Source organism: Sarcophilus harrisii, chromosome 4, assembly GCF_902635505.1.
Source record: "Sarcophilus harrisii chromosome 4, mSarHar1.11, whole genome shotgun sequence".
Taxonomy (NCBI): Eukaryota; Metazoa; Chordata; class Mammalia; order Dasyuromorphia; family Dasyuridae; genus Sarcophilus; species Sarcophilus harrisii.
Genome location: NC_045429.1, coordinates 415,561,963 through 415,706,141, shown reverse-complemented (window position 1 = coordinate 415,706,141; position 144,179 = coordinate 415,561,963). Strand labels below are relative to the sequence as shown.

The 144,179-nt window shown below is 37.8% G+C and overlaps 1 protein-coding gene across 1 annotated transcript; it reads right to left on the bottom strand.

The window, feature by feature from the left end:
- Positions 1-59,233: 59,233 nt before the first annotated feature.
- Positions 59,234-106,680, bottom strand: LRIG2 (leucine rich repeats and immunoglobulin like domains 2). Its single transcript, XM_031967317.1, has 18 exons — positions 106,169-106,680; positions 88,328-88,393; positions 86,560-86,634; positions 85,970-86,104; positions 85,494-85,637; positions 85,238-85,381; positions 84,553-84,696; positions 84,198-84,341; positions 81,970-82,050; positions 80,958-81,029; positions 80,741-80,809; positions 69,070-69,233; positions 68,123-68,443; positions 65,804-66,085; positions 64,922-65,371; positions 63,845-63,994; positions 62,569-62,862; positions 59,234-61,567 (listed from the first exon to the last, which is right to left on the bottom strand). The coding sequence occupies exons 1-18, from the start codon at positions 106,426-106,428 to the stop codon at positions 61,341-61,343; spliced, it is 3,222 nt and encodes a 1,073-aa protein (XP_031823177.1). The 5' UTR covers positions 106,429-106,680; the 3' UTR covers positions 59,234-61,340.
- Positions 106,681-144,179: the final 37,499 nt, after the last annotated feature.

The window sequence follows — 144,179 nt, the reverse complement described above, 5'->3', positions numbered from 1 at the left end:
CAATAATATTCCATAATATTCATATACCATAATTTATTTAGCCATTCTCCAATTGATGGGCATCCACTCAGTCTCCAGTTCCTTGCCACTACAAAGAGGGCTGCCACAAACATTTCTGCACATATGGGTCCCTGAAAAAGGTCACTCTTTCTTGTGTGATTCCCCATATTGTCTCATATCTTAATGCTAGGAACCAATGGATACAAGGGAACACACAAGTCCTTATGAAAAATGAGATTAGATTACTCAGATTTTGTGCTTCGTAGGATAAAAGAACAAAGATAGAACCAGATATCCCTTTCACCCAGATGAAGCAAGTTGGAAGAAGGTATCCTTCTAGGTCTTCTAGGTCCTTCACCTACCCCACAATGGTATCCAAGATTCAAGCATTACATTTGAACAAATGACCATCAGTAAGTCAGTCAATAAGCAACTATTAAGTGTCTACGATGTCCCAAGCAGAGCAGCCAGATGGCATTACCTAGTGCATTGAGTCCTAAAGTTAAAAAGACTCATATTCTTGAGTTCAAATCTGGTCTTAGATAATTTTTAGCTGAGTGACTCTGGGCAAATCACTTAAATCTGCCTCAGTTTCCTCATCTGTAAAATGAGCTAGGGAAGGAAATGGCAAACCCCACTCCAGTGTCTTTGCCAAGAAAACCCCAAATGGGGGCCACAAAGAATTGGACACAACTGTAATAATTAAACAACATGGCAGGTTCAAGCCATGTTTTCATGCTCTAATGGAAGCACTGTATTCAAGCATACCCTGAAGATTGAATGGAAGCTCCTGACATATATGGGGCTAATATGGCATCTGGGACATGGTAGACAATTTAATAAAGATTGATGGATTGACTGGAGAGCTGACAACCTGGATTTCTGTCCTGCCTCCAACACTTATTGACCAAGGTCTATTGGAAAGAGCACTGCATTTGGGGATTCCTGATAATGAATTGTGAGAACTTAGACAAGTCATTTGATAAATGAGAACGATGACATTTGTCCTGCATTGCTCACTCACTTGCCTCCAGAAAAGAGCTTTGTAAATTGCCAATCACCATAGACACAAGAACAATTATGGAGAGTCTCCTTTGGGAAACTACAATGAAGAACAGCTGTAATTGTATCACCGCTGATAAGCTGGCTGCTAGTTGCTAGCTTGGAAAGTTGAGAAATTAGCAGCATCACGAAGAATCTTTCATTATTTCTGTGACTTAGGGTCAACTCCATTTAGAGCAAATTCAAATTGCCAAGCTACTGATAATAGTCTTTTCAAACCAAGTTAAAATAGGGCTTCTCATTTAGGTGTGTTAGTCATAGAATCATCAAATGTCACAGCTGGAAAAACCTTGGAGATCATCTGTTTGAATCCCTTAGTCGATGCATGAGGGAAATGGGAGCTTCAGAGGAAGTCAGCATTGGGAAGAGACTTCAGGGGAGAACTTTGCACTTCTCCCATAATCCAAATCAAAGACAGCAAGTTGCGTGCCTTGGAGACATTTTTTCATTGAATGTTTTATAAGAAATTTAACACTGAGCAGCAACAAAAAAACAGCTAAACTAGCTCAATAAGTATTTACATCTAAACAAATTACAGTCAGTTTTTGCTTTACATAAATTCTTATTTCACAAATTTAGCTTTATTTAAAGAATTCTGAAAGAAATCTGAATTTAAAAAACAAACCTGATTAATTTTACCATACAGTATGGTGCTCACTCTCTAGTGTACTTTCTTCCATCTTTCTCTCTGTGTGTCTGTTTTTCTCTCTGTGTGTTTCTATTTCTTTCTGTGTCTATCTCTGTCTCTTTCCATCTCTCTCAGTCTCTGTCTTGCCCCTGTCTCTCTGCCCATCTCTGTCAGTTTCTGTCTCTAGCTGTTTGTCTCTATCTCCCTCTCTCTGTGTCTTTGTCTCTGTCTCTCTGTTTCTCTCTCTCTCTCTCTCTCTCTCTCTCTCTCTCTCTCTCTCTCTCTCTCTGTCTCTATCTCTGTCTGTCTCTCTGTCTCTGTCTTTGTCTGTCTATCTGTCTCTCTCTCTTTGTCTGTCTGTCTCTCTTTCTCTCTCTCTGTCTCTCTCTTTGTCTATCTGTCTCTCTCTCTTTCTTTCTCTCTGTCTCTGTCTTTCTCTCTCTGTGTGTGTCTCTCTCTCCTCTGTCCCCATCCTTCAGCTCTTTGCTCTTTATGTCTGCTCTCATATATCTGCCCTTTTCACTCCTCCTCCTGCTCTCCTTTCTCTGTAACCACCCCCACATGTCCTTGAACTGTGAGACCAAGCCCCCTCCCTCTACTGAAACACAGTCCTCTTCTTGCCTTCCTCCCTCCCTTCTTTCCCCACCTGACATTATGTAAAAATCATAAATGTGTATGGAATGGTCCACTTAGGTAAAGCGAGAACCATCTGTAATTTCACTTTATTAAGTATTATAACACTTTCTCAGTCATTCCCTCTTAATCCCCATCTGGACTCTCCATCCATTTTCATTTGCTTTTCCTTTTACAATTTAAAGCAGAATGTACTCCACTCTCCTGATTATGTTTTTCCCCATATATTTTTAGATTTCTTATCTTCTAAAAACTAGGAGTCAAAAAGACCTGATGTTAAATCTGGTCTCAGACATTTACTAGCTCTGTAACCTTGGACAAATCACTTAAGTTCTTCTTCCCTCAGTTTCTTCAATTATAAAATGGAGATAATTGCATCTACTTCATATGGATTGGTGTGAAGTTCACAGGAGAATATATGAAAAGCACTTAGCATAGTGCCTAGCATATAGTAGGCATTTAATAAATGCTTGTTCCCTTCCCCCACCTTCATCACATTATAATAAATACTTCATTTCAGGAACATACTTAAGAAGCTAATCTTTATGTCTAATGTCTCTCCATATGACAATGGTCTGCTCAATCCCTCAGCTTCTCTCTGTTGGTTAGAAACATTAGTTAGGGTATGAGATACCACCTGACACATCAAATGGACAAAAATAGATGTAACAATATTGGTGAGTGGAATCAAGTACATTCATGTACTGGGGGCAGCCATGCAAGTTGGTGCACTATGGGAAGCTATTTGACATTATACAACAAGGGCTAGAAAACCTTAACCTGGTTGGGATTCCCACTATGGGGATATATACCAAGGAAATAATTAGAAGGAAAATTTGACCTATTTGCCTGAAATTCATGACTGAGTTCTGTGAATAACTTAGGGTTGCCTAAATGTCCAGTAGTTGGGGAATCCCTAGCTTCCTGTGGCTTAGAAATATAAAGGAGATTATATCACCAGCAAGAATTAGGATTACAAGAAGAAAATGCATATGTAAAAGTCTATACAAAATACCACAGTGGATAAGGAATACTGCATATATACTGACTGCAACTATTATGTAAGAGTGTGTCTGTGTATGTGTGTATATGTGTGTGTATGTGTGTGTGTGTGTATGTGTGTTGAGTGTGCTTGCAAACTGCATTGGTCCAATCTGAACAGAGGCATTTCTGAATATAGGTCACACCATTAAAATGATATCTCTTTGAAAAGAAAAAATTATAAAGGCACACACTGAAAAAGAAAAAGGAAAAAATCCCCCAAGAAGAATAGATTCACTAGGCAATGGATTTTTGTATTTCTTTCCATTCAAATGAAGATGTTTTAGTCATTTTTTCATCACTATTCTGTGCCTTCTCACTTTTGTGGTCGTTTTCTTCTCCTACTTCTTTCCATTATGTCATCTCTTCATTATCATCCCTTGGTACTAAGAATATGATTATAGGCTACAATCAAGTTTTGTACAGGCAAGATTTTGAAAAGGAAGAGTGTCCTATTTTAGTCAATTACAATACATCCCTGTATGGACCAATTCATCAACAAATTTGCGATTTCATCAGTATATTCTTGGACCAAAGAAGATCACAACTCAACAGACATGGCCACATGTGCCCTGTAGTAGAGAGGAAGCATGGGGAGAGTGGGAAAATGTCCAATTTTTGTCAAAAAGACCTGGGTTCGATTCTCACTCCTGACATTTACTAATTGTATTTTTCTGGATAATTTCTCTAAATTTCAATTGCTTTATCCATAAAAGGGGGATGACATGGTAATACCTACAGTATTTACAAGAGAGTCTTTTAAAAGATTAAATGAAATCATCTACATAATGTGCTTTGTAAGCCTTGAAGATCTATAGACATTCTGGTTATTATAATTGGTCAATACAATCTGGTGGCCAAACTTCTGATCATGAGCCTTTCCAGATTTAGCAAGCCTATTCCTCAGACTTGGGCATACCACCAAGCCTTTCTGGTTTGGAATGACTTTCCAGAGATTACAATCTGTTGACATAACCCTTGAAAATCTAGGTTCATCTCCACATCAAAGGGAGGCTTTGGAAGAGGATACTAGTGAAGGACACACACACACACACACACACACACACACACACACACACACACATCCAAGAACAATCAGAAGGATCAGAAGAGGTTAGTGTTAGTAAATAAATTAATTAAAATTTAGATAAATTAAATAAAATTAAATAAAAGTCATCATTGATACCTGCGTGTATAAATTTCATTTGACAATTGATTAAATATATCTTTTTATTACATTTTTTATTAAATATATGTCAAGTTGGCTTATGACATCTATATCCATCCTCTTAGTTCTAACTTACTAGCTTCCTCCAACTTCTTGAGTATAAAGTTTGAATTACTCAATTAGTGTCAGATGATTTAAAGATATTGGTTCTCCAGACAATTTTCAGATGATGAAATTAAAGTTATCTATAGTCATATGAAAAAATGCTCTAAATCACTATTCATCAGAGAAATGCAAATTAAAACAACTCTGAGGTACCAGTACACACTTCTCAGATTATTTAAAATGACAGGAAAAGATAATGATAAATGTTGGAGGGGATGTGAGAAAACTGGGACACTGATGCATTGTTGGTGGAGTTGTGAAATGATCCAATCATTATGGAGAACAATTTGAAACTATAAGGGCTATAAAACTCGCATATCCTCTGACCCAGAAGTGCCATTACTGGGTCTGTATCCCAGTAATTATAAAGGAGGGAAAAGAACTCATATGTGCAACAAAATGTTTGTAGCAGCTCTTTTTGTGATAACAAAGAATTGGAAAATGAGTAGATGCCCATCAAATGGGGATTGGCTGAATAAACTGTGGTATATGAAGGTAATAGAATATTATTGTTCTGTAAAAAATGACGATCAAACTGATTTTAGAAAGGTCTGGAAAGATTTACATGAACTATTACTGAGCGAAAAAAGCAGAACCAGGAACACATTATACATTATAACAGCAAGAATGTGCGAGGATCAACTATGAAAGACATGGTTCTCCTCAGTGGTTCAGTGATCTAAAGTAATTCCAACAGACTTTGGACAGAAAATGCCATCTGCATCCAGAAAAAGAATTATGGAGATTGAATGTAAATCAACACATGCTATGTTCACTTCTTTTTTCTGTTTTTTTTTCTCTCTCTCATGACTTTTCCTTATGCTCTGATTTTTCTCTCCCAACATGATTCATAAAGCAATGAATATTAAAACAAATTTAAAATATTGATTTTCTTTTCCTTTAACCAATGTTTGATCAGTTGGTCAGTAATCAATCAACAAGTGTTTATTAAGCTCTTACCATGGAGTAGCTAGATGGTCCAATGGATAGAGTGCCAGCTCTGGAGTCACCAAGACCCGAATTCGAATCTGGCACTTAGTAGCTATGTAACTCTGGGCAAGTCATTTAATCCGGTTTGCCTTAGTTTCCTCATGTAAAATAAGCTGGAGAAAGAAATCACAAACCACTCCAGGATCTTTGCCAAGAAAATCCCAAATGGGGTATTAGATAATCGGATATTACTGAAAAATGACTGAAGAATAATAACATTTTCAGACATTATGTTAAACACCGAGGTTACAAAGAAAGGCAACATTTTCTCTGCCCTCAAGGAGCTTACATCCTAATAGGGAAGACATGTAGATAACTACATAGATACTGGATATGCAGGTAAAGTAATCTTAAGGTGATCTCTCTGGGAACTGACTACTAACTTAGAGGGCATAGGAAGAGTGGGGAGGAATGGAAAAGAGCTCCTACATGAGATTCAATTTGCATTGACAAGGAAGCTAAGGTGCAGAGGTGAGAAGGAAGAGGATTCCAGACATGAGAGATGGTGAGTGCAAAAGAACAGTCAGGAGAGCCTTGAGGGAGGAAAAGACCTTGAAGAAGAAATGGTACCTGAGTTGTCATGAAAGGAAGCTAAGCATTTTAAGAGATAAAAGTGAGTCAAAAGAGCATTTCAGGCATGGGAAATAACTTATTCTGAAGGCAAGGCAGGGAGGGGATGGGTAGAATGATGTTACTCCTGTTAGTCCTGTTGGACTCATGTCCAACTCTCCATCACCCCATTTGGGGTTTTCTTGGCAAAGACACTAAATGGTCTGCCATTTCTTTCTCCAGCTCATTTTACAGATGAAGAAACTGAGGCAAGCAGGGTTAAATGACTCTGCCAGGATCACACAGCAAGTAAGTGTCTGAGGCCAGATTTTAAGTCAAGTCTCTAGACAGGAATGATAGATCCAGGAAGTAGCATGTGGGCCACTTAGGCTAGAATATAAAGTGCATGAAGGGGAATATGAATCACCTGGAAAAGAAGTTTGGAGAAGAGTTTTAAATATGAAGAGTTTGTATGTTATTCTAAGAGTAATTGGGAGCCACTGGAGAAAGGAGACCTAATGGGAGAAGTCAATCAATCAATCCATAAGCCTTTATTAAGCACCTACTATGTGCCAGTGCACTAAGCACTGAAGAAACTCCAAAAGTGAAGTTTGAAACTAGTTTCAAATATTGTCTCTGATGCTTACTACTGCGTAACTTTGGGCAAAGCACTTAACTCCCTGAGCCTCCATTTCCTCACCTGTTAAATGGTGGGGATTGGGCCAGATGATTTCTAAGGTCCTTTTAGATCTTTGAGATTATTATAAAGCTTTTTAATTGGGTGTGAGGAGGGGGATGTGCTTTCCCAAGATGATTTTGGCAGCTGAATGCAAATGAATTGGAGAGAGGACAGAATAGAAGTCAGCAGCCCAATTAGAATGCTAATGAACAGACCAGGTGAGAGGAGATGTGGACCATACATAGGAAGATGGAGATAAGAAGGCAGCTAGGAGAGACGCTGTGGAGGTGACATTGTCCATACTTAACTATTGATTAGATACGTGGGGTGATGATGGAAATATGAAAGACAAAGATGATTTCCAAGGTTGTGAACCTGGATGACTGGAAAGATGGTGGAGTGCTCAATGAGAATGAAGCTTAAAGAAAGGGCAGGTTTAGAGGGAAATGAATGAGTTTTACATTTCCACTGTGCTCTTGGACTCCTTTCACCTTATAATTCCTATCTCCTAGAGGTTGCTGAAGGTTAAATGAGATGATATTTGTAAAGTACTTAGCACAGTGCCTGGCACACAGTAGGTACTTTATGAATTTTTTTTCTTATTTCTTATTATTTTGTTTTACAAGACAATGAAGTTGTAGGGTTCTAAGCATCTCCTTACAATAAATGAAAGTGGAAGGGACAAAAGAAATACTTGAGGATCTGTTGTACCTATATTTAATAAATGCAGATCCCTGAATGCAGCTCTTAAAGTTAAAATAGATTTTCTTTCTTAATTACTCAGTGCTTGGAAATTGTATTTCCAAAATGACCTTTCCACCTTATCCTCTGCCGATGGAGCTGCTGTCACTGTTAATAATACCCAGACTCAGTTCTGACTGATTTGAGCCAATTAGGACAGCCCAGAGAAGGCTGCTAGGGCAGCCTTGGTGCTAATGAGGTCAGCTGACTTGTTCACATTTGCATATTTACCCAGCTTTGAGGGGGAATGATTTTCCTTTCCTCCCATCCTTATCACTTTGAGAGAGAGAGAGAGAGAGAGAGAGAGAGAGAGAGAGAGAGAGAGAGAGAGAGAAAGAGAAAGAGAGAGAGAGAGAGAGACAGTGAGACAGAGAGAGACAGAGCCCAAAAGAGAGAGAGAGAGAGAGAGAGAGAGAGAGAGAGAGAGAGAACAGTTACAGCTATTCAGCTTGTTTCACAGCTTAAATCATGGAGAGGAGACATTGCAAGGGGATGTCTGCTTAGGCAGGAGGTCAACTGAGCCTTCCCTTTCACAGGGACATGAAGCCAAATGATAGCTCAGCCTCCTAAGCTTTCATATCACTGTCAAGAGCCCTGGAGTCCTCCCAATCACCTAGTATACTTCTGCCAGATTTGGTGCCTCACTTTCACTCCTCCAAGTATTCAGTTGCCAAAGTGGGCCCTTTCTACCTTCATATAGTTCAACTATGTCCCTGTCTCTCCACTCATATAGCCATCACCTTAGCTCGGGCTCTTATCACTATTTACCACCTGGACAATTGCAATAGCTTTATAATTGGGCTAGCTAGCAAAGGGATTCTCCTAAAGCAGAGTTCTGAGCATGTCACTCCCCTCTCCCCAGTAAATTTCACTGGTCCCATCTTGCCTCTAGGATCCAATAAAAATATAAATTTATCTATTCACATCCAGGTCCCTTCCTAGCTACAACGAACCTTAAAGGTAATCAAGACAAACCTTTCATTTTCTACTTGAAAAAAGAGGTAAAATGACTTGCCTAGAGTCACACACCTAGTAAATAAATGCCTGAGGGAGAATCTGATCTCAATTCTTTTAGACTCCCAAGTCCACTGTTCAAGCCACTGAACCACATTGTTTCTCCTTATGTTTTATTCCCCTCTATAAACTCTATGCCCTGACTATACTAACCCCCTGGATGTTCTCTGAACGTGACAGACACTGTGATTCCATACCTTTGTATTGAACGTTCCCTGTGTCTGGAATGCTCTCCCCCTTCTCCTCTGGTTCCTTCCAAACTCCCAAGTGCCCCCTTTTGTATGAAGCCTTTCCTTATTTCTCAGCCTTTTCTTCCCATCCATTTTGTATGTTTTGTAAGTGGAAAAATAGATACAGCAGCGGCAACCCTGGAAATCAGGACTTAAATTCAAATCCAGCCTCAGATATTTACTAGCTGGATGAGCCTGAATGAGTCATTCAACCCCAATTGCCTCCAAGAAAAAGAAATCCTCTCTTTAAATATTTAGCTAAGGTTCTATGTAAAGCCTTCTACACAACTCCAATCCATTCTCTGAATTCAGGACACAATCATCAAAACTACTCATCGGGTGCTTCAGTCATAGATTGCTTTGTAACATCTGTTTTGTAGCTTTTATTACTGATGGAGTCTCCACATGCTTGTGATTTGTCTCCTCAACTAGATTATAAGCTCCCAGGGGACAGGGGCCATGTCATATTCAACCCTACCTAGCACCAAACTGGACACAGAGTGGACACTTAGCACATATTTTGTAAGCAATGTGGGCTGGGACAGAAGAATAACACATGTAGGGTATCACTATATTTTGGTTAGAGGAGAATTCAGTGATCCAGTCGGTGATAGTATCCAGATATACAGCCAACCTTTCATGATGATCACCAATACATAGGAGAATGCAGGGACAAATAGTAACATGAGACTCGGAAAGTTTCTGTTATTGGAGTAAAAAGGCTTGACTCCTATTTGCCTTTATCTCTGTAATCTGAAAAAGGCAGGCCTTTGGATTAGGGGAAGGGAAACAAAATCACCAGAGGCCCTACTGAAACAAAATGCCTTCGTTTCTCTAGGGAAAGAGGTCAGTAATCAGAGAAAACTTATTGCTGTGAAATCTACAGACTGGGTGCAAAGATTAAAGTAGAAGAGATTAAGGGGAATTGTGTAATGTGCAGCCTCCCTTTTAATGGCCACAGCTGAAACAAATAAGAGAGAAACTGAATTTACAAAGACAGGACAAAACTCACCTTTCTTTCTGACCCATCGCCTTTCCAAATGCATAAAGATTTTCACATCAACAAAGAAATTTTAAGTTTCCTAATTAGTGCTTTCATGACTGGAGGCTACAAAAAAATTAACTAAATAATTAGAAAATTATACTAGAAAATAAAAAAAAAAAAACCTGACATTTGAATCCTGCTTTAGCCACTGAATCCTGCCTCCGAGTTGTAGGACCTCAGATAAGTCACTCTCCTCTCTGAGACTGTTTGCCTCTCTGAGATGGAAACATTATTTTCACTGCCTATTACTTACCCCCCAGAGTTGTTCAAAAGGAAATGCTTTATAAACATTAAAGCACATGCTCTAGAAATGTGATTTATTATATGCCAGAGAATACTGTACTTCAACATTAATGTTTCAGGTTCAAATATGGATACACTAAGGTGATGTGAACACAGCATTGAGCTTACATTTAGTGCTTCACCATATGTATGCAAAGTGCTTTATGTATGTGAGTAAATGTGTGTGTGTATATATGTGTATGGATGGATGGATGCACATAAAAGTGTCTATATATGTGTACATGTAAATAATTAGCTATAAATTAGACAAGCAGATAGACAAGATACACATAGAGCTAGCTAGCTAGATACATACATGGATGGGAGGGAGAGAGGAAGGAAGGGAGGAAGGAAGGAAGGAAGGAAGGAAGGAAGGAAGGAAGGAAGAAGGAAGGAAGGAAGGAGGAAGGAAGGAAGGAGGAAGGAAGGAAGGAGGAAGGAAGGAAGGAGGAAGGAAGGAAGAAGGAAGGAAGAAGGAAGGAAGGAAGGAGGAAGGAAGGAGGAAGGAAGGAAGGGAAAAAAGGGAAGGAGGAAAGCAGAGAGAAAAGATAGACAGACAGGTGGATAGGCAGACATGCAACCCCCATCCCTCTTGATGATGGTGAAAGAGAGAAGCACAAAAGCGGGATTGAAGCTTAACATAAAAAACCCCCCACCCTAAGATCATGCTAATTATCCCATCATTTCCTGGCAAACGGAGGGAGAGGAAATGGAAGCACTGTCACACTTAATATTCTTGGATTCAAAGATCACTGTGGACAGGTGACTTCTGTCATGAAATTAAAAGATGCTTGCTCCTTGGAAGGAAAGCTACAGCAAATCCGGACAGCATGCTAACAAGCAGAGGAGTCACTTTGTCACTAAGCTCCAGAGTCAAAGCTTTAGATTTTCCAGGAGAAATGTGTGGCTGTGAGGGAGGGCCTGTAAGGAGACCTGAGCAACACAGAGTCAACACTTTCGAACTGTGGAGCTGAAAAGGACTTCTGAGAAGCCCTTGGACAGCAAATAAATCAAGTCAGTCAACACTTAAAGAAATTAATTCAAATTACTCATTAGAAGGTCAAATATTGAAGGGGAAGTTTGCACACTTTGACCACATAATAAGAAGTCAGGACTCACTGGAAAAGACCCTGATGTTGGCAGAGATTGATGGCAAAAGGAAAAGGATGCAGCAGAGGATGAGATGAACAGATAGTCTCGTGGAAGTCAGAAGCATGAGCTTGGACAAACTTCCAAAGACAGTGAAGGACAGAAGGGATCCATGGGGTCATGGGAAGAGTCAAACATGACTGAATGAAAGAACAACCTGACCCACAATGTTTCAGGGGGGCGACCCTCTCCTTACTGATGGATATGGAAGCGCTGTCCTAAGTGAGGGGTGGGAGTTGGTGAGGGAGTCAGTCTCTCTTGAAGGAGGAGGGGAGGGTTTTAGGAGGAAAGATAAGTTTGGTTTGAGGAATGTTGAGTTTGATTTATCTACAGGTATCTAGTTCAGGTTGTCCAGAAGGAAGTAGATCATGATTGTAGATCTGTAAAGAGACTAAAAATGGGCATCATTTGCATAAGGATGATAGTTAAAGCCTGAAAGGTGACAAAATCACTAAGTTAATGGTGATCTTGTCACCCATGAAAGCCATGAAAGGGTTTAACTGAGACAGACAGAGACAGAGTGTTGGGGACATCCACAATTAATGTTCATGACATAGATGACGAATCAGCAAAGTAGACTCAGAAGGAATGGCCAGCTGGTAATAGAGAAAGAACCAGAAGAGAGCAGTATCAAAAGAAAAGGCAGGGGGGGAAACACATCCCAAAGAAGGTGATCAGCACTGTCAAATGCCAAAAGGAGGTAAAAAATGACAAGGACTGAGAAGAGACCATTAGATTTAGCAATTAAGAGATCATTGGCAATCAGAGAGAGCAGTTTCAGTTGAATGATGAGGTCAGAAACCAGATTGCAGTTATCTGCAAGGATGTAATAAATGATGCTATGACAAGATGAAATCATAAAAGAGAATTAAAGAGAAAAGAGCAAAGGACAGACAGGACTTTGGGGAAGTTTGTATTTAGTGGTAAGGAGGTTAATGAACCAGCAAAGGAAGCTAATAGATATCAGTTAGATAGAGATCAGGAATAGGGAAGAAAGTATCACAGTATGAGCTACTGGAGAGAGTGCTGGACCTGGAATCAAGATGTTCTGAGTTCAAATCTTCTCTCTAGCATTTACTAGCTGTGTGACTATGGGGTGGGAATAGGAGGAATAGGAGGGCTCAGCTTCCTCATCCAAAAAATGGAAGTAACAATGCAAGTTATCTACATAAGAGGTTGTTATAGAGTATATAAATATTTATACTTATATAAACCCTAATGGTGCTATATAAATGTGCTCTCTTATTCAGAGGCAGACAGTGAGCACTTATTAAGCACCTGCTAATTACAGACATGAGTGCTAAGCACTGGAAGTACAAAGACAAAAATGAAAGCATCTTTGTCCTCAAGGAAATTATATTCTATGGGGGACATAAGGGTGAGGATTTCTACCCTCATCCCAAATTTAGTATTCCCAAAAGATCCAGCTGTCTCAGCTCAATCAATCAATCAAAAGTAAACTAAGTATGAAAAAATCCTTTATCGATTAAAAAATATGAAACAGATTTGGGATCATTGGATGAGAACAAATGATGTCATGAAGGAAATATCTTGTGACTGACTGGAAGAATCAGATACTCCTGAGCCTATGTAGAACACAGAAAGCCACTTCAGAATCTGCATTCCTGCAACACAAATCGAGTGCTGTTAGAATTCAGGAGTGAAGGACTCTTGAGGGGGAATTGTCCTTGAAGTGGGGGTGGAGTGCAGGGAAGCAAATCAGTTTCTTTCCTTCACCCCTTCCTGTGTATGTGTGTGCATGTGTGTGCGTGCGTGTGTGAGTGTGTGTATGTACACATATAAATATATCATTTATACTTAAGTGTATCCATAGTACATATATTTATTGTGTATAAATACTTGCTCTCTTCTCACCAAACATTAGTTATAAAAAGGACATGTGCAGATAGCAAGTAGACTCATTTATCAAGGAAAACAGCAAACAGAAATTAGAAACGTTATATAAATTAAAATATCTTAGAAAAATAGACAAGAATGAAGGAGCTCCTTTGATAAGAATGAAATAAGACCTCCATTAGAACCAAGAAAGAGAGACCCCTAATATCACCAAAGTCTCTAGGAAGGAAAAGTAGCAATCAGGGATATGTTAAATAGCCAGCTGCCCTTATGGGTCTGCTGCATCCAGAGGTTTTTCCCTTTCTCTTCTAGAAGCAGTCCTGAAAGCACATAGTAGGCACTTAATAAATATTGATTGATTGAAAGTCTGGAATAACTTATGCATTAATTTAACCTTTCTAATAGGTATACAACATAGGGATCAACATTCTTTTCAGGTACAACTCTCCTTCACAAGCTGCAGGGTGGAAAATAGCAGAGGCTTACTTGAAAATCCATTTACACACATGTACACGTTACATATACATCTGATTCTTTCAGCATCATCTGCTCTCATCCAATGACCCAAAACCCTTTTATGTTTTTAATTGATAAAGGACTTATTCATACCTATTATTATACATACATATGTATATATATATATATATATATATATATATATATATATATATTACACATATTTTGTTGTTCAGTCATGTTTGACTCTTCATGATTCCATTTGGGATTTATCTTGGCCAAGACACTGGACTGTTTTGCCATTTTCTTCTCCAGCTCATTTTATAGGTGGTGAACTGGGGCAAATAGGGTAAAGTGCCCTTAACCAGAGTCACATGGCTAATAACAGTCTGAAGCCAGGTTTGAAATCATGAAAATGAGTTTTCCTGATTCTGAGCCCAGATCTCTATCCACTATGCCATCTACCTGCCCCACCTTCACATGTTTATATAGTAACTATATCCATAAAATAGGTAAAATTTTAAAAAGAAAATTGGGGATGGGAAATTACCAATATAGAGGAAAAGCCCTATGTAGGAGATGATCTCTGAGCTGACTTTTGAAGGAAGGTCCAAGGCGGAAGTGAGGAGGCAGTGCATTCCAGGCAAGGGGGGGACTCTCTGTAAAAAGGAATAGCCAATAGAGACTACAGAGGAATAGCCTGAGGAATCCAAGCTGTTCACAAGTCATCAGCTGGAGTTATTGGCCCATAAAGGATGTCATTTATGAACTAGTTGCATTGTTATTCCAGATGTTAGTTGTCATGTTATCTTGGCCACAGTAACTGGAGCCCAATTGGGAATTGTTCAAATGAGAGCACCAGAAGTGATCTAAAGTAGCTCAGAATGGATTCTCATACCAACAGGTTTGCAAGAGGGTGCCATATTTGCCAGACTCCTTGGTATAATCTACTTGCTTTTTTATGGAAAAAAAAAACAAGAAATTTTGTTCAGAAACCAAGAGAGATTTCACAGGACCACACCAAGGAAAATATCTCTTGGTTGTGATAGCTTCCTTCCCAATCTGGTTCCATCACAGACTTCTGATGTAATGACAAAAGCTGTGGGCCAGTTTTTGGAACAAATAAATTTACTGTTGTTGAGTTTAATGGATTTAAGAAATTTTTGACAGGAATCTTTTCCAGATGTTACCTTTGTTCCTCCTCATCCTTGAGCAAACAGGCAGTTTAAAAGGAGTCTACTTAGGAATATTCTACTTTTTGGTCTGGTCCTAGAATTTCATATCAAAAGTTCTTCCCCATGTCAATCAGCAATTCCTCTATAAATAATAATAAGGGAAATGAGAGGAATCAGCATTTATATAACATCTACTATATAGCAGAAGGACTTTTTTACAAATATCATGTCATTTGATCTTCACAACAAGCTCTTGAGGCAAATGCTATTATAATTTCCATTTTATAATCAAGAAAACTAGGGTAAGCAGGGGTAAAGTGACATTTCCAGAGTAATACAGCTAGTAAGTAATTGAGGTCCACTCTATTCCAGGCCCAGCACTCTGTCCATTGTACCACCAGCTGCCTAATAATATCATATCATATATATACACATCTATTATAATATAATAACACTTATATGGTACTTTAAAATTTGCAATATATGTAGTGATGTTCTTGATTTGCTTTTGTATCACCCAAACACAGTGCTCTGAACATGTAGGCAATTAATAAATGCTTGTTGGGCTGATTTGAGATCATCACACTAATCCAAGAAGGTATTCCTCCCCAGGTGACATGACGACAGCCAAACCACATGAGAAATAATTCTTCTGAACCATCAGATATTGAGTTTGGGGCAACACCTAAGGATTTAACAGACTGGAAAGGGAGGGGAAGCAGAGATCTTTTCTGAGCCCTGCAAATGCTGAGGGGGAGTGCCTGCCATTTCTCTGGCCAGTAGAGAGAAGCCTTGATATAAAGTAATCCCATCTGTATTGGTTAGAAGATTATATAAGCCATGGATATGAGGCAATATTGCAATTAAGGATTAATAATAATGGTGATGGGTGATTGAAAGACAGCATAGTTGGGCTTTGGAATCAGGACTACCTAAGGTCACACCCTGCCTCTAAAAACAGGTTGACTGAGCAATGGAAGGTAAATCAGTGCTTGAGGCAAATATCAGATTATAAATTATAAGAGGGTTACCAATCTGCATTAAAGAAGGGAGTTCCCCCTTGGGGGACTAGAGAGGTAGATGAAAAGACAACAGTGCTTTAATGTTCATAAAACTATACATATTATCTCATTTGTTCTCACAACTACCATAGGTATTATCATCCCCATCTTACCAGTGATTAAACTGAAGCTCAGAGAAGGTAAATGGATTCCCATGGTCACACCGTTAATGAGTGTTGGAGCCAAGATTTGAATGCAGTCATTCAATAAATATTTATTGGGCTCAGCTCAAGACTTGTAAAGCAGTGGGGAGGGAGCAGGGCAAAAGGAAATATAAGACACTGATCTTCTCCTTAAAAAGTTAACAGTATAGTTAACAAAATATAAACATAAAGAGATAACTATGGTATGAAGCAGATTATGATAACCCTTGTCTGGACCAGTTCTCTCACTGAGGGCTGTGGCGCCTGATCTTTGCAAGGCCCAGAGATAAACAGAGGGTGAGACAAAAATGAATACCATTCTGTACACGCCTTAAAGAGATTATAATCTAATAATAAAGATAAAGGGAGTCATAATAGCAAGGAATCACATTGATACAGGTCTCTAAAGTTCAGAGTTCTTTCCTTATAATAGCCCTTTGAGGTACAAATATTATTATAAAGACAAATTAGGTGGTGGGGTGGATAGAGTGCCTTGGGGGTGTACAATGGCTAGTGGGTGTAACTTAGATGAATCACCAGCAAAAAAAGCAGTCAGACAGGTAGGAGGATCTGTCAATCTGTTCTTGATACTCTCTTCTCTCTAGGTTTTGTGATACTGCTGACTTCTCCTGTGGATCTTCACATTCTGTATAATATAATGGAGGACCCCAAGGCTCTGGTCTGGGCCAGAACTTCTCCCTCTATATTATTTCACTTGGTGGTCTCAATGGCTCCAGTTATCTCCACACTGATGACTCTCAGATCTACTTGTCTAATCCTAACCTCTCTCCCCATTCTCACATCTCCAATTGCTTTTTAAACATCTTAAGCTAGATATCCCATAGGCATCTTTTTTTTTTTTAATTTTTAAAAATTTTAATGGTATCATATTTTTCCAATTACAAATAAAGATGGTTTTCAACATTGTCCCATAGACTTCTTAAATTCATCATGTCCAAAATTGAATTCATTATCTTTTCCTCCAAACTCTCTCTGCTTCCGGACTTCCTTATTATTATCACAAGTATCACCAACTTTCCAGGCATCCAGGCTTGCTCACAACTTAGATGTCATACTGAATGCCTCACTTTCACATCACCCCAATATTCAATCAATGTTCAAGTCCTATTGTTTTCACCTTCATAACATTTCTCATCCCTATTCTCTTCTCTCCTCTGAAACCCCAGTACCCCGATATAGGTGCTTATCACCTTATGCTGGGATAATTGCAACAGCCTGCAGGTGAGTCAGTCTACTTCAAAAAATCCATCCTGCACTCAGCTATCAAACTGATCTTCCAAAAAGACAGATCTGATCAAGTCACATATTCCTCTTCCCCTCATCATTGAACAAATCAACTCTGCAATCCGGTGACATTGATCTTACAATTCACACAGCACTCCATCTCCTGATTCTGAGCATTTTCCTGACTGTCCCCCACATCTGGGATGCTTCCTTCTCTGCCCCTTCAATTCCCTGGCTTCCTTCAGATTTTATCTAAAGTTCCACTTTCTTAAAGAAGCCTTTCCTAGTCCTTAATCTTCAAGCCTTTCCTCTGAGAGGACCACCAATTTATCTTGATGTTGGTCAGTTATTTTTCAGTTGTGTCTCCCTCTTTGTAAAAGCCATTTGGGGTTTTCTTGGCAAAGATACTGCAGTGGTCTACCAATTTCCTTCTCAAAGCTCATTTTACAGATGAGGAACTGAAGCAGACAAGGTTAAGTGATACACCCAGAGTCACACATCAGTAAGTGTCTAAAATGGAATTTGAACTGAGGTCTTCCTGACCCCATTCCAGTGCTCAGCTGCCCCTAACGTGTAAATAGCTCATTAGCATAGAACTATTTGCATGTTGTGTTTGCCTCCCCATTTCTACCCCTCATAAGATTGTGAGCTCCCCAAGAGCCAGGAATATTTTTGTCTTTCTTTGTATGCCTATCTTTGTATCTTGGTGCTTAACACATAGTAGGTACTTAATAAATGCTAGTTGATTGATTGACTGAGGAAAACTGGGGGAGGGGGGGAGAATGCCACAAAAGCCTAGAGAGGAAAGAGAAGGTGATCAATAATATCAAAAATGGCAAAGAGGTCAAGGAGAATGAGCGATGAAAAAACCATTAGATCTCGTAAATTAGAAAATTCATGGTAACTTTGGAAACAGTAGTTTCAGTTGGATACTGAAGTGAGAAACCAATTGGGGATAAATTCCAGATTTATCTGGTGCCTACTTTGTGGCAGCACCGGGCTAAGTGGTTAAAAGAGAATGAGAGGAAAGGAAAGGGAAGCATCCAGTGTAGATAGTTTTCTCAAGAACCTGATAGTAAGTGATTAATAAATGCTCTTTCATTAATTCATTCATTATAATACAACCCCTCCAAGGAAATCTACACTTTAGGAAACTAATTAGTCTTTAAAATAACAATAAACGGAAATAGTGAACAAATAAGCAAACAAATAAAAAATCTAAAGAGTTCTTGGTCACATTTTTAGCTGTAGAAAGCTAGAACAGTACAATGATGAAACGTTGGGAAAATTCTTGGACCAAGCAAAAGCCAGAATTGGAATGGCAACAAGGAGGGTTAGGGGACAGATGAAGGTACACCAGAGGAATATAGTTTTGAAGTCTAGAAAGTTAGCAATAAGTAAGGAAGACAGCTCTGGGGTCACCACAAAATAGAAGTTCCAGGAGGAACTCAGCAGTAGAAGAAATGGGGCAGGCCTTATGGAGGGATATTATGGATAGGATGAGCAAACTGTGGCAATGATTGACTCTTCAAGGCAAAGAGGTCCCAGGGAATGAGCTGAGGGAATGAGCCAGTATTTTGAAGTAGTTGAAGAATGGTACTGAAGTTCATAAAATCAGAAATGGGCTAGGAGGGTTCCGGAGAAGGTGGGATGTTTGCTGGTGGTTAAAGTGGTTAAATTCAGCACCATCCTGCAATTTTGGAGGATTGCAGGTTTCTCTGGAGAAGCTGAGGCTCACTGAAAGGGATGAGTCGTCTTAACTACCTAGAAACAGTTAGTGCTTCCCATTTGCTGGGGGAGGATCCACCCACAATAAAACTATATAAATCTGGAAAACTGTTTATATTCCAAGGGGAGGTGAGTTCACCAGAGAGGAAAGGAGAGCTATCTTTCCATCTTTGAAAGTCTTGAAGGTTTTTGTTGGGTTGGATCATCTGTCCCCTATACAATGTTTTGTTAGCCCAAGGACTTGCATAGGAGTTAAAGGCTTTTTATCATCCTTTGGGGAGACCTGACATAACCTAGGTTTTGCCTTATGATTTATTGTAAAGCACCCCAAAATGAACCCAGCCTATGTAAATGTGAAACCAGAGCCCTGCGCCAGGATCCTAGGTAGAAAGACTGGAGACTGTGATCAGAGAGAGGAACATCCAAATTTAAGATCTTGGAAGTGTAACAGTTTCAGTCCTTGTTTCAATTTGGGAGTGTTTTTAAGCTTTACTGAGAAGATCTATTGAACACAGTTGCATATTAACACAGTAGCTTTTTTGCATTTCAGTAGGAACAGCATGACAAACAGGCTCTAACAGCATATTTATTTTGAAAATATGTTTTTTAATTTAAATGCAAACAGACGCTGCCTGGTCTGCGGGTCATCTTGCCTACTGCGATGTGTGATTAGCCGGGCCTTTCTCCCCGGGTGGTGGGGCTAACTAATGGACTTGAGCTTTCTGGGTATGTTTATCTTCCTTAATTACTATTTTGCTGTGTCTTCCTGCCTGTCCCCGCTCCCAGCAAGGTCCCTTCCATCTTGGGCCCTTGATGCTGATCTAGACTCATCGGAGGCAGGGTGTGGATGGGACGGGCTCTGAAATATTAATGGAGAGGGCAGCCAGACCATGCTGGTTTCAAAGCCCCCCATCCCCTGCTGGTAAGTCAGAAAGAGCAGCCAGAGCTCCATGCCCGTGGCAACTCTCCAGTCCCAGACTAAGTCAGTGCCAGACACAATTTTCTGTAAACGTTATTTGACAATAAATCTGAGCAGAATTCTGGGAGAGTCCTCTTAAACACTGGGGTGAGTTACATGGATACCTTCAAAGGAGATGTTAAATGTTGCGTCAAACTACACCTTATAATTGATGAACGGGCCAATTTACTGGAGCTTTTACTTCTAACTTATAGGGCAAGTTAAAACTAGTAAAATTTCTTGCAGTTCAGATATAAAAATCTGCCCCTGCCAAAATCAAAGATTCTGTTGGCAGTGTGAGTCTCCCACTGTTCTACCTCCCAGAGCTGTTGTGATGATCAAATGAGATAATATTTGTAAAGCATTTAACACAGTGCTTGGAACATAGTAGGCACTCAGCAAATGTTCATTTCCTTCCTTCTTTCTTCTTTTCTTCCTCCTTTCCTTCCTTCCTGTTTTTCTTTCTTCCTTCCTTCTTCCCCCTTCTTCCTTTCTTTTTTCTTTCCCTCTTTCTTTCTTCCTCCCTTTTTCCTTCCTCCATCCTTCCTTTCTTCTTTCTTTCCTCCTTTCATTTCAGGACTGTTGTGAGGAAGACATTAGATCATACTAATGATCCTAGCTCTGCTGCTGATTTCACTTCCCATCAGTTAATTTCCTCAATCTCTCCCTCTATTAATGAACAGTCAAGGAAGGATAATCACATACAGTAAAATCCTAATTAATTGGAATTCTCAGGGAACTGGGCATTCTGGGTAATCAAATTTTCTGCTTAACTGAGTTTTAAGAAAAAACTTTTTTTAAAAAATTTCAAGCCTTGCCATTCATTTTCCTCCCCTCTAAAGCCTCAGGGTCCAATTCTCTGTCCCATGAAATCATGGATAGTATAGCAAATGTAACTATCTCTTTTTTTAAAGACAAGAAACCTTTCAATGCTTTGAGGTCATCTTTTTGAATTTGATTTCTCATGGTACAGGCCCACAGATATGGAAGGCATAAAGTGAATCATGGCAGCTAGATTGGACTCTAATGCATCTCCCTCCCCCATTTTAAAAATAAGAAAACTGACTCCCCAAGAGAGGAAATGGCATGTCCATGGGGCACAGAAGCAGTAGGTGGTAGAGCTAAGATTAGAATCCAGATTTCTGATGCCCAGTCCTGTGTTCTTTTTACCACATTGTAGAAGCTATACAGAAACATTGTATATACTTACAACTTGCTTTTCTCTTTTATAACTTAAATATTTACTATCAACTTATTTTCTTTTATTTGCCTTTTTCTCCCTTAAAAGCAGATGGTGGCAAAAATTACAACTAATTGTAGGTTTAGGTTGGGTAGGTTTCCAGTTAAATGAACATTCTGCTCCATTTCACAGAATTACAGAATGACGGAGTTTGGAAAGGTTCCCAGAGATCATCTCGTTCAACCTGTATCCAATCAAAATCTCCACCAGAACGCCCCAGGCAAATGGTCATTCTGCAACGGTCTGAAGACTTTCAGGGATGGGAAAAGCACCACTTCTGATGGCAGCCCAATTCATTTTGGGGCATTTGTTTTTGTTAGTCCTTGGGAACTAACAACTTTTTTTTTCTCAAATTGACTATCAAACTTGAGTTGACATAAGAATTACACAAATCCAACAGCATTTAACCCAGGAATTTGAAGGAGCCAGCATTTAGGGAGCTAATAAAGAGCTAAATCTCATATTACATCAAATAACTCAGAGAAAATGCCAAATACAGAATCCTCACCTCCAGAAATAAGGGGAAAGATAGTCTTACAGTATTCTACCACAGTTAAACCAAACCTGAAGTATCACATTCAGTTCTGGGGACTAGAGTTTAGGAAAGCTATGCCCAATATATAACATATAAACTACACTGTCCCCATCCATTGTTTTTAATATTATACAGAGATATACAACTAAATGAGATGGTATTCGGAGAATAAGGAAATTATATATTGTGCCCTGGACAAATCATATCCAGATTATGATCCTTAGTTCTGAAGATCAAAGCTGAAGAATGACATTGACAAGCTGGAGAATATTTAAAGGAGCATAACCAGTAGTCATTTTTATAAGATTTTAAGCTTCAAAATTTTCTTCCTCCCTCTTCCCAAGATAGCAAGTAATCTGATATAGCTTATACATGTACAATCATATTAAACATATTTCCACATTAGTCATGTTGTTAAAGAAGAATCAAATCAAAAGGGAAAAGCCACAAGAAAGAAAAAAAAAAAAACAAATGAAAATAGTGTGCTTCAATCTGCATTCAGACTTCATAGTTCTTTCTCTGCATGTGTTCAGCATTTTCCATCATGAGTCCCTTGGAATTGTCTTTGATCATTTCATTGTTGAGAAGATCTAAAATTATCAAAGTTGATCATTGTACGATGTTGCTGTTACCAATTATAGTGTTCTGGTTCTTCATTCAGCATCAAATGTTCATGTAAATTAAACAACTAGAATCGACCAATCTACCAACCAGTCGATCCATAAACATTTATTAAATACATGCTATGGGCTAGGTGCTGTGCTACCTACTGGAGATTCAAAAGCAAAAGTGAAAACACTTCTTGCCTTCAAGGAGCTTACAGTCTGGTTGGGACAGATGTGTATATTAGTTTTGTATGTACAAAATAGATATGGAGAGGGGGGGAAGGCACTAGCATCTGAGTAATGTTTGCCCTGAATTTTGAAAGAAAATAGGGATTGAGAAGAAGGAGGAGGAGGAGAAAGAGGAAAAAGAAGAGAATGAAGAGAAGGAGGAGGAGGAGGAAGAGAAGGTGGAGGAGGAAAAGGAAGAGAAGGAGGAGGAAGAAGAAGAGGATGAGGATGAAGAGGAGAAGAAGAGAAGAAGAGGAGAAGGAAGAGGAGGAGGAGGAGGAAGAAGAATAGAAATTCTAAAAATGGGAGACAATCAACACATAGGCGTGGAGGAAGGAGAACTGCCAAGTATAAGGAACCATGTTTAAGAAGACCAGCATAGCTGGACTGGAATGTGCATGGAGAGGACTGATATGTAAGAAAATTAGAAAGGAATGTTGGAGCTAGATTACAAAAGACTTTAAATGCCAAAATATTTTTTTTTCCTGGAGTTTATTGAACAAGGTAATGGCATGGTCAGATTTTTACATCAGAAAAATAAAGTGGCAGCTGTGTGAAGGAATGGTTGGAAAGGGGAGAAACTTGAGGCAGGAAGGCTAATTAGAAGGATATTGCACTTGTTCACATGAGGTGTTAAGGGCTTTTAAGAGGGTGATGGTCATGTGAATTGAAGGAAGGGGATAGATTAGAAAAATATTGTAAAGATGGAAACAAGAAGATTTGGCAACTAATTGGCTATAAGAGGCAGGGAGAATGAGGAACTCAAGATGATATATAAGTGGTAATATTAATGGTTGAATACTCTTGAAAGAAAAAGGAAACTTCAGAAGAGCAGGCTGGATGGGGTGGGGAAACATTATAAATTATATATAAGCTATCTAACTTGAAATGTTCAGTAAGAAAATTGTTGGTGCAGGATTGTAGCTCAAAATAGATTAGGACTGAATATATGTAAATATAAAAGGAATCAGCATAGAGATGATCATTAAATCTATAGGAGTTGATGATGTCTCCAAGCAAGAATATATGGCGAGAATTATTCATTCAGGAAGGAAAGGGAAAGAGAAAGGAAAAAAAGAAGGATGAAGCCAGAGTCTTAGTGTATACCCACAGGTAATGAGTGTAATATAGTTGATTAGCTAAAAAGACTGAAAAAGAGTGCACAGATAGTTAGGAGGAGAACAAAGAGAAAGCAGTGTCACAAAAACCTGGAGAGGAGATGAAAACATGGTCAACAGAGCCACATTCTACAGAGATGTCAAAGATGATAAGGAATGAGTAAAGGCCATTTGATTTGGGATCAAATAATCACTGGTAACTTTGGAAAGTACAATTTCAGTTGAGTGAAATCAGATCAAATAGAAGTTAAAAGAGAACGAGAAGAGAGGAAGTAAAGGTGATGAGGGTAGACCATTTTTTCAAGAATTTTGATTGGGAATGGGAAGAAAGAGAGAATGACAGTTTGTAGGGGTTATAGGATCAAGTGAGGTTTTTTTTTTTTTTTAATGGAGACTTGAAGTGTTTATAGACTTTGGATACAAATCCATAAATAGAAAAAGATAGTGAGAAGTCTTGAGTTCATTCCATATAACAACTAACTAAAGGAACTGAGCTGTTTGAGACAGAGGAAGACAGAGATAGAATATTATTTGGGTAATGCTTGCACTGAGCTTTGAAAGAAAATAGGGATTGAGAGAAGGAGAGAAGGAAGAAGAGGAGGAAAAGGAGGAAGAAGAGGAGGAGGAGGAGGAAAAGGAAGAGGAGGAAAAGGAACTCCTAATATTTGAGCAGATTTCAGCAGAGGAGAGAAAGCATCTTCACTGACATAGTAACTGAGATTTTCCCCAAAGGAACAACAACAATAAGACAGAGACAGAGACAGAGACAGAGACAGATAGACACAGACAGAGAAACAAAGAGACAGAGACAGAGAGAAAAGAGAGAGAGAATTCATCAACATAGTGATTGTAGATTGGGGAACAGAAACTGAGAATATTTAATTTAGAGAAGAAAAATCTTAAGGGTTTATGATAACTATATTCAATATTTTAGGAATTGTCCTATGGAAGGACTAGATTTTTCATCTTGACACCACAGGGCTGATCCAGCATATTTAGGATTTACAAAGAGACAAATTTATGGCTTGCTATGAGGGGAAAACTTAATAACAATTTGAATTATTCAAAAATCAAAAGGGTTATCTCAGAGTTAGTAGGTTCCTCATCACTGAAGATCTTTGAGCAAAAGATGGGAGGACATGTGTCAGGTATGATGTAAAGGGCATTCTTAATTCTTGTTCTGGAGTTGAATTTGCTGGCTTATGAGGTCTTTCCCAACTCTAAGACTCTATGACTGATTCTGGAGGCCCTCGCTATCGTTCTTAGCAAGATATTTCATTTGCAATGGTCCACAATCTATTCCTTGGCCTATTTCTCCCCTGAAAAAATAAGAGACCATTATAATACATGGAAAAAGGAAGACTTCAGCAGGACTCTGATTTGGGGCCTATGCAATAGCAGGTAGACATAACAAGAAATAGATTCATTCCAGAGAAAAAGGATGCTGACTCTGCAGTCCTTGAAACTAGAAGCTAATTTCCAATTACTAACTGCAGGGATAGCCTTAGGCAAAGCAGGAAAGGAGGTGAAGTTTGGGATTTACCAACTCTCCCTTCTTGCACTTTCACTGGTAATCTCTTCTAACAGATTTTCCCTCCCTCCAAACCACATACCCCTACTCCTATTTTAAGAGAAAATTCCTAAAAATAGGGCTACATATGAGCTTTCTTTCCACCTCATCTACACAGAATCTCTAGCTTCCTTCAAGGATCATTTCATGAGCCATATTGAATAGGAACCTTTTTTTTTCTGATTCCTCTAGTATTGCTTCCTTCCTCAAATCATCATGTATAACTTACATATCTAGCATCCCTCTTCCTTTCTCTATTCCCCACCCCCAATCTTGCTGCTTCAAAGAATAGTGGAGCTTTAGTGTTACTGTGTATGTGTGTGTGTGTGAGACAGAGAGAGAAAGAAAAAGGCAAAAAGAGACAGACAGAGATAGAGAGAGACAAAAGCTAGAGAAACACAAAGAGAGACAGACAGAGAGAAACAAAGAGTCAGAAACAAAAGACAAAATAGGAGATGTTATAGCAGCATGATGATTGCAGCCTTCCCTAATAGCTTGGTCACTGACTGTTCAATGCAGAATTGTATAATTAGTATTGATGAGAAGCAGTCACAAGACCCTACTACCAATAGGATAGCTAAAATCATGTATCGACTCAAAGAGCTTCTGTTTTTAGCTCAGATGAGATTCCTATTCTGTGCTTTGAAATCCTGTTTCCTAAGCCTTAATTCAAAAAGCAGCCATCCCTGGAGATGTAAGTCAAACATCAGTAAGAACTGATATTTAGACAGCTTGATAATTTATTAGATAAAGTGCTGAATCCAAAATCAAGAAAACCTGAGTTCAAATTTGGCTCCAACACTTACTAGCTGTGTGACCCCAGAAATCATTTAATCTCTTCAGCCTACTCTGAAACCTCAGTTTCCTCAGTTGAAAAATGAGGATAATAATAGAATCTACTTCCCAGGGTTGTTGTGAAGATAAAACAATAATATTTATAAAGCACTTTGCAAACCTTAAAATGTTATATAAATCTAGCTATAATTTTACTCTCTTCCCCTTGGTTGCTGGGAGAAGAAGCAGCAGAGGAGAAGGACACTAAATAAACTAACTGCATTTCCCACAATTCTTGGCTTTGAAGCAGCTTTTGTATTGCATTGTATATGGAGCAATGATTTTTTTTAATAAATTTTTTTTTACAAACGTTTTACTGTCTCCCTCCCTCTCTTCCCACTTCACTTTAGAGAAGGCCACCAATTAATACAGATTTATAAATACATGTAAAAACACGAATACTTCTTTTTTCAGTTCTTTTTCTGGAAATGGATAGCATCTTCCTTTGTCAGTGCTTTATATTTGCTCTGGAAGGAGGCAATGATAAGTGACTTCAAGCCAAGAGCTGTTATATAGAAGCAGATTAGACTTGTCCTTGGCTCTATTCAATAAAACCAGAAGGAATAAGTAAAAATTGCAAGGAGGCAGATGTTGGCTTCTCGTAAAGGAGCTTCCTAACAATTAGACCTATTCATAATCCTCCACATCCCTCCCCCCCACATTATTAGAGGTCTTTGAGTGAAGAATGGACAACCACATGTTGGGGATATTGTAGAATTAGTCACTCAGCCAATATGTATTTATTAAAGGCTTGCTATGTGCTGGACATTGTGCTAAATCCTAGGGACATAAAGAAAAGCAAATATACAGTGATCCTGCCTTCAGACAGCAGTGTGAGAGACATTTTGCAAGTAATTGTGTACATATAAAATATATAGATATGTATACAATATATGTATGTCATATATATATACATATACATATAAACACACATATACACATATGTATGTGTGTATGTGTGAGGTGGGTTGGATGTGGGGAGTTGGGGATATCTATATCTCTATCTATATTTATATAGATAGAGATATAGATATCTCAAATGGGAGATGATCTCTGAGGGAAGATACAAGGATGAGAGAGGGGGAAAGAACATTCCTTGTCAGGTATGGATAATACCTGACAATAACTCCCAAGATCCCTTTCATTTCTGGCATTTTCTAATAATTCATTGTAACTTAGTCATGTTCTATCCCCTTCTATCATTCCTCTCCTACCATTCTCCAACCCCCTCTCCTTTCCTCACCTCTTGTCTGTCTCGTCTCTCCCAGCGATTTCTCCCATTCTCTCTGAAATCCATTGCTCTTCTCCATTTCTTTCTCCTGAGTTGAGAGCTTGGGATGTTCAGCATCATTTAAGCTTGGATTTATGAGGAAAACCTTAAAAAGGCTGCTTAATTCCTTCTAGATTCTATTTCTGCATTTCAAACAGCCACCTGCTGAGGCGGGCAATGTTAGGCTAGGGGTTGTGGGGGGGGGGTACTCCGAGAAGAGGAGGAGGAGGTATGAAGTCGAGAGAATTAGGAATGATGAACACATATTTGCTCACCAGATCTTGGTTATACACAAGAGTGAAAGCATAGAGACAAAAATAATTTAAGATAAACTTATGGATGACAAATCTCCAATGTATCATTATAAGAAATCAGGCTGATTTAAATTATAGATTTAGAGCTGGAAAGGACCTCATTTTGTTCTGCATCTTCAGTTTACAGGGAAAAAACTAAGTCTCAGACTTGCCCAGTCACACATATAATAGCCTATCAAGTCATATTTGCAACAGGCTATCACAATGGTGTTCTGGTTGATCTCGCAGCCTCAAATGTCTTCCCACTGCAGTACACTCTCCACTAAACTGTCAAATGGATCCTCCTAAAGTGCAGGTCTGACATATCACTCTCTTATTCAATGACTCCGGTGACTTCCTATAACCTCCTGGATCGAATATAAAATCATCCTTTTGGCATTGAGAGCCATTCATAAGGGATCCCCTTCTGCCTTTTCAGCCTTCTTATGCCTTACTCACCTCCACATACTCTGCAATTTAGGAACTGAAATTAGGACCACTCTGTTGTTCTTCCCACAAGAGGCTCCATCTCCTGACTCCTTGAATTGTCATTAGCTGTCCCCTCTGACTGGAATTCCCTCCCTTCTCATTTCCATCTCCAACCTTTCCTGGCTTCCTCAAAATCTCACCATGTACATGAAATCCCTACCAATAGTCCTTAATACGAAGAATGACTTTTCTCTGAGACTATCTCCAATTAGTCCTGTAGATTGCTTGTCTGTTCACAGATTTTTGCATATTGTTTACCCCATTAGACAGAGCTCTTTGAGATCAGGAGTTGTTTTTTGGAATTTCTTTGTACCTCAGTGTTTGGCACAATGCCTGATATAAAGTTATCCCTTAAGAACACAAGGTTTTGCAAGGGTTGATGTTGAAAAATTACCCATGCATATTTTTTGAAAATTCAAAGAGCTTTAATTAAAAAAAGAGAAAGAAAGAAAAGACCAAGAAAATGTGTTTTCTGAGATCATTGAGACTCTTACCTTGCAATGAAGCATTATACATAGGTAAACAATATTATCCACAAATATATTTGATTGGAGTTAGTCAATCAATCAACTAGTATTTATTAACCATTTGCAATTTGCCAGATACTAAGTGCTAGAGATAAGGAAAAAGAAAAAATAAAAATAAAAAAAAAACAAAGTTAACCCGTAGTAAATGCTTGTTGCTGATGTATCCTTTCCTCCCATTATTGAGTTCTATCTGCAACCTCCATTTGAGGGAAAGAGCTCCACACCAGATTTAACCACCATATCTCTTCTTACCCAGCCATCTTTCAGTTCTTTTTGCATGTTGTTTTCTCCATTAGAAGTTCAAGAACTATCTTTTTGCTCAGATTTGTATTACTCCCTTCCCCCATGCCTGGCACATAGCAAATTCTTAATAAAAATTTACTGACTGAAGAACAACAAATAGCAAAGGAGACTTGGTTCCAGAAAGCTGAAAAATTTTCCTGAAGTCATAGTATGGAAGCATATTAAAAAAAACCTCCTTTTTAGTAAAAACAAAAATACTAAGAAATAGTATTTTTTCCCACCCTAAAAATCCTTTCTAAGCTTGTCACTTCTTGGAAAGGTAGGTGATAGGTTGAGAATTAGAAGGCCTTTTCATAAAGAAATGTGTTAAGGGCAAAAATGGAAATTTGAACAAGGAGTACCTTCTATCTTGTTCTCACCTTCCCAATCCCGAAGTGATTGGTTGCTGATGTGCTTCTATTCTACTGAAGGTGAGATCCTCTGAATCCTTGAAGAGAGTGTTCTAGGAAGGAATGAGATGATGATTTATGTTAACCCCAAATTGTATATTTTACATGTGATTTTTCTCCTTCAAAATTTCTATAAATGTTATCTCAAACAATCTTGAGAGTAGACTATACTAGTTTGGATATTTCTCTCTCTAGGCTACAAATCACTTGGATATTAATATTAACGTGAATTAAATTGTTGATTTAAAAAAAAGATGTGCTTAAAGCCAATTCCAGTAAACTTGTGAAGGAGCCATCTGCATCCAGAAAAAGGACTGTCAGGACTGAATGTGGATCACAATATAGTATTTTCACCTTTTTTTGTTGTTTTTTGCTTGTTTTTTGTTTTCTTTCTCATTTTTTTTCCTTTTTGATCTAATTTTTCTTATGCAGAATGATAAATATGGAAAAATATTTAGAAGAATTGCATGTATTTAACCTACATTGGATTACTTGCTGTCTAGCAGAGGAGATGAGGGGAAAGGGAGGGAGAAAAAATTTGGAACACAAGATTTTGCAAGAGTGAATGTTAAAACCTACCTTTGCATGTATTTTGAAAATAAAAATCTAAAAATTAAAAAAAAGAAAAAATGAATGTGTATTATTATTTTTTAAAAAGATGGGCCTAAAATTTAGAATATAAATTGTAAGTTTTTTTCAACAATATATAATAGAAATATCATTCAGAAAAGCTGGGTTCAGATCCTGCCTCTGATGCTAACAAACTGTGTGACCTTAGACAGTTTTTTTAATCCCCCTTATCCTCTATTTCCTTGTTGTGCAAATTGAATGGGCTGGACTATGGCTTTAAATTTATGATCTAAAGTCAGAGAGCCAAGATTCAAACCCAGGAACTCAAACTTCAAATTCAGCATTTTTCTCCAAAGTATCAAACATCCAACAAAGTGATGAGGGATGTCATTCTATCCTTCGCTGTATCCTTCAGTGACCCTCAGAAACCCAAATCTGGAATCTATCTGTTGTCCTTATTCTGGCCCAGATTTTCCTCTATCTCCACCCATTCCTTTCCCAATTCTTTCCTTAGAAATAAAAGGAAAGCAAAAAGGAGATCCTTCAAACTATTAGCTTTCTAATTGCCAGTTTTGACCTCGTTCTTACACCTCAAAGTGTATCCTTTTCACCTAGCAGTCAAGCATGGCAATGGAGAAAAACTTGGGGGAAATAACAAAATTGCCAAGTTAAAGCCTTTGAGAAAATAGCTTGCAGTATGTTTATTTCCATATTTGTTGCTTCTTTCTCCTGCAAATTACAAGACACTGTGGGGTCTCTGGCTGAGTTACTTTTTTTTTTTTTTTAATAAAAGAAAACAAGATTTCTTTCTCCAAATTTGCTTCCTGAGGGCCAAGATGACTGAACATCCTATCCACGTGGAGTTCTGATTTTTTTTCTCTTCTGTACTTTCTGTTCAGACTCTTTGAGAATAGATTTTGCTTTACTTTGCAAATCTTGCCAAAAGAGACAGGCAAACAGGGCCAAGGAGAAATAATGATCATTATAATAACTAACATTGATAAAATATTTTAAGGTTTACAAAGCATTTTCCACATAGGTATCCTCAGGAGTAATTGGTATAAATATGATTAATCCTCATTTTACAAAATGAAAGATTAAGTGATCTATCCGGAGTCATGTAGCTAATAATTCTAAGAGCCACATTCTGTATCCATGTCTTCTTCTGACTCCAAATCCAATGTTCTTATCACTAAAGCACTTCCCATTCAGTAACTCCAAACTATCCTACTTCCATTTAAAGATGTCTTAATCTGTTAGAAATATAAGCTCCTTGAAGACAAGGATTTGTTTGACTTTCTTGGGATTATATTACCAGCCCTTAATGCTGTACTTGACTCATAGTAAGCATGACTAAAAGCTCATTTTAAATCTCTCTCTCCATCTAGCTACATCCTGGCAAAAGTCTAGAGATGAGGATGCCTTACTTCCATGATGGCCCAGTGTGAGATGCTCTGTAGGGAATATTGCATAGCTGGACTTCTCTCACAGTCATAGAGAACTGACTATTAGAGAACTGAATATTAGGTCATAGAGAACTAATATTCTCATGTCTCTCAAAAAAAAAAGAAGGATCCAAACCATAGCCCCCGACTTATCTTATGTTCTCCTATGACAGCTCCCTCCACTTCCACTGGGAGTTGTCCTGTGAAGTCCGGGTTATCACCCTGGATGCCTTAGAATCAGCTGGAGTCAGGATAAGCAAAAGTCCTTGGTCTTTATTCTTGGTCTTTGGGGGTAGAAGTGAAGGGGATGGACACAATCTCTCCACAACCTCCCTTCTCCTCTTCTGCCGCAAAAGTGATTCTGGCTTGTCTTACTTCACCCCCTAATCTCTCCTACAATTCTCTGTATACATCAAAAGATGGAGCCAACACTAAATAGTGAGAAGGGTCATTTTCCAAGCATATGTTTATAATAGAGTATTGTCCAATGGGTAATTAGCCTTACGTGCTCAGTTGTCTGATTTCCAATGCATTTATTCAGAGTTTCAATCCTTTACATTGTCCCAATTCCACCTCTCTGGGTCTCAGTTTCCTCATCTGTAAAAAAAAATTAGAGAGAGAAATTTGGTCTAAATAGCTCCTAATATTCCTACCAGTTTTCAATCTATTATCTGATAATCTGATGATGATAATTTAAATTTATATAGAACTTGAACATTGGCAACATTTAAAAATTACATTATAATCTCTTGCTTGACCATCACAACAACCTGAGAAGTCTGCAGTAAAAGGATTATTATCTCCATTTTACACATAAGGAAACTGAGGTTCAGAGAGGTCATAGGATCATAGGTTTAGAACTAGATGTGCCATTAGAGGTTATCTAGTCCACTCCCCTCTCCCAAATGATAGATGAGGACATTGAGATTAAGAGAAATTACTAACTTGTCCAAAGTTGCCTAGATAGTAAATGGTGGAGTCAGAATTTGAACCCAGGACTCTGGTTCCACTACAGTATACTGATTCCTAATATCACTTTTTATTCCTATTAAAGTTTGTTTTATTGGTTACCTAAAACAGTATTTCCTGAGCATGCTCTGACCAGTTTACAGCAAAATGATTGTATTCAGTTCTGGTTGCATATTTCAGAAAGAACACTGACTAGGTATCTGACCTCCAAAAAAAACAGAATGATGAGTGGACTTCAAATTTAAGTAACATGTGCAGGCCAAACGGCTACTGAGCGCCGGAGTCCAGATTTAAGCCCGAGTCATCTGACCTCACTACAATGTCTTTCAAAATCTTACATTTAGGTCCAAAAAGTCAATTGCACAAATACAGAAATAGGAAGCGCTGACATTTCACCAATTCACAGACAAATAGCTTGGGAAATAACAAGACAAGAGCTGCCCCCAAACCTGCAATGATGAACTTACAGTGGATTCTTCTGCCAGCCATTCCTCCAAGAGTGCCATCCACCAAATGGAGAAGGGATGCCTCTTAGCAAAGGTACCTGCAGGAGGTGAGGTGGGATCAAATCACAAAAGGTAAGCATCTGACTTCTTTGCCTTTGTAATTATTGTTCATTTATGGTTTGCCATTTTCTTCTCCAGTTCAGATGAAAAATGAGAATATTACCAGATGTGGCAAATAGGATTAAAGGACTTGCCTAGGGTCACACAGATAGTGTCTGAGGCTATATCTGAACTCTCAAAAATGAGTCTTCCTGACTGCAGTCCCAGCACTCTATCCACTGCATTACCTACCTGCCTCCTTTTAGGGACTAGTCCTGACTATTATTAGGAGTTACTAAAAATAGAGAATTTAGCTTAAACTTTTTAATCAAATCTAATTTAATTTTAGATAAATCCAGGAGGTAAGGAATGTTCTATTGTGAGGAATTAGAGAAGACAAAGGCAGAGATGAAAAAAGATGAAAAAAGATAGAGAACAAGAAGTCTCTAATACTAACTCTTTCAGCAATCTTGGGATTGCTGAATAGCAATAACAAAAGTAGTAAGGGTGGGAGGAGTTATGTAGTAATGAAGTTAATATTTGTAGGAACCCCCTCATTTATTCTCTGGGAAATGTGGTCCCTTCTAAAACAGAATTAAAGCGATTAGTTCGGAAACAGGAAGGATAAGAAAGCAACATGGCAGAGCACTATGGAACTCAAGTCCAGCCCATGAGTATTTATCAAGTGCTCTTTGGATGCCAAGTACTGAATTAGTACAAACACAAAAAGAAAACAGCTCTTGTCCTCATGATGCTTCTTTTCTGCTTGAATGGGCCCAAGCCTTGAAGCTAACTATTTATTTCATATATGAACCTGGACAAATCACTTACATTTTCAGAGATTAAATTTTCTGATTGCTAAGATGGTACCCATTCTCAATTACATCACAGGGTTGTTGTGAGGGATGTGCTTGTAAAATTAAAAGCATTAGATAAAAATGCTCTTATTATTAATATTTTCACAGCCTAGAGGACTATGTACAGAAGCTGGAAGGGACCTTAGAGATTAAGTCCAGTCCCTGCATTTTACAAATGAAAAAAATAAGTCCCAGAGAATTGCCTGCAGTCACACAATACATGTATGTAAAGGAACAGATTCCAAATCTTTTGCTCCTAGGTTCCAAACTCCTTCCACTATATCACCTACCTCTAATAGGAGGCTCAAATGAAATAATGTGGCCATAAAACCCTACAAAGATGGTAGTTAGGTGGCTCAGTGGATAAAGGGGCCGGCCTTTATATACTTTAACATAATACTTTAACATATTTAACATGTATTGGTCAACCTGCCATCTGGGGGAGGGGGTGGGGGGAAGGAGGGGAAAAATTTGAACAAAAGGTTTTGCAATTGTCAATGCTGAAAAATTACCCATGCATAGATCTTGTAAATAAAAAGCTATATATAAAAAAAAAAGATTTAAGTCCTTTTTACCAAGTTCTTCTCTTATCCACTTCACCATATAATGAGTCTTTCTGGTTAGATCCATTAACTCTGAAAGAATTTTATTAGGATTAAGCTAATGGAAACAAAAATTGGAACTTTGAGTAGTGGAAAGAACTCAGGCCTTTGAGTCAGAAGTTTTAGATTTGTTATTTATCACCCAGGTGTCTATGGGTTATTTTATCTTCTGGATCTCAGTTTCCCCAACTGAAAATGTAGATAAACTAGATGATTTCTGAGGTTCTCTCTAGCTCTGCATCCCATGAATTATTATGAAACCTCCAACTGGATGACATGTAAGATATCTTTTAACTCTAACATCCTGTGATACTCTGGAAATGTAGAGTGACAATATTCACTTCACACTGTGATTCCTTCCTCAGCCACTGTGGACCCCAAAGAGATTGGCAGCACTTTTCGTTGCTATTGCTCATTTTGTGGTCAAAGCTGCCACCTGATAATTACCTTTCTTCTACCTGCACAGACAGCTCAGTCCTGGTCAGTCACTTTGGGAATGAAACTCAGTGGAGAGGGAAGAAAAAGAAAGGCAGCTTTAGGCAGGACTGATTGCTCTGGGAGAAAGCCTGTTCTTTTCCAGCTAATTTAAAGCATCAGGCAGATCTATTTGGGCCTTGTTCACTAAAATAACAAGAGTTATGGCTATTGTATTGGAGGGTAGCAATATAGCTTGTTGGAAAGAGTCATGAATTTGAGTCAGGAGACCTGAGATTGGATCTTACTTCTGTACTAACTAACCCTGTATCTTGGGCAACTCACTTCTCCCTGAATCTCAGTTTCCCCATCAGTAAAACGAAAAAGCTAGTATATATTGTCTCAGAGGTAAAGCTGACAGGACTGACATAGCAATTAATTGAATGTGAATACTGATGAGCCAAAAATATTTCTATATCTGCCATATTCTTTGTGATCATCTGAAAAACCTCTGGCTTTCTGTGCTTAATCTTTCTTGAAAAAAAAAAAAAATCTCTGCTTTAGATATGCCTTCTCCTTGACTGAGAAGGACCTCACACTCCCTTTTTAGAACCCTCCATTTCTGTAAATCCCCATGCCCCATGCACTAATTAGTGCAAAAGTGGAGAACCAAGCAGAAGCAGACATCTGACCTTCCTTAGATCACATCTGGCCTTCTTTTGCATCTGTGTCTCTATAGTATAGGACTCAGAGTTCTCTGGTCCTGAACTTGGAAAAGCAGTGGCAGTCTGGAATAAATTTGGCACTGGTCATGAGAACTACCTCTCATGAGGCTATCGATCCCCCTTCTTCCTCTGTTGCATTCAAAAGCAAAACCCTGTGCTAGGCTGAGTTGTGCATGTATCCTGACCCGGAGGGACCCACTTATTTCTCTATCTCTCCAGTGAACTGTGATCCAGGAGCTGAATGCCCCAAGTGAGCTACAAGTCTTCCTTTGTGAGTTAGACTGCTGAGTTCGGATCTATTGCTTTTAAAATTATTGGCTCATTTAGAAAATGTCTAAGTCCCCTCCCACTCCCCCAAGAGTAGCTGCAATGGCTTGAGACATTCTCCTATTAGGTTATAAGGATCCTGCCTTATTCATTTCTGTGTCTTGTCGAGAGTCTAACCAAAGCTCTGTGCATAATATCTACTCAATAAAAATTTGTTGAGTTGAATTGAGATTTTAATCCAAGTGACTGGATGTCATTTTTAATGGAAACCAAGAAGACCTCAGTTCAAATCTCATTTCTATCACTTACCACCTATATATTTTGAGCCAATCTCTTGACCTGTCTGGTCTGGTCAAAATGAAAGGCTTGCATGTCTGAGGGCCCTCCCAACCCTAAATCTGCTTGGTTTGGGATTGAGCAACTTCATGTCTTACAGAAAATGGTTGTCGTCAGACCAGCATTGGGTAGAATAATAGTCATTCCTGAGTATTTCACTGAGTGCAACATTTTTTAAAAATTTCTTTAACATTTCCCATTTGCTTTCCTATAAAAAAAATTAATGCCTTTTGTTTTTATATCACCTTCATTTCCAGATATATCATTTGTTACTCCCTACCCATCATTCCTTATAAGAATTTTTTAAAGAGAAAAATGAAGCAGTTTTACAGAAATAACTGACATGTAAATTGAATTTAATAGTGTATGTAGTATTTCTTTAATGGGGGCAATAATCTTGAGACCCTGCTCCATGGAAGCAAGGCTTTAGTTCAGCTGAGTCATTTTTAGTTGTGTCCAACTCTAGGTGATCCCATTTTTCTCCCCACAAAGATTCTGGAATGCTTTGCTATTTCCTCCTCCAGCTCATTTTACAGATGAGGAAACTGAAGCAAACAGAGTTAAATGACTTGCCCAAAGTCACAAAATTAGGAAGTGTTTGAGATCAGATTTGAATTCAGGGATTCCTGATGCCAGGGCCACTTTATGTACTACAGCATCACCTAGAGCCCTTACTGCCCTGAACTGACACATCAGCTGAATCTCAAGGTGTATGGAGGAACAATAATCCTAAAACCCTGCCCCATAAAGACAAGAAAGGTTTTTCCTCAAAACATCTGTACATAGTTTGTATGTTTGATGACTTACTAACAAAATTGGCTCAAAGAAATAAAGGTTTGAGTATGACCTAACACCTTAGTGCCCTAAATATGAGACCCAAGGAGAAAGTATTGATTTAACTCCCCCCCTTCTGACATAGAGGCAGGGACACTATGCCTAATGGAATTGATGGTCTATGTTTGCTGAAGAATTGCCTTTGCTCAGTATCCCCTACTCCAGCAATGATCAATCACATCTCCTCCTATTAACAGCAGTCTTTGCAAAGACAGGAAGGAAGGACATTTTCCAATTAGGATCCAACATAGACAATAGGCAAATCATTTAATCTCAGAATCCCAGTTTACTCATCTGTAAAAGGGAATAATAATACTTTTCAATGAGGATAGTTGTGAGAATCAGAGAAGAGAATGTAGCAAGTTTCTCAAACTTTGAAGAGACAGTCAGTTATTATTAACCTTTCTCCTCATGTTAGTTCCTTAGTCTCTCCTCGGAGCTCCAAACCTTTTTCCAACTGCTGGACATATTCATTTCCTGCCATCTTCTCAATAACAGCCTTTCTGTTTGGACTAGAAATTACATCTTAGAGGCCAGCTTCTTAAACTGTGGGTCATGCTCCCATATGGGGTCTCATAACTGAATGTGGGGGTCATGAAATTATGATTTATCATCAGAAAATATTTATTTGTATACTTATTTTATATACCTACATATCTGGGGTCATACAAAAATTTCTCAGGTAAAAAGGGTTCATGAGTGGGAAAAGTTTAAGATACCCTGTCCTAAAAGATTTAAAACTTAACCAATCTGGATCTCCCCCACTAGGGCCCCACTCCACACATTAGTGACTCATAACATCTAAACCCAGCTCCTCTTATGTTTCACATCACAGCTTAGCCACCTTCTAGACAGCAGCTTGTCACATTTTGCCCTCCCCATTTCCTTTCTAGTTCTAGAACCATAATCAATAAAACCTTGTTTCTGGTATGGATGTATTCATCTCTTCCCCTCCAGCTCTACTCACAATTCCTGTAGCTTTCCAAAACAAAATATCTTTCTTGTCTTCCCCTATTACAATGTAAGTTCTTTGAAAGCAGAAGCCATCTTCCTCTTTAACTTAGTATCCCAGAATTAAGCACTCCATCTCCAGACTCCAGGACTCCTGGTATCTTCACTGGATGTCTTCTGAGCCTGAAATTTTTTTCCTTCCTTATGTTTACCTTTGATTGCCCTGTCTTTGTTTAAGCCCTGCCTTCTATAAGAAGTCTTCCTTGATCCCCCTGAAACCTAGGGCGTTCTCTCCATTGATTTCCTCCAGTTCACTCCATATAATTCTTGTTTGTGCATAGTTGATGGTATGTTTCTCTTTTTTTGTTATACATGTTAAAATATATGTTAAATCCAATACAGATAAACAAATTTATAGAATTATCTTGCTGTATAAGAAAAATCAGATCAAAAAGGAAAGAAAATGAGTAAGAAAACAAAATGCAAGTGAACAACAACAAAAAGAATGAGAAAGTTATGTTGTGATCCACCCTCAGTTCCCACAATCCTCTCTCTGGGTGCAGATGGCTCTCTCCATCACAAGATCATTGGAACTGGCCTGAATCATCTCATTGTTGAAGACAGAACTGATCATCATATATTCTTGCTGTTGCTGTGTACAATGATCTCCTGGTTCTGCTCATTTCACTTAGCATCAAATGTTCATATAAGTTTGTATTTTTCTCCCATTGGATTGTGAGCTCCTTGAAAAAAGAGACTGTCTTTTGCCTTTTTAAAAAAAAAATCCCTAGCACTTATCATAGTGCCTGGCACATAGTGGGTGCTTAATAAATGTTTATTGTCTAACTGGCATATAGTGAGCAGTTTAAAAGAGTTTTTCCACTTATTCAAATAAATTTCAACTTTTATCTATCATATGTATTCATGCAGCTGCTCTTTCTCCTTTATCAGATTGCTAGGTCTTTGGGGGCGGGATGTGTCTTACTTCATCTTTATATAGCTATTGTCTAACCCAGTACCTGACATACTCTAAGTGCTTTGTAAATGCTTGTTGAGTTGAATTGAATCATATTGTGCACAGTCCTGTCAGAGCTTCAGTTATGGAGAGCATCAAGTTTCTCTCCTTAAAAAAATCCATGGTGACATTGCTGAAATCAAATGTGTTGAAAGACGTTGGGAGGGAAAGTAAAAGCCTGGGTATGCAGCTTCCTAATTTCTCATAGAAGAAAGAAGCAGTAGCAAAAGGAAGAGGAGAGATGTTTGGGGTCTCACAGCTGTGGATCCGACTATCTCCTTCTAGTTACATTGAGTTTCCTTCATAAGACCATGTGTGGACTTATTCTGGAAAACAATTTTGAATTATGGGAGAGACGTCACTGAATAATTCTTTGTCCCAGTCACCCATATACCTCAAGAAGGTAAAAAACATAACAAAACAGAAAGGCTCCATATACACTAAAATATTCATCGCAGCCCTTTTAGTGGCAATGAAAACCTGAAACTGGCAAGGGTCCCCATTGATGGGGGAAATATTCAAACCAATTATGTTATATGAACATATGAACATAAGAATTATGGATTATCAGTTCAGAGAAACAAAGATAGACTTGTAGGAAGTGATGCAAAGTGAAACAAGCAGAATCGGGGGAAATATAAATGATTTGTTCTTGTTGTTAAGTCATGTTTGGCTCTTCATGACCCCATGCACTTTGTCCTGAAAGTTTGGATTTTGGGGTTTGGTTTTTCTTTTGTTTTGTTTTTTGAGGCAATCAGGATTAAGTGACATAGCCAGGATCACACAGCTAGTAAGTGAGTGTCTGAGGCTACATTTGAACTCAGGTCCTCATGACTCCAGGTCTAGCAGTTTATCCACTTTCTCACCTAGCAGCTCCACATAAATGATTACAAAAATATAAACTAAAAGGGAACAGAACTGATTAATTGCAATGTCCTGTCTTGATCCCAAAAATCTGATCTAGTTCTGGTCCAGTTATTAAAGTCCCATGCAAAACAATAGAGTCTGAACTGATCACTTTCCAATTCTAATCATTAAGACTTCATTTTTATGAATTAACCGGAGCAGAAATTCAGTACAATTCAACTCATCATCAACACATAAGCAACTAACATATTATTCAATTATGCTTGGTGCTGGTGATACAAGACAAAAACGAAATGGTCCCTGATCACAAGAAATATGTATTTTACTAAAGATTACAGATATAGCTCTGGAAAGGTTCTTAGAGATCAGCTAATCAAAACCTTCTCATTTTAACTGAGGTTTAGAGATGTTAACTGATGAGTGTGTATAAGTTCACATAAATAGTTATATAAGTGTAAAAATATAAGGTGATAAGCATAATTAAATAATATATATGTATGTAGTAATATAAGCATTAAGTGACAGGATTTGAATCCAAGTCTTTTGATTCTAAATTCAGTGCTCTCTTCATTGTATTGATATAGCTCTCAACATGTAAAGGCTAGGCAAGAACGTAAACACAAAACTAAGACTGGAATTTTATGTAGCACTCATCTTTGTCTTAACAACAAATAGCCTCTTTCTTTTGAGCAGCAATGGAAACAAAACCTTTAACCTAGATGAATCATAGGGTCATAATATTATTAAAGTTATTAAAAGTTTCCCAAAAACTTTGTCTAGAGAAACTTGGCAAGGCAAATGGTACAAAGAATTCTATTTTTATTTTACCAATGAGGAAACTGAGGCTCAGAGAATCAACTGGTTAGTAAGTGTCAGAACCCTTCAAAAGAACTCTTGCAATCCTCTGAAGAAGGCAATGGGACTACCATTAAGTAGCTGTATGTCCTGAATTAAGTCACAATCTCTCAGGGCCTCAAATTTTCTCACCTGCAGAATAAAGGAATTGGAATAGATGACCTCCAAGATCCCTACCAATTCTAAATCTTGTGCTTCCTGCCTGAGAATTGCCCAGAAGTAGTGTTGAAAGGCAACATCACATAGTAGATGGGGACTAGACCTGGAGTTCAAATCTCATTTCAAACACTTATCCTCTGTGTGATCCCAATCTGCCTCAGTTTCCTCATTTGTAAAATAAGGAGGTTGGATTTGATGGCTTCCACAATTCCTCTCAGCTAAAAACTATGAACTTATGATTCACCTGACACGCATCCTGTTATGTTTCAATATGGTACCTATGCATTCAATTCTTGACAAAAATCAAAGTGAGATACTTTGGAAGCAAACTTAGTCTTGGGCAGTATAGAAAGGGAAAGGGTCAACAAGGCAGGAGAGGAACCTAAACCATTAGGAACCTCTTTAGCTTGGTATCTGAGCTCTCCAGTTTCTCTGTTCTTTTTCTGCTCCTCCAGGCTGATCACATCCCCATGATGTTCTCCTTGCTCTGTCAGACATCACTAGGGAAGAGTTTCTATTCTGTGGAGACTGTATTGTCTTAAGTAGCTTGTGTTATTATCCTTCATACAGAAAGAGGCAGCCCCCAAGCCCCACAAGTCATAATAACTCCAACTCACACTTATACAAAGCATTAATATGTACAAAGAACTGTTCTCACTACCCCAGGTAATATGAGTATTGCCCATTTTTACAGGTGAGGACACTGAGTCTTGGAGAAGTTTGCCTAAGATCACAGAATTAGCAAGAGTCAAAGCTGGAATTCAAATTCAGCTCTCCAAATGGTCAGCCCAGTATGCTGCCTCCCAGGAGGGGATGGATGAATTGTTACCATATCGACAGATCTAGGTTCCCTTCCAACAGAAATATATAATACAGAGAAATGATATCCATTCAGAGAAGGACAATCAACATGATCAAGAGTTCCTTTATAAATTATAAACAGAGACAAGCTGCACGCCATGCTTGCACACACATATACACACACACACACACTCTAACTTGTCTGCAAAGACAGAAAGAATAATCAATATAAAAAACCTTAAAGGATATAGAGAATATAACCATAACTTTGAATACTCGATTGTACAATCTATTGGGAATGAAAGGTGGGGTTCTACCCCCACCCCAATAATCTCAGAAGGCCCAGCTTGAATCAGTCAATCAAAAGCAAATAAGTGTGATTTGAAGAGATTAAAAGAGACTTTGAGTCATAGGATGAAAGTATTTGATACTACACAGAAAGGGTCTTGTGATTGGTTGGAGATAATTAGTTATACCCTGTGGGATCATGCATAAGAACAGCAAACAATTCAGATAGTCAGGGAAATAGTGATTGACTCCAGGGATGGAAGATGCCTAAGAGAGAACTGACCTTGATGCCTAAGAGAGAATTTCTTTCTTCTAGGCCCATTGATCAGGAGAAAATCTTGTGAACATCAAAAGAAAAGCTTGGAAGGTCTGCTGCTCCTGAGTGTTGGTGACCATGTCCACTGGATTCAGTAATAGAATCTCCCGAGTAGCAGTAGCTGATGGAAAAGACTTTAACAGGAACTAAAAGACACATGAAGGACAAACTAGGGGCACCAAGGAAAGGCAAATTTAGGACTCTACAAGGGCACTGATCCTTTGAGTTCACTTTCCTGAGGAACTTCATTAGGACTCCACAAAGGAAGAAAAGGATTTTTAATAACCTAAGTTGTGAATTACCATTTTATTCCCTCTCCCTCTCCCCACACATGGGTTTCCTACACATGTGCCTCATTAGCATTTTACTACAAATTTGAGTCCACTTTCCCATAGGGACCTTATGTACACAAGGAGAGAGTGTGCTTCAGTGTGGGGGAATTGTTTCTGTAACAATTATCTTTGTTATACCTGCTTAGTAAATATCCTTTCTAAAAGCTGGTTATGTCTGACTAATAATCAATGGAAAGCACTCCAGTGGGGGCTTGTAAACAACAGTACAGGAAGCTCCATTCAGTTAGACTTATCTCAGGAACCCCAAGGGAAGAAGCAATCAGCCTCCTTTGGGCACCTAGTAGCCAGTACCAAATGGGAGTTGAGGGATTAGCCCTGGAAAAGCTACTATATCAACAACCGTTAGATATGGAATCAAAGCATTTTGAGTTGATAGAAATATCCCCTTATATGTGATGGAGCTTAGACTCAAGTAGGGAAGTAAATGCTCTTCTTGTAGCTTGAAAAAGATAAATTTAAAACAAGGAAAAGAAAGTACTGCTTTAAACTTTTTTTAAACTGCTTTTTGTGGGTAACAAAATTCTGCAGTTTGTCATCAATTATTCACTCAGCAAACATTTATTAAATCTGTCATGTATACTAAACACTATATGCTAGGCACTAGGGGGGAAAAGACAAAAATGAAATAGGAAGCTTATATTCTAAACAACATGATATATAAATATATACAAAACATATTTAAATTACTCAAATGCATCATGATCTCACTGATTCAAGAGTTCCCTTCAAGGATGCAGATTGCAGACCATCTGTGCCTGTCCATCTTATGAAGTTCTTGTCTGCATTCTCCAAAAAATTCACCATACGGAATGTATCCATTGTAGAAGGATATAAGATATATATTAAGTAAAATTGAAGGTGGAAGGTAGAAGAACTCTTTGTTAGATGAAGGTGTTTGATCTGGACATTGATGGAAAGTAGGATTTTAAGAGGCAGCAATAAGGAGAGAGTATATTCCAGGCATGGGAGATAGCTGGTATGAAGACTGTTTATCCTAGGAGGTAATAGAGACTGAAATACAAATTAGTTTAAGAAAAATTTTATTACTGAACCTGAAGGGCTCACCAAGGCAAATTAGCAATGGTGTTAAAAAAACATTTTTAAAAATACATCTGCAATGCACTTTTATGCTTAATATGCATCATTAACATTTTCTCCAGCATTTTCTTAAATCTTAAGTTGAATCAATGAAACAATAAATCTACTCCTAATTTGTAGCATTTGCTGATTTTCACAGTGTAAATACTATGGATGGAAATTTAACAATCAGCTCTGGCAAGCCAAATATGAGCTGGCTCTAGCACAATGTTGGAAATTAAGGATGTTTGGGAAGATACATCCCTAATGGTGGGAGCATGCTAAGTCTGGCTTTCCTTGGCAACTGGAACAGATGGAATACAGGATCGTACAGAGACATATGTCTGGAAATGTATAATTATAATATTGTGGTGCTCCTGAAGAAGGGATAGATTTTCACTGATCCTCCATATTGTCTTCCCTAAAACACATTTAATATTGTACACAGTAACAGCAACATTGTGCAACGATCAACTTTAATAGACTTAATTCTTCTCAGCAATACAATGATTTGAGACAATTCCAAAAGAATTGTGATGGAAAATGTGGTCCACATCCAGAGAAAGAATTATGGAGTCTGCATATAAATTGAAGCATCATGTTTTCACTTTTTTTTCTTTCTCACAGTTTTCCCCTTTTTTCTGATTCTTCTTTTACAACATGTTTAATATTATTGTATATATATAACCTACATCAGATTGCTTGTCACACTGAAGAGGAGAGAAAGGAGAGAGAGATGGAGAAAAAAAATGGAAATCAAAATTTTATATAAGAAAATATTGAAAACTATCTTTTAAAAAATAATAAAATAAAAGTACCATATGCTGGTCTTACCAAGTATGTATTTCTAACTGATCAAGCTATGCTATACAAGGTTAGAGGTGAAATAAACCTTAGAGATCACATTTAAAAAATTCTTCCTTTTACAGAAAAGGAAACGGGCTGAGGGAATTGACTTGGTAACTGCTATCTTGAAGCCTTCTATGATCACCTTTATCACCCCAGGAGAAATAATCTTTTCTTCCTCTGGCCCAGAAAATCCCTTTGTTTATCCCTCTCTTTTGGACTTGTTAGAGTGGAAAGAAAGTGGCTTAGGAACAGCAGAGATTTGAGTTCAAATCTTACATTTCAGAAGTGGCTCTCTTCAACTATGAGATGATTCAAACCAGTTCCACTTGTGCAGGGGCAAAGAAAGCCATCGACACTCAGAGAGAGAACTCAGAACCACTGAGTGTGGACCATAACATAGCATTTTCACTCTCTCTGTTATTTGTTTGCATTTTGTTTTCTTTCTCAGTTTTTATTTTTCTTCCTTCTTGATCTGATTTTTTTTTGTGTGCAGCAAGATAACTGTATAAATATGTATACACATATTGGATTTAACATGTATTTCAACATATTTAACATGTATCGGACTACCTGCTAGCTAGGGGAGGGGGGGGAAAGAAGGGGGAAATTTGAAACAAAGTGTTTTGCAAGGGTCAATGTTGGGAAGATTATCCATACATATAGTTTGTAAATAAAAAGCTTTAATTTTTAAAAAGCATCATTTCATCATGAATCAATTATTTCACATTTGTGAATCTCAGTTTCCCCAATTGTAAAATCAGTATATCTTCACTCTCTAACTCACATGATGGATGTGGAGTTGAAATGACAAAGTAGGGAAAGATCTTTGCACACCTTAAAACACTTTATAAATGTCATTTTTATTATATATCTATATTCAATTTTTTATCATAGATTCTTGTTTTAGAGACCTGTCACACAGAACAACCAGATAGTGCAGATAGATAGAGCACTGGGCCAGGAATCAGGAAGGCCTGAGGTAAAATCTAACCCCAGATACTTATTAGCTGTGTGACCATAGGCAAGTCACTTAGCCCTTATCTATAAAATGAGCTGGAGAAGGAAATGTAAATCACTCCAGTATCTTTTCCTTGTAATCCTTGTAGTAGTAGCTACAAGATACTGGTCAGAGTTTGAAATGACCAGGGAGGGGAAGGAGAGAATAAACATTAATTAAGCACCTACTATGTGCCGGGCACTGTGATAAACTCTTGAAACATATTATCTGGCCTGGAAAGTAGCTGCTGTTCTCATTATCATCTTACAGATGAGGAAACTGAACCAGACAGAGGTGAAGTGCCTGGTCCGGAGTCACACAGTTAGTAAATGTCAAACTCCACTCTGACTCCACTTAGCTTAGGTTTGTTGGCTTTCCTCCTCCCTCCCCTCCAAATTGAAGCAGAAACAGTGGATGGAAAGTGCAAGTAGGTTTGATGGCTGGGAAACAAGATTTGACAATTTGGATTGTTGAGTGTGAATGGGGGAGGGAAGGAAGGAGGGAAGGAGGGAAGGAAGGAGGGAAGGAAGGAGGGAGGAAGGGAGGAAGGGAGGGAGGAAGGAAGGAAGAGAGGAAGGGAGGAAAGGAAGGAAAGGAAGGGAGGAAGGAGGAAGGAGGAAAGGAAGGAAAGGAGGAAGGAAGGAAGGAAGGAAGGAAGGAAGGAAGGAAGGAAGGAAGGAAGGAAGGAAGGAAGGAAGGAAGGAAGGGAAGGAAGGAAGGAAGGAAGGAAGAAGGAAGGAAGGAAGGAAGGAAGGAAGGAAGGAAGGAAGGAAGGAAGGAAGGAAGGGAGGGAAGGAGGAAGGAAGGAAGGAAGGGAGGAAGGAAGGAAGGAGAGGAAGGAGGAGGAAGGAAGGAAGGAAGGAAGGAAGGAAGGAGGGAAGGAAGGAAGGAAGGAAGGAAGGAAGGAAGGAAGGAAGGAAGGAAGGAAGGAAGGAAGGAAGGAAGGAAGGAAGGAAGGAAGGAAGGAAGGAAGGGGAAGGAAGGAAGGAAGGAGGAAAGGAAGGAGGAAAGGAAGGGAAGGAAGGAAGGAAGGAAGGAAAGGAAGGAGAGGAAGGAAGGGAAGGAAGGAAGGAAGGAAGGAAGGGAAGGAAGGAAGGAAAGGAAGGAAGGAAGGAAAGGAAGGAGAGGAAGGAAGGAAGGAAGGAAGGAAGAAAGGAAGCGCTTTGAGGGCTGCTTTTTCCGGCCCTTTAAGAGTCTCGGGAAGGGGCGGCTCCCCTCTTGCCGGGCTGGCCGAGGCTGGGCCGCAGTCCGGGGGAGCCAGCAGCGGGGCTTAAAGGGCCGCCCCCAGTTTATGGCGGCCGCCCTTGGCTTCTCCCACCTTGGGCTCCGGCCACCAGGCAGGCCGCACGCCTCTCCCAGCCTCGGGGCGCGGGCCTGGGGCAGCAGCACTGCCTCCTTCCGGAGCCCCGGGGGAGAGCCCCGGGGGAGGGCCCCGGCCGAAGCCACGCCTCCGGCTCCCCAGGCCTCCGGCCGCATCCTCGGTGCTGAGTCGCCACCTAGCGGCGCTAGTTACCAAAGGCACAGACGTTCCCTAAGGGGACGCGAGAGAAGGGGCCGACGGGAATGGGGAAGTGGGCAGAGAGATCATTGGGGGCGGGGCAGAAGCGTCCCGCTCGGCGCGGCGTGTGCGGCCTCGGGCCTGAGAAGCGCCGCCCGTGACGTCAGCGTCCCGCGGCCGGCCCTGGCTCTGCTGCCCCCGGAAGCGGGCTCTCGCTCGGAGGACCGGGGCTCCCCCAGCCCAGATGCGGCGCACTCCCCATTCACCCGGACGGCGGCGCTTGCGCTAGGCCGGCGCCGCCGGCCGCCTCTCAGCTAGGACACATTATCGGATCACTTGAATCCAGTCTCGTGGGCAAAGTGCGGCTACCATCCCCGTGTCACAAGCGGGGAAACTGAGGCACGGGGCTTAAAAAAAGACTGGCCGGGAGCCCTATAGCCCGAAAGGGCCCGAGGCAGAGTTTCTCGTCGAGTCTTTCGCATCCCAAGTCCAGCTGTGTCCGTTAAGCGCCTGCCTGCCCCCGAACAGTCTGATCCTGACCGAGCGCCTTCCGTCGCACTGCTCTGAGCAGCTGAAACAGGGAGGCGGCGCTCTAAGGGGAGGAAGCATCTTGCACCGAGGATGATGAACGCAAAGTGAATTCTAGAGAATTAACGCAACGAATGAAGGGGTGAACGTATTCACTCATTCATTAACACAAAGTAATTTCTAGAGAAACGGCGCTATCGGCTCAGGGGAATCGGCGTGAACGAACGAATGAATGAATGAATGGTTTGTTGAAAGCCTACTATGTGCAAAAAACCCTGACTGTGCTAAGTAGAAAAGGGAGATAGCCCCAGTCCCCAGAGAGCTCACATTCTAATGCAGGGCAGGGCACCACAGCTACCAGTCAAATGGAAAAGTCGCAAGAGCTGTTTCTTCTTTCTGGAGATCTTCAGACAAAGGCTGCATAACGAGCATTTGTTTGACAGGGATGTTTGTAGAAGAGATTCATATGCAAATACAAGTCGGAGCAGAGGTGCTCCCAGGTCCCTTTGCAGGACTAAAATGGGCGTTTCTGCAAAATCGGTGACCCAGTTCTCAACCAGAAAAGACCCAATTTTGTTGTTTTTTTGTGCTGTTTCAGTCGCGTATGAGTCTTCATGATCCTATCCGGGGCAAAACTACTCTAGTGGTTTGCCATTTCTTTGTCCAGCTCATTTTACAGATTGAAGCAGAGTTAAGTGACTTGCCCAGGATCAAACAGCTAGCAAATGTCTAGGGCAGAATTTGAACTCAAGTCCTCCTGACTCTAGGGCTCTAACCATTGTGTCCCTTAACTGTCCCTGTGACTTGCCCAGAGACTAGCCCGAGGTCAGATTTGAACTTGCAAAGAAGACTCAGGTCCGGCGCACTATCCTCTGAGCCATCTAGCTGCCCCAGAAAAAGGCCCAAGGAGAGTTCAAATACTACATTAATGAACTCAGTGCCAGTATTATAACTTGTCCAAATTTCTCTCCAGGCTGTCTGCATGCACTCCTGTAGCTCTCTGGATTTTCTCAACCAAGTCACAGAAGCACCTTCACCCTGAAAGTTAACACCACCCTTGGACTTCTCATGTTGGAAATAATCTCTGCCCCTGAATCCACTTCCTCCCACTAGCTGATTCTCCCCAGATTCCATATTCCAGATTCTCTGGGCTTTCCCTACCATTATCTCTCTTCCATACCTGTCTTCCCTTTTAGCTTCCTTTTTATGTATAGTCTTCTAGCATTAAAAGGTAAGCTCCCTGAGGGCAAAGACTTGCCTTTCATTTTTCATACATTTGAGAGAAATCATTATTTTTCTATTATGATAATAACCAGTTTTTAAATTGGGACCGTTTCTCCTTTCTATTTCCTCAAATGAATCTCAGAAGCACAAGACATAGATCAGATTGGCCTATTCAGGGTACATGCTCCAAGAGCTTGGGAAGGGCCTCCACCCAATTAGTGGATCTTACTTTTGTTTATAATGTAAACAGAATCTAATCCAGGTGGATTCTTGCCCCAAAATGTCAAATCTATGCCTTTGAACCCCTCCATTGAAATCTAGACCGACCCAGCTCATGAAGGAGAAAACCACTAGGAGCATTTGGGTAGAGATGGATTCCTTTGTCCAGAATGCTGGAGTCTCATGATCAAGTCACATTCTCAACAGGAGCTGAAGGCTTTCAGTGAACCTTCTCATGAATATGTTCATCCCTTCATTAATCAACCAGAGTTGATTTTTATCTCTCAGGGGAACCCTCTTTTTCCAATTCAAACATTTGGTGATCTACATGGTTTTGTCTTTGGTTACCAAGAGAAACCGATGGGGTGAATAGACTCCAGTTGGACCTTTTCAAAACCGTTGACCAAACAATTTATCAGTTAGCCTAATTAATAAATTGATTATTAATTACCCAGAAACTCTTATCTCTGGGTCTTTTCATTCATCTTGATTTGTATCCCCAGTGCTTAGCGCAGTGCTTAGCCTGGCATATAGTAAGCACTTAATAAATGCTCATTAACATGAAATATAGGGATAGGGGGGGTTTGGAAACCATCTGTTTAAATTTTTTCTGTCCTTAATTTCTTTGCTGGACTAGTTATTCTCATTGTTAGGAATAGATGTTTTTAATTTTTTATAAGATTGGAAACAGGATAAATTTACTACTATTCATGATTCCCTCTTCCACTACAGTTATACCTGCTGTCCCTATTAAAATACAAGAGAGTCATGTAGCACTCAGTTGTACACAAAAGTCCCTGTTGGAGGCATTCTTCTGATTTGGGAGATCATCTAGGTCAGATCCCTTCATTTTTTTGCCTAAGAAAACTGGGGCTCCAAAATGAAAAATGACCTTTTCAAAGCCATAATACAGTAAGGAGTAGAGGTGGGACTTCACACTAGATTCTATACCTTCACTCTTTTGATGGGTTTCTGATACATGGATCTTATCAAGAACATAAAGTTTAATGAGGCACGATAATGTCTTTTCTAAGGACTTGCATAGTCCTCAGAAAAAGCCCTAATGATTTTTATCTGTTTATTACTTATTAGTCTTTATTAGAGGTATTAGGGTAGGAGGCAAACTCCAATCTACTGGTAGGATGAAGGGGCAAAAGAAACATCAACTGCCTTTCCTTTTGCTCCATATCCAATCAGTTGCCAACTCTTGCCAATGCTTCCTTCAGATCTCAGCCTTGCCCCCTTTTCTCCAGTCACACAGTCACCCTGACCCAGTTCAGGCTCTGGTTACCTCTATCTTAGATGACTGTAACAGCTTATTGTTCTCTAGGTCTAAAGTTTCTCCTCTTTCCAATTCATCTTTCAAACAGCCATCAGTGAAAGTGATATTTTTTTCCTTAAATTTTTTTTAATATAAACAGTATTTTCCCCCCACATATAATCATATTAAACATATTTCCACATTAGTCATGTTGTGAAAGAAGAATCAAAACAAAAGGGAAACCCTTCAAAAAAGAAAAAAACAAAAAAAGTGAAAATGAATGTATTTCAATCTTCATTCAGAAACTCCATAGTTCTTTCTCTAAATGTGGATAGCATTTTCCATCATGAGTCCTTTTAAAATTGTCTTGGATCATTATGTTGCCAAGAATTATCTATCATAGTCAATCACTGCATAATGTTGCTGTTACTGTTGAAGTTGGGAAGGGGACCGCAAAAGTTTGGGGTCATAGAAGAGTGTCTCAAGGTGGCTCATAAGAATTTGCAGGCTTATACCCGTTTCCTAGTCAAAGGGCAAAGTTTTATTGTAATTACAACACTACTACAAGCAGACTAAATTCCAAGAGAATTAGCAAAGTCCTAAGACAGAGGAGACCTCTTTATTCAGCTTTCTATCACTGACATGCTAATTCTATGGCCCAGAAAAGTGGTCTTGGGAATTTGGTTACCACTGACCAAATCATCCCTCAACAATGAATTGAGGAGTACATTATTCAGAATCAGACAGATTGTTGTTCTTAGATTGGGAGTGTGGGAAGTCCCTGAGGCAGACTCCTAAACCAGAAGATTTAGGATTTACTGATTTGTCACAAAATCATATTACATTATTACTGTGCAGAACCATCTTCTGGTTCTGCTCACTTCACTCAGCATCAGCTCATATAACAAGTCTTTCCAGGTTTTTCTAAAATCTACCTGCTAATCATTTCTTATAGCACAATAGTACTCCATTATATTCATTCACCACAGTTTGTTCAGTCATTTTCCAATTGATTAGTATCCCCTCAATTTCCAATTCTTTGCTACTACAAAGAGAGCTGCTATAAACATTTTGGTACGTGTGGGTCTTTTTCCATCTTCTTTGGAATACCTAGTAGTGGTATTGCTGGATCTGAGTAAGCAGTTTTATAGTTGTTTGGATATGGTTTCAAATTGCTGATCAGAATGGTTAGTTGACTTGTTTCACAACTCTATCAACAATGCATTAGAGTTCCAATTTTCCCTCATTTTTTCCAACATTCATCATTTTCAAAGTGATATTCTTAAGGATTGTTTGACCATGTCACTGTCCTACTTACTAAATTCCAATAACTGTATTACCTCCAGCATTAAATACAAAGTCCCCAAATTAGCATTTAAGCCTTTCACTCTCTGGCTCTAACTTACCTTTCCAAGTTTATTACATATTATTTTTCCAACCTTCCTGCCAACACAGACTCTTGAATCCCTTTCAAAGGGAAAGGGCTAGAAGAAGGATGAGTCTCCAATCAGAAAAACAAAAAAATCCTTACCATCAGTCTCACCACTGTGCCTTCCAGCACTCCAGGCACATAGTAACTCATCCAAAGAACTGCTGGGCCTCATTCTGACCTAAAATGAGGATCTTAGATCATGGGACCCTTTTGTCTGTGCTGCAGTGAATCTATCTAAATGCATTGTCATCCCACTTAGAAGATGAGTGCACTGAGAGGACACACTATATTGTGTCTCTATTTGTTGCACCAGAACTTAGCACATAAGTGCTTAAGAAATGTTTTTTTTAAATACCCAAAGAGTTCAAATAAAGGGCCAGAACAGAATCTATTGCGCTTCAGATGGAGTACAAAAGGCAGGGGTAGCAATCATGATCTCAGACAAAGCAAAAGCAAAAATAGACCTAATTAAAAAAGAGAATCATGGAAACCACATTTTGTTAAAAGATACCACAAACTAGGACTTCTTAAACTTTTTCCACTCACAACCCCTCTTCACCTTAGAAATTTTTAGGCAATTCCAAGTATATAAGGATATGAAATAAGTTTAAAAATCAAACACATGCTGATAATAAATCATAATTTTGTGACCCCCATATTCAGTTGTGAGACAGTGTAAGAAGCTAGGCCATAGACAATAAAGTACAAAAACATTTATAGCAAGTTTGTGTCATGAAGGCCTTATTTCTCAAATACAGAGAACTGAATCAAATTTATAAAAATAAGAGCCATTCCTCAATTGATAAATGGTCAAAAGATATGAACAGGAAGTTTTCAGAAAAAATAGATCAAAGATATTTATAATCATATGGAAAAATTCTCTATTATTTAGAGAAAGGCAAATTAAAACAAATCTGAGGTATCACCTCACACTTATCAGAAATGACAAATGCTGGAGAGGATGAAGGAAAATAGGTATACTAATAAACTGTTGGTAGAATAGTAAACTAGTTAAAATCATTCTGGAGAAAAATTGGCAACTATGCCCAAGGACCATAAAGTTGTGTAATACCCTTTGACCCATCCATACCACTATTAGGTATATACCCCACATAGATCAAAGAAAAAGGACCAAAATGTACAAAATGTTTCTAGCAGCTCTTTTTAAGGCAACACCCATCAACTGGGGAATGATTGAGTGGCCCAGGACAGTGATGCAGTACTATTGTGCTATAAGAAATGATCTGGGGGATAGTTTCAAAATAACATGGCACGACCTATATGAATACTGATGCAAAGTAAAGTGACAAAAACCGGAAGATCATTAAGCATAGTGACAACAAAGTTGAAAGACTTGGCTAGTCTGATCAATACAATGATCTAAGACAATTGCCAAAGAACTTATGATGACTTCACCTTCAGGGACAGAGCTAATGAACTCTGAGTGAAAATTGGAATACAATTTTCTTGCTATATTTTTTCCAATATAGAAATGTTTGGCATGATTTCATATGTATAACATATCATTTTTGCTTGCCTTCTCAGTGTGTAAGAGAGGCAAAGAATTTGGGAACCAAAAATTATTAAAAAGAAAGAAAGAAAGAAAGGAAAAAAAAAGCTTAAAAATAAGTAAATAATGATAAAATATTTAAAAAGAAATGCTTTTTAAATCATTCCTGGAATCAAAATAGTGTTACCCTCCACCGGAATAGGAAAGGTAAAAGGTAAAAGGAAAGATAATGAATTCTGATATGGACATAATGCATTTAACAAGTTTTCTGGACATATGGTTTAAGATTTGTGAAAGCAGTCTGAGATGCAAGATTGGTGCTCAGTCCCTAGAGTGATTGTCAAAGACTGCTTGCTTAGAGGTTAAGGAGAATGATTAAGAAAAGGCTATTGAATTTGCAACTAAAAAGTCACTGCTAATTGTAGAGAGAGCAAATTTGGTAGAATGATAAAATTAGAAACCAGATTGTAAAGGGTTAAGAAAAAAAGTGAGAGGAGAGTAAACAGCGAGACCTAATGTAGATGGCTTTTCAAGGAATTTAGCTACAAAGGGCAGAGAGACATAAGATGACAGTTAGTGAAAATCCCAGTTCCAAGCTCCTTTACTAATAGCATGCATATTTAATGAGGACACGGCTTTCCAAGTCAAGGATTCAGGTCAGAGAGACAGCAGTTATTTCTGTTTGAGGATGACAGTTCTCATTTACACTCTGCAAATGGCGCTACTTTTTTTTGGCTGTCAACACACTCTAACATACTTGTGCCTAGTGCCCCCCAAAACAAATAATTCCTACTAGGATGATTGCCATTGACCTTGACCAATTTTTTTCTAGGAAGATTTAAATTTACTTTGATGAAACTTAAATAGCTGATCTTGTGAATAAGAGAGCAAACACTCCACTCATATGTAAATACCAAATTTCTCCTGGGCTGTGTTTATGAACCTTATAATCTGAAAGTACTTACTTTTGACTACTGTATAACTCCATGAATTGTTTCTAAACCTATTCTACTGATTATTTCTTCTCCTATGGTTCTCTGGACTCCTAAACACTGTCCACAGACCCCTATTTGGATTTTGGTATAAGGCAGAGAACATGCAGTCTTTCAAGGAAATAAAACCCACTGGTTGGGTGTATTCATCTAACTTGTCTCCTGGTGAAAGACATTTAAAAAACGAAGGCTTGTATCTGAATAATGAGATACTCAATACATTGGTAACCAAGAATTGTGGAGTAAAAACATGTAACTTCAGAACATGGATGATTTGTAAAAAAGAAGGCTGGTCACATGGTGAGAAGGCATAACTGATCAATCACTTACATGGATAGTCACAGGTTGCTGATAATGCTGAAGTATCTCAAACAGCAGTCTGCAGTATAAGATTTATACAGATGCAAATGAGCAGGCAAGTATGGGTTTGGATGCCATATTAATGAGAACAGACATGTATCAATATTTTGTTGTCATTCGGGTTTTTCAGTCGTGTTCAATTTTTTGTGAACCCATTGGGGTTTCTTCTCCAGCTCATTTTACAGATGTTAGCAAAGAACATTTAAGCTTTCAAAGTACCTGGCTTTGTGGAGTCCTTGTGGAAGGAGCACTGGACCTGGGGTCAAGAGAACAGCACAGCCAGAATAGCAGAGAACCCCAGCTATGTGACCTGGAGCAAATTATTTCTCTGGGTCTATTCTCTTTTATAAGATGAGATTAGACTGGATCCATGGGGCTCGAGTGGACCTTAGAGATCACCTCGGCGAGTAAATAAGAGCATCACACCTGGAATCAGGAAATCCTGAGTTGAGATAGGAAGAAAGGACATTCAAACCCATTTCCTCTGGTTTTTTATGAAGGGCTTGTTCCAATAACATCACACTAGCCAGATAACTTCTACAGTTCTTTATAGTTCTGCATTTTAGGTTTTAGAGGAGAGAACCCAACAAGGATTTAACTATAAAGGACTTAACTATTTTAAAAAGTGACTTCTAGAATATACCCACTCTGGGGTGTATTCAACCTAATCCCTTTCTTCTTGACCCCCCACCCCCCATCTCTATTGTTCTGTAAAACAAATGCCAAATACAGGTTAAACCAGATTAAAATGGAATTGGGAAATATTTAACAAAATAAATAAAATCATAATAAAACAGATATTAATTTGTGGTTTTCTAAGTCAATATGCCACCTCCAGGGATTTATTTTTATTTTGATACCATTTCTGGACAGTAACTACTGGCACCCAGAATATTCTTTGCACTGGGTACATTTTATTCGTGTGGTTGACTACATTTCAGGAAGACCTGGAGGAGCGAAAAAATAGTATTTCTGAAAATGTTAACCATAAAACATAATTAGGAAGAATACTTCATTTTTTTGCACATTGAAGTTTAAATTTAAAAGATTCCTTCAAATGCCTTCCTCTGATTTTGTATTGGAAGCATTCCCCCCTCAATAATAAGTAATTATTGAGAATCCACTGTATCTAAGAACATGCCGTGGACCTTTTTTTTTTTTTTTTTTTTTTGCTCATTCAATAAATATATACCACAGGATACAAAAAGTCAGCTTTGCCTATGAAGAATAATTCTTGTGATAAATAAAGCTATGAATGATAAAAGATAGCAATATACAACATACTACATAATAAATTATAATAATAAAATTTTGAAGCTTTATGGCTTGTAAGGCTTTACATAATCTCACTTTATCGCTCTACGTTTCATCACCTCTAGTTTGGTGAGTTCTTAAAATCTTAAGAATGAAAGGATCCCCCCAGGAGGAATGCCTGAGTTTCAGTCTCAGTTCTTCTACTTTCTAACACTATAATGTTAAACAAGTTATTCTCCCTTTCTGCAACTGTTTCCTCATCTATAAAATGGAGGCATTGGTCCAGATTACTTCTAAGGTCCTTATAATCCATGGTTTAAACTACCATAACACTAAAAGAACAGAACAGCCTCTCCTTTTTCCCTTCAACACAATGGTAGTTTTTAAATGCCCTCCTCCCTCAACAGAATGAAATCACCTTAAAATGCTCTTCCACTCTAATATCGCTGGCAAAGTGACAAGGAAATCACAACAGTATTTTTGTTTTATTAACATATTACAGTAGACAAATATTACACATGCTATACAAAATATACATTCTTATAGGTGAGAAAATATAAATACCAGGAAAGGGCAACATCAAACTAGGACAACTTGACTTATACCTCTCTTTGGGTACAACTAGTTCCATAGCTGCTATCACTTTGGCATCATCCGACAGGGCAGGGAAGGGTGGGAGGGTTGGAGACTAAGAGAGTACTAGGAGAAGAGATAAGTGTTCATTACAAACCCATTGAAATACCCTTGAAATCCATCTTGGACAGATACACATTTCTTGAAGATACACTAACAGTTGATTATGAAACAAAGTTCACTTTGCCTAATGTATCCTAAAATACACATATATATGGAGGTTCCCAGCCACCCCTCTCCTGGTATTATCTTGAGTGTGATCAAATTTTGTCAAGGAGAGTTCACCATCTATTCCGTCCTAAAGGGGACCTGGGTTTTCAGACTCTGATTGGGGTTATGAACTTCTAGAACACTAATTAACTTTGAACTTCTCTTTTTATAAGTCAGTGAAAGAAGCTGTTTAAGACAAAAAAAGACAAATGAACCTAGATGGTTGTAATTCCAATAAATCAAAAACTTTTGAGGGCAGACACAAGGAATGTAGCTGGACAAAATTACTTGCCAAGCTAAAGGGGAAATACTAAGAAAAACGAAGTATTTCCAAATAAAGAGATATCAGATGTTGGCTCAACCTTACACGGGTCAACTATGTCATTGTGACCTTTAAATAATGTAAAGCAACAAAGCAAAATAAAGCAAAGCAGGTGAAATGAAGGTAAATGAATTCTTAGCATTGCATTTGCATTCTGGCATTTCTGGATTTCAGCATGTAAGCAGAAAAGGGTTAGAAACAATTATCAGAATATGTGGGTACAGCCCTGAAGAACACAAGCTTTTAATATTACCAATTGTCATAGATATTGTAGAGGGGTTTCATTTACCAGACAGGTACTTGGATGAGATGATATGTAAAGTTCCTTTTGGATCAAGGAGCAGCATGGGACATAGAAAACATATGATCAATTATGTTTTTTAAAGCTAATTCCTAATTCCACTTTCCCTACCAATGTCACATTTTTTGGAGACTCATAGGATTAGAACTAACCTGGTAGGACCTCAGAGCTTGCCTAGTCTACAATTCCCTATTTTATAGATGAGAAAACAAGAGAAATTAAATGACTTGCCCCAAGTTACAAAGATAGGAAACAGCAAAGCCCAGAATTTGAACCTTGTTCCCCTAATGCCAAATCTTCTCACTTAAATCACATTTTGTGGATTTTAAGACTAAGATACTTAGAGAAAAAAAAAAGCCATGATTTTATACTGGGCAAAATCCACACGGGAGAATAAGAAAATGATGGGATTATTAAAATCCCCTGGAAATGTGGGAATTTCATAGAAATCATAATTGGAAGAGACCTTAAAGGTCACCTTTGTCAAACCTTCTTCCTAATGTAGGAATGAATTTCTTCTATAATATTCCTAACGGAGTGTCATTCAGCCTTTACTTGAACAATTTCTGACTCCTTTGTGAGGAAAATCACTCCATTTTTGTGTAGTTCTCAATTAAAAAAAAAAAAACAAACCACAAAACACCTTCTTCTTTATAGTGAACCAGACAAGGGGTATGTTGAATTTACACTCATAGGAGCTAGGTTCAAATTTCTGTTTAGTACCTAGGTGACATTGGGCAAGTCAATCTCTGTAGGACTCATTTTCCTCACCAAGTGGTTGGACTAACGGACAGATGAGGTCCTTTCCAGACCTAAACCCATGAACCCATCACCTAATACTTCTATTTCTGTATTGTTATTATATTGTCTAATTATCCACTCCCCCTGCCCCCAACATTTTTGGTATACTGGAATGGGTATGAACAGCCAGCACCTGGAAATTCCTTTTCAAATTCAAAGTAATCTATGGAAGAAATTGATCTTGCACAGGTTAATTACCTAATCCATAATGACCTATGAATTTTTAAAACACTAAGGATAGCACTCCAGGTTTCCTAATACATTTTATCTTAGAGAATCTGAGTTACTTGAGAATGAGACTTAACAGGAAGTCAAATAGATCAGCTAAGTCTAAAAGTTTATGCTACAATAAATCTTGGATAACTAGGAAAAATAAGATGTATTTTTTCAGGTGAAATTAAGTATGATCAATCAGTGAAGAGATACAAATGGATCAATTAGGAACCCTTGCTTATCCCTGTTGAAATGTAGTGATCAGAAAAATACAATCCTGAGCACTTCAATTTGCCTGGGAGCTAGTAAGGATGCCTGTTATATTAGCATTAGATGGACATTACACTATTTTGAACAAACATCAAGAGCCACTAAATTTATTTAAACTGTGTGGTTAAATTGCTTCTGGAACATTAGTACTGTCATTAGGCCAAAAATGTATGTACAATGAAGCCTCTGTAATGACCACTTCTAATGCAAGCCTTGAGTCAATAAATTAGTCAAATTCACTTCTCTTTAGAGCTGAGCTGGCTTTGCCCCTTCTCCAGATCCACCAAGTTACTGATGAGGAAAACCTGGGAAGACTTACATGAACTGATAAAAAGCAAAATGAGCTGAATTAGAACATTGTAACCCAGGAAGAACAATACTATACAATGATCAACTGTGAATGTCTTGGCTATTTTCAGCATTGCAATTATCCAAGACAATTCTAAAGGACTTATGATTTAAAAAAAACCTATTCTCCACCAGAGAAAGAACTGATAGAGTCTGAACACAGATCTAAGTGTACTTTTTTTAAAACCTTATTTTTCTTGGGGTTTCTTGGAGTGTTTTCTTTTGTAACATAGCTAATATGGAAATGTTTTTCATAACTGCACAAGAATAATCTATATCAAATTGCTTGCTTTTCAAGGAAGGGGAAGGAGACAGAGAATTTGGGACAAATTTAAAAAAAAAAAACTACAGTTAAAAATTGTTTTTAGGCATCATAATTGAAAAAATATCGAAATATAAAAATCTTCACTTAAAAAAAATTACTGAAGGATCCTAAGGATCCCAGGAAGAGAATGCAAACACTTTAGGCTGACTAGTTAGAAGGTGCCCTCCTAATGGGAGGAATGAACTGCTGACTGGAGAAGTATAGATAATTCTTGAGACAGTAGTGAGTGGGTAAATTATAGAACAGAAATAAACAGTGGCCAAGCCATGTGCTATCACTTTGGTTAACAAGGAACAGCTTGTTACCATGCTATCATTCTTGCCATAGAGGAAGTGAGTCAGGGATGTTGGTACAAGGAGCTGACAAAATCTTTTCCTTTGTTCTAACCTTAAAGTTATTCTGTGAAAAGCTGCTTTTCTTCATGTAGTGTTGGTCGATCTTGGATCAGGAAAGGAGTCTTTCAAAATGGCTCATATTATAACAAGAGAGAGACAAATAAGAAGTAGAGCTATCTTTCAAAAGTGTTTAAATGAAGACAGTTTTTTGAGAGGTGATTCTAAGTGAAAGGATCCATTTGGTAGTGTTTTAGAGAAGAAAAAAAATAAACAAGGGAAAGATAGTATCCAATCAAGAAAGTGCTGGTGGGTAAGAAAAATATAAGAATTAAATCAACCAATGAAACATAGCTAAAATTTCTGGTGGACAGCTTGGAAATTTTTATGAAAACCTAGATCTTTTTTTTTTTTTTTTTAAATCTAGATCCTCTTGAGAAGCATATTAAACAAGAAAATTTTAGTAAAATAATTAATAACTGACATCCCATTAAATGGTTCAAGCCATTATTGGGTTTGATACTGAACTTGACCATAAGAAGAGATTCAGAGGCTATAAGGAAAAGAAATTCACAACATAATATTCTTTGCCCATTGAGAGTCACCTTACAAACAATATCTTTAGTAATCAGAATTATTATTTGTAGGAAAAGTTAATCTGCCTTAAATATCATTTACATAAACACTAAGTTAAAGACCTCATAGAGCAAGAGCTTCTCCTTCTACAGCTTTTTTGTATTGTACTTTCCTCTTCACCCAAGACAAAGTTTTATCTCTGTGTAGTATACTTTTTTTTTTTTAAAAAAACATTCTCTATTTATTTTGAAAGAAATGTCTTTGGTAAAATAGGTTGTTCCCTCAACCCCATATATATATGGCTAGTAGAACAGGACAAGTCTTTTTGGATCAAAAGCACAGTGCCACCTGAGGTTTACAAAGCAAAAGGCAGTAACTGAGGACAAACAATCTGTCTATAGAAGAAAATTGTGAATCTCTGCCAATGAAAAGAATACAAAAAAGTGTTAAGTTATACCAGGATAGCCATCTATGTGTAAATTATGAGGTACCCTGCTTACACACACAGACTTGACTTCTTAATTACTAAGAAGTTTTCAATGCAATTTCTTTAAATTTTCCAAGTTCTACAAAATCCATTACTGGTCTGTTAAAGCAGCTGTCAAAATAACAGAATATTACATAATTTGGCATAATAAAAAAATATTTACATTAAACTGGAATTTTACATGAAGTGAATACAAAAAATATTTATAAGTGAAAATGTATTTACACCTTCTGTCCTGGTCTGAACAGGGACAGAAAACTTAACAACGCAAAGACCTAAACTTGGTACCAGTTTGCCAAAACAAGGATGTGATTCTTGTTTGTTGCCATGAAAAAGAAAGCACCAGCTCAAAGTCAGGCTTACGGTTACATAAAAACTTGATGTGCACTTTTAGAAGGGCTTCTCAGAAGACCAAGTAAATTAGCCAAGCTCTCCACATAGTAAGCAGCAATTTCATTCTTCCAAACTCTTTCAACTGCAAAACTGGACACATCTTGCTGGGTCCAGAAGAAATGATTGTTGTACTAGTCACATACCTAGGCCTTCTCTCGGTCTGATGCAACCTAAGAGAGAAGTAAACTGGACTCCTCCATTCTCTTTAGTGACCAGCTCTCTTGGTCCCCTCAGTTATACTTGTAAACATGACAGGAAAGCAAAGGTGAACCTTGGGGTTTCCTCTGAGCTCTGAGGTAGTACATACACAATTGGGGATTGGAGTGTGTGCCCACATGCCAGTCTGAGTGGAGCATTTTTCATGTAGCTTCACTGCCATCTTGTATGTTCTGAGTCCTGCTGAAATCAAAGGAGTGACCTTGTAGCCTGTGACAGGGTCTGGGGGAAGCAGAATGGTCTTCATCACTTTCTGTCAGGTTCTCATTTTGGAGAAGTCGTGGTGATTCAAGGACTGGCTGCTGGGAAAAGTGAGATTGTGGAAGTCCTAATTCTTTGTTTATGCCCCATAAAGGCCGCTGTGATGTTTCTGAGAATAAAATACCAAATAAGACAACACAAGATCAAAATTCCTTTTTAATGATTTTCCCCTTTTTCTTTCTTAAATTAAAAAAAAATATTTTTTAAACAAGGTTTTTCAGTATTCCTCAATAAAGAGATTCCTACAGAAATACATTAACTGACCTTAATACATTAAAGAGCACTATTTATGGGGCTAGCACCCCATTCCATTCCCATTTACTCTGCCTAAACCAGGAGTGAAAGACTTCATTCTGGCATTCCTCTCATAAAAAGCATTTCCCCTGAAATACACGGAAGCATTAAACATTAGACCCAAACCCCAAATACTTGCAGAACTCAGTATTGATTTAATTTAGAACATCGTGCCATACATTATAAATGCCTTTTAAAGGTTCTTTTTGGGGGGGTCCTAGACCAGAGAGAGCTGAATGAAAGTCAGTGAGTCATCTAACAAAGACTTACTAAGAGCCCAAGTACAAAATATAAGGTATTCTCTTTTGGCTGTGTTTGAGAAAATTATTGTCTCTCGCCCCCAAATCACAGAAGTCCTGAGCATATCCCATAAGAGAAATCAGAAAACTAGAAAGTGAAAAAAAAATCTCACATTTATCTCACAGTATCTAGAAGCTGCTATGGTTAAATGAAACATTTTTCTTCTTCTCCATGGAACCATCAAAAAAAGATTATTTTAACCTTTCTACTACAATTTTTGCACTTTACTCACTAAAAGTAAAAGATAAGAAAGGGGAACACACACATTTTTCTACTAAGCCCAAATTCCTATATACTCTGTGAATTTTAAATAGTGCCATCTTGTTATGTTCAGAGCTACAAAAACAGAAATCTAGTTTATTGCATGAAATTCAGCATTATGAATGTGGCAAATACTCTAGTAAACCAGCTCATTTTGTGCAATGGCAATTGACAAGGCTAAACTAGATTTAAATTTTAACTCAAGGGAAAGAAAGTCATCCTTCAGAGAAGGAAAAAGTATCACATAAGCCTTACCATTGCTCATTTGTGTGGAGGATACAAGTGCCTTCTCATTTATCCTGTCATGGTTGGTGAGGTAGACAGACATGTCTCTGTCTCCTGAAGATGTCAAGGTATCCACAGCCACAGCTTCTGGGGAAGGATGTGCCAAACAAGCCTCCTGGGGCATCTGGACCATGAGACTGGACAGCGTCTGGTCCAGCCCGTCCTCCTCGGTGATGTAGGTGTATGGACAATATTCTCTGGTCCTGGAGTATATGTTGGCATTGTCATAACAATCCGAGCAAATCACCCGGCTGCTGCTGCCACCTGATAATAACAAGAAAAGCCACCACATTCCTCACTTAAATGAAGCAGCCACAGCCTCATCTCTTTGCTCTATCACAACTTTGTGAAACTATGATGAAAACCAAGGAGCTGAGACAAAGCTGGCATGGCAGCCAAAGACACAGCTCTGATTCATGCAAACAAAGCAAGGAAGGAGGAGCTGTGAGCTCATTTCACAAAACCCTTGCATTAAACTGGCAATGTGAGCTCTTCATGAAAACCTACAAGGAAACCCAAACTCCACAAGACAGGTTACCAGGCCAGTTTTTTAAACACATTTTCCACCTTCCTAGGATAACACTTTGGCCTGGAAGCCCAGCCAAAGCTTCATTCTGACCCTCACAGGCGGATCTCTTCTCTATTTCTGGCAATTAAAGCTTTTCTTTCCTGGAGTCGGCAGGACACAGCAGAAAGAACGCTAGTTCTATAGTCAGAAAAGAACTGGGTTGAAATCTTGCTTCCACAATTAACCCTGGTTAAGTCTGAGGTAAGTTTCTTGGGCCCCCAGTTTCCTCCTTTATAAAATGAAGGAATTGTGCTAGGTATTTCTAAATCTAGGACCCTGTGATCTCTGCCTGCCAAGGAGTTCTATCTGAAAGCAATCATGGATATGAGTCAGAGGATCTGGGTTCCAGTCTCAGCTCCATCACTCACTACTTGTGAAACCATGGTCAAGTCACTCCCTCTCTCTCAGTTTGTACAATGAGGATGTTGGACTGGTGACTCAAAGGGGCCTTAGAGCTCAAAACCTGTGGTTCTGATTTTTTTTTTTTTTAAATAATAGAGATATTTTCCTGTGGCACTCAATTCTTGAAATAATGCAAAAAAAAAAAAAAAAAAAGATGCACTTCACAGAAATGTTTTCAAACCAACTTTCCCCAAACATGTCTTTTGTATACTGAAGGAAACATGTACCAGTTAAGTTCAAGCCAGGCTGGAATGAAAACTTCACAGGTGCAGTTACCTTCTGGGCCTTTATGCATGAATCCATTTCCAGGCGGCATGAGCTGCTGGTGACTCCCGGCCTCCGAGTTGCTGTAGCCCTCCTGCGGTTCAGACAGCGTTCCCTGAGAAGACAGGTAGCTGGGGATGTCAGCAGGCAGATTCAGCTCTTCTGTGGACATAAGGACACAAGCAACTTTCAAGTCAGCACTCAGAAAATCACTGAGCATGCATAGAGATACATGTCAAGATGTGTCCGATAATCATTAGCCAAATGAATTGTCTTCCAGGTGCCAGCAATTTTACCACATCTCTCTTGGCTCAAGGCATTTTCTCTGGTTATGCCTGGGGCCTAAAGTGCTTTCCCTCCTCTGCCGATTACTGGACCTCCCTAGTTTGCTATTGAAATCCCAACTAAAATCCTATTTTCTAGAGGAAGTCTTCCCCAACCCCACTTAATTCCATTATCTTCCTTTTAAAAGTTATTTCCTATTTAATTATGCTCTGTACATATGCATATGTATTTGTTCACATATTGTCTTTCCCAATAGATTGGAAACTCCCTGAGGGCAAGAACTGGCTTTTGCCTCTTTTTTGATCTCTGACCCTGGACACAGGGCCTGATATACAGTAAGCACTCAATAAATGTTTACTGACACTCCTACCCCCACCCCAGCCTATAAACTGTGCTTAAGAATTATCACCACTGGGCAGTTACTAATTCTATTTTTCTCCTGTACAAGTTGGGGGGGGAATAGCAAGAATTCTATCATCCCTGATTTTTCCCACTTGTCTGCCAGGCAGACTCTTCTCTCCTGGACTCTCAGTACAGTGGGTAAAATCAGTAAAATCACAACTCAACTTGCACAGTGTCAGGAACTTGTTCTATGCACAAGGAGAAGTTTTGGAACATTAATATTCACTTCAGAATGCTCCACAGATACAAACTTCCTGACCCTGACATATCAAAGTCAAAAAAACTCTAGAAGAAAAATGCTTTTCCTCCCTGTATCCCTTAGATCACTCATATTTCCTAACATTCCCCCACATAGCAAGTACCAAAACCTAGGAGATGACCCTGCCTCCAGACACCCCTCACCTGTATTCGTGATGCTGTAGTCCTCACTCTTCCTCCTCATGTGGTAAATGACGATGACCCAGATCAGAGAGGTGCCCACGACACAGCACACCACCACGATGATGACAATCCCGACGGTCGTCCAGCCGTCATCTTCGTGTCCAACACTGCTTTGTGCCGAATCGCAATTGGAGGAGGAGATGACGTTTAGGTAGATGTGACCCCGTTCCGTGCCCAGGGTGTTGGACATGATGCACGTGTACTTCCCAGCGTCTTCCAGCCCAGCATCTACAATGATGAGAAGCTGATTGGCTGCCGCAAAGAAGTGTCTTTCCGTCACCATCAGAGGACCGTCGTCTTTTGTCCAGTTGAGGCGAGGAGCTGGACTTCCTCCAGCGATGCACTGCAAGACAGCGGTCTCCCCTCGGGTTACAGTTCTATCCTCTAGAGGTCTGATGAAAGAAGGTGTTTCTAGAAGGGAAAAAAGAATGACATTTCAAGTTGGCATCCCGACTTACACCTATCATAAGAGGAACATTAATATTTTTTAAGCTCTTTGGTGCAACATTGCCTCAAATCCCAATATAATCAAGAAAAGCCATCAGAAAGCCAAAAAGTTTGCCTAAAGCTAGAAAAAAAAAAGGGTGTGTGTGTGTGTGTGTCTGTCCTTTGCCAATAGCAAAATCTTATGAGAGAACAGGACTCCCACCTCTTAACCTCTCCCTTAGGACTACGTGATCCCCCCAATTCTGTTCCCCCAAAGGAGGGCCGGGAGATCCAGGCTCCCAGCCCGGCTTGGAATGAAGATGTCTCACTTAGGAGGCTTCCTTCCCACAAGACCCAGGCAGCTCCTGAGTAAGGAGGCTTCAGCCAAACACGCCGAGTCAGGGAAAAGCAGCTCACCTAACACAGTTAAGGTAGCATTTGCCGAGAGACCGCCTGCAATGTTTTGGGCCATGCAGCTATAGATTCCCATGTCTTCTATCTTCACGTTGGCAATGAAGAAGACATCATCCTCGGGCATAACGTGCATACGTCTCTCTCGGGCCGCAGGGAAGTCTGTGCCACCATCTTTCTGCCAGGAGATCTGAGGAGCCGGATGACCCTCTGCAGCACACTCTAGTCGGGCCATGGCTCCGGTACGGATGGTTAAGTCCATTGGGGTTTTCAGAAATGATGGCAGCTCTGTACCCAAAAAGTTCATAGCGAGAATGAGATGAGGAATATAAATGCATGAGAAAAACTGGCATCCTTACTACACCCTTGGCTTGTGCTTCTGGATCAGCAGTGACAGGTAAAATGGGAGGTAGTATGAACTCAGTCTGAGACCGTGCCCCTCGCACTCTGGGGGCTTCCAAGAACCTGATAAACACAAGTATCTTGCCCCAGCCTGGCCTCTGGCCCTCACCAGCCCAATTCTACCACAACCTTCCTAGAGGAGCTGAGGCTCCAGCAGCTCCCTACTAGCCAGCAAGGCAGTCTCAGGAGTCACAGACACAAAATACCCAGAGTCCTTGCTACCAAAACCCCTGGCATGGGTCATTGGGTCAAATTCAGAACGAACATAACTCTATCAATCAGAACAATACCAGAGAGGCAAGTGTTCATCAGCCTGCTCTCTCCATGACCCTCTAGCTACCCTGGAATACCTGTCACCTGTCTGCCCGTGGCTCTGAGGATGACTGGGCCTTCACACGTGCTGTAGTCAGCCCCTGCACATCATGCTAGCTGCTGCCTTCTTCCATAGGACATCTTTCCCCATCAGAAGGGGAGCTCCCTGAGGACAGGCCTTGCCTCAATTCCCTCCATCCATTTCTAGCACCTCTTTCCCCTCCAGCTATGTGGATCTGTTCCTAGCCTGGGGCAGGCCATCTCCCATATTTCGGTGACTCTGCCCTGCCCACCCCACTACAAATGTTCTTCCAGGCCCCTCAGTTTCCTTCATGATTCACTTCCAATATCTCCTTTTCCAGGAGACTTTTCTCAGCTTCCACGTCAGCTCCCACTGCCAGGGCCATCTCCTTTGTCTTCCCCAATAGACAAGGAGCTGCATAATGGCAGAAATGGTTTCTCTTTGTTTTCCACAGGCAGACACTTAACCTGACTGCTCACAGATTACTAAATCAAAATAGAGTCTCATTCATCCTTCCATTTACAGAAGGGGGAAATGAAAAGTGGAAGCATGTTTTTTATAGTGCCTACTGTATGCTAGAGTCTGTGCTAAGTGCAAATATGATCTCAATTGATCCTCCCTACTTTTTTTTTTTAATAGCCTTTTATTTACAAGATATATACATGGGTAATTTTTCAACATTGACCCTTGCAAAACCTTCTCCCTACTGTTGTTAATCCCATTTTACAGTTAAGGAAACTGTAAGGGTGACAGAGGTTAGGTGACTTGTGCAGAGTCACAGTCAATGTCTGAGGCTGGATTTGAATTCAGGTCCACTGATTGCAGGTGCCACTCTCTATCCTCTGCACCACCAGCACCTGAATTTTTGCAGTGGAGAGGTATAGTAACTTCTAAAAGTAGCTACCTACTCTTACTAACAGAAGGGAAAGCAGAATATTCAAAAATGCATGTACACACATGTATGTCCGTGTATAAGTATGTGTGTATAACGTGTGTATAAGTATGCATGTATACACACACACACACAATTTAAAATCACTTGGAACAAGGTATTTTTCTTGTTGTTTTCACCTACAAAAGGAGTGTTTTCCTCATAAAGTTGCAAAAAAAAAAAAAAAAATCAGAGGTTGGGGTAGCTAGTACAGTGGATAGAGCACCAGCCCCTTGAGTCAGAGGACCTGAGTTCAAATCTTATCTCAAGACACTTAATACTTCCTAGCTATGTGACACTGGGCAAGTTACTTAACCCCAATTGCCTCAGGGAAAAAAAAAAAAAATTGTTCATTTGGTGCTCTCACCCCCACAAATCCTACTTAGTGGAGAAATGCTGTGGTCAAGAGGTGATGATGCAGGAAGACCATCAGGGTGTTGCGAGCTGCATGATTTGCATACAGCAAAAAACAAATAAATTTCCTGAGACAAGTAAGTTCAATTAGGGAACCTACTCCCTCACAAACATTTATCCTTACACTAATATTCTCCCATATATCAAGAAGAATCTAATTTTCTTGGTCAAGTGAATAAAGTTAAAAGAATAAGTTATTAACCATTCTCAAATTTAAAAGATATCAAAGGAAACAATTTCTTACCATTCACAGTTAATCGGGCTTTATGAGAATAATTAGAACCAAAGTGATTAGTAACAATGCACTGATATTTTCCTTCATCTGTGAAATTCACATTGAAAAGATGTAAAACCGTAGTGTATTCCAAGGCTTCTCCACCTTGCTGGCGATATCGAGCAAAATTCTCAATGTCAGCATCATACAAGATTTCGCTATCTTTTCTCCATGCAGTTGACATTGGTGAGTCACTGCTGCTCACCGCAGTGCACGTAAGGGTCACATTGACTCCTTTTAAAGCAATTGTGGTCTCTGGGTGTGTCCTTATCTGGGGCTTAGGAAAATCATCTGGAAAAAAGTAACAGGAGCCAAACATTAATTGATTTGTTTTTTGAAATAATCAATAATTCAACTAGAAACTGAACAAAGGACAAACAGTTAAATGTATACTCCTGTTGTAATTTGTTTGAGCCTTCAAACCTTAATCTTGCTTCCTAGATGGCATTTCCATACCTTTCTAATAATCATCAACTTGCTGGACAGAAGAATAAACAACTTTGGGCCAACATTCTAAGCTAGTCTCACCATTTGCTATACAAATCTAAGCAATCTTCACACACACGATGCTAGTTTCCTAGGCAAAATGAGGAGCAAGCTCTTATTTTATTTCATAAAGAAAAGCCTGTACTAAAAAAAGTTATTTGAAAATATACAGGAAATGATCAAAGAAACTAGTAATTTGCACAACAGATCAATCTGTCTGGAAGTTTCATATCATCTGAGCATATAACAAAGTAAAATTTCCATTGTACTTTAAAGGAAAAATATTTAAATATGGCAAGATATAATACAAGTTTTAGTCAAAGCCCCAAGTAAGACCCCAGACTATACACATCAGGCAGGTAAGAACACATTTCTATAGATTCATGGTCACTATTTCTTTGGACTTTAGACAGTGAGTGAAATATACAAACCGCAGACAAAGTCTTTGGGATCCACGTTGAGGATGCTCTGCCCAGCTAGCCATTCAGGGTGAGCACAACTCACATTCACAGCCTGTTCTAAGTGATTGTCCACTAGCCACTGCAGCAGCCACCTCAGCTGGCAGTCACAGAGCAAACTGCTGGTGTTCAACATCCTACACAGAAAGAGAGACAGACAGAAAATGAAGGCCTGTTCCTTCCACTCTTCATACTCCAAGTTTTTGCAGTGCCAAAATGCTTGCTTCACACATTACCACTCAACATCTTCAGCAGGGAATGTACTGTCATCCCTAATAAGGGAAGATTACTTTCAAATTCTTTTCACAGGACTAAATTACCTGGGGTCCCATTTCCAATCAGAATAAAGAAAATGCTACTAAAGGTGTGCTTCTGGCCTGCAAAAAAACCTGTTAAACATGTCTGAAAAATAAAGATTAATGATTGTATTTCTACAATCTTTTCAGGAGCCCAAGGTGAATATTAGTGTAATTTTGCCTAAACAAGACACTATATTCTTGTGTTTTCTTGCACATGTTGTTTTTCCAACTAGATAAGCTCAAATAAAAGGACAGGTTCTTCTATTATTTTTGTTATCTCAAACTTTAGCATACTATTCTCTTTCAACAAATAAACATTTAAGCACTGATCAAGTCAAACGTAGAATAAGGCATTCCAGGGCATACATTTAGGTGGACCTTTTAAATAACAATTCACTGAAAAAAAATCTGTTATAGTTCAAGTCCCAGCCCTGACTCAGCGCAATGCCTATGAAACCCAAAGTCACCTCACACATTCCCCAACCCCTTCTCCATGTGAGGCATCTAAGACTTTAACTTATAACCTCTACTGACAAGTTCCTTCCCTGAGTGTTCCCTGTGCCAATGAAATCACAACTCCAACCCCTATCCACAGAGTATAAGCTTCTTGAGAATAGATAGCCTTTTGGGTATATTCCAAATTATTCTCCAAAATGACTGAAATAATTCACAACTCCAACAGTGCACTAGTGTCCCAGTTTTCTCAGATCTCCTTCAATATCCAACATTTTCTGTTTTTATCATTTTAGCCACTCTGATAGTTATGAGGTGGTATCTTGTTGCTTTAATTTGCATTTTACTGACCAACAGTGATTTAGAACATTTTTTTCATATGATTATAGATAGTTTTGACTTGTCTGAAAACTATCAATATTCTTTGATCACTTATCAAATTTTCTTTCCATATAATTTTTTTTTGCATTGGTTTCACTTGTGCAAAAACTTTTAAATTTTATGTAATCAAAACTATCTATTTTACATTTTGCAATGCTCTACAAATCTTTGGTCCTAGATTTTTCTCTTTTTCATAAATCTGACAAATAAACTATTCCACTGCTCTCTTAATCTGCCTATGGTATCACCCTTTATGTGTAAATTACATAAATTTTGACCTCATCTTGGAATACAATGCAAGATGTTGTTCTACACCTAGATTTCTGCCATATTGTTTTCCAGTTTCCCAGCAATTTTTAACAAATGTGTTTTTGTTTCAAAAGCTTGGATTTTTGGATTTATATATGCTAGAGTAGTATGATACTAATATATATCCCACTGACCCACCACTCTATTTCTTAGCCAGTACCAGATTGTTTTGATAATTACTGCTTTATAATTCAGTTTGAGATCTAGATAACTAGACAACCGTGTTTCACATCCAAATATTTTATATCTATATCTAGAGCTATTTTAAATGTAATTTCTCTTTCAATATCTTGCTGAACTGTGGTGGTAATAAATAGAAATGCTGATGATTTTTATGGAATTATTTTGTATCCTGTAACTTTTTACATATAATGCTTGCTGATGGCTTTAGAGAAATATTATTTGTCATTGTAAAGTATGCTCCACTATGCTCCCATGTTTTTAATGGGAATGTATTTTGTCAAAGGCTTTTTCTGCATCTATGAAAATTATATACTATCTGTTGATGTTGTTATTGATATAGTCAATTATGCTAATAGTTTTCCTAATATTAAACTGGCCTTGTATTCTTGGGATAAATCCTACCTTATGATATATTGCTATAATCTCTTTGCTAGTGTGTTATTTAAAAACGATGCAACTACCCTTTGACCCAGCAGTGTTACTACTGGGCTTATATCCCATAGAGATCTTAAAGAAGGGTCAAAGGGACCCACATGTGCAAAAATGTTTCTGGCAGCCCTCTTTGTAGTGGCAAGAAACTGGAAACTGAGTGGATGCCCATCAGTTAGAGAATGGCTGAATAAGTAGTGGTATATGAATGTTATGGAATATTATTGTTCTGTAAGAAACGACCAGTAGGATGATTTCCGAAAGGCCTGGAGAGACTTACATGAACTGATGCTGAGTGATGTGAGCAGAACTAGAAGATCATTATACACAGCAACAAGACTATACGATAATCAATTCTGATGGACATGGCTCTCTTCAACAATGAGATGATTCAAACCAATTCCAACTGTTCTGTGATAATAATGAGACCCATCTACACCCAGAGAAAGAACTATGGGAACTGAGTGTGGACCACCACATAGCATTTTCTGTTATTGTTTGCTTGCATTTTTGTTTTCCTTCTCTCAGGTATTTTTTTTCTTTCTAGATTCGATTTTTCATATGCAGCAAGATAACTGTATAAATATGTATACATATGTTGGATTTAATATATATTTTAACATATTTAACATGTATTAAACTGCCTGACATCCAGGGGAATGGGTGGGGGGGAAGGAGGGAAAAATTTGGAGCAGAAGGTTTTGCAAGGGTCAATGTTGAAAAAATTACCCATGGATGTGTTTTGTAAGTAAAAAGCCATAATAAAATAAACAAATAAATACTTAAAACAAGAACAAAAACAAAAACGTTGCATCAATATTTGTTAGGAAAATTGATTTATGATTTTTTTTCTCTGCTCTGGCTCCCCCAATTTTTCCAAATAATTTATATAAAATTAGGATTAATTGATCTTTAAATGTTTGGTAGAATTTGCATGTGAATCTATCTGGTCCTGGGGAATTTTTCCTTAAGAAGCACACTGATAGCCTTTTCAAGTTCTTTTTTCAAAAATTTGGCTATGTAAGTATTATATTTCTTCTTCTGTTAATCTGAATAACTTAAATACATTTCTGTAGATATCCATCCAATTGTCTTAATTTCTTCTTCTATGGTGGCAAGTTCACCTCTTTCATTTTTGATACTAGCAATCTGGTCTTCTGTTCTTTTTTTAAATCAACTTAACCAATGGTTTATCTATTTTATTGATTTTTTTTTCTCACAAAACTATCATCTAGTTTTATTTTTTTTAGTTCAATGGTTTTCTTTCAATTTTATCTTTCCTTTGATTTTTCAGGATTTCTAATTTGGGGTTTAATTAGGGGTTTTTAATTTTTTCTTTTTCTAGGGTTTTTTTTTTAAGGTACATGCCCAACTCATTGATCCCCCCCCCTCTATTTTTACTAATATAAGCAATTAAACATACAAATTTTCCTCTAAGTAACATTTGATTGTGTCCTATAAATTTTGTTGTTATTTTCTTTAATGAAATTATCAATTGTTTCTATGACTCGTTTTACCCATTTGATTAGGATTGGATTATTTCCAATTTTTTAATCTCTTTCCTTGTCCATTTTTGAAAGTGATTTTTATTGCATTATGATTTGAAAAGATGTGTTTATTATTTCTGCATTTGGTTGTAAGGTTTTTTAGTACTAATTAATACATGGTCAATTTTTGTGTAGGTGGCATGAACTACTGAGAAAAGGCATATTTCTTTCTATGCCCATTCAATATATTCTACAGTTCTTTCCCAGCTAACTTTTCCAGGATTTTATTCACCTTTTTAACTTCTTTCTTGTTTATTTTTTGGTTAGACTTATTTAGTTGGAAGAGGGGAAAAATTAAGATTCCCCCACTGATATACTTTTATTATCTATTACCTTCTGTAAGTCATTCAACTTCTCCTTCAAAAATTTAGATGGCATACCATTTGGTGCATATATGTTTAATATTGATATGATTTCACTGTCTATGTTATCTTTCAATAAGATAGTTTCTTCTTTATCTCTTTAATTATATTTACTTTTATTTTTGCTTGTTCTGAGATCATGACTGCTATTCCTGCTTTGTTTCAGGTGAAGCATAACAGATTCTGGTTCAGTCCCTTACCTTTACCTTATGTCTATCTCTTGCTTCAAATGTGTTTCTTATAAACAACATATTATAGGATTCTGATTTCTAATCCATTCTATCTGCTTTTGTTTTATGGGCAAGTTCATCCATTTACATTTATAGTTATGATGACAATGTATTTCCCTCCATACTTACTTATCCTCCTCTCTTACCACATCCTCTTCCCCCAGCCCTTTCCTCAAAAAACACCAATGTTTGGCTTGGAATCACCTCCAATATACCCTCCCTTATATCAATCTCCCCATCTCCTTCTATTATTACCATCCCTTTTTATTTTCATATAGGGTAAGATAGATGTCTATCTCCAAATGAGTGAATGTTATTGATTCTGAGCCAATTTTGATGAGAGTAAGATTTAAGATTGGCCTGCTGCCACCCCCACCCTATCCTCACCTTCTCTCCCATTAGCACTTTCATGCCTCTTTAAATGGAATCATTTACCCCATTCAATATCCTCCCTCCTTCTTCTTTCAGTACAATTTTTTTTCCCCACTCTTTTATTTTTTATGGGTATCATCCCATCAAAGACACCTTATATTTACACCCTCTGTCTAAATATATTCCTTTGCACATATAATAAAAGTTAAGCGTTACAAATATTACCTTGCCATACCGAAACATAAACAGTTTAACCTTACTAAATTTCTTAGGTTTTCTCTTTCTTGTTTCTTTTTCACCTTTTTTATATTTCCTTTAAATCTTGTACTTGCAGGTCAAATGTTTCATTCAGCTCTGGTCTTTTAAGTAGAAATTATTGACCCACTGAAAGGGATCCCCCACTGAAAGGGATCCTAAAACCAAAACACCAAGAAATATAGTGGCCAAATGCCAGAACCCTCAAACAAAGGAAAAAATACTCCAAGCGGCTAGAAAAACCCAATTCAAATATAAAGGAGCCACAATAAGGATCACCCAAGATCTAGCAGCATCCACATTAAAAGATCGAAGGGCCTGGAATATGATATTCCGAAAGGCTAAGGAACTCGGTATGCAACCAAAAATAACTTACCCAGCCAGAATGACCATCTTCTTCCCTGGAAGAAGATGGTCATTCAACAAAATAAGTGAATTTCACCTATTTTTGGTGAAAAAACAGAACTTAACAAGAAGTTTGATCTGCAAATATAGAACTCAAGAAAAACCTAAAAAGGTAAAAAGAAATCTTGGGAACTATATTTCTGCTGTAAAGATGTATAAAAAATACATGTATACCTTGTTCTAGAAATTAGAGGTGGAAAGGACATTGTATCAGAAAAAGGGTAGTAAATGGTACTATATCTCACAAAGAGGCAAAGGAAACTTATTATATCTGAGAGAAAGAATGGAGGGGGATGAATATAGTAGGTATTTTACTGCCATAAGAATTGACTTTAAGAGAAAAAATTTTAGACATATTCAATATATGGTGAAACTTCTCCTATCTCATTGAAAAGTGAGAAGGAAAGTGAAAAGGGAAGGAATAAGCTAAGCAGAAGGGAATACAGAAACTGAGAGGGAAAGGAGTATGATAGGGGGAGGAACTCTAAGGTGGGGAGGAGGGATACTAAAAAGGGAGGGCTGTGAGAAGCAAGTGGTGCTCATAAGTTTAATACTGGGAAGGGGGGTAAGGGGAAAGAAGGGAGAAAAGCATAAATAGGGGTTAACAAGATGGCAAGTAATATAGAATTGAGTAATTTTAACGATAAATGTGAAGCGGTAAACTCCCCATAAAGAGGAAGCGATTAGCAGAATGGATTAAAAGCCAGAATCCTACAATATATTTGCTTACAGGAAACACACCTGAAGCAGGGAGATACATGCAGAATAAAGGTAAAAGGATGGAGCAAAATCTACTATGCTTCAGGTGAAGTCAAAAAAGCAAGGGTAGCCATCCTGATCTCAGATCAAGCAAAAACAAAAATTGATCTAATTAAAAGAGATAAGGAAGGGCACTATATCTTGCTAAAGGGTAGCATAAATAATGAAGCAATATCAATATTAAACATATATGCACCAAGTGGTGTAGCATCTTAATTTTAAAGAGAAATTAAAGAGCTGCAAGAAGAAATAGATAGCAAAACTATAATAGTGGGAGATCTCAACCTTGCACTCTCAGAATTAGATAAATCAAATCACAAAATAAATAAGAAAGAAGTCAAAGAGGTAAATAGAATACTAGAAAAGTTAGATATGATAGACCTCTGGAGAAAACAAAATGGAGACAGAAAGGGTACACTTTCTTTTCAGCAGTTCATGGAACCTATACAAAAATAGACCATATATTAGGACATAAAAACCTCAACTCAAATGCAGTAAGGCAGAAATAGTGAATGCATCCTTTTCAGACCACGATGCAATAAAAATTACACTCAACAAAAAGCCAGGGGAAAATAGACCAAAAAATAATTGGAAACTAAATAATCTCATACTAAAGAATGATTGGGTGAAACAGCAAATCATAGACATAATTAATAACTTCACCCAAGAAAATGACAATAATGAGACATCATATCAAAATGTGTGGGATGCAGCCAAAGCGGTAATAAGGGGAAATTTCATATCTCTAGAGGCTTACTTGCATAAAGTAGAGAAAGAGAAGGTCAACGAATTGGGCTTGCAACTAAAAATGCTAGAAAAGGAACAAATTAAAAACAACCAGTCAAACACTAAACTTGAAATTCTAAAAATAAAAGGAGAGATCAATAAAATTGAAAGTAAAAAACTATTGAATTAATTAATAAAACTAAGAGTTGGTTCTATGAAAAAACCAACAAAATAGACAAACCCTTAGTAAATTTGATTAAAAAAGGAAAGAGGAAAATCAAATTTTAGTCTTAAAATGAAAAGGGAGAACTCGTCACTAATGAAGAGGAAATTAGAGCAATAATTAGGAATTATTTTGCCCAACTTTATGGCAATAAATTCGACAACTTAAATGAAATGGAAGAATACCTTCAAAAATATAGCTTGCTCAGATTAACAGAGGAAGAAGTAAATATCCTAAACAGTCCCATCTTAGAAAAGAAATAGAACAAGCTATTAACCAACTCCCTAAGAAAAAATCCCCAGGACCAGATGGATTTACATGTGAATTCTACCAAACATTTAAAGAACAATTAACCCCAATGCTATATAAACTATTTGAAAAAATAGGGACTGAAGGAGTCCTACCAAACTCCTTTTACGACACAGACATGGTACTGATACCTAAAGCAGGTAGGCTGAAAACAGAGAAAGAAAATTATAGACCAATCTCTCTAATGAATATCGATGCTAAAATCTTAAATAAAATATTAGCAAAAAGATTACAGAAAATCATCCCCAGGATAATACACTATGATCAAGTAGGATTTATACCAGGAATGCAGGGCTGGTTCAATATTAGGAAAACTATTAGCATAATTGACTATATCAATAAGCAAACTAACAAAAACCATATGATCATCTCAATAGATGCAGAAAAAGCATTTGATAAAATCTAACATCCATTCCTAATAAAAACACTTGAGAGTATAGGAATAAATGGACTTTTTCTTAAAATAGTCAGGAGCATATATTTAAAACCATCAGTAAGCATCATATGCAATGGGGAAAAACTGGAATCTTTCCCAGTAAGATCTGGAGTGAAGCAAGGTTGCCCACTGTCACCATTATTATTCAATATTGTATTAGAAACATTAGCCTCAGCAATAAGAGTTGAGAAAGAGATTAAAGGAATCAGAATAGGCAGTGAGGAAACCAAACTATCACTCTTTGCAGATGATATGATGGTATACTTAGAGAACCCTAGAGATTCTACGAAAAAGCTATTAGAAATAATCCATAACTTTAGCAAAGTTGCAGGTTATAAAATAAATCCCCATAAATCCTCAGCATTTTATACATCACCAACAAAATCCAACAGCAAGAGATACAAAGAAAATTCCATTCAGAATAACTGTCGACAGCATAAAATATTTGAGGAATCTATCTATCAAAGGAAAGTCAGAATTATATGAGCTAAATTACAAAAAACTTTCCACACAAATAAAGTCAGACTTAAACAATTGGAAAAATATCAAAGTGCTCCTGGATAGGTCGAAGCAAATATAATAAAGATGACAATACTCCCTAAACTAATCTATTTATTTAGTGCTATACCAATCAGACTTCCAAGAAAATATTTTAACGATCTAGAAAAATAACAACAAAATAATAAAAGGTCAAGAATCTCAAAAGGATTAATGAAAAAAAATCAAATGAAGGTGGCCTAGCTGTACCTGATCTAAAACTATATTATAAAGCAGCAGTCACCAAAACCATTTGGTATTGGCTAAGAAATAGATTAGTTGATCAGTGGAACAGGTTAGGTTCACAAGACAGAATAGTCAACTATAGCAATTTAGTATTTGACAAACCCAAAGATCCTCACTTTTGGGATAAGAACTCACTATTTGACAAAAATTATTGGGATAACTGGAAATTAGTATGGCAGAAATTAGACATGAATCCACACAACACCGTATACCAAGATAAGATCAAAATGGGTGCATGATTTAGACATAAAGAACGAGATTATAAACAAATTAGAGGAACATAGGATAGTTTATTTCTCAGACTTGTGAAAGAGGAAGAAATCTGTGACTAAAGACGAACTAGAAACCATTAGAAAATTTTGATTACATCAAATTAAAAAGCTTCTGTACAAACAAAACTAATGTAAACAAGATTAGAAGGGAAGCAACAAACTGGGAAAACATCTTCACAGTTAAAGGCCTCATTTCCAAAATATATAGAGAGCTGACTCTAATTTATAAGAAACCAAGCCATTCTCCAATTGATAAATGGTCAAAGGATATGAACAGACAATTTTCAGATGATGAAATTGAAATCATTACCACTCATATGAAAGACTGTTCCAAATCATTATTAATCAGAGAAATGCAAATTAAGACAACTCCGAGATACCACTACACACCTGTCAGATTGGCTAAGATGACAGGAAAAAATAATGATGAGTGTTAGAGGGATGCGGGAAAACTGGGACACTGATACATTGTTGGTAGGAGTTGTGAGCAATCCAACCATTCTGAGAGCAATCTGGAATTATGCCCAAAAAGTTATCAAACTGTGCATACCCTTTGATTCAACAGTGTTTCTACTGGGCTTATACCCCTAGGAGATACTAAAAAAGGAAAAGGATCTGTATGTGCCAAAATGTTTGTGCAGCCCTGTTTGTAGTGGCTAGAAGCTGGAAACTGAGTGGATGCCCATCAATTGGAGAATGGTTGAGGTAAATTGTAGTATAAGATATTATGGAATATTATTGTTCTGTAAGAAATGACCAGCAAGATGAATACAGAGAAGCTTGGAGAGAATTACATGAACTGATGCTAAGTGAAATGAGCAGAACCAAGAGATCATTATATACGTCAACAACGATACTGTATGAAGATGTAATCTGATGGAAGTGGATTTCTTGGACAAAGAGACCTAATTCAGTTTCAATTGATCAATGATGGACAGAAGCAGCTACACCCAAAGAAAAAAAACACTGGGAAATGAATGTAAACTGTTTGCACTTTTGTTTTTCTTCCCAGGTTATTTCTACCTTCTGAATTCAATTCTCCCTGTGCAACAAGAAAACTGTTTGGATCTGCACACATACATTGTATCTAGGATATACTAGGACATATTCAACATATATAGGACTGCTTGCCATCTAGGGGAGGGGGTGGAGGGTGGGAGGGAAAAAATCGGAACAGAAGTGAGTGCAAGGGATAATGTAAAAAAAAATTACCCTGACATGGATTCTGTCAAAAAAAAGTTACTATAAAAAAAAAAAATTATTGAAAGACCTTTATTTCATTAAATGTCAATTTTTTCCCCTGATTTTATTTTATTGGGTAGGTGATTCTTAGTTTCAATCTAAATTCCTTTGCCTTTTGGTATGATTCCAATTTCTTCAGTTTTTTAAAGTTTAAGATGCAAAATCCTGCATAATCCTGACTGTTGCTCCATATCTGAATTTTCTTTTTGGCTGCTTGCAATGCTATCTATTTTTGTGATCTATGAGCTCTGGAATCTGACTATGATGTTGCTAGCAGTTTTCATTTTGGGATTTTTTTTTTCAGGTGGTGATTGGTGGATTCTTTCAATTTCTATTTTGCCTCCTAGTTCTACTATATCAAAGTACTTTGACAATTTCTTTAAAGATGTTGTCCAGGCTTTTTTTTTTTTTTAAATCATGGCTTTCAAGTCCATATAATCCTTTTATTATCTTTCCTAGATCTATTTTCTAGGTCAGTTGCTTTTGCAATGAGAATTTTCACATTTTCTTTTATTTGGTTACTTTTCTGATTTTCTTTTATTCTATCTGATGTCTTACAGTTATTAGTTTCTACTTACTCAATTCTAATTTTTAAGGAATTACTCTCTTCAGTGAACTTTTGTATTCCCTTTTCTATCTGTCCAATTCTATTTTTTAGGTAGTTATTTTCCTTGATGAATTTTGGTATATCTCTTCCCAAGCTATTCACTTTTTTTCATGATGCTTTTATATTATATATAAAACTACTTTTCCCTATTTTCCTTCTACTTCTCTAATTTGTTTTTAAAAATCCTTTTCAAACTCTTCCAAGAACTCTTTTTGGGCCTGAGACCAAATTACAATTTCTTTTTGAGGCTTCACACTAAGTTACTTTGACACTAATGTTCTCTTCTAAATTTATACCTCCATCCTTCCTATAACCATATAAATTTCTATAGTCAAGATTTTTGTTTGCTTTTTGGTCATTTTTTTCTGTCTTTCTTTGGTGACTTGGTGTTTTTATGTGTGGGGATCTAGTCCTACACTGTCCTAAGTTTTTTTTGTGCTAGTGGTCTGGGTCTTACGCTGGCTATCACTGGACTTCAGGACTTAGCTGATTGCTTTTCCTGTAGGTTGGGCTTCCCTTCTGGCTTGTAGTCTCTCCTGAGTGTGAGGTTTAGCTACTGGATTGCTATGGTATGAGTCTTTCTGGTGGCTGGTCCTGGACAAACAATATTGTTGTTCATGGGCCCAGGAGCAGGGTGTCTGGTTGACTAGCCCTGGGGTAAGGCTTCCTTACTGATCAATAAAAAAGCCAAGCCCTTGAGGATGATTTGTGTTGGGGCCTTTCTGAGCTGCATTCACCTAGGAGGGCAGGGCCTTGCTGGTGGGTTGTCCCCTTCCCTTCACACCCAAATCACAGCCTACAGACACCCATCAAAACCAAAGGGCAGGGGCAATGATTAACGCCAGGACGGAAAGAGAACAGAGGACAAAGACCAAGGGAAAAGATTAGCTCCAAGGCAGCAGCCCTGGCAAAGCCCATGCATGGATATTTTTATGGGCAGAGTTAAAAATCAATGTGATATCCAGTTTTTACTCTAGTTCCAAAACTCATTTTGGGTCAGGCTTATAATCAAGACATTAAATGTCAGGGGCTGATGACAGGAATAAAAAAGAAGGTACTTACAGTTCTTTCAGATGTGTCTGTGCGAAAGCATTTTCTTGGATAGACATTATAGCATTATTGTTTAAGTCTCTACAACCAAAAGAAACAAAACATTTTTTACCTCTTGTCATTTGTACAACTGCAATTAAAACACTAAGTAGCTTTGCTAACCCTAAAAAGCTTTGCTAACAGCAAAGGTTATTTATTCAGTGGATCTTAATGTATGCAAACTACTTACAGATGCTCAAGGGCTTCAAGACCAATAAATGCCTTCTTTGTAACCGACTTAATATGGTTTCCTTGTAAAATTCTGAAATACAAACAAACTTTGGTAATAAAATTCTCCAAGCCCAAAAAAAAAAAAAAAAAAAAAAAAAGTAAATTAACTTATAAACAAGGCCAGAATGAACTTAAAACAGCAACAAACACCTCTCAATTTTCAAGAGTTTTGAGTTTTAAACACAAAACCAAAAATAAAATGAAGGTTCTGAACATCACTCTGACCATGGGGATGTCCTCCTAGTTCAATGTCTTTCTTCTCTGGTATCAGATTCAATTTCAGAGGGGATCCCAGATTCAGAGGGAGAAGAACCTCAGCTGTTGTCTTATCCAGCTTCTTCATCATAAAGGTGAAGAACCTGACAATCAGTGAGTAACTAGTGAGAAAACTAAATGAGTTTCCAAAGCTGCACAGGAAGAAGCAAGCAGCAAAGCTAATGGGGACCTGGGAGACCTGGTTTCTGTGCTATGTCCCTTCTTAGCAGATAGCTTTCTTTGGACAAGCTGCTGGAAGGCCCAGCCTAGGTCTATCATCTTTGTTTCTTAGATCCAACAGCCCCAATTATTGCTAGATAAAACTGACAGAAGCTTTCATATTAAATGGTTTTGTTCTTTTACTACTACTCCTTTTATGCAGAACCTATTTTTTTTTTAACCTGAACACAACTTCACTATATAGGTGACCACAGTTTTTATGGAAGGCAATTGAGATATGCTCAAGGTCATCCAGCTAGTGTCAAGTGTCTGAGGTTGGATTTGAACTCCGGGTCCACCTGATACCAGACTCATGCTCTATCCACCATACCATCTAAATGCCCTGGAAATAATGGTTTTTCAATAGTAGAGGCCCAAAAAAGAAAGAAAATCTAGGAGTAAGTTAACTTCCACCGAGTATCAGTATCAAAAGTCTCAGAGAATAGAGTTATGAAACATATTTTTGCACAGGCACAGATAACATCAGGAATACATACAATTTAGTGAGTTTGTTGAGTCCTACAAATGCTTCACTTGCATCTTCTATGGCCCAGGAGATCTCATTGTTCCGTAAATCTCTGCAAGAGTGAAAGCACCTTTTTGTTTTAGGGAAAGGCCAGGGACCACTAACATTAGGTTAACATTGTTAGCATCCTAACATAGCCATGTCAAATAACCACTCTGGTTTGATCCTACCCGCCCCGCCCCCCTCCCCCCGCCCAAAATCACAGTTTTCCTAACTTCAAAGACTATGCTTTGAATTAGTTCCTTAGGAAGGAAATTCTGTGATCATTTGAAAGATAGACATGTGAGAGAGATTGCTGTTTGTCACAAGCTAAAAGAATCCAGAGGCAAGCCTGGATAAGTAAATTAAGCAACATGCTAAGAATGTTAATCTTCCTGGCTAACAGTTCCTAATTGTGTTAGCATATTAAAAGATTATAGGAAGGGGACTGTACAGGGCTGTGAGGCAGGCAGCAATAGGTTTTTTGCAAGTTCAGGGAATATAGTTCACAAATCTGGTTACTAACTAATGGGATTTCTTTGTGACCTATGTCTATCCCCAGGGTCCTCAGCTTAGAAAGGCAGACTACAACTAATACCAATACAGCATTTCACAACTCCAGAGCAATTAGATTCTTTCCCCTGGGAAGCAAGGAAGATACATGTGAATAACAATGCTACAGTGTTTTCTTTAAAATAAAAATTATGGGTCTTTCAAAATTCACTAGGCCATCCTCAAAGGAAATGTAGTTACATGAGTGCTAGATGGAAAATGCCAGCAAGAGAATATTTGGTATTTGGTATCTCTTCAAGTCTACTTATGCCAAAATACCAAAATTTTCTACTTTTACAGACTATTTTAAAACTATATGGATTACTATATCAAAGATGGCCATCAATGGTCCACTTTACTCAAAATCTTGCTTCTAAACAAGACAAGTTTTTTTCCTCTTGCCTTCTATAACTCAGTTTCTTTAAGACTGCTCATTTCCTGCCCTTTTTCCAAAGAAATGACCAGACTCGCTCTTTGCATCTCCAGCAGCATAGTGCTTTCTGCTCATCAGCTTCCCCATTTCCTCTCCCATCTCCCCTAATATGACCATCAACTAGCATACCAGTGTGAATATTCACATGGTAGTTTAATTTCTTCCCTTTTCCCCAGCTGTCAAGATGCTGAAAGAAAGAAGCATATTAGTTTCAATTCTTTAAAATAAAGAAAAAGAAAAAGAATGGCCACAGGATAACTTCAACCCCAGAACCAGGATCTCTAAACTCTAGCTCCAATTCTGTCTTCAACTTCTTTTAAAGCAGTCATAATGGTATGCATGGAGTATCGCCCCAGATTCTCTAGTTCTTTGCAGATAGTATCACCCTTATTCTTCGGTAAAGTATATTGGGTTCTGGGAGTCAAAAGACCTGCTGGGATTTCCTTTGTCTTATCCCAAAATGGCTACATTAGGTAAATACAAAGTATACTATTAGTCTATTTACTCTGACAAGAAGATAGAAAGCTCTTGAAAAATCAACCAAATCCAAATTTGGAGGAAAACTGGCTCCATCTATTTTAAAATTCAGACAAAAGCCTCTGTATTAGATCTAAATTGCCATTCTCATCCATAGTTAAGCACGAATGTTTGCAACCTGGTCAATTGGCACACCACCTTGTCTTATTCATTGCTTGGAATTTAATGACCAGACAATCCCGTATTTAGCATCCTTTAAGACCATAACAAATTCTGTTATTAATCACTTTGCTCACTCTCATTTTTGCTATACATTTTAAAAATTACATTTCATTAAAATATTATTAGAACATAACAATTTACAAAATCTCCTAAAGTGTTGCTAATTAAGGCATTTTAATGAACCAACAATCAGGATGATTTATTTCAAATGAATTTGTAAATAACAGATAAAAGTTCAGATATATTCTTGACTATTAAAGACTATAAGTTTCTTTTAGATAAGAATGGTGTGCCTTATTATACGATCCCAATGGTGCTTAGCATAACAGTAGGCATAGAATGGAGAGCCAACATATATTGTTGATTGACCAATCTAAAAGAGATTTGATATAGTTTTAGCCTAAGGCAAAGGAGCAACAAAATTACAACAATAATGAAATGATTAAATTATAGTGAGGATATTTATTAGTTATTTTTATTTCTTTTGACTTTTTTTATTGAAGCAAAAGCCAATTTTTTTGAACCAATATACTTACAATGTCCGCAGATTTGAAAGGTCTTTAAAAACCCCATCAGCAATGTGAGTGACCCTGTTGTCCCCTAAATTCAACTTCTCCAATAAGCTCAGTCCCGCAAAGGCAGTTTCATCCAGGCGAGTTAAATGATTATAGGATAAGTCACTGTAAATAATATTTTGGCAACAGTAAGAAATTCATTATACCTGAGTACAACTTTACATTTCACATCCTTCTTATAAGATACATATATTCTAGAACTTTTAAACTCCTAGAATATAGGTTAGGAACTTCTAGACTTTATTACTATGACAATTATTAATTTCAACCTGATCTAAACTGCAAAATCATCACTGAAATTGAGTTTAACACTTACAGTTCAGATAGTTGCTGGCAGAACTCCCAGGCATCAGGACTGATTCTGTCAATAGCATTCTGGCTGACATAGAGCTGTTGTAATGTCCTCAAGCCATAGAGCCAGCCCTTGTTCACTTCTATTAGGTTATTGTGCTCCAGTTCTCTGAAGAATTAGAGAAACAGAGCAGAAAATGGGTCATAAAACAAGATATTCAGTGAGAAGAATATTCTTAAATCTTCATGAAGTCTTAGTCCTGGATGATATCTAACCCAAAATCTCTTTTTCACCTAATCCTACAAATATAATCTAGGAGGACAATCAATGAACTTGATAGTGTATTTAAGGCTGGATAATATAACAAGATTACATAGGAACAGCAGATTTTCAAAACCTAAAAGCTAGAGTAAATATGACCAAACTATGTTAACTATGCCTAATCTTGATGAGTTCTGATAGTCCTAATAGAAAAAAGTAATTCAGTTAACTTTAGATATGATACTTATGGGTAGGGCAGCCAAATCTACTGATTTAATATTTTACAGCACATGCCAACTTTGTACTTCAATTGCCTTAGGGATTAGAGGAAAGAACTACTTCATGGAAATTCTGTGTAATTAAAGACCCTACTCTAGCTTTCTGAGCTTTAGAATTCCTAATCAGAAGTCCTAGTTAACACTCTCCTGCTTTGATTCCCAGTACTTACAATTCTTCCATGTTAACTAAGCCAAAGAAAGCTCCATCCATAAGTCTGCTAATTCCATTCCGCTGCATTTTCAAAGATTTTAAGGAATCAAGCCCTTGGAATGTAAGACTTTCCACAGTTTTAATCCTGTTTCTTTTAAGTTCTCTTTAAGAGAAATATGAACAAAAGTTAATATACAGTTGAGAATCATCTGCTTAAAAAAAAAATGAAAAGATAGTTTCACAGAAGAAAAAGCTCCCTCAAATTAGCTACTTACAAAAACTGAAGATGAGGCAGCTTAAAGATCTTGGGTGGAATCATGCTAATTCTGTTTCTATTTAACTTGACCACTACTAAAGAACTGGACAAATTATCAAAGCAACCAGCTTCCAAGGTAGCTATCCTGTTATTGCTCAGATTCCTGAAATAAACAAAGCAAAAATATATATTGAACAAGAATTCTACCCTAAATAACTCTGCACAGATAATACTGCTTGTATTTTTTTTTTTGTATAAGTTTATTTTATACTGAAAAGCCAGAAATTTGGCAAATTTCACTTATTTGCTTTCTATACAACTACATTAGTAAAATAAACCAAAGATTAGCCTTAGAAATCACCTTCTTTCTCTTTTTTTTTCCTCACTAGGAATTATTATAATCTTGTTATCTTAGCAGAAATGAACATTAATGATTCAGGTTGTCATGTAACACACACATTAAAAAGCACTAAAATGGAACTTTTTAAAACTTACAGATATTTCAGTTGCATTCTAGGAAATGAAGATGTCTTGATTTCTGAGATAATGTTTGAGCTGAGATCCAGTGTCTCCAAAGAAAGGTAAAACTGAAGCTGTTCTGCACTCACTTCTGGAATTACATTGTGTACTCTGAAGACCAAAAAAGAAACATTTAGAAGTTATCTGTTACTTATCCTTTAAGTATTATCCATATAAATGGAGGTAAAAGAATTAAGAACACTATAATGTGTCTTTTAAAAAGATTTAAGAGGTTCTGTTATCGCTTGCTTGCATTTTTGTTTTCTTTCTCAAGTTTTTTTTTTTTAATTTTCTTTCTAGATCCTATTTTTCTTGTGCATCAAGATAACTGTATAAATATGTACACATATATTGTATTTAACATATACTTTAATATATTTAACATGTATTGGACTACCTGCCATCTAGAGGTGGGGGTGGGAGGAAGAAGGGAAAAAGGTTGGAACAGAAGGTTTTGCAAGGGTCAATGTTGAAAAATTACCCATGCATATGTTTTTTGTAAATAAAAAGCTATTAAAAAAAAAGATTTAAGAGGAAAAATGAAAAATGCTTAAATATTTACTTACAATGAAAGTAGAGTGATGTTAGAAGTTGATTCTCCAAAATAAGGAATTTCTGTTAACTCATTATAATTCATTTTCCTGGGGAGAACAAAAAAAAAAGATTTGATTAATCAACTTTTTTTTCTTGTTTAGTTCTCAACTAAAAAGTGTGCAGACTCTAGAACACACAGCATGCTTAATAAATTTTTACTGATTGATTAGACTGCCAACCAATATAGAAAAAAGTCCATGGTCCAAAATAAATTGAACTAGGACTAAAAATTATGATTCTTCTTTTTTAGCCTGCAAGTCTATTATCATTATAAGCCTGGTAAACTCAGAAAAGAATAGGAAAAATTGTATAAATGTGTTTTTCTTAACTTTTCTATAGACTAATCATTTAGAATATATGCTTATGATATCCATTTTAGGAAATATTATAGATGATGTGCATACACATGTATTATGTATATGTGTACACATATATGTGTCTATGCATGCATGTATACAAATATGAATGGATACGAACTATCAAATTAGTTATCTCATGTACTCCTGAGTACCCCGTAACCTAGAACTACTCAAACAGAGAGGGTTTGATGATTATTTGCTGAGGATGTGACAGAAGGAATTCAGGATTGTACTGAATGCCCCCAAAGCTTCTGAAATAGTCCTATTTCTATAGAGAAAAGACTTCTGAACATTCAAAATCTCTGCAACTATATATATATATATATATATATATATATATATATATATATATTTGTATGAGTCTGTTTACTTTCATTTTATTTAAAATTAAAACAAAGTTTGGGTGTGGAGTTCAGAAGCAAAAAATAAGAGAGATGATGAGAAGTAGGTAGAAGAAGATGAGAGGTAGGTAACTTAGAATATCAAAAAGTTCAGTGACAATATAATAGTGAGAAAAGACAAAGAATTCATAACTAAATTATGTACAGGACTCCCCAAAGCAATGTGGGGCCATTTTGGGGTCTTGGCAAACTAGTCCCATCCAAAAGTATATGCAAAAACATTTGAGGAATTGTAATCAAAACAAGATTAAATTATTTTCAATATAGGAAAGAATAAAACTTTTTTTTTTTTTTTTTGCTGAGGCAATTGGGTTAAGTGGCTTGCCCAGCATCATACAGTTAGGAAGTGTTAAATGTCTGAGGTCACATTTGAACTCAGGTCCTCCTGTTTTCAGAGCTGGTGTTCTATCCACTGTGCCACCTAGCTGCCTTTAAAAAAAGTTATTTAAGTGGACTGTGAGCTCCTTGAAGGTACATGATATACCCTGCACATAGTAGGCAACAACTAAGCATTTATTGAAAAGCTTAAGGATGTGGGAAGGACTGGAATTTCAACTTCTCTTGAAAATAACAAAACAGCAAGTACCCAAACTTCCAAATAAATAGGGAATTACTGTAAATAAGTTTACTTTTTTATATTATTAACTTATTTTAAATGTCAAATATTTGGCAGAACATATAAAAAGTTTACATATAAGAAAGTTTTCTAAGTCTGAGTAAAGAAAACACTATAACTTTACAAAGCAGAACATTTCACTTGTGAAAGTATAGTGCAAACTGCAACTTTAAAGCAACAATACAATGGCACAATGCCCAGAGACTTTATAACAAATCCAAACAAACTGTTCTGATGTTTAATCACAGCTTTTAAATTTTAATTCTTTCCTACTCTCATCCCATTTTCTCTACCATGTCTGGATTGGCCACCCCCAAAATGACAGTGCTTATTAGGTCACAAAGATACAATTAAAATAACTTACACTTCCTGTAACACCTCTGAATCCAAGCTGATGTTCCAGTTAGATAATCGATTATGGCTCAAATCCCTAAAAAAACAAAAAGTTACTCAATATTTTCATCTGAGTCCTTGAAGAGGAATAGGGGCAAATGGAAAGTGAGTACAATTAAAGCTAAAGGGAAAATTCTAATATTCACATTATATCAAGTGGCATGGGAAAAAATAACCATATGTGAAAACTCCTCTAATGTGCCAGCACTAAAGTTGGCAGTCCATATAACAAAGCTACCAGAGTTCAAACTAAATCAATCTTCTACAGGGATCTAGTTCTAGGAAAGGGAAATCCATTTCATAAGATTACATAATTTAGAGCTGACCAAGGTTTTCCAAATGGAGTCTAATCCTTTCATTTTATATAGGTAGTGACAGAACTTAAGGTTCAAAATCAAGTCTTTTGTTCAATTTTTTTCTTTTCTTGGTTTTTTTTTTCCTCTCATGGTTTTCTCTTTTGTCCTGATTTTTCTCTCCCAGCATGATTCATAGAGAAATGCATATTTAAAAAAGATTACTATACATGTATTAACCAGAGAAATAAAGAAAATAATTTTTTTAAATCAGTCTTTTGCCCCAAAATCTAACATTTTTTTCACTACTGCAGTCTTGTCAGCCCAGATTACATTAATAATAGAGGTGAAATGAATAAAATAAAAAGTAAATTCTATCGTTCACTTTTAGCTTAAGTACAATTTAGTTTTGATTGAAGTTGCAACAAAAGCTAAATATTTAAATAAGCTTTAAGGAACTCCTCTCTTGCTTACTATATTTTGGCATCTCTACAAGGTTAGGTGGAATTGAGCCCACACAAGCTGTCTGCACAAGTGCTTTACTGCATGCTACAATATGGTTGGCAATAAGAACATGCTGGTAAAGCATTACGGATCACTGCAAGAGGAGAAGGAAGAGCTTATCTCACTGTGCTACCAAACAGTGTTGACAGATGCACACAGGTTTGAACAATGTCTTTATTACAGCCAAACGATCAATTTCAGCCAGAGTCATGTCTGTCAGTGAAACCAAGCACTTTCCCTCACAAACGTGCATTACACCATAATATCACTAAGGACATGCCAAAGATCCTCCCCCTTTTTTTATGGAAAGGTTCTAACACCTTTGCTCTAGGCTGAAGTCTGGCAAGTTATCAGATCAAGGGCATTAATGGGTGGAGAACAGGGTGCGGATGATAGAGGTGATGAAATATACCCAACAAAAAAATCTCACTCAGATATTTCTGCCCCCAAGGTGAGAGGAGAATAACACAAAATGTCACACAATTGTGAAAAGCAACTTTAGTTTTTAACTCATTTTATTAGGTGGTTTCAACAAGGATAGAAATTGCAAACTATGGATCTCCTTCAGGTGAGTTTTTTTTATGCTCAGCTCCTAGTAAGATGATGGTCAAGCAGACAGATCATATGAATACTATTCCTGCTCTAGAGGTCCTAGCCTACTAACACCTCTTATCTTCCCCCCCCCCCCCCCCCATTAATGCTTAAAGATTGGACTTCTTTCTTTTTTATTTAAAGTATGTTCACATGATCCTCCTTCCTGGTGCTGATAAATGGCAAAGGCTCAAGTCCTCTGATTCCTTCCTGATGCTAGTAGCCTTCCATATTACCAGTGATTTTCCTTTATTTTTCCCATTTCATTTAAAATTCTTCTTAACTATTCATTCAATTTTATCAAGCACAAGAAATACCAACACCTTCCATCACAGCCAAAGATTTTTAAATAGAAACATAGTGTTTAAACTTAGTCCCAATGAAAATAGTGTGTGTCACTGTTAGGGGAGAGGAAGAAAACATAGGAAGGATATAACCACTTTTCTAATACCTTTCAAATAAATCTAAAGCTGGGGTTCTTAACCTTTTCAATGCCATGGACCCTTTTAGCTAGTTTAATTGAAGCCTAAGGATCTCTTCTCAGAATGTTTTTTTAAAATGTACAAAATCCATGAGATTACAAAGGAAACCAAATACAGCAAAATACAATTATGAAAATATATATGTCTTTTTAAAGTTTACCAACTCCAAGTTAAGCAACCCCCATATAAAAGAGAAAAGGAAAGGATGAAAGTGGTAACACCCTCTGAAACTAGTAGTCTTATCTTACCCTTGAAGGTTTTGAGGCATTTTTTCCATCCAAATCCCACCTTACACCACAGCTAATACTATATCAAGATATCAGGAGATTTAGAGCCCTTTATTTATAAAACAACACATGCCACAAAGCAGGGAACACAATGTGTCTGTAATTAACATGTACTGGAACAACCATCCTTCCTGCAGCAGGATACAAGCAATCACTAACATCTAAATCCTCTCTTCTAGTTAAACTAACATTATATGGATTATCATGTACTAACTAGTAGAATTTATTTTATACATATATATCTGTAGACATAGAGAAAACTATAAATCAGTCCCAGTGATATCTTGAGAAATTAAAAGCTTCAGAGTTCAACTATCCTATGCCTTTTGATTGAAGATTTTGAAATCCAGGGTTTGTTGGCTGTGCTCAAAATTTCTTTTTCCCCATAACAATAATACACATTGGCACAACTGTTATTAAATTTAAAAAAAAAAAAAAAAAAGGAAAAAGAAAAAAAAATCTCCAACATACCACACAGTGGTTCAATTTTATGTGTTTCTGGAGAAACAACTTAGAGTAGTTGACTGTAAATTAGCACTCAAAAAAGTAGGTAGTCTTCACTAAAATTTCGACCAATGCAAAGCATATCTTTTTTAAAATATCAAAGTTCTAAACCCACTTGAAAACAGTACTGTTTTTTCTCCACTGTTTTTTCTAATAGGATGCTACAATACATTCAGGTACTTAATGCAATGACCTAGTGGTATTGAACTAAATCTAAAAAAGCTCAATGTTGCAACGGTCACTATTACAACTTAATATCTCATCTTTTCAGCTCTCAACACTATTGGTATCTGAATATTTATGGGAAAAATAATTGAAAAGTGGAGGTCTTAAGAGCCAGCCTTATCATTGTTGTGAACTAAGCTTCCCCTCATGCTAATCTACAGGGATAGAGCTGTAATAAATGATGAATTATTAAAGTTCTAGATATCCTGTGGAGCCAGAGGTGCCATTAATGTAGTCATTTAGTGCCATCAGAGTATAAATAATTTATATAATCTGCAGAGCAATCACAACAGGTTAGAAAAGGAAGATTCTGCTCCACAAGGTAATTACAAAATCTTTAGGCAAGAGAGAAGCATTAGGATTTCTTCTAATCACAGAAAAGTAAATTTCTAAGTCACCTCACTCATTTTTCACTTCTAGTACAAGGCAACATTAGTGAACTGACCCAGATACTTTAGGGATAATCTTTCAGGGGGAAAAAGTAACCTTCTTTGCAAAAATTTGGAAAGAATACTTATCAACTTTTTTCAAAGTTTTGCGTATTTATATTTTATTTATTAATGTATTTTCCAGCATCATCAGAGATTGAGGTTTTGGGCTTAAGTAAACTGACAAAATAACTGCTTATCATCTTGAATGACATAAGACATCATTTTACAGTAAAGTTTCAATTAACTAAAACAGATCTCTCTCTCAAAACATCCAATTTCAATCCACTTCTAAGAATCAAAGCTTTAAAAAAAATCCCCCAAAAACACATTTTCTAATTTTCTTAGGCCTCATGCTTAAATGATCTAAGACTTATCCAGATTTAGATCATAGGATCATGAAAAAATGATTATCTTAAATGTACTCAGGGCTTACCTGATTTCTTGGAGTAAATTGGCCATAATTCAATTTTTTTCTTGAAGAACTAGATGTATTCATTATAGAAATCATCAGACTGTATTATATTATAGTAATGTTGGCAGGGAACATAAGGTTATGTGTAGTCCCAGATTGCTGTACTTTTAAAAATTCATTAATTTGGCTTTTTTTAAAAAAAGTTTTTCAGTCTGTTCTCAATACAGGTTGTCAAACCTGTTTCCTGTTACTCTCCATGTTAAGTAACTTTAGCAGCCTACAATCTGATTCAAATCCATAGCTTGGGAAACCAAACAATTAAGATATATGGGTAGGATATGATGAAATAAGAGTGGGAGAAATATCTGCATCAAATATTATCAATAAAAGTCTGACAATTAAAATATATAGGTACACCCAAAGAGAGGACTGTGAAGACTGAGTGTGGATCACAACATAGTATTTTCATTTTTTTTTGGTTGTTGTTTGCATTTTGTTTTCTTTCTCATTTTTTCCCCTTTTTGATCTGATTTTTCTTGTGCAGAGTGATAATTAAGGAAATATGTATAGAAAAATTGCACATGTTTAACATATTTTGGATTACTTCCCGCTAGAGAAAGGGATGGAGGGAGAAAAAAATTTGGAACACAAGGTTTTGCAAAGGTTAATGTTGAAAATTATCTAAGCATATGTTCTGAAAATAAAAACCTTTATTAAAAAATATATATAGGGAATTGACACAATCACATAATTATCAACAAGGGCCAATTTCCAAAAGATTTATTTAGATAAGTAGTCAAAGGATATGACATTTTCGAAAGAATTAAAATCTATACATAACCATATTTTTTAAATGATATAAATTACTATCTCTCTCTTAGACATGCAAATTAAAATGAGTCTCTGAGGTTTCACTTTACACCATGATAACTGATGGAAATGACCCCCCCCCCCCCCCCAAAAAAAAGGGAAAATCAATGGAAGCACTGTGGGAATTTAGAGACATTAATTTGTTGCTGGTGGGAGTTGTGATATGATCTGACCATTCTGGATGTCAATTTGAAATCATACAAGAAGTAAGGGAACTAAATTTTTCAAACCCTTTGACCCAGCAAATGCATTATCATACTTAAGCCCTAAGAAAGTCAAAGGTAGAAGAAAGAAGGGCCCAATATTTACAAGACTATCAACAGTAAGTACTACTTACGATTGCAAAAAATTAGAAGCAAAGTGGCTACCCAATGACTGAGGAAGAGCTAAAAGAAAATAAGCATGGATTATGAACCTAATGGAATTTCAAAGCAGTAAGAAATGACAAATATGAAGAATTCAAGGAAATAAGGACAAATTTATTTAAACTGATGCAGAGCAAAATAAACAGAACCAAAAGAAAAAGATTCGCAACCACAAAAGGTGAGTAATGGGAAAACAAATGAAGGTTGCTCCAGGAAAGATCATGAAACATTCCCTCTCCTTTTCATAGCGGGGAGCTAGGTGACTACAAGGACAGAATATGGTATACAGTGATAGCTATGGCCGCTGAAGGATATTGTTGCTTAGTGAGGGAAGGTTTTCCCTTTTTCAGGAATGACCATGATATAATAAAGATAAAAGGCATCAATAAAATATGCTTATGGTTTTACTTATTTTTGATATTCATTACTAGCTTTTGGTTTTTTGTTTTTGTTTTACCTTCGTTTCTCTACAAATTCTGCTCCCATTCCCCTTGTAAAAAAAATTCAGTTAAAAAGCAATTAGCAAATCAATCAAAACTTCAACAGTCTCTAACAGCAAATGAAATTTTCCAAACCCTTAGTCTCCCTTCCCTTACTCCCCACTCCCTCTGTGATGAAGGGAAGTGCACTGCCTGTGGACAAAGTGTATATTCATGGTAACAACCAAGCACTGGAATTCTTTTTGGTAGTTGTTGCTCTTCCATTTACACTGCTGTCATCATTGTATCTTGTTTGTCTAGGTCTCCTGACTTCACTGGGGTTCAGCTCAGAAGCTTCCCCATTTCTCCAAACTTTTCATATTACTCCTTACAGTGCAGTAATGTTCCCTTATATTTACGTACCCATAACCAAAGGACATCTATTCTATTTCAAGTTGTTTCACCCTGCTTTCAGTTCAGCTGAATTAATTTACAACTCTATTGACAGTGTGTGCTGCTGCATTTGTCTTATCACAACCTCTACAACATTGATCTTTCTCACCTCCTCTTCTTTGGGTGGAGAGTAAAACAACTATTTTGATTTGTCTTTCTCCTATTTTTAATGACTTGTAGCAATCCTAAAGTAGCTTTAGTTTGGTTTTTCTGTCTTGTTACCATATCACAGGTAGTTTAGGTTGCAGTTAACAAGCTACTGTAACAGGAAGAATTTTTCTCTTCTAACCTCTATTTACCTTTTTGTCTACTATGATTTTTCTGCAATACTTCCGATGATAATGTTGATCTACTACTAGGAAAAAAAATTTCATGTGATAGAACTCAAGAATAAAACACTAAAGGTGTTTTATTTTTAAATCTTTATTAAGAAAATTAAGGAAATAAGGCGAGCAAATATTCAATGATTTACTATGGATTTAACTGAACTCTTATCACTTTCTCCAAAAGACTCTTTTAGGGAAAATATGCTCATTAAAACAATAGCCACCACCACCACAACCACCATCACCACCATCTGCAACAAACTACTATCTTCTCACCTACCAAAGTCTCTTCTATCATTTAACTTTCAGCAGATATGCTTAGTTTTACTCATAAGACTCTCCTCTGTTGCAGTCAATCCTTTCTTTTTTACTTTTCTCCCCTATCTGTTCCTTCTCAAATAATCTTTGCTGAACCATCATCTTTGTTTCCTCCTATTAAACAGTGGGTATTTCTCTGAAGCATAACCTGGTCTTTTTCTCTTTCTACACAAAACCACTATCAAAGATCTCACCAGCTTGCATGGGACACATATCACTTGAAAATTTATATATTCAGTCTAAATCTCTTCTTAACTCCAGCTCTTTGTTAACAAGTGAGAAATGGAGACAATTTCTTATTTTCTACAAAATTCTATGAAGCTGGAATTAGAAGACTGAAAAGAACTATATTATTTAGGAAGGACATGGAGAAAGTTTGCTTTGTCTTTCTACCTACAAAAACTACTTTCTGAATCATTATGCCACAAATAATGTCACTAAAAACTAAGACTTTTTGTGACACTGGATGAAGAATGAAATAACTGAAACTTCACAAATGAGTGGATATACTAAAAGCACAGATATCTCAATTTCAATAATCGTGCTGTTCTTTATTATAAACCAAGTTAGATAGTACTTCAATTTCAGGATATTTTATCTATCCCTCAGCAACATGATTGTGGGAGAAAAACACTATCCTAGGAATCACAAGACCTGGCTTTGAAACTTGGGCCTCTTACTAACTCTATAACCTTAAGCCCTCCAGATTTCATTGTTTCCTCAACCATAAAATAGTGGAACTGATCAAGATGACTTCTCAGGTTTGAGATTTACTCTCCTTTTCTTCCTGTCACTTTTTTAGTTGACCATAGAGAACAACTTTATAATACCTATTTGCTCCTATGTGATCAACATTTCTATTCATCTTTCAAATAAAAAGCAAGTGATAATTTTGCAATTGTGGAACAAATGGCTGATACTCATAAAAAACAAGAAGGCCTTTAACATTTTTTAATCATCACTATAAAATATTTATTAGGCACCTGGTTTTATACCTGGTGATAACAGTAATTACTTAGGTATTTAACCAAAAAGGTCTTTAGGAGTAGCTGGTTTTAAAATTAGGTATTGTGCTATTCCCATTATGACTGGCAGAGATTTAATCTTAGACAAGTATCTGATAAATCTGTTACCAGAGTAATCTGTCATTCCTTACGACACTGCATTACCTGGCAAAATCTAATACCATATTCCTCCAACAATTGTTCTCAGAATTAGATACTCTTCTCATAGCAATATGCCAAGATTTTTACTTAACTAGATAAGCAAGTTATTTTGCCAAATGTAAAAATGGGCATATTAAAAAAGAGATTTCTCATAGAAATCCCAGCTCAAATATAATCTGAATGAGGATTAAAAAAAAGGTCTCATACATTTGCTCACTTCAGCTTTTTCTGCCATCTTCCCTGGCAAGAGGACCACTAAGCACAAACAACAAAGTAATTAACAGGGTAAAGAATGGAAGGGCAAGAGAATATGGGCACACCACCACAACAATTAGCAACAATAGCAGCAACAACCAATTAACCAAGCATGAACTAAACCTCGGTAAATTGCGAACACCACTTTAATTGATATGACCAAATGATGGGACTAAGATCTTATAATAATAGACTTTATACTTTTAGAGTTTACAAAGAACTTTTCTCCATTCCTGATGAGGGGTCCATGTATTTTCCCTGCTAATTGAATAAGGAACCTGAAACCGAGGCTTTGAGTTAATGAATCAAAAATTTCAAATTGCAAGTATACCTGCCCAAAGCAAATTCCTACTGGAAGAAAGGAAAGCTTCTTCACTGTGAGAGGCCTATCCTAACTTCTGTTCAGAAGGGATGGAAATTCTTAGTCTGAAGGTAATAAACTCAGCGTAGCATTCAAGACCTGTCTTCAGTAAGATACCACTTCTTCTTCATCCTATACCACCTCCCCACATGTCTAAACTCTATCCTTCCCAACCTGTCCTTCAAAATTAACTTTTTCTCTCATACAACTCATCTGCCTGGAATCCCATCCACCAACCTTCCTTTTAGAAAGCCTTTACCCAGCCTTTCAGTTATTAATGACCTTTGTTATGCCAGTGACTTTGCCTAATCCAATGCTTTAATCCAATGCCCTGAAGAATTACTGCCTTGGGACTAGATGGCACCATGAATAGCATGCTGCAGCTAGAGTTATGCTCCGAGTTTAAATCTTGCCTCAGATATTTACTTGCTATGACACACTATTTTTTCCACTTCAGTTTCCTTAACTGTAAAATGGAGATAGTATAGCAACTACTTTGCAGGATTGTTGTGAGGACCAAATAAAATATTTTAAAGTGCTTTGCAAACTTTAAAGTGCTCTATAAATGTATGTGAGAAAGATAAAGAAAGAAAGGGGTGAGGGGGAAGGGAAGGAGGAAGTGAAGGAGGGAGGGAGGGAGAGACCAAAAATAATTGAGACAGAAAGACAGGAAAAGAAAGAGAAGCGAGACAGAAGAGACAAACGTAGAGAAAAGAAAAGAGAAACGGAGAGATTAAGACAGATAAAAGACAGAAACAGAAAGAAACAGAGAAGGGAGACAGAGGAAATAAAGAAAAAAAAAATGAAGGGACTGAGGGAGAGAAGCAACAGGAGAAACAAGAGAGATAGAGGCAAAGCAAGGAACACAGTGAAAAGAGAAAAACAGAAAAACCGAAAGGATGAGGGAAGGGAGAGAGGAAGAGAGGAGAGGAGATGAAGGAGAGGGAGAAAGGAAAGGGAATCTTGAGTGCAGGGACTCCATTTTATTTAAACTTTTTATCTCCTCAAGCATCTAGTCCCAAATTGGTGCTTAATAAATGTAATAAAGTTGATATTAGTAGGAAGAGTTTCTTAGGTATGTCGATAGTACTTCATGGCCCTGATATCAGAAGCCTGGATTACTGCTACAAGGCATTAGATGATCATAGACAGCAAGGGGGCAGCCCTCTTTGGTCTTCTCTTGTTTCTTTATTGGCCTTATTTCTCTTTCCTGATTCCTCATCTCATTCCTACATGCAGTCAAGTCCACCTTGTAAAGAACAAGACCTAAGGGTCAAAATCCTTATTAGTAGCATAGCAAACCCGTAAAGACATTTCAGATTAGCTAGCATATCAGACTGAATGAAGAATAGGAAGTTTTCTTTAAGCACTTATTAAGTGTCTTACTAAATGCCAGGCACTATACTAAGTACTTTACAAATATTTTTTCATTTGATTCTAAAAACAACCCTGGGAGGAAGGTACTATTATTATCCCCATTTCGGAGTTGAGGAAATGGAGACAAACAGTATTTAGGGTCACACAGCTAGGAAGTAGTGTCTAAAGTTATATTTGAACTCCCATCTTCTTAACTCCAGGCCCAATGCGCTATCCACTGTACTCCTACCTAGCACCAAAGCTACTGGGGATCTGAGTGGCCACCTATAAGTTTTTGGCCCAGGCCATTTGTTTACTCTCATGTTTAAAATAAGCCAGTACTAAGGCATAAAATATACTTGAACGGTTTTGAAAAAAATCAAGAATAAACTGGGAAAGCATACAAAAAAATAGTAAATGTAAATAATCTCTACAATCCAACTATAAGATTTTTAACATTATTTCCATTACTTATTGGAATCTAAGACTCCAACTGATTTTAAGGAATAAGTAGTGATTAAACTGGGTATATTTTACTACTCAGAATGCCAATTTCATCACAAAGGCATCTATAAACAGATCAAAAGCAATGAGTCCTCGTGCCATATGAAAGATAACAAAATCTTTGGAGTCTGAGGTATAAGAATTGTATCATGTTTGTAACTGGGATGTGCCATTTTAGCATTTGAAAGATATCCTGTAGGTATTTTTTTAAATGCCTGTTTCAAAATGTCACCAGATAGCAATGGGAGCCTTGGTCTTAGTCACCTAGGCAGATTTAAATTTTATTAAGAACAGGTAGCTAAAACGCAAATGATGATACTTATGTTCTATCTAAACTTTTTAAAGCACAACTATTTATTAAAACATGCATAAATTTAGTATAAGGCCACAGACATGTCACTCATGCTTCCTCATATCCATTTTACCATCTGCAAAATGATAAAGAAATTGGGATGAGAATGACATGATCTCTAAGCTCTCTTTCCAATCTGTTCCAATACATGCCCATTCCTTGGACTACTCCAATTGTTCTCTTTGCTCCTAGTCTTTCTCTTCTTCAATCCATCCATTTGCCAAATAATTCTTCTAAGGTACAACCTTATCATACCTGGTTCAAAAGTCTTCAATGACTCACAACTGCCTCTAAGATATATAAGGTCTTTTTATCTTGACATCTCATCCTAGAGAAACCTCACTCCTCAGCCCCCCAAATTCTAGCTCTCCTAGCTTTACATCATACTATTTACTACCCTTCATTCTGCATATTCCAGTCAATCTAGACTGCCATGCCCTTGAAACTGACACTGCATCATGGCACTCCCACCAACTCTTCCCCGAACCTGTAACCCACCTCTTTTTTGTCTTCTTTCAAGGTTCAGACACCATTTCTTCTGGGAAATTTTCCCCGATTACCTCCTGTGTCTAGCAGAATGCTTTGTCCACTTTGGAAGAAGGAAGAGAACTAGATTGAGTAAGGGGACCTGAGTTTGAATAATGACTCTAGTACTACCTGATTTGATTTCAATTAAGGAAGCCACCATCTCTAGGCCTTAGTTTTTCATCTCTAGATGAAGGGGTGAAGAAGATGATTTCTAAGATTCCTTCTAGTTCCAATTCTATGATCTTATAATGTGCTGATATGAAATCAAGAGATTCTTAACCAAGGGCCACAGACTGTCACCCTATCCTCACCTCACTTACAGGTCCACGTAAAAAATTTCAAAGGGTCGATGGACTTAAATGGGGGCAGGGAGAGAAGGGAAATCTTTTCATTAACTTGAGATTTTGTAATCCTATTTTACTTTATTCAATTTAAAAATGTTATTTTGGAAAGGGTTTTGCCCTATTGCCAAAAAGGTTAAAAACCTCAAACTTCTGCAATATTCAGGAGAGCAGACTGGGGGAATGGGGGTTAAGTGACCACCTCATTATTATGCCTAAGAAGCAGAACTTAATTCTCCCTGACCCTTAAGACTAGCAGACTAGCACCCTATTCACTATGCTAAGCTGGCTCAAATTTTGTGCCCGTAATAGTCATTTAAGATCTGCTAAATGAATTCTAAATTATATGAGGAAAATATGAGAAATTATGTAGGAAAAGGACTTCTCTAAATATTTTCCTATGATTATCCTTAAAATTTTTATGTGGATTAACATAATAAACCTTTCTTCATATATTTTTGCTTACAAATCAATTCCTTTATTCTATCCTAAATACCTCTAATTTTCTCAAGAAGATATATTCAAAAATATCAAGCACCTACAAGAAAGCAAGGAATGTTAACAACTGAATTGTGGTAGAGTATGAATGAGATGTAGAATATAAGTTTGAAATGAATGATAACAGAACCTACTACCCTCCCTTCAGAACGTCTGGAAAAAAAGCAAAACACAAACAAAACAAACCCCCAATTTGAGGGGGAGGAGGAAGAGATATAGAAGACAATGAAAAGCTAAGGAAGCTGCAGAGAATTAGAGGAATTTGGAATGGGAACAATCTTGTTGGGGACCCAAGCTGGTTTGAAGAGATGAAATCTTAGAAGCAAAGTAGTTACCATGGAGCAAACCAAGACCTGAGGCTTTAAATTTCAACTCTGCCTTGGACATTCCAGGAGTTAAAACTAACTCCCTGGGCCTCAGCTTTATCATTTGGAAAATGAAGGTTTTAAACTAGATGCCTTCTGAGGTTCTATACCCAGCACTATGACCCTATGAAAGACACAAGGAACAATTAATGGCCAGACTCGAGGAAGCCTGGGCTGAGGATGGAGAATTAAAGAATTATTAATCATGCACCAGGTTTTCCCTGCATAGTGGACAGCTTCTTTCAACTAATCTCTGGAACAAATTAAAAGCCTCCTCACAGATTCCTTAGTCAACTTAATAGACTTACTTCACTGACCTCTCCATAAATTTTTCATTTCATTTTTTAGCTGTCCCCTTCATGCTTTATTTTTTTTTTTATTAATTCTGTGTATGTCTGTCTTTATATTCCCACTGCCAAACATATAGGTAGAAGACTAATAAGTATGTGTTAAATTTGAATTTTTTTTCCAAGTACTGGATTATTCTAATATAGAAGACTGAACAAAACAAATGTTGCAGCAAGCTATATTCTTTTTTTTTTTTTCAACTGAAGCTTTTTATTTTCAAAACATATGCAAGGATAATTTTTCAACATTAACCCTTGCAAAACCATGTATTCCAATTTCCCCTCCCTTCCCTTAAGCCCCTCCCCAGATGGTAAGTAATCCAGTGTATGTTAAACATGGTTAAAAAAAAAAATGTAAATCCAAAATAGGCATACATATTTATACAATTATCAGCAGGTTACATTCTTTTTGTTTTGTTTTTTTCTGACACAAGTGGGGTTAAATGACTTGCCCAGGGTCACACAGTGAGCAAGTATTAAGTGTGTGAGACCACATTTGAACTCAGCTCCTCCTGACTTAAGGGATAGTGCTCTATCCACTGTGCCACCTAGCTGCCCCAGCAGGTAACATTCTTAAGAAACTATTCATTATTATGGAATATTATTGTTCTGTAAGAAATGACCAACAGGATGATTTCAGAAAGGCCTGGAGAGACTTACATGAACTGATGCTGAGTGAAATGAGCAGGACCAGGAGATCATTATGTACTTCAACAATACTATATGATGATCAATTTTGATGGACGTGGCCATCTTCAACAATGAGATGAACCAAATCAGTTCCAAAAGAGCAGTAATGAACTGAACCAGCTACACTCAGCGAAAGAACTCTGGGAGATGACTATGAACCACTACACAGAATTCCCAATCCCTCTATTTTTGTCTGCCTGCATTTTTTATCTCCTTCAAGGCTAATTGTACACTATTTCAAAGTCCGATTCTTTTTGTACAGCAAAATAACTTGTTTGGACATGTGTACACATATTGTATACTTCCACATATTTAACATGTATTGGTCAACCTGCCATTTGGGGAAAGTGATGGGGCGAAGGAGGGGAAAAGTTGGAACAAAAGATTTTGCAATTGTCAATGCTGAAAAAATACCCATACATATATCTTGTAAATAAAAAGCTTTAATATAATAAAAAAAAAAAAACTTTATTCATTAAGTTTTTTCTCTATAACTTTGCACCAAAATGAAGTTTATTTTTCAGAAAACGAAGTGAATCTGAAGAGTTAAGTAGTTCATTCCCCTAACTTATTAGCCTTCTAAAATTTCCAAATACTATGCAAATGAGAGGACTATTTTCCTCACAGTATCCTTACAAAAGGTAGAACAGAATGAATTGCTGAATTTTCTGCCTTTTAAAAATGGGAATCCAATGACATCACAGAAGTTAGTGGTAGATGGCTCAGGATTTTTGGAGAGCTCAAGAGTAAATCCCACCTAATAATAGTGACCTGAATTCAGATCTGCACCTCTAGCAACATATCCTGGAATTCTGTAGTTATCGTCATTAAGAAATATTGGGGGCAGCTAATTGATGCAGAAGATAGAGCACCAGCCCTTCAGTCAGGAGGACCTGGGTTCAAATTCAGCCTTACTTTTAACACCTCCCAGCTGTGTGACCCTGGGCAAGTCACTTAGCCCCATTCGCCTCAGCAAAAGAAAAAAAAAAGAAAATATTAACAATGTCTTAGATGAAGATACAGCCAACATAAAGGACTGTGACAGAGCCTGGCCATATGATTTAAATGATACATGGAATTTCCCAGTGGGCAAACACCCTCTGCCCATGCATTCATTTTAGAGAGCTGCCCAGGGTTGTAACTAGTATGTGACATGTTGGACTTGAACCTAAATCTTCTTGGGTGTGTAAGGCAGCCTCTCTTATCTATTACACCATGAAGCACTTGTCAGGTAAATAGATCACATGGATAAAAGAACCAGAACCCCAAAAAACCTGGACAATCATGAATGAATAGCTTCAACTAAGATGAAATTGAATAATGTAACCGTTAAGAGAATCAGATTTGAAGCCTTGAAAAACTGGATTCAAATTCCACCATTCAAATAGCCAGCTGGTAATGGCTTATGTGGCCACTGAAAGGTCTTTCAACCTCTAGATCAGGATGTCTGACTGTGGCCACATTGAGGCCCTAGAAATAATTTTCTAAGGCAACCAAAGGCAATGCTGAGCTCAAAGCTAAGTAGAATAATCTCCCACTCCCAACTTCTATAAGTTGATAATTTTGTATGGCCCATGAATGAATAAATATCCAAATGGGCTTTGGCAGGAAAAAACATTCCCCACTCTTATTCTAGGTGTACTGAAGAAATTGTCAAGATAAGGAGCAGGCAAAGTGATAAATTCACATTACTGTTATGATAAAATGTTTAATATATTATATACAGAATGCCTAAGTTCAATCACACATCTATTAGCTGCGTGAGCATGAGCAAGTCACAATCTTCCCTAGCCATAGTCACCTATAAAATAAAATAGCCATCACACAGCAGCTTGGGTGAATAAAGGGCTTTACCCAACCTCAGATGCTACATAAATACGAAGAGTGTGTGTCTGTGCTACAATCAAATAACTTAACCTCTCAGTAGAGACAAGGTACAGAGGAGTTACCGATTTGTTTCAATAGTTTTGACAATGGGTAAAGTGACCTATTGTGGAGGGGAGGAGGGGAAATACAGGATTGATTTTGGAAGGGCCTAATAAACTATCTACCTGAATCCTTGTTTTATAGATGAAGAAACTGAGGTCCAGGAAGAGTACACAAGTAATCTTAAAGTTCAAGGTGATACAAGGAATAAGCATCATAAGTAAAATTTGAACTCAGGACCTTTGACTACAAAACCAGCGCTCTTTCACTGGAAAGAGCTTATATCCTATAAGCGTCTCCATCTTATTGTAAAATCAACAAAAATGCAAACAACTTGCAATTATCCTTAACAGGAATGTGGGGAAACAAGAAACAATACTGAAATTTGCCTTTAAAAAAAATTTTAATTCTGCATATAAAATCAGTCACAAAGCAAAAGATAATCTTAAATTCTAAGAAAACTTAAATAAGAATATTTATCCAAATACACTACTTAAAAAAAAAAAAAAGTATTCTTTTCTTAGAGATTTTGTTCAGAATCACAGAATTTAGATCTGTAGGCCCTCCTGGCGGCTACAAGCATAAATACCTGAATTCTAATGACTACTGTAATTCACATATGACACATCTTACAAATTCTAATTTTTAAAAAATCCATTTGCATAGTTATATATCTAGCAAGTACTAAAAAGCATGTCAGAAGTCTCAATTAAAGCTAATACAAATCTACGCTTTTATATTCTAAGAGTGTGATTCTATTATTAGATTTTATTCCAATAACCTTTTTAATGACAAGATTACTCTCAAAGAGGCCGACATAATGAAAATGTCAATTTCATCTCCTTTTTAAAAAAGGTTAAGGTTACCTGACATACCAATATAAATAAACAACCAAATCTGGATACAGTGTGAAGTTCAAATGAAACTATTTTTAATAATTTCTTTCTCAACACTTTTTAAAGGAAAATGCACTTATTGCAATTAGCACTAAATGCAATCTTGCTGCTTTGGAAGCTGGACCAGGGATCACTCCATCACAATCAGGGGGCAGTAAGAAATACTTCTTAGAAAGCTCTAGTCAGTACATAAGAATGTATGCTGACTGGATTTTGCTCCACTCTAATAATTTTTCTTAAACTATATATGCATGTCTATAGCAATTGAAATAAGCCAGAAGTGTCACTACCAAACCCAAAGAACATAGAATAACCGTAATACCCTGCACTAGTTGGAATGCTTTGGTCATTTAAAAATTTTCCTTCATTTGCAGAAGGAAAAAGAGGACAATGACCATAAGCTTTCATTGTTTAGAAGCACAGAGTCAGCCACATAATAAACATTTAACAAGTGCTTGTTTCCTTTCTTTCCTACAAGTATTAACAAGCAACATCTGAATTATGCGAGGCCCTTTATCTGGATATTTTCTATTACAAGACGGTTCCTCATTTTTTATTTCTTGGAAGTCAGAATTTAAACTTTGATCACCGCCTATCTTTCCACTTTGGAATTCCACTATTAGAATTTAATCAATCAAAACTAATGGGAAAGAAATAACTGAATACTAATAGTCATTTTAAGTGGCCCATAATTGCTGCACTTAATATCTAATTGCTGTTCCTAACACCACCTCTCTGACTCAGGTTAATGAGCTCTCCAGATGCCACTGTCATATATAAGAACTATGGGAGTAAGAAAAGCAAAAGTCAAGAGTAGGTTTGACTAAGGCATTTATTACTTCTATATGATATATTGTAAGGGAGTGGAGAAATGTATAGAAAATAATATACCACATGATATTAACTAATATACCACAACAATCCAAGGAATAACTAATAGGACAAACACTTCTCCCTTTATTTGCTCTGTATTATGCTAGGAAACCCACCTCCCCAAAAAAGAGCAAGGAATCAGTTATTTCACACTAATCACATCTAAGACACATCCTAACCTCTAATTCTGCAGACCCTTTTGGGGGAGGGTTGAAATTTTTTCTGGGATACTCCAACCACAAACCTATCCCCACTCTGTTAAGACTTTCAACTCAAAGGAAGTAGGCCAGGCCTGGATCAAGTGATCCCCAAACCTGCCAGGATCCTGCCTCCACCACAACTTCTGCAAAAATAGCCTCCTCCAAATGTTTTTGCTCAACCATGTGTTTCTTTCCTCCCAAATCCTAGGCCTCCTACCACAGCCCCTCTCTGTTTCCCAGGAAGGTTCTTCTCCTCCTCTCCATGGGGGTCCCCCTCTCCCTTCGGATGTTCCCCTCCCCTCCCATTCCTCTCTAGAAGGTTATGCTCCCTCCTTTTCTCCATAGGGGAGCCCTCTCTCCCCCTCCTCCTCGGGGATGTCCCCTCCCATCCATTCCTCTCCCTGGGGATGCTCCCCTTCTCTTCCTTAGAAGTGCCCCCCCCACTTCCTTCTCTCCACAGGGGTTCCCTTCTCCCTTTCAATGGGGATGCTCCCCTCCCCCTCTTATTCCTTTGTAGAAGGCGGTGCTCCCCTCTCTTCCTCCTCCCTCCCCCTCCCTTTTCCTAGGAGTGCCTCCTCCGCCCCCTCCTCTCCGAGGGATGCCCCCTCCCCTGCACTCCGCAGAGGGTCCCCTTTCCCCCGTCGCCATCCCCCCGCCCAGGGCCTCACACTCACAGGCCGGTGGCGCCGGGAGGCAGCGGGCCCGAAAGCGCCCTCCAGCCGAGCGCGGGTAGCAGCTTCCTCCAGCTGCAGTCGAGCAGCGGGAGAGGGCAGGAGCAGGGCGCGGGGCAGAGGCCCGTCCGAGCAGCGGCGGTGGCGGCGGCGGGCAGTAGGAACAGAGCGGTCTGGGCGAGCAAGAGGAGCCGGAGCAGCGGCCCCGACACGAGCATGGCCACGAGTGGTTCCCACGGGCTGGGCTGGGGCGAAGCCGCCATCTTCTCCCCGACGTACGCAGGGCTTCTGATCGAGACGGCTCCCGCGGGACCGAAAGCGGCCGCGCTTTTCACTAGAGGCCCCGGCCGCGGCCTGCACGGGACGAGGGGGAGGGGCGCTGCGTGCGGCAGCGACGGCGGCGACGGCGACTCGGCTGAGAAGCCCGGGAAGGGGGGCGGGGGCGACGCAGATCTCCAGCCCCACCCCGCGGCGCAACGTCTGCACGCAAGAACGCCGGCCAATCTTCGCTTGGAACAGAGAGACGGCGCCGTGGGGGGCGGAGCCTCAGGGGGCGGTGCTCCTTGTGAGAGGCGGAGCCAGTGCGAGCTTTCCATTCTAGAGGCGGAGCCAACTTGTCTTCGACACCTTCTTTCCACACTTCGTGCCCGCCCCTTTCTCGCCACACCCTCCCTCTGAATAACGCCTGGTCCGCAGCGGGTTCAGGTTCTTCCCAGAACAGTCTGCATCCCTCGGGAGAGCGGCGCTTAGCGAACGGGGAGCGCGCGAAAACTCGCGCACCAGCCCCACGGGCCGTGTGACCCGGGGAGCACGTGGGGTGCGTGCCTCCGCGGCGTCCCTTAGTTAGGGGCTCTGGCTGCAGCGCGTGGGAGGAGGAGGATGCTGCGCGCCCCCGCCGGAGGATGCTGCGCGCCCCCGCCGGAGGATGCTGCGCGCCCCCGCCGGAGGATGCTGCGCGCCCCCGCCGGAGGATGCTGCGCGCCCCCGCAGGAGCCCCCGGGCGGGCGTCACTTCCAAGCAGGTGCTTGGCCCTTGGGGACCGCGCTGGCAGAGGCCAGACTAGTCTCCCGTCCCTTATCTCATCTGGTTCCTGGGCTGGGCAGGGCAAAGGTGAGTCTCCTCCTTGCTGGCATGGGGAGAGCCACCTTGTGCCTGGCCCGAGACCAAGGACGGAGCAAACGGCGCAAGAACCTCATGGCCTCTGCCTCCGCTCCTCCAGCACTTCTTGGAATTAAAGTCTTCCCCGCGGCTCCCCCGGAGCTCGGCGGGGGCCGGGAGGGGCGGAAACCGGTCCGAGACACACTCAGCGGCGCAAAACCAGGGGAAGGTGGGGAAACGGTCTCCCAGCGACTGCACAGAGGAGTCCACGGAGAAACTGGGTATTGGAAGGAGCGCCCAGAAAAAGTGCCCCGCCACGGGCGTTAAATAGCTGGCATCTGAGGGACTTTCCTTAGGGATCTAAGCTGGCACCTAAGCTGGCATCTGAGGGACTTTCCTTAGGGATCTAAGCTGGCATCTGAGGGACTTTCCTTAGGGATCTAAGCTGGCACCTAAGCTGGCATCTGAGGGACTTTCCTTAGGGATCTAAGCTGGCATCTAAGCTGGCATCTGAGGGACTTTCCTTAGGGATCTAAGCTGGCACCTAAGCTGGCATCTGAGGGACTTTCCTTAGGGATCTAAGCTGGCACCTAAGCTGGCATCTGAGGGACTTTCCTTAGGGATCTAAGCTGGCACCTAAGCTGGCATCTGAGGGACTTTCCTTAGGGATCTAAGCTGGCACCTAAGCTGGCATCTGAGGGACTTTCCTTAGGGATCTAAGCTGGCATCTGAGGGACTTTCCTTAGGGATCTAAGCTGGCATCTAAGCTGGCATCTGAGGGACTTTTCTTAGGGATCTAAGCTGGCATCTGAGGGACTTTTTATCAGTGAGCCTGTTTCAAATCTTTCCCGCTCCCCTTGGGATCCCCGGTCACCTTGCTGCCCTTTACTGGGTAGATAACTCTATCTCCTTGATAGGATTACAAAATTTTAGACGTAGAAGAGATCATCTAATCTGAGCATCTTCAGTTCTGAGTCCAGAGCGGTTATTACCCCAGAATATGGTGGGAGGAATCACCTAATAAGTGCAAGGCACTACGCTAAGCACTTAACAAATACTTCCTTTGGTCTTCGACCTTGGGAGCTGTTCCAGTTTTACAGATTTACTATTTATAGTAGGTAGTAAATACCTACTATATATCAAATACTGTGCTAAGTACCCAAGAAAGTCCCTACCTCTAGAACTCACAACCTGATAGGAGAAAAAGCAAGCACATGTATGTACAAACTATATACAGGATAAATAGGAAATCATTTTTGAAAGGAAGACATTACAATTAAGAGGAGTTGGGAAAGCCTATGGAAGATAGGATTTAGTTAGAAATTAAAGGAATTAGCACCTGCCACATAGTAGGTGCTTAGTAAATGTTTATTGATCAATGGAAAGGAAACCATTTAACTCCTGTAGAAGCACTCTATTCATTGCCCACCACTTTCTTCAACTATGGGTCAAGAACTCATAACCGAATGTGGGGGTTGTGAAATCATGATCGCTTAGCAATAAATGTTTGAGTTGCATATTTATTCTATATATGTATATACCTGGTGCCACATAAAAATTTCTCAGTCATGAAGAGGTCTCAAATGGACAAGTGTCTGACAAGTTCTGTATTCCACCTAATCTTGTGGGAAGAATAAACATACTTCTCCTCAATGACCTCACCTCTTAGTCCTCCATTGAATCACTGTCAGTTTGCTCAAAATAACTCTCTTCTCTCTCCTCTATCATCTCTCCTTCCATCCCTCAGGAAGGTCAGTCTGTCAGTGAACATTTATTAAATACCTACTATATATCAAACACTGTGCTAAGTACCCAAGGAAGTCCCTACCTCTAGAACTCACAACCTAATAGGAGAAAAAGCAAGCACACGTATGTACAAACAAACTATATACAGGACAAATAAGAATTAATTTTTGGAAGGAAGACATTACAATTAAAAGGAGTTGGGAAAGCCTATGGAAGATATGATGTAGTTGGAAATTAAAGGATTTAGTACCTGCCACGTAGTAGGTGCTCAGTAAATGTTTATTGATTAATGGAAAGGAAACCATGGAAGTCAGAAGGCGGAGAGGAGGAGACAGAGCGTTCTGGTCTTGGGGACAACCAGAGGAAATGACTGCAGTCAAGAGGTGGAGTGCCTTATTCCTAGTATTGCAAGGAGGCCAGTGTCGAGAATACAGTGCTGAGGAGCAGCTAGATAGTGAAGTAGATAGGGCATGGGAGATAGGAGGACCTGAGTTCACATTTGACCTCAGTCACTTAATATTCCCCTGCTCTGTGACCCTAAGCAAGTCATTTAACCCCAATTGCCTCACACACACACACACACACAAAATAATAATAACTAAGAATACCTGGCAGAGAGTAAGGTGTAAGGGAGTTCAAAATGGCCCCTTTCTTGGCATAAATGCCCCCAGTCAGATTATTCTCTTTGCCACAACCACCCTATATGGCCTCTCCATATCCCTTTAGTCAGATGTTTTACTACACTCTTCCATTGTTCCATGAAAATAGTTTTAATTATGGCTCTAAGAACACCTTATTGTTGACATAAAATTTTACAAACACCTTCCTAATAATAGCAGTTATCCTATTAGTATTCATTAATTGAAAAATACATGACAAAAGCCAAATAATTCAGTACTAATTTTAAATGCATTTGTATTTTATTGCAATAACATATACATAATTTTATGTGTATATATATTTTAAAACTGGTAAAACATGCAAAATATACTCAGCCTATACAAAGTTTGCTTATTTGTAGGTTAATATAATATAAAGTAGTGGAAAGAACACTAACTTTGAATTCAAAACCTAATAGTTAAAGTCTTCTGAAGTTTACTGCCTTTGTGAGTCTGGCTGAGTCACAATTTCCTTGGGTCTCAGGGATTTTTTCATCTTTAAGGTTATTGATAGAAACCCATTCACTAAATTTTTTCAGCTTGCAACCTGTCTTGCCTGAGAAATTTTTACATGTCCCTGGATATAAAAGCATATAAAGTAGGCATAAAATCAAACACTTACTGATAATAAATCACATTTACATGACCCCCCAATTCAATCACAGGATTCTATATGGGATCTTGACCCAGAGTTTAAGAAGATAGGGGCTAGATCATACAGTGTATGAAGTAAGTGATATGTAATATGGCTAAAAAGTTATGTGGGATCCAGATGGCAAAGAGTTTTTTCAAGGATAAACAGAGGAGTTTGTATTTGAAGGTGAGTACTTTCTCTCCAGTTCTCTGGTGGAGATTGTAGTCTCCTTCCCCCTTTCAATGGAGATGCTTCTCTCTCTAGAGGGGACAACTCAAGTGCCTATTGCAATGGTCCAAGTAAGAAATAATAAAGGCTTAATCTAGATTGGTGACAATGATTGGAGGGAGATTTCAAGAGGTATCATGGGAGCAGCTAAGTGGCTCAGTAAATAGAGTGCTGGCATTGGAGTCAAAGGACCTGAGTTCAAATTCAGCTTCAGATACTTACTAGCTTTGTGATCCTACATAAGTCATTTAGCCCTAATTGGCTCCTAATTGACTATGTAGGATGTAGCCTACTGAAACCAGCTTAGATAGGCAATACTGTGCCAGGGTTAAATTTTCAATGAGAGCATTTATACTTTGAAAATTAGCAAATGCTAAAATCGGGGCTTGATTGTCTAGATTTAAGAAAGTGAGGGAGAAAAAAAGGTTACAATTAAAAGTATGTTGTGGATTTGTTTTTTGTTTCTGGGGTTTTTTTCCTTTTTTCTTTTTCTTTTGGTTTTGTTTAAGAAAGTTGGTTATTGGGGCAACTAGTTGGCGCAGTGGATAGAGCACCAGCCCTGAAGTCAGGGGGACCTGAGTTCAAATCTGGCCTCAGACACTTAATACTTCCTAGCCATGTGACCCTGGGCAAGTCACTTAACCCCAATTGCCTCAAGAAAAAAAAAAAAAAAGCTGGTTATTAAACATTTACCATCCTGGTGAGCATACTCCTGGTGAGAATGAAGAACAACAATCACAAAAAGGTATCACACAAATATGGAAATATGTTTAGGAGAACAGCACATGTTTAAGCTATATCAGATTGCTTGCTGCCTTGAGGAGGGAGGGAGGGAGCAAAATTTAGAACACAAGGTTTCGCAAAGGTGAATGATGAAAACTATCTTTGCATGTATTTGGAAAAATGAAATACTATTTTAAAATAAAAAAAGTGTCAGGGTCCAGATTGCTATCTTCAACAGTAATAATTTATTATAGTGGCAAAGAATTGGAAATCAAGGGGATGCCCATCAACTGGGGAATTGCTGTGAGACGGGAGCCACCTGCTAGTGGCTGCTAGAGGTCTAATTCAGACCTCTAGAATGGTTCTCTTCATGTGAGAGGATGATGATGATACAAGGAGACTGAGAGGCAGTTGCCTCTGTCCTGTCTGACCTCTCTCCTCTTCCCTCTGCTTCCAATTTATTTCATTCCCAGTCTACAAGCAACATCTGTGTCAGTAAAGGCTGCTTTGCAACTCCTTCAGATGTTATGATCCACAGGTATGGAGGCTCTTGGACAATTGGCCTGCCCCTTCACTTAGGCATGGTCCTTAACAGGGAATGACTAAACAAATTGTGGTATATGAATGTAATGGAATACTATTATATAAGACAGGATAAGCAGGCAGATTTCAGAAAAGCCTGGAAAGATTTATATGAAGTGAGCAGAACCAGGAAAATATTGTGCACAATAACAGCAAGATTATGTGATGATAAACTATGAAAGACTTAGCTCTTCTTAGCAATATGGTAATCCAAGACAATTTCAAAGGACTGACGATGGAAAGTGCTATCCCCACCCAGAGAAAGAATTATGGAGTCTGAATGAAGACTTTGTGTGTATGTGTATTTTCTTTCATATGTTTTTTTCCCTTTTGTTCTGCTTCTTCTTTCACAACATGACTAATATGGAACTATGTTTAATATGATTGTATATGTATCACTTATATCAGAGCACTTGCCATCAGGGGAGTGAGGAAAGAATAGAAATCAAAATCTTATAAAAGTAAATGTTGAAAATAAAGAAAAGGAAAAATGATGATAGTTAAAAAGAAGGATGAGTTTGTTGGGGAAGGAGAGTATAAATGAGCTCTACTTTGGGCATGTTAAGTTTGAAATGCTTATGGAACATGTGGGACTAGAACTTTGGAGAAAGACTAGCATTAGATATATAGATTTGGGAATTATCTAAATAGAGATAATAATTGAATCTTTTATTCTCTTTTGACTGGTTCACTATTCCAGGTACTTGGTTTATGGTAAGGAGTGACAACTGAGCTTCTAGTAAAGGGTCACGATTCCTTCTGATTCTTGCCCTCTTGCTGGGGCAACAACAGTACTGCACAAAGCTCACCACTCACAGCAGGATGAGAGGGAGATAGAAAGAGTTAGTATGCAGGTATTTCTCTGCCCCTTTTTGCCTTTTCCTTTTGTTCTTGAAACTGAAGACTTCCTGCTAGCCATGTGGGGAAGCAGACAAGCCCCCACCCAGCACCGGTGTGTCTGCTATTATGACCCCTCATGATATTTCTGGGTAATAGGTCACCTTCCTTCCCTTGCAGAAAGTCACAATTCGACTAGGTTTTTTTTTTTTTTTTTTTTTTTTTTTTTTTTTTTTTTTTTTTTTGGTTTTTTTTTTGTTTTTTTTTTTTTTTTTTTTGGTTGGTTGGTTGGTTGTTTTTTTAAACTACTTGCCACTTAAATGGGAGATTTGGTGGATTGAGCAGGAGTCCCGCCTTCCCGTTTGAGTGGACCAGACTTCTAGTCAGGTGACTAGGATGGATCTCCATCTGGTGGACAAATTGCATATTACATTCTTTTGTTGGTTTAATAAAGCCATCCAATCTTCTTGTGAGTTTAAGGAAAGCAATCCATGAAAGATTTGGACTATTACATAAAGCAGAACCCCAAGGGTTGTATGGGTGGCTCACCAGTCACACATACAGCCTACAATCAAGTGGACTTGGAATTGGTTGTTTGCCTGATGTCAAAGAGCATTAATTAATACATTGGTGTAATTAATACATTGAATCATTATTGGCATGTTCCCAGCTCTATTCTTGACCCTATTGTATTCAATATTTATAGTAGTGACTTAGCTGACGATAGACTTGACATGTTTATAAAATATATGAATTTACATGAAACATGTTAGATGACAGAATCTGAATTTTAAAAAATCTTGATAATCTGGAAGAATGGGTGGAATCTGAATAATGGAAATTTTATACTATGCATACCATGTTTCTGTACCATATTACATTTTATAAGAGTGGCAATATAACAGAGTGGATAGAAATCTAGCCTTGGAGTCAGGACCGCTTGAATTCAAGTAATCTCTTTGTCATATACTCTGTATGACTTCTGGGTAGCTCTGAGTAAGATACTTAATTTCTCAGTGCTTAAGGCAATTCGATAATATCATACCCTACAGAATAATTGCTGATCTGCATTGATAAGTGGATTTTCCTTACTGAGAACTCCAAATACCAATGAAATCACAGGTCTAAACCAACAGTATGTTTTATAAGATACATTATTATGTGGGGGCAACATTATTATATATTAATAATTACATATAATTTATTATTCTCATTTTGAAGAGAAGGGTTCCTCATTAGTGGCAGGAAGCTAGGAGTAGAATACTCCCAGAGCCATAACTAACATGAGTCAAATGGGTCACCCTGACGCAAGGAACTCAAATGGAGATTGATGGTGTTTCAGGACCATCATATATCACCATGACCTTTTTACTGGGGCACTCACCAGTCCCAACTTCTAGTCTGTAATCCACAAACCGACATATATGCCATATTGCCAAACACGTCCCACCTGAGATAGATAGCCCATCAATAACAAGTCTTTTTCCACTGTCTCACCTGGGAAGGAACTGACTCATAGTCAAATTGAGAAGCTTATGATCTTTTAAAAATGCAAGGCTCTTCTTGAAGAATTCCCCGAAATGAGGGTTGGGAACCTCAGAGCTGGGTTTTTCTCAGTGATCAGCCTGTGCGGTCGTGCATCTCTGAGGCTTTATCCTCCCCCTGTCCTCCAAGGCTGCTGCCCTGGAATGAACCCATCAGCTTCTTAACTGCCTGAACACCCAGGGAGGCTGTGTGCGTGCGTTCCTGCATGTGCATGCTTGATGGGAACTGGAAGAATGGAAGGAGAGGGGCCTGCGGGGACACATCCCTCCGTCCTGCTTGTTCTTTCCCAGGGCCTCTTTGGCCATCAACAGAGCCAAGGTACTCTGCCAGAAATCTACCCTCTTGTTCACAGGAATGAGGTTCTGACTGATCAGTCCTACAAGTTTGGTCTGAGGAGAATTGGGCTCAAGGGATCAGCACCCAACTATCCCCAGCTCCCTGATCTGTTCAATGATTGGAGATAAGAGGGTCTACAGGCTCCAGACTTTCTCCACTTCCCTAGCAGCACCTTATCTCCTTACTGAGAATATAGGGAGTATGACTGGATGGATGGCATCAGACTACTAAGCCTAAATGAGAAGCTAGATACCCAGAGACACCTGGAGGAAATAAGAAGGAAGACAAAGATAATGGGAAAGCCCCTGAACACTCAGTACTATGAGGAAATTAGGATCATTTGCAGGATTAGCTGGAGTAAACTATTCAATATGAGGGAAATATTTGGAATTTATTCATAGACTTGAATTATTAAGGAGATATGTGCTAGAAGGAACTTTAAAATCCATCTAGTTCTACTTGTGTGTGGTTCAAGGAAGGTTGTATGTGAGGTTGCTGAACCCTTTTTAAGGCTGCTCATTTATCACTGGTGTCCATCTTTGTCCAGCTCTCACCTATAGCTCCAAGAAGCTGTAGCATATACAGATAAAACCTTTCAGCAGATGGGCTAAACCAGGTTTGATGGTAACCAACAGGGCTTAAATCCATCAGCGAATTAGGAGAATGTCTACTCCAAGCATATGAAGACTTCCCCTTGGCTGAATGGGGTAGATGATAACAATTTGTTCCAATGACCATGAAGATGACTGAAGCAGGAGCTATGGACTGCTTAGAGCTGGGTCAGACAGTGAGCATGCTAAAGTCATCCTGAGCCATCTCTGGTCATTTTGACTTTTTGTCTTGCCGCTGAACTTCAGTTACTCTGGAAGACAAAGGGAGGCTGATGATGTTGTAAAATTCTGCTTCACTTAAATCCAATTCATAGAGCAAGTTAAGAGTTACTTAAGATGACACTGATCCTCTTCAAAAAGTAAATACAACCAAGTCCAACCCTTATTTAAATTATATATCTCACCTACAATCTCTCCAATAAATGATCATCCAAGGCTCAGTGTAAGACCTCCAAAGTAACACAGACCTCATTACCTCTCTTCAAGGCAATTCTATTAGACTTCTAATCATTCTAATTGTTAATATTTCCTTCTACTGAGTCAAAAATTGTTGTTTTGGGGATACTAATACATTGTTGGTGGAATCATGAATGGATCCAGCCATTCTGGAGAGCAATTTGGAACTATGCTCAAAAAGTTATCAGACTGTGTATACCCTTTGACCCAGCAGTGTTTCTACTGGGCTTATATCCCAAAGAGATCTTAAAGGAGAGAAAGAGACCCCCATGTGTAAAAATGTTTGTGGCAGGCCTCTTGTAGTGGCAAGAAACTGAAAAATGAATGAATGTCCATCAGTTCCATCAGTCCATAAGTTGAGTGGCTGAATAAGTTACAGTATACGAATGCTATGGAATATTATTGTTGTATAAGAAATGATCAGCAGGATGATTTCAGAGAGGCCTGGAGAGACTTGCATGAACTGATGCTGAGTGAAATGAGCAGAACCAGAAGATCATTAAACACAGCAACAACAAGACTATATGATCATCAATTTAGATAGATGTGGTTTTTCCAACAATGAGAAGATTCAGATCAGTTCTAATAATCTTGTGATGAAGAGAGCCATCTACACCCAGAGAGAAGTCTGTGGGAACTGAATGTGGATCACAGCATAGCATTTTCACTCTTTTTGTTGTGATTTGCTTACATTTTGTTTCTTTCTCAGCATTTTTTTCCTTCTTAATCTGATTTTTCTTGTGCAGTGGGTTAGCTATATAAATATGTATGCACATATTGAATTTAATATATATTTGAACATGAAAAAAATTTTGCTGTTATTTTCTCATTTACTATTCACTAATCCTAGTTCTGGCTTTTGGGGCTATATGAGACAAGTCTGATCTTTCTCCCACTTGACAATCAATGGGGAAATAGCATGATGCAGTGAAATGAATCATGGGTTTGGAGTCAGAAGTCCTGGGTTTAAATTCTATTTCTACTATTTAGTAATCTGGGTGAGCCATTGAAGTTTTCTGGGTCTATTTCCTTACTTGCAAAAATAAGGCAGGAAAGAATTGTACTAAAATTGTACTAAATGTACCTCGAGGTCCTTTTTATCTGTTTGAAATAAGTTATTATTTCATGTCTCCAGGTTAAACATTCTCAATTTCTTTAATCCATCTTCATAAGATATAGTCTGAATTTCTCTTATCATCTCATTCACTTGAACATACTGCAGTTCATTAATGATTCTTAATTCTTCTTTTCTCCTTCAGATACTCTTCATATGTCATGGTTTTTAGGTTCTGATCTTTCCTTGTCATCTCCAGTTTGTCCATATCACTTCTGAGAAGTAGACTGATTAGAGTAGAATTCAGCATAACACCCTTACACTGGACACTATACTTCTCTGCAGCCTCAGACTGCTTTAGGTTTTGATTTTGTTTTTGCTACTTCCATGTCATATTGATGATTCATATTGAGTTTTCAGTGCTAAACACTTTCAACAAATTCTCTGCAACCACATTTTGTTCCCTGACCTCTTGTGCCTCATCCCCAATTCTGTATCTGATTTTTAAGACTCAATCAGTAGACATGTATTCCTATTCACATTCGTCTTCATAGTTCGAAGCCAGCAATCCAGCTTGTTTAAATACTCCTCAATATCAATTTTGTTGTCCAGTTAAATTTTATCAGCAAAAGTTTTGACTCTCCTTTGAACTCACTGTGAATTTGGACAATTTATCTAACCATTCTAAGGCCCACTCCTTTACCTATAAAATTGGGGGGGGGGGCTGGACTAGATGATATTATATCTTAATTTTATTTTCCAACAAGAATTAAGGTATGCTCTGAGCCTCTGGACTTCAGAAGAGGCAGGCTAGTGCTACATAAAGGGTTCAAGTTTTCCCACTTTTTACTAAGATTGAGAGAGAATCCTCTGAGGGGAAATTCATTGTGACCACAGCTTTGCCAAGTACAGAGAAAAATACCCCAGCTTGTGCTGGGTCTTTAAATACATGCAATGGTTTTGGGATTTTGTTTTGTTATTTTTTTTCTGGGCCATCATAGCTGAAAGAAAAAGTTCTCCAACTCCAGAGATGATAGTAGGAAGTGTGTGAGTGTGTGTGTTGAATAGAATGAAATAAGCTTTTTTTTAAGTCCCCAAAGGGTCAACTTAGAAGCTGGTTCTAATATACTAGCAGCTGAGTCCTTCCCATCCAACTTTTAGCATTTACACTTTCCATAAAAGTTAGCTGCTTAATTGACAGCTGGAGATACCAAAGTAAGGTAATTCTCCTACAATTACTGGAAGTAGGAGTGAGGAGATGAATCTGTATTGTGAATATAGGTCAAATCTGAATTTTTACTCAAAAAAATCCAGATCACCCTCTGTGGAATCACTTCAAACCAAGGGGTATACAGTAACTACCAGAAATGGTATCTGGGAAGAACTCGGTAGTCAAGAGTTTGTTTGAATACTTTGCTGCTCACATCTTTGACTTGTCAGTACTTCCCAGGTTCTTTCTTTTTCTTCCCTCTCCTCTCTCTTTTTATAAAATTTCATTTAAAAAAAACATGCCCTTATTCAACACCAAAAGGAAAAAGAAATAGCATTTCTTCATACACAATAAAATAGGGAAAAAATGACAATTTATGAATCCATTAATAGCTCACTTTAAGATATGTAACAAATTCCCCATATTACTTTTAAAGCTGCCCTGCTTTTCCACATACTTCCTTTTGTTCTCTTTCATGCATTTTCTTTTCAGTGCTTCAGTGATCTTTTTCTTTCTTTTCTGAAGGAGCAAAAATCATCCCCCAGTTGAGAGAGAGAGAGAGAAAAGGGGCAGCTAGCTGATGCAGTGGATAGAATACCAGGCCTGAAGTCAGGAAGACCTAAGTCCTCCAGAACACACATCCTAGCTGTGTGACCCTGGGTAAGTCACTTAACCCCAATTGCCTCAGGGGGAGAGAGAGAGAGAGAGAGAGAGAGAGAGAGAGAGAGAGAGAGAGATAATGATAATATCAATCTATCAGTCCTTGGTCTGGTAACAAACATATCCATACAAAACCAATCTATACACAGAGAATCTAAAACTATTTCTCTTTTAGGAGGAGGGTAACTTTGGGCAGCAAGATGGTGCAGTGGATAGAACGTCAGGTCTAGAATTAGGAAGACTCATTTTTATTTCAAATATGGCCTCAGACATTCCTTAGCTCACACTCTAGGCAAGTCACTTAACTCTGTTTGCCAGCTTCCTCATCTGTAAGATGTGCTGGAGAAGGAAATGGCAAACCACTTTAATATCTTTGCCAAGAAAAATTAAAATCAGGTAATGAAACATCAGACGTGATTGAAATGATAGAACGATACAAACTTGCTTCATCATAGGTGCCCTTGAGTAATGATTGCTCATTTCATTGATCCGATTTCTTAAATCTTTCAGAATTCTTTTTCTCTACATTGTTGCTATTTTGTAAATTGTTCTTCTAGTTTTGCTCCTTTCACTCCAGTGCATTCATATGTCTCCCCAAGTTTCTCTGAAATAGTCTTGCCAGTCGTTTCTTACTATACAATACTATTCTATTCTATTCATATACTTTACTGAGCAATTTTTTGAGCCATTCCCAATTGGCATTTCACTTTTTACAATTCTTTGCTATTGCAAAGAGCTGCTATAAAAATGTGTGTGTTTGATTCCTTTTCTGCTTTCTTTGATTTTTCTTGCACATCGACTTAGTGATGGCATTGTCAAATAGTTGCTTTTTCCATGTAATTTCTTTTTTTCCCTCAATTTTCCCTCAAATACATGTAAAGATAGTTTTCAACCTTCATTTTTCAAAGATTTTGTGTTTCAAGTTTTTTCTCCCTCCTTCCTTCCTTCCTTCCTTCTCTCCTCCCCAAGACAACAAGCAATCTGATATAGGTTATACATGTACAATACTCTTAAACATATTTCCATATTTGTCATGTTATGCAAGAAAAATCAGACCAAAAGGAGAAAAAACAACAGAAAAGAGAAAAACAAACAAAAAAGGTGAAAATATTATGCTTTGATCTACATTCAGTCTCCATAGTTCTTTCTCTGAATGTGGATGGCATTTTCCATCCCAAGTCTATTGGGACCATCTTGGATCACTGCATTACTGAGAAGAGCTGTCTTTCACAATTGATCATCACATAATACTTTTGTTACTGTGTACAACGTTCTCTTGGTTCTGCTCACTTTACTCAGCATCAATTAATATAAGTCTTTTCAGGCTTTTCTGAAATCAGCTTGCTCATCATTTCTTATAGAACAATAATATCCCATTGTATTTATATACCATCACTTATTTAGCCATTCCCCAGCTGACGGGCACTGACTCAGTTTCTAGTTCCTTGCCACTACCAAAAGGGCTGCTGCAAACATTTTTGCATATGTGGGTCCTTTTCCCTTTTTTATGATCTCTTTGGGATATATACTCCATAGTGACACTGCTGAATCAAAAGGTATGCACAGTTTTATAATCCTTTGGGTCCATCTAGTTTCAAACTGCTTTCCAGAGTAGCTAATCCAATCCATAACTCTACCAACAGTGAATTAGGGTGCCTGTCTTTCCATAACTCCATTAATAGCTACCATCTTCCTTTTGGTCATTTTTGTCAATCTAATCGGTATAAGATGGAGTCTCAAATATGAAGGGTTTTTTTGAGGAGTGGATTTTGATATCCTAGACATTGTATTAACTTATCTATTTTATTTTAAGATTTTTGCACAGCATAACAATTTTTTCCTCTGCAAAGTAGTATATTATGCTCTCATATGTTATACTTTCATTTACTTTTCCCAAGGATAATGTTTTCATTAAAATTTTTGCCTATTTCAACAATAGATATAATTTATCTTACTACCCATTTAGCAAGATTAAAAATCCAAAGGACAATAAGCCAATATCAATAATTAAATAAACCAAAAATAATAAACATATTTCTATTAGCAACAGTACTCCAGGCCACTATGCCCCCACTCACCTTCTAACCGCCACTAGCTTGGAATTGATCTAGAAATTCAGTTCAAGTCCCCAAATATTTATTGGCCATCTATTATATATTTTAGAGAGATTTTGTGCGGGGAATTAAAAACAGGAACATCATATAATCCCTGCCCTTAAGGAGATTAGGTCAAAAATATTTACACATATAAAACTATTTGAAAATAATAAATACTAGAAACTGAAACATTGATTTAAATAAAGACAATGCCCAAAATATTTATGATGAGGTTAGTGCTACAGCTATTCAGGAAGAGGATGGCCTCATTGAAGAGTAGGATTTGAGCTGAACTTTCAAGGATGCTAAGATAAGGAAGAGTTTTTCTTGGGCTTTTGTGTGTGTAACATGGAAATATATATGCAAAATATATTTTGCATACATAATTGCCTGTCTTCTCAATGAGAGCGAAAGTGGAAGGAGCGGGAGAGGATTTGGAATTCAAAATTTGAAAAAAAAAGAATATTAAAGTTGTTTTGACATATAACAGAGAAAAACTAAAGCTTCAATAAGATTTGGAAAAAAAAAGTGAGCTTAGTGGAGTTAATTCTCTAAGCTGAGGAGCTGAGCCACTTAATTACATACATTCACAGATATCCATTAACTGGTTCTCAAAGACTGGAAGCCCATCAATTGGAGAAGGATTGAGTAAATTGTGGTATATGAATGTTATGGAATATTATTGTCCTGTAAAAAATGACCAGCAGGATGAATACAGAGAGGCTTGGACAGACTTATATGAACTGAGGTACATGTAACTGATGCTGAGTGAAATAAGCAGAACGAGGAGATCATTGTACACTTCAACAACAATACTATATGAGGATCAATTCTGACAAATCAGGTCCAATTGTTTAGTAATGAAGAGAACCAGCTACACCCAGCGAAAGAACTCTGGGAAATGAGTGTTGACCACAACATAGCTTTTCCACTCCTTCTGTTATTGTCCACTTGCATTTTTGTTTTCCTTCTCAGGTTATTTTTACCTTATTTCTGAATCCGATTTTTCTTGTGCAGCAAGATGGCTATATAAACATGTATACATATATTGCATTTAGCATATACTTTAACATACTTAACATATATTGATCTACCTGCCATCTGGGGTGGGGGGAAGGAGGGGAAAAGTTGGAACAGAAGGTTTTGCAAGGGTCAATGTTGAAAAATTACCCATGCATATGTTTTATAAATTTAAAAGCTATAATAAAGGAAAAAAAAGAAAGAATATACAGCTGCTCAATAGTCTCTTTTCCTCAACCTTATCTAGGTGAGAGTTCATCAGTTTTCCCATTAAAAAGTCCAACTAACTCTTCTATAGGGAAAAGGTAGTTGCAAGTGATCAATAGGCTCTTACATTTCCATTTATAAACAGATAAGTTGCTCAATTTCTCACATTGGTAAATTCCAGCTTGACAGCTGAAAGTAGTATTTTCTTTGTCTTCTTAAAATATAGGAATCTGATAGTATGCACTATATAAGTCCAAGACTGAAAAACACTGGCTGCCTAGCAGATAATTAGCATCTTAAACCTATGGCATAGTGTACTGGCTATGTTGCTACTTTTAAGTTTGGTAATTTAAAAATATTAATATCTTTCCATTTTTCTTAGATCCCACTATTAACTAAGGTGATACATAAGGCCTTCTGGATTCTATATCAATGCCATGTACCAGCATTTCTTTGAAATGGTTTCTAAGATCTTTCATCATAGGCTAAGATGTCTCCCTGAATAGTTGGGAATTAGCTGGATTCTGTAGCTTGTACATCCATAATAACTCTTTCATGCAATGAGAATACATGTTCTCTTGCTGAATTCCAGTCCTAACTTATCCTTCCACTACTGTGGTCTGCAAAATCTAATACCCCAGGATCCAGCTCCAAGGATAAACAGGACTCCTGGAACTTCCTGCCTCTATTTTCTGGTAAACCCCTACATGATCTGCTTTGATAAGCAAAATGTGAAATATTGAGTTCCAGCCTGTTGCTTGCATTATCCTGCTAGAATTTTGAAAAGACCAGGATTAATTCCAATCAATACTGACGCTCAAATGAGTGTTGTGAGGGTGTGAACATACCAGAGACAGAGTGTCTACTTTTCTGTTGACATCAACAACTTTCTTGGGAAATTTAAGTTTACCTGGCTGTATCCCAGCAATGGATAGTCTTTATCACTTAAACCACCAAAATCTGGTATAGAAATCTTTGTGTATAGAAAAGATAGTGATTTTATTGATGACAAGAATGCAGGACAAAAAGTCACCAGTGGCTTTCAGTCTTACTAAATGAAACTCAAAGATGGATTTATATGGCCTGAAAGGGTTATGATGGGAGTTGAAAGAATTGAAAAGAATTTTCTCATCCTAAGGCAAATAGTAGACAGAGTTCTCATAATGGCAGCTGATACAAAAGCAAAGGATTGATAAAGATAATTTGGAGCTAAGCCAGAGGGTTTCTACTAGCTTTTTCTGGCTGAGTGAGACTGGACAGATTTTTTTTAATTAAAGTTTTTTGTTTTTAAAACATATGCATGGATAATTTTCAACATTCACCCTTGCAAAATCTTGTACATAAATTCATTCTCTACAAGTCTCATAGTGAATTAGGAGAGAGGTGAGGAAAGGAAGTGTAGTATTTAGGGAGAAGAATTTTATTTGTTATTTATCTTTTTGACTGTTTTGCTTTGAATTCACATATCCTCTAGTTAATATGATAAGAGAAATATCAGTGTGCGATTCACAAGCTACATCTTCCTAAAATGAGTCAATGCAAAGTGTTCTATATTTGTATTCTATTAAGGGAAGACTATTTTTTCCTCTGTTTTGATTATTATACCTCATTAATATAATTTAGGATTGCACTGGTTGTCATCTTATGCCTGTTGACTCATGTTGAGCCTGTAATCCATTAATATTCCCAGCTTTTTTGAAATTCTTTTCTAGACATTCTTCCTTCATTCCCCTGCTAATTAATCTTTGCAGTTTTTTTTTTTAACCAAAGTATAGGGCTCAGCTTTTATTTCTATTATCTCACTGAATCAGTCATCCATTATTAGGATTTATGTCTTAGAGAAATACTACAGATAGACAACTGAACCCAGACCTCAGCAGCAAAAAGAAAGCAAGATGAATTATATTTAACAAATTGCAAAATTTTCAGTGATTCCCAAGCTGCCTCTGAACACTAAAACCCATCTCTTTAGAACATTCTTCTGATGGTGTTTTATGTGAATCATGAAATACCACTATCTCTGCAGGGTCAACATTGTGGGTAATTCAATCGAAAATGGAAGAACAGACTGCAGCATAATCCCAGTGATGACTTAAATGCTAGAAGTGTATAAAAGATATCTCCTAGCAATATATGATGAGAAAAGCAGAGAGGATGGTCATGTACGAAAGAGAAGGCATAAAAGATGGATACTTAAAGAGCTAAGAGCCATGCTGCTGTTCACCTGAAGACCTTCAGGTTGGAAAGATCTGCTGGGGAGAATTGTGGGAAGGGCATGGATAAGTTTCTGGCACATAGTAGTACTTAATAAATGTTTATTGACTGATTGGTAAGAATACTTGGAATGAGAAGATATGTAGCTTCTAAGTATAGAAATTATACTTTTTCAGCTTATTGATAAGATTTTGGAATCTGTGTTGCAAATATAAAGGATATAGGGTCAGCATCCCTTGGAAAAGGATTAGATAATTGGAGTCAGGTAGAAGTGACTTAAATTCTAGTCTCAGACATTACTAACTGTATAATCCTGAGCAAGTCACTTTATCTTCACTTTTACTGTACTTACTCATCTGTGAAATGGGGATAATAACACTTACCTCCTGGGTTGTTGTAAGGATAAACATGAAAATAATATTTGTAAAGTGCTTTGAAAATTTTAAAGAGTTATACAAATGTTGCTGTTATTAGTCTCAGGTTTTATTCTCATTTCCTTGGAGTTTCTTTTAGGGTGTTTTTTATTTCCCTTTCCCCCACTCGTTGGCAGTTCTTCCCTTTTGAAAATAAGCCCTTGCTATAGAATCACAAAAAGCATTTATTTCTGTAGCCACCAGAGAGAGTGTGTGAGCAATGGCAGGAGGCTGAGTGCGAACCTTGGAATCTAAAAATCCTGCCCCTGATACTTAGTAGCTGAATTAACTCACTTTGTTGACCTTCAGTTTCCTCTTCTGTAAAAACCGAGGGGAGGGAGTGTGGGGGTGGGAGTGGGCTAGATGCTCTCCAAAGGACCTTCCGGCTCTAAATCTGTGGTTCTATTTTTCTCCCTAACTCCAGGCACAAGGAGAGCCTGCTGCCTCTGACCTTGCTGAATCTGGGGCATGGGCGAGACAAGCCCCTCAGTTCCAAACAGCACAAGCTGTTCCCCCAGCCCCGTACATTATGCCGCTCTCTCAGTCATCTGGGCGGAAGGGAGCCCGTTGCTTCTAAGATGTTTTCAGAACAAAACATCTGTTTCTTTCATAGACTTTCTGGCTCACGTAATGTGAGCCTTCCTCTTTGTGTCTTGTGTGTGATCTGGACTAATGGGCACTCTGCAATGTTATGAAAACAACACTGGCTCTTTCTTCAGCTCTGATCCTCAATCTCAGCTGCTGCTGAGGGGAAAAGCTGCCTGTATCTTTAAAAAAGGATCCTCTCCGTGTGTGTGCATTCAATAACAAAGTCTGCACAATACTGGATGACTATCAAGTTTTATTAAAGTTGAAATGGAAAAGATACAAAACAGGAAACCAGAAATCCAGCTCTCCTTCCTCCATCCCTGTTGCTCTGCAGAGCAGCCAAGAAAGGGCAAGTAAGTAAAGTAAAGCCTAGCAAATGGGGGAAATGTCTTCTGGAAGGAAGGAAAATAAGGTATTTTTACTGGGCTGATGTTCCTCATCTGCCTGTAGGCTTTCTTTCTCTTCCAGTCTTGTACCTAGCTAGAACTCAGGGCAAAACTTTTCCTCAGTTCCCAATCCAATCAATCCCACTATCTCAATCAACTAGAATGTGTAAATCAAGTGTATATGCCTTTGATATACTAGGCATCTGGAATATAGGTGTGAAGAATTAAAAGCTCCTCATTTCTGATAAGCTTGCATTCTAATAGGAGAGACAGTACATATAAAAACATATATAGTATAATATACTGTATAAACATAGTTACATGCAGCATATATATAAACTATACATATAAAGTTTACAAATGCATATATTATTAAATGTATATTTATATATGTATACATATGTACAAAATAATTAAATATGAGATAGTTTGGGAGGGAGGGCACTAGTTAAGAGGGATTATGAAAGGCTTCTTCTGGAAGATGTATCTTCCATACAAAATATGGAAGTATCTTGTATTTCCATATAAGTTTTATATGTATAAAAACTATATACATATGTAGTGTATATATATATACATATATAGTTTTTATACATAAAAAACATATATATGGTATATATATACCCATATATATACACCACATATATAGTTTTATACTTAAGGAAGAGGAGGATGAAGAGGAGGTAGGGGCTCAGTGGATAGAACACTGGACCTTAGTTTAAATTCAATCTCACATACTTACTAACTATATGACCCTAGACAAGTCACTTAACTCTGTTTGCCTCAGTTTCCTCATCTGTAAAACAAATTAGAAAAGGTAATGACAAAGCACTTAAGTATCTTTGCCAAGAAAATCCCAAATGGAATACAAAAAAATCAACTGAACAACAAACAACAAAAATTGTTTTTGGTTTTTTTTTTTTTTTTTTTTACTAATAGTATTTCAAGTATTGGAGAGCACCTGCATTGGGAGTCACAGAAATGGGAGATGGGAGTGTCATGAGTGAGGAGCAGAGAGTAGGTCATATTGGTTACAGAGTGCAGGAAGGGGAGTAATGTTCTATGAGGCTGAAAAGGTAGTTGAGACCAGGTTGAAAAAGACATTAAAAACTAAGAGGATTTTATGTTTTATTCTGGAGTGAATGGTAAGCTACTGACGTTGATTGAGTAGGAATCCCATGTTTAGTTCGGCACTGAAGAAATTCTTTCAGCACTAGTGGGTAGAATGAACTGGAGTGGTGGGAGACTTGAAATAGAGAGACCAATTAAAGGTTATTACAATAATTCAGGTGAGAGTAGTAGCTAATGAGTGGAGAAAAGTTTGCATTTGAGAGATGTTGAGAAGATAGAAACTTTCCACATAGCACTCAAGGTGCTCTATCCTGATTTTCTATCAGAGCTTCAAGGTATCCCCTCTCTGTAGCGGCACTGTTAACTTCTTTCCAGAAATCCATTCAAAATCAAGAGCAAGACTACTCAAGCTAAGGAGGAACTCTAGTTTGCTCAGTTCAAAGACAAATACTTTACCAAATTTCTATTTCAAAGATCCTGTGGATAAGGGAAAGTTTGGGTTATACCAAAAACAGTGGCCATTTGATTATCAAGGAAAGTTGTCACTAGTCAAGACATTCAGTGTTGTGCCCCAAGTCTGGCATCTCAATTTCCTGATTCCAAGAGGAATGGAGGGTGTTAGGTGCAACCTAGACTATACAAGCTACAGCTCTATATATCCCATTTAAACAAGCTAATAAGAAGGCTGGAATGGGAACTTTTTTATCTTTCAGGGACATGAAATCTTCAGCATTGAGTTGCATATTTTATTGACCAAGAATTTATCACAAAGCACAAATTCTGCACCTAATTAAAAGGGTGACAATCCTTCTTGACTCTAGAAATTCATGGTCCATTAAATTTGCAAGCTTAGCATCAGGAGGATATAGAGTTTCTGACGTTAGTAAGGTGACTTTAGTACCCAGGATTCAATGCTGGCAAAAAGGAAGGAGAAAACCGGAAGACTACAAAATCCCTAGTATAAGCCACTGCTAAAGAACCATAAAGAGCACAAAGAGTTCCTGATATTTTCTTCTTTGTATTGTAACCTTTGTGAAAATCTTGTCTACTCTTGTGTTTTTTTCTGTCCAGAGTCCATGTGCCCCAGCACACTAAGCATCTTGGGAAAACAGGATAAAGAAAACTATAACAAAGTGTCAAAGTACTGCCTACTTCAGCTGTTCTAGCCTGCCAAAATCTTGCTAAAACTACCTCTTAAGAAATTAAGTTGTCAACAGGTTAAGTCAACAAGTTATAGAAGCAAAAATTAAATACATTTGGACACAGTGTAGTATCATCTTGGATTTATGGTAAGAAGACCTGGTTTCAAATTTTGACACTGTTAAAGTCTATGACTGGCTTTGTTCTTTCCTTCCTCCTTTTAGAAAAAGACCAATGATATCACAAAGTGATGTCTTGACTGGTGTGTGAATTAGATTTAAGTGAAGCTGAATTACATCCAGTTGTCAGCTTCATTCTCTTCCAGAGTGATCTATGTCCAGTGGCAAGACAAAATTCAGGATGGCTGTTGATGGTCTTGGATGCAGTAGATACCTAACTTTGGTGTCTTTGATATGACCAGGTTATGAGGATTCTACCATACCTGCTTCAACCACCTTCATGGCCAATGGAACAAATTGTTCTTATCCACCCCTTCTACCAGGGGAAATCTTCACATGCTTGGGGGCCCCTCCAACTCACCAACAGGTTTAAGGTCTGTCACTTACCCTCAACCTGGTTTAACTCATCTACCATTAAGGTTTTTATCAAAGTGAGACTGCTGCACGTGCTACAGCTTCTTGGGAGCCACAGGTGAGAGCTGAGTGCCAGTTAGATCCCAAAAGATAGATGAGCAGCCCTGAAAAGGGCTCAGTAAGCCCTCACACCAGAGGTGCTAGTTCTCCTGAACACCTTTGGCTCTGTAAGACTGTGGGCAAGTCATTTATAACTTCTCTCAATCTATTTCTTCAGTCTGTAAAATAAAGAAATCATTAGGACTGATTTCAGAAAAACGTGAAAAGATTTAAATGAACTGATGCTAAATGAAGTGAGCAGAACCAAGAGAACATTGTACATTTGGAATTGGCCCTTTTCAACAACAGATTCTTCAAGGCAATTCAAATAGACTGATGGAAAGTATCATTCACATCCAGAGAGAGAACTGTGGAGACTATAGATCAAAGTAGAATATTTTCATCTTTTGTTGTTCTTGGTTGTTTGCTTGTTTTTTTTTTTTCCTTAATCTGATTTTTCTTGCACAGCATGACAAATATGGAAATATGTTTAGAATTGCACTTATTTAACTTACATCGGATTGCTTGCTGTCTTGGAAAGAAATAGAAAATTTTGGAAGATAAGGTTTTTAGCATTTAGCATTTGTCAATTTGTGAGATGTATAAATTCTCCCACAGAAAATTTAACAATTGGCTTCCACCAATTAGTTTGATAAGAAGTTTGTTCCTAGAATACTTTTGTCTACCATAGAAAAACTACTTTTTTATTGTGTGTGTGTGTGTGTGTGTGTGTGTATCTGTGTGTGTGTGTGTCTGTGTGTGTGTGGAAAGAGACAGACAGACATATACATATACACAATACATATGTATGTTTATTTATATGTGCACATGTTATTTCTGAGTCTCAGTTTCCTCTTTCATAAAATGGGGAGAGAGGAGAATTTGATTCCTGAGCTCCCTTCAAGTTTTAAAGCTATGTAATGTAGTTCCTTGAAAGCAAAAATTGTTTTCACTTCTGTCTATGTATTCCCAATCTAGAATAGTGCCAGCTTTTTAATAAATCTTATTTGATAGATTGAAGCCCATTTCTGTCAGCTCAGAAAAAAACCTGACCTATATAGGGGGTTTAAGGACTGAGGGAATGGGAAACAATAATATTTATATAGAAATTACTAGGTGCCAGGCACTATACCAAGTGCTTTACATATATTATTTCATTTGATCCTTAGAACAAATCTTTAAGATAGGTGCTATTATTGTCCCCATTTTACAGTTGAGAAAAATGAGGCTGGTTTTGACTTGTTCACACAAGGTCACACAGCTAGTAAATGGTTTAGGATATATTTGAACTCGTTTTTCTGTCTCCAGGCCTACCATTGTATTTTATATTTTTTAAAAATATAAACTATTTAGGTTTTTTTGGTCTCTGCTATTTTTTCATTTTTGTTGGGGCAAGGGCAATTACATGTAAAGATAGTTTTCAACATTCACTTTTTAAATAGCTTTTTATTTACAAGTTATATGCATGGGTAATTTTTCAGCATTGACAATTGCAAACCTTTTGTTCCAGTTTTTCCCCTCCTTCCTCCCCACTCCCTCCCCCAGATGGCAGGTTGACCAATACATGTTAAATATGTTAAAGTATATGTTAAATACAATATATGTATACATGTCCATACAGTTATTTTGCTGTACAAAAAGAATCGGACTTTGAGATAGTGTACAATTAACCTGTGAAGGAAATCAAAAATGCAGGCGGACAAAAATAGGGGGATTGGGAATTCTATGTAGTGATTCACACTCATTTCCCTGAATTCTTTTGCTGGATGTAGCTGGTTCAGTTCATTACTGTTCTATTGGAACTGATTTGTTTCATCTCATTTCAGCATTCACTTTTATAAGATTTTGAGTTCCCCATTTTTTTCTCCTTCCCTTCCCTCCTCCTCCCTAAGACAGCAAGCTCTCTAATATAGGTCATACATGTTCAATCGTGTTAAATATATTTCCATATTAGTCATGTTGTAAAAGAAGAATCAGAACAAAAAGAAAAATTACAAGAAAGGGGCGGGGGGAGGGGGGTGAAAATAGTATGCTTCAATCTGCATTCAGACTCCACTGTTCATTCTCTGAATATGGATAGCATTTTCATCATGAGACTTAGAATTGGCTTGGGTCATTGTATTGTTGAGAAGAACAAGGTTGATCATCACACTATGTTGCTGTTACTGTGTACAATATTCTCCTGGTTCTGCTCACCTCACTCAGCATTGGTTCTTTCAAGTCTTTTAAGGTTTTCTGAAATCTGCCTGCTTATCATTTCTTTTTTTTTCTATTTTTATCTATTTATTTGTTTAATTATGGCTTTTTATTTACAAAACATATTCACGTGTAATTTTTCAACATTAGCCTTTGCAAAACCTTCTGTTCCAAATTTTCTCTTCCTTCCCCCCACCTCCTCCCCTAGATGGCAGGTATTCCAATACATGTTAAAATACATGTTAAATCCAATATATGTATACATACCATACAGTGATCTTGCTGCACAAGAAAAATCAGATCTTGAAAGAAAAACAAACCTGAGAAGGGAAACAAAAATGCAAGCAAACAACAACAGAAAGAGTGAGAATGCTATGTTATGGTCCACACTCAGTTCTCACAGTCCTCTCCCTGGGTATAGATGATTTTTTTCATTACTGAACAATTGGGACTGTCTGAATCAATTCATTGTTGAAGAGAGCCACGTCCATCAGAATTGATCATTATATAGTCTTGTTGCCATGTACAATGATCCCCTGGTTCTGCTCGTTTCACTTCTGCTCATCATATTTTATACCACAATGTTATTCCATTATATTCATATATCACAATTTATTCAATCAGTCCAAGCCTAGCATTTTATCTCCCAGCTGGAAAAAAAGGCATATTCACAGCAGATAAAGCACCAGTGTCCCAACGACACTCCTCAGAACTTTTTTCATTGCTCCCACCATCCTCCACTACACACACATTTTTTGTAATAGCTTTTTATTTTCAAAATACATCCACTCTTGCAAAACCTTGTGTTTCATATTTTTCTCCCACCCTCCCCTAGACAGCAAGCAATCCAATATAAGTTAAGCATCTCATACACATTGGAAAGATTTTCTAAACTTTATGGGGAAGATACTTAGTTATTCCCCACTGGAGATTGCCTAGGATTGAACATAAGATGTGTCCGGGAAGCTAGCTAATTCTTAGTTTTAGGTCAGGGAGCAGAGGAGAAAAGGGGAAGAGACAGAAGGAGAAGAGAAAGAAGTTGAAGAGGGGGAGGAAGAGGAAGGATAGGTAGGAGGGAAAGAAGGAAGAGGAGAAAGGAGAGGAAAAGGGTATAGAAAAGAAGGAAAGATAATAGGAGGAAGATGAGGAGGAGGAGGGAAAAGAGGAGGAGGGGAAGGAAGAGGAAGTGGAGCAAAGATGGAAGGAGAAGGGAGAGGGAGGAGAGAAGGGGAAAGCAGGAGAGAAGGTAAGAGGGTGAGGAGGAGGAGGAGGAGGTGGAGACCTAGGAGGAGGAGAGAAAGAAATAGGTCACTGCCTGGGGCTGGCTAAGGCAACTGCTGTGTTTGAATTTTTATTCCAGGAACAAATCTTTCCTCTTCTCACTAATGACCCAGATGAACTAACTATCCTACTGCAAGAAGTGTGTGTGTTGGGGGTGAGTGGGAAGGGGCGGAGGGAGGATAAAGCTGGTGAAAATGGCTGACTCCACAGCCTTGGGGGTGAAAGAGTTCTCTTATTAGAGAAAAAATATTCCAGCATTGTCCTTGAGGAGGACACAGAAAAAGTGGAGAGAGGGGTGGAGAGGGGAGGGGGAAGAGAGAGACGTGGAGCTAGACAGAAACTTGGCTAAAGCATCCTGCTCCATCTACCTGCCAACATTTCCCATCCTGAGCTGACTCTTCATATTGCTTCCCTGGTTTCACACAGTCTTCCTTCAGAACAAGGTTCTTAGTCTTTCTTATATGGAGAACCCCTTTGGTGATCAGAATTGTGTTTTTAAAATATGGTGTAAAATATATGGAATTACAAAAGAAACCAACTATAGTGAAATCAAAGTTATATTTTTAAAGAAGCTCAGATTGAGATTCTCTCTCTCTCTCTCTCTCTCTCTCTCTCTCTCTCTCTCTCTCTCTCTCTCTCTCTCTCTCTCTCTCTCTCTCTCTCTCTCTCTCTCTCTCTCTCGATGAAAAGTAAAAGGGAAACCATTAGTTAAGAGGTTATATAGCAATGGGAATCAAGTCTCAGGCTGAGAGGATCTTCCTGGAAGAAGTCTGGGTCCAGAATGCTCCCTGGCAGCCACAGCTTCCTTCTTCACCCACAGTCTTAAATCCTGCTGCTGAGAGGCAGTGACTGTGAACTCTGGACCTCAGCTCCCATCACATCCTCTACCCCACCCTGGCCCCTGAGATTTTTTTCCCTTTTCTTTGGACCAGGTCAGGGAATCAGGATTCTTATTTTTAAGCTGTCAGGAGAGGGCGATCTGGAGCTAAAGAATGATCGGGTCACTTTACTCCTGGGCTGTCTTTCTGATAACTTTCAGCTCCATCAACAGAAGCCTGGCTACTTCACAAAGGCACATTGTCACACAAATTTTTTTCCCCTCCCCATTCCTCAAAGATAGACTTCCCAGATACCCTCCCCTTTCCCTTCTTCTTATGTCTTCATTCCCATCATTATCCCCTGCCCTTCCCCCACCACCTCCAGGAAACACCAGAAAATTAACAATACCCATCAGTCCAAAAAGAGAAAATTGCATCCCCTGTGTGTGGGGGGGGAGGGTCTCATTTGGAAACCACAAAGCTCAGTGTATGGGGCACTTGGTCTGTCAAGTCTAGAAAATCTGGGTTAAAATTTTGCTTCTGATGCTTGCTTACTAGCTATATGATTATGGGCAAATACCTTAAACTTTTGTATTCGTTACTTCATAAGGTTGCTTGCTGGAATATAATAGAATTCCTATATTTAGGGACCTTTTTAGATCCCTAAAAAGTCTTGGGACCATTCTAAGTTTTAATAGCTTAGAAAGATGCTGAGTCTTTGAGAACACTCTGTATATTTAAAGTACTAGATAAATAAGTTTTTATTTGACATGTTTTTTATACTAAATGCTCATGTAAATGTTAATGACAGATTCTGGTGATGGGGCAACTTCCTCAAAGCAGTCCAGATCCCCGTTTAATGTAGTGAGAAGAGTTCTGGCTTTACAGTCAAGGGAACGGTGTTCAAGTACTGCTGCAGACATTTACTACCAGTGTGTCCCTGGGCAAGTCACAATGAAGCTAGCTTTCCAACTCTCATTTTGCTCCTCTGGAGAACCAGGGGAGTTGGACCAAAAGAACTCTCCAGTCCCTTATAACTCTTAATCTTAATCCTAGAATGTTACCTTCTGCCCAGGGAAACAACTGATTAGCAATGCTTCTGCCAAAATTGTGGATTAAAACATAAAACTGACTAATAAATTATAAAAAGTACCTGAAGTATGAGTTACAAAACTACATTGAATTGTAATAATTATATCAAAAATACAAAAAACTGTGAGTTAAAATAAAATTGAATATTAATAAAAAATACTAAAAGTGTGAGTTTAAATTAAATCGAATTGTAACACAAACATTATAAAAGGTAGGTTAAAAATAAAAATATTATAAAGGGTAGGTTAAAATACTTAAAATGTGAGTTAAAAAACTAAATTGAATTGTAATAAAAATACAAAAAAATTGAATAGTAAATCACTGTGGATTACTTTACAGTTGGGTGGGTTTTAGGCAAAAGTGTATTGGGGTGGGGGTGGGGGGAAGGGCATTCATCCTTATGTCTTCCAAACCCAAGTGATTTTAAACAGAAAGAATGATGAAAGTGGGAGTAAAGAAAGAGATGAGCTAGTTGGAGGATAGGCAGCCCTCCAGGAGGCAATTATGTGTATTTCAACCAGAGTGGAGAGTATCAACCAGACCTTTGTTTGAGGGGATTGGGCTTGAATAATAAGGCCTGTTTGATTGTTTCTTTCATCCCATTAGGCTAAGGAACCCAGAGTAGGACCCCATTCCTTAAACTCTTTAGAGAAGGTGGAGACCATGCATGAATAAGAATAAGGTTTTTCTTCCTAGCCACAGCTGTGAGCCTAGTCTGGCTCCTCATAGAACTTTTGATGCCATTATCTGGAGACACACTTAACAGAAACTCCCCTGGAATTCTGGCTCCTTCATTCTCCTCTCTGTACCACTCAGGCCAGAGGGCTGTGATGGAGACAGGAACACTGGCTGGTCTTCAGAGATTCCATTTCTCACTGACAATCTCAGAAAAGCATTCTCCCCATCTTAGAGGCTTTTAAAAATTTCTATTCTCCCTAGTAAAATCTGGACACAAGGGAAGTTCTGATCTGTTTCAGGCATTACATTTGCTGCAGGTTTTATTTTAAGGATATACGTGCAGAGCTCAAAAGAATAAGTGAATGGAAAATAAATTACTTAATACTTGTCTTTGTCACTGGAAATCAGACTGAAGATTCTCAACCACATAACACTTTTCTTTTTCTTTCTTTTTTTTATGAAAGCTTTTTTTATTTTCAAAACATATATGCATGGATAATTTTTCAATATTAATCCTTGCAAAACCTTATGTTCCCATTTCCCTCCCTTTCCTCATCTTCTCTCCTAGAAGGCAAGTAATCCAATATATGTTAAATCCAATATATGCATACATATTTATACAATTATCTTGTTACATAAGAAAAATCAAATCAAAAAGAAAAAATGAGAAAGAAAATAAAATGCAAGTAAACAATAACAAAAGGAGTGAAAATGCTATGTTGTGATCCACACTCGTTCCTCTCTCTGGGGCATAGACGGCTCTCTTCATCACAAGATCATTGGAACTGGCCTCAATCACCTCCTTGTTGAAAAGAGCCAAAGGGTATGCACAGTTTTATAGCCCTTTGGGCATAGTTCATAATTCTCCCAGAATGGTTGGATCAGTTCACAATTCCAACGATGTATCAGTGTCCCAGTTTTCCCACATCCCCTCCAATATTCATCATTATTTTTTCCTGTCATCTTAGTCAATCTGAGAGCTAGATAGTGGTACCTCAGAGTTGTTTTAATTTGCATTTCCCTAATCAATAGTAATTTAAAGCACCTTTTCATATGACTATAAATGGTTTCAATTTCTTCAATTGAAAATTATCTGTTCATATCCTTTGACTATTTATCAATTGGAGAATGGCTTGAATTCTTATAAATTTGGGTCAGTTCTCTATATATTTTAGAAATGAGACCTTTATCAGAACCTTTGAATATAAAAATGTTTTCCCAGTTTATTGTTTCCCTTCTAATCTTGTTTGCATTAGTTTTGTTTGTATAAAAACTTTTAAATATAATACAATCAAAATTATCTATTTTATGTTAAGGAATGAACTCCATTTCTTCTTTGGCCACAGATTCCTTCCTTCTTTACCTATCTGAGAGATAAACTATCCTTTGTTCTTCTAATTTGCTTATGGATATCACCCTTTATGCTTAAATCATGAACCCATTTTGACCCTGTTTTGGTATGTGATGTTAGGTGTGGGTCAATACCTACTCTCAGCCGTGCTAGTTTCCAATTTTCCTAGCAGTTTTTGTCAAATAGTGAGTTTTTATCCCAAAAGCTGGAGGTTTGGGTCTGTCAAACATTAGATTGCTATAGTTATTGCCTGTTTTGTCCTGTGATCCTAACCCAATCCACTGATCAACTACTCTGTTTCTTAGCCAGTAGCAAATGGTTTTGATGACCGCTGCTTTGTAATATAATTTTAGGTCTGGCACAGCTAGACCTCCTTCATTTGCATTTTTTTCCATTAATTCTCTTGAAATTCTTGACCTTTTGTTCTTCCAGATGAACTTTGTTATTATTTTTTCTAGATCTGTAAAATAATTTCTTGGGAGTTTGATTGGTATGGCACTGAATAAGCAGATTAATTTAGGTATTATTGTCATTTTTATTATATTAGTTCAGTCTACCCATGAGCACTTGATATTTTTCCAGTTGATTAGATCTGACTTTATTTGTGTGGAAAGTGTTTTGTAATTGTGTTCATATAGTTCCTGACTTTGCCTTGGCAGATAGACTCCCAAATATTTTCTATTATGAACAGTTATTTTAAATGGAATTTCTCTTTATATCTCTTGCTATTGGACTTTGTTGGTAATATATGAAAATGCTGATGATTTATGTGGATTTGTTTCTACATAACACTTTTCTGAGCACTAGGTTTATTTTCCCAAAGAGACTATTAGCTCTTGAAGGGAAGGAAAGTATTAAGTTTTAGACTTTCTATTATTCCTCCATAGCACCAAACCACGTGCTTAGATCTGGGCAGGAATTCCACAAATATTTATTAACCCAAATGCCTATTTAATAGAGGGAAAAACAGAACATAGAGGTTAAATCACTAGCCAAGGGTCACATTCAATTCAATTTACCACATTAATTCAACTAATTTCCAACCACATGCAAGATACTGGATTTAGACTTGGAATATAAAGATCAGAACAAAGAAATTTCTATGTCCAGAAGCTTACCGGGGGTAGAGGAAGTTGAAAAGGTAATAAGGGGCTATCTAGGGACTAGGGACTAGTATGGTACAACTGGTACACAGTGGCAAATAAAAGCAAAATAACCAAGGAGAGCATTATCAACTAAGGGCATTGAGAAAAGGAGGGCAGCGAGGGCACAGAGAAAAAGTGGTCCATTTGATTTGAAGTCAGAACTGAGTATGAATCTGCCTCAGATACTCACTAGCTATAAGAAGTTGGCCAAGTAGTTTAACCTCTTTCAGCTTCAGTTTAATTATCTGTGAAAGAGGGGTAACAATACCCTCTGCCTCTCAGGTGGCTGGGAGGATTCATTGAGATTTTATATCTATACATGCATGCACAGATGTATGTATATGTGTGGATATTATGTATGTGTATTCTCATTTGATTATCACAACTCTGGGAGGCAAGTGCTATTATATACACACATAACATCACATATAATACATACTCATTTATATATAATAATAGTACCTGCCTCCTAGGGTAGCCTCTCATTGCATGTATATGATGCTATTTTATATATATTTGTATTTACATATTTATATGGATATATATATGTGTGTGTATGTATACACATATATAATAACTATACCTTATGCAGACACTGTATTTAAATATATTTAAATATTAAATAATAATTAAACTAAAATAAATAATATAATTATTTGGCAGAAGCATCGCTAATCAGTTGTTTCCCTGGGCAGAAGGTAACATTCTAGGATATTGATTTATTATATTGAAATATAAAGAATATAAATTTAAAATTAATAAATTAAATATAAATATTAAATAATTTTTAAAAGCATGCATTTATGCATATGCTTATGTGTATATATACATGCAGACATATCTACATATACATTTGTATGAGTGAGTGTGCGTATATGTGAAACCTTGATTTGCTATACACATGTTGGGCATTATTAATTTATTATTAAGGCTTCTAAGAGGACAGGACAGTTGCAATGAGCTTTGAAAGAAGAAAGGCTTGGGGACAGTTAGCACAAATTCACTGTGGCAGGAAATGGAGCCTTCAGAACTGCCATCTCCAGACTGCTCCTTCCCCCTCTCTATGCCTTCATTCAACAGTTAGAGAAGGGAGAAGGGCAGCACTGCTTTGCCTCCTTTCCAAGAGGGCCTAAATCATCTTAATTTCTTTATCTTTCCCAGAACTACTGGGACCTGAACAGAGACAGTGACAAAAAAAGTCAAAGTCCAAAGTCAGTCCAGCTTTCCACTCTTATCTCACTCTCCTTCATTTGCCCTTACGCTGAAAACTGAGGTTTTGATTATAGCAAGAGAAGGAGTTTGGTATAGTAGAAAATCCTGAATTAGGAAAGACCTTGGTGTCAAATGAATAGACTCCATGTTATCATTCCTGGCAGAATCCCAGAATTTGAGACTTGGAAGGGACTTTGGTAGGGGCCACAGAATCCCCATCAAGACCAGTAAGTGACCCTTCAGCCTCTATTTAAAGATTTCCAAAAGGGGCATGGAATCTCTCTCAAGGCAGCCCATTCCATTTTTGCACAGTTTTGATTGGAAGTTTTTCCTGACAGCCCGCCCACGTTTGCTTCTTTTTGCCTTCCACCCATTATTCTTCAGTTTCCTCATTTAGGAGAGAGGGAGGATAACACCAATAGTGCTGACTTTGTAAGGTTATCGTAAGGGCCAAGTGAAATCATGTGTGTCAAAAGTTCTGTAAACCTTAGAGCAGTGTCCTCCAACCAGGGCAAAGGTTCTTAACCTGGGATCCATGGAAAGAATTCAGGAAGTCCCTGAACTTTTAATATTTTGACAACTGTAATTCAATATTATTGGTTTCCTTTTTAATCCTTTTTTATTTTATTCCTTTAAAATATTATTTTAATAATTTAATAACTTAATAATTTAAAAATATTAAAAGGGACACCAAGGGGGTCCTATGACAAAAAATAAGTTAAGAATTCCTGACTTTACTTGGCTGTTTTCCACAATGAGGTGATTCAAGACAATTCCAATAGATTTATACTAAAAAGAATCATCTCCATCCAGAGAGAGATCTATGGAGATTGAATATGAATCAAGGGGCAGTTAGGTGGTACAGTGGATAGAGCACCAGCTTTGAAGTCAGGAGGACCTGAGTTCAAATTTGGCCTTAGACACTTAACACTTCCTAGCTGTGTGATCCTGGGTAACTCACTTAACCTCAATTGCCTTAGCAAAAAAAAAAAAAAAAAAGAATATGAATCAAAGCATAAATATTTTCACCTTATTTTTGTGGTTGTTTGCTTGCTTTGTTTTCTTGTGTTTTTTCCTTTCACTTTTTGATCTGATTTTTCTTGTACAGCATGGCGAATATGGAAATATCTTTAGAAGAATTGCACATTTAACCTATATTGAATTGCTTTCTGTCTTTGGGAAGGGGTGGGGGGCATGGAGGAATAAAAATTTGGAACATGTTTTGCAAAGGTGAATATTGAAAATTATCTTTGCATTTATTTGATAAAATAAAAAGCTATTTGGTAAATTAAGTCATTTTATTTGTATTAAAATATTATTTGTAAAAAATTATTTGTATTAAAATAATTTAAAATAATTTATTTGGTAAAACAAAAAAGACAAAAAAAAATCCTTACCCTTGGCAGTATAAGAAGTTTCTGAAGAGATAAAAATTTTGGTAAATAACTATATTATCCTACTGAAATTACTTTTCCCCCTTATTTTTATGTGCACACATATATATTTATGGTAAACTCTAAAATGTATTTCTTTCCATATTTAATATTGGTTATAGAAAGAGCCAAGAAGATATAGTCTTTAAAAGATTAGGAACTCAGGGGCAGCTAGATGGTACAATGGATAGAGTACTAGCCCTGAAGTCAGGAGGACCTGAGTTCAAATGTGAATCAGACGGTTAACACTTCCTAGCTGTGTGACCCTGGGCAAGTCATTTAACCCCAATTGCCTCAGCAAAAAAAAAAAAAACAAAAGACTGGGAACTCCTAGGAGCCTTACAATAAATACTGTGTAAGTATCACCTGTCATTTCACTTTTCAAACTTTCAGCAACTCCCCAGAATTTTAGGATGAAATAAGATAAGAAAAAATTCAAATTTTTTAGTGGGCCATTCAAAGAGGGGCTCTCATCAAATAGCCTCAGTTTCCCCCTTACTCCTATTCCTCCCTCCCCCCCCCCATGAAGTATAATATAAAATATAACATAATAGCTTAAGGTTCTTGCCTAAGAGGATGGGGGAGAAGGAATAACAGCAAGAATGAGGAGAAATGAAATGGTTTGCAACAAGTGAGACAGTGAATCTATTAGGGAGGTATAACAGGATTGCCTTGAAATAGTGAGGTCCCAGTTGAGATAATATAACATAAATCTGTAGTGGATCCAATCACCACGGTCTCATTTAGCAAAATTAAGGCCGAAGATAGAGTAAACCACACCTGAGGCTTGACAGGCAAGATCAATTGATGGGATAAGGGAGCAAAGATCCTTGAGAAGACAGTATAGAGTTCAAGGATCATGATAGGGAAGGGAAGACAGAAGGAAGGAAGGCAAAGAGATGGTAGCTTTGGAAAAACTAGGAGGTTGTGAGGGATTGGAGTTGATAATGAGAATCAAGAACAGAGTTTGAGGTTGCAAGGCAGTGGAGGAAGTAGAATGCAATAGACTGAAATGAGATAGCAGAATTTCAGAGTTCATAAATGCGGAAATAGTACATTTGTGGGTGATGGCAAGATCAGGGTATAACTATATCTATACATAGCTGAGGTAGGCTAGAGAAGTAGGTCATGGAAAATCCTTGTATTGCATTCTATGTGTATAGAAATACTTCCTTTATGTAGTATTTGTGAAGTTCAGAATTTTTTTTTTTAAAAAGTGTCCTGTGGAAAATCTTTGGACTTTCCTGGAATATTATTGTTTAATTATTAAAAAAAATAAATTAGGAGCCTTAAAAGATTGGTTCAAACATACATCTAGGATATATTTAACATGTTTAACATCTATGAGACTGCCTGCCATCTAGAGGAGGGGGTGGAGGGAGGGAAGGGAAAAGTTGAAACAGAAGTGAGTGCAAGGGACGATGTTGTAAAAATTACCCAGGCATGGGTTCTGTCAATAAAAAACTATAATTAAAAAAAATTAAAAAAAGATTGGTTCAGATTTGAAGTCTAAATCTTTCCCCATTATTATAGGTTAAGCAAAGTCAATGAATATTTATGAAATACCTAGTATGTACCAGGCCGCTGTCGTAAATGCTAAGGATTCAAAGAAGGACAAAACCACAAAACAGTCTCTGCCCTAAGCAAACATCTATGTACAAACAAGATGTGTGTGTGAGAGAGAGATAGACTGACAGAAACAGAGACTGAGAGACAGAGACCGAGAGAGACAAAGAGAGAGGAAAGACAGAGAGGAGAGAGAAGTAGAAAGAGAAAGAGAAGAGAGAGAGAAATACAGAGAGACAGAGGAGAGAGAAGGAAAGACAGAGAGAAATAGAGAAGGGGAGACAGAGACAGGCAGACAGACAGAAACAGAAACTAAGAGACAGAGGAGAGAGAGAGAAATGGAAAGAGAGAAAGAAAGACAGAGACAGAGTGAGAAGGAGAGACAGAGAGAGGAAAGAGACAAAGAGGAGGGGGGGGAGAAAGAGAAGTAGAGAGAGAGAGACGGAGAAGGGGAGACAGAGAGAGACAGACAGACAAACAGAAACTCAGAGACAGAGACAGAGAAAGAAGGAGAGACAGAGACAGAGAGAGAGAGAAGAGAGACAGTAGAGAGAGAGAGAGAGAGAGAGAGAGAGAAGAGAGACAGTAGAGAGAGAGACAGACAGAGAGACAGGGACAGAGAGAAAAGGGGAGGGAGAAGGAGAAGAGGGAGTTTTTTAAGTGTTTGTAGTACTTTTTTCTGTGCTGATTGATTTTCAACCTGTCGTCCTGTGTACCCCCATGCTACAGGATTATAAAATAGGAGAAAAAAAAAACACACAGATGACAAGAATTGATGATTTTCACACTTTATCTTCCATCAGTCCTGAAGGAGTTTCCACATTCTTGACATACCTTTGTGGTTTCAGGGAACTATGGATGCCTTTTGTAGGTTATCAAAGGACTAGAGAGACATTTGGGTGAGAAAAATGGACAAGAATTGGCCTTATGAAAGGTGGGTTGAGAGAGTAAACAGAACAGGAATGAGTTTGCTAGAGAAAACATTTGGGGAGGAGAAAAGCAAGAAGCTCAAATTTTACTGTTCACCATCTTCTCTAACTGGGAGTAAATTGACCTTCTGAGGTGGGGAAAGATATGATCCATCAAGAAATCAGAGGAAAGGGAAGAAGTTCAAATATTCTCTTTTCTCAAAGTTTTCCTAGACAATGGTTAGCTCCTGAAGAGAAAATTTGACTTCAAATACAGGAGATTCAGTAGAAACATAAGGGAGTAATCAGGAAAGGGAAATCTGAAGGGACTTAATAAGGGCAAAGAATTGGAAACTGAGATGTCCATCAACTGGGGAATGGCTGGATAAATTGTGGTATGTGATTATAATGAAATACTATTTTGCCATAAGAAATGGTGAGCAGCATGCTCTCAGAGAAACCTGGAAAGACTTCCATAAGCTTATGTGAAGTGAAATGTACAGTGTACAAAATAATGGCAATGTTGTGGGATGACCAGCCATTTATTATTTTGCTGTTCTTGGCAACACAATGATCCAAGATAACTCTGAAGGAATTATGATTTAAAAAAAAATGCTACCCATACCCCAAAAAAGAACTTATTGTGTCTGAATACAGATTGAAGAATACTTGTTTTTAGCTTTATTTTTCTTGAGTGATTTTGTTTGTTTTTTTAAGGAGAGGTATATGTTTTCTTTCATAACATGACTTTTATGGAAATGTTTTGCATAACTTCATATGTGCCTTCTCAGTGAAGGGATTGGGGAGTGGAGAGAAAGAAAGAGAAAAAAAATTAATTTGTTTTGGGTTTTGTTTGAGGCAACTGGGGTTAGGTGACTTGGCCAGGCTCACACAAAGGGAGAGAATTTGGAACTCAATGTTTTAAAAACAAATATTATTGTTTTACTTGGATGGAGAAAGCTATCTGCATTCAGGGGAAGGACTATGGGGACTGAATGTGGATTACAGTATAGTGTTTTCACCTTTTTTTGTGTTGTTTCCTTTTTTTTTCTTTTTCATTTTCCCCCCTTTTTGATCTGATTTTTCTTGTACAGCATAATGAATGTGGAGATATAGTTGGAAGATTTGTGCATATTTAACATATATTGGATTGCTTGCTATCTAGAAGAGAGGGTGAGAGAAGAGGGAGAGGAATTTGGAGCAAGGGATTTTGCAGAGGTGAATGTTGAAGGCTATCTTTGCATGTATTTTGAAGATGAAAAGCTATTATTAACAAAAACAAAACAAAATAATAAATTAATAAAAATTTAAAAAGGAAAAATTTGTTTCACACCTAACTGGGGAAAAAAAGAAAATGTTAAATAAAAAAAGAAAATGGTTAGCTCCTCATGAATATCCCAATGGAAAAAAAATTCTCCAAATCACTAATAATAAGAAAAATGCAAATTAAAGCAACTTTGAGGTTCCATCTTACATACCTTGCATTGGCCAAGATGACAAAAAAGGGAATTGACAAATATTGTATGCATCTTTGGGGAAACAAACATCTGTGAATTTGTACAGCATTTTGGAAAGAAATTTGGAACTATACCCCAAAAATCACCAAACTATGCCTAATCATTGACTCAATAATGCCACTAGAAGACTTATACCTCAAATAATTTTTAAAAGAATAAATAGGCTCATATATGTCAAAATGTTTACAGCAATTCTTTTCAGAGTCCCCCAAAACTGGAAAAAGTAGGTGGCCATTAACTGGGGAATGGTTGAAGGAATTTATTAGTATTAGAAGGAATATATTAGTAAAAGGAGTAATTAAAAAAAAACTGGCAAAAGAGATAACTTAATCATAATCTGTGAAGATTCATGTGATCTCATAGAGGAAAAGGAGAACAATCAAAACATTTCATACAATACTAGCAAAATGATAAGGACAAATATTTCTGAGCCTTAAGAACCCTGATCAATGCTAAGACTAACCATGATTCCCGCCCACCAGCACACAACAGGAGCTTACTGAATGTTGACTGATTGATTGCCTAATGTTGAATTAGATTACTCACCTCTTGACAAAGCCATAAAAAATGAGATATGCATATTTGTTTCAAGGATTTGTTTTTATTTTAATTTTTCTGAGGGCAGGACTGAATGAAAATAAATGTTTGCTAAATGAAAAATTTTAAAAAAT

Excerpts from the sequence above, each read along its gene's own strand:
- LRIG2 (XM_031967317.1), bottom strand. The coding sequence starts at position 106,428 with ATGGCGGCTTCGCCCCAGCCCAGCCCGTGGGAACCACTCGTGGCCATG. Across the intron at positions 88,394-106,168 it reads CCTCCCGGCGCCACCGGCCT|GGATTTGAGCCATAATCGAT; the intron begins GTGAGTGTGAGG and ends TTGTTTTTTTAG. Across the intron at positions 82,051-84,197 it reads CTTTCAAATCTGCGGACATT|AGATTTACGGAACAATGAGA; the intron begins GTAAGTATATTG and ends TCACTCTTGCAG.